This window comes from Lotus japonicus, chromosome 3 (genome assembly GCF_012489685.1).
Source record: "Lotus japonicus ecotype B-129 chromosome 3, LjGifu_v1.2".
NCBI classification, from domain to species: Eukaryota; Viridiplantae; Streptophyta; class Magnoliopsida; order Fabales; family Fabaceae; genus Lotus; species Lotus japonicus.
Genome location: NC_080043.1, coordinates 38,166,208 through 38,308,449, shown reverse-complemented (window position 1 = coordinate 38,308,449; position 142,242 = coordinate 38,166,208). Strand labels below are relative to the sequence as shown.

Here is a 142,242-nt window from a genome sequence, read left to right as displayed (position 1 = left end):
CATCAAACAGCTTAAGGGCATCATAAAAATCAGTTTGTACAAATGTAGAAATGTAACACCACAATTGCAGAAAAGAAACTAGACTCAGATTAAAGTCTTAAAATTCCATGGACACAATCAACCACTGAAATAAAAACAGTATGGAAAAATTGAACTGGTAAACAACTGAATTCAAGAAAAACGAACCAAATCAACAAGGACATAAGGAGAAGAGGAAAACGAAATCAGCATGCTGGTTGGAGAAGCGGGCTAGACTGCCGGAGATCCACCACCGCACCACGCTAGGTTGTTGTTGCCGCCGGCGAAAGGAAAGGAAGAACGAACCAGAGAAGAACGTGAACAGGGAATGGGGATATATTTAAAATAGAAGGATTACTAAGCTATTAAATAAATTGGTAGGGATTATTGTGCAATTAAATTAAATAATAAAATATATATTACGAAAATAAAATATTAGAAGTGATGTGGATAATAAGATGTCACGTGTCAGATTATAACTGGTACAACAAGGTAATGGGTGATATAACCCAAAATTGAGCATGGGTCATTTAGACAACCCCGAGTAAAATATATAAAAAAGAAGACCTGAATAACTTAAAATAGCACTTTTGTCCAGCAGAAAAATTCCCGATGACTTAACAAAGAGCTAAAATTTAACTCATCAGAGTAGATCAGTAACATTGGATGGCAGCTCCTCCACAGTTAGACTGTAGAACTTCTGAATATCAGACAACATCCTGGAATCATCCAATGTCACAAAGTTTATAGTAACGCCTTTTCTTCCAAAACACCCACTCCTACCAATACGGTGGAGATAGTTTTCAGGCTGAGTTGGGAGGTCATAGTTTATGACTAGAGAAACTTAAAAAATATTGGTATGCTTCACAATTGGAAAATACTATATGACCAAGATTTTTTCCTCTAAATTTATTTACATTGAGTTGTATAAATGGTCTCGACCACTTTAGTTCATACAAAAATCACCCTTGAATCATTGACGAATTCTAACTGAATTCTAACTATACTCACAGTCTCATTATTGAAGCGCTCATCTTTTTTTGTATGGTTAAATTCCAATTATATGATCGTTTAGCCTTATTCCAACACTGTCGTGTTACCATATGGTTAAGGAAATTGATTTCTTATGTGTGGTCTAAATCATTAGATGATATGACAAAGTTTTGTAAAAATTTCTTTTACACCGATACTGTATCAAAACTAAACTTCATTAGAAGAACAAATTTATTTGATGCATCGTACCTAATTGTTTTTATTTTCAGTCTCATTTTGTTTTTCCAACATTCAATAAAGAATATTGATTGATAAGAGAATGGAGTTCAATATAAAATATCCATGAGATATTCCATTAACAAATTATTAGTAAGTTGCAGTACTTCTTACTATTGCAGGGAGCTCTGTAGATTACTAAAATAGAACAGAGGTCTGATTAATAAACAGAAAATACCTCAGAAAATAAGTCACTCTGAATGATTTTACAACGATTTGGTTTTTATTTGTTGAGCTCTCATTTAGATAACAAGTGAAAATTTTAAGAAATAGTTCTATATGAAAATTACATAATTTATTCTTGAATTTTTCACTTCAATTTTCAGCCATTATCAAAGTGAATTAATGAAATTCGTTGCTGATTGGTAATTTCTCTTCACAGGATGTCCCCTTTTTGAAAAGGCTGGATCTGAGCAACTCCAAATATCTTATGGAGACTCCCAATTTTGATGGGAGCCAAAGACTTGAGCGGCTAGACTTTACAGGATGCACAAACCTATTGCAGGTTCATCCTTCAATTGGACTTCTCACAGAACTTGCTTTCTTGAGTTTGGAAGGTTGTAGCAGTCTAGTCAGCCTCTATCTTGGCACTGTATGTGAGTTAAATTCTCTACGCATTCTGCACCTCTCTGGCTGCACAAGACTTGAAAGCACACCAAATTTTATAGGGGTAAAAAATCTCGAGTACCTTGATATTGATCAATGTGTGAGTTTATCCACGGTTGATCCATCTGTTGGGTTTCTTGCAAAGCTAAAATTCTTAAGTTTGAGGGACTGCACAAATCTTGTCAATATACCTAACAGCCTTAACATTATGGAATCTCTTACAACTCTAGATTTTTGCGGTTGCTCAAAACTTATGTATCTGCCCCTGCAACTGCCACTTGCAGAGTATTCTTACAGTCTGCAATATTTGATGTTTTGGACTTAGGCTTCTGCAGCCTAAATAAAGTACCTGATGCTATTGGAAGGATAATGTATTTGGAAAGGCTAAATCTAGAGGGCAACAACTTTGTTTCACTACCATCTTCCCTGGGACTGCTTCCTAGACTGGCATATTTAAACTTAGCACATTGCAGCAAGCTTCAATTTTTACCTGAGTTCCGGTATGCTAGTTCATCAGTAGGGGGCGTTATTTTAGAACTGTATCTGGGGCTCATAATCATAGGTCAGGGTTATATATTTTCAACTGTCCCACCTTGGAGATTATACATAAACACACAGCAATTTGGTGGTTAGAGAGGCTAGTTAAGGTGCACACTCCCATACCATCCCCATCTCTCTCTCTCTCTCTCTCTCTCTCTATATATATATATATATATATATATAGTTCTGATATATCTGTTTTTTTCCCTGTGGTACCAGAATCCTAGTCACTTCCGGTGTGGCTTTGACATTGTTGTTCCCGGGAATAAAATTCCATATTGGTTTGATTCTCAATTTAAGGGAGGTTCAAGAATAAGGGAAGTTGACCATGTGTATGAGCAAGACCATTGGCTTGGCTTTGCCTTTTGTGCAGTATTTAAGGTAAACTATTCTGCAACAGTGTCTAGTTCTTCATATTCCCAGCTGCCATATCCTTTTTATCTTTCTTTTGAAAGTGAACAAACAGAAGAAACCTTTGACATGCCACTTCGGTCAGACCTGAATATGGTTGATGGCTCATATTCAAAACATATCTGGATAGTGTATATCTCTAGGCCACACTGCCATTTTGTTAAAACAGGAGCACACATCACATTTAAAGCTCACCCAAGTTTGCAGATAATAAAATGGGAGTTGTGCATGGTATTTGAGAAAAATATTTTCAGACCACCCACATATGTTAAAGTTAAAGCTTGTCGTCCCTTTGATGATCTACATGAAAGTACCAGCTGCAGCTCTAAGCCTAAAATTCAGCTTCCTTATAATGGGTTGCTTACTGAGGAAGTGCATGAAAGCAGCAGCAGCAGCTCTGAGCCTATGATGGGTTAGATGAATCAACCAGAGTAAACTTAGAGATAAAGAAAGAAACAGTCTGCAATTGTATTGATTGCAGAAGGAAATACAAGGTAACAGAGAATAAAGAAAGTGTTGATAATGGATATTATCAACCCCAAAAGCACTAACGGCTTCTCTCTCACTAGTGTGAGCCTATTTCTCTTCTCTCTCTATAACAGAAAAATAATGATCTATCATGATGATTCCTCATTCTACTCTCCCTCTTATATCCTAACAAACTTAATATTCCCCTCCTCAAATATCTGCCAGCTCATCCTCTTGTAGAACCTTCCCACGCTTCCTCTTGTAAACTCTCCAAACCTTGGGCTTCTGATTGTTCACATCTAGGCCCACATCCTTGCTATCATCTAGGGCCGTTTCATTACTGAGTTTTCTATCAATTCCACCCTCCTTAGTTACAGCCTTGTCCTCAAGGCTAAAGTCTGGAAATTGTCCTTGAATGAAAGCATCATCTTCCCAAGTAACATCATCAGCAGATTTGTTCTTCCACTGGATAAGACTTTGGGGCACTGAGACCCCTCCCTGAGTGATAATCCTTGAGCCAACAACCTGCTCTGGATAAATGTCATCCACAGGATTGAGCTCCAGCTCCTTAGGAAGTTCTCCTTGCACAGAGTAATCTCCAATAGCTTTCTTCAACAAGGATACATGAAATACAGGATGTATCCTGGACTGAACAGGTAACTGAAGCTTGTAAGCAACCTCTCCCACTTGTGCTATGATCTTAAAAGGTCCATAAAACCTTGCAGCCAACTTAGGATTAATTCTCCTTGCACGGAATGCTGCCTGTGAGGTCTTAGCTTGAGAAAGACCCATTCCCCAACCTCAAAGTGAACCTCCCTTCTCTTTTTGTCTGCATACTTTTTCATTTGCTGTTGTTCCCTCAACAAATGAGATTTCAGCTGATTCAGCGCCTCATCTCTATCACTCAACTCCATAGCCACAGCAGCAACTTTTGTCTCATTGCTCAGAAAACGAATGATACTTGGTGGTTGCCTACCATAGACCACCTCAAAAGGAGTCTTGCCAATGGACACATGAAAGGTGGTATTATACCAGAATTCAGCCCATGGTATCCAATGAGACCATGTCTTAGGTTGTTCAGAAGCAAAGCAACACAAGTAATTCTCTAAGCATCTGTTTGTGACTTCGGTTTGCCCATCAGTCTCTGGATGGTAGACTGAACTCATCTTCAACTGAGTACCCTGCAGTTTGAAAAGTTCCATCCAGAAATGGCTTACAAATAAAGGGTCCCTATCACTAATGATTGTCAAAGGAACACCATGTAACCTGACTATCTCCCTCACAAATAGCTCTGCCACCGATTTTGCAGTGTAAGGATGCTTCAACAGTAAGAAATGGCTATATTTGGATAGTCTGTCCACTACCACCAGCACAGCCTCAAATCCCTTGGACTTAGGTAATCCAGTGATAAAATCTAGTGAAAGGTCTTCCCAAATAGCATTTGGAATAGGCAAAGGTTGAAGAAGACCTCCGGGAGATGTTGCTGCATATTTCTGTCTTTGGAAAATGTCACAAGACCTGACAAAGTCTCTGACCCTTTTCTGCATTCTCGGCCAATATAGGTTAGCTGCCAACCTTTTGTAGGTTCTAAGAAACCCAGAGTGCCCTCCCGTAGGTGTTGCATGAAATTCTTGTAGTAGTAAGGGAATGGAAGGAGAATTAGGGGACAACACCAAGCGTCCTTGGTAGAATAGAATGTCTTGCTGGATGGTGAACCCTGGCTTAATTCCAGGATTCATTTTGACTACCTCCACTGTTTCCTGCGGCATAGGATCTTGTCTAACTTCCTGTAGCAACTTCTCTCCATCCAACCATGTAGGATAAGATAGCAAAGCAGTCAACTCCACATCTCCATGGCACCTTGACAAGGCATCAACTGCCTTATTCTCTAGACCTGGCTTATACTTCACCTCAAATTGATACCCCAGAAGCTTAGCCAACCAACACTGTTGATCAGGAGAAGTCACTCGTTGCTGCAAAAAATGTTTCAAGCTCTTATGATCAGTATAGACCACAAAAGGTTTGCCTAAGAGGTAATGTCTCCAATGTTGAATGGCAAGCACCAAAGCCATAAGCTCCTTCTCATACACAGATTTGGCCAGATTTCCCTCAGATAAAGCCTTGCTGAAGTAAGCTATTGGTTGCCTCTTCTGCATCAGGACAGCCCCAATCCCTCTCCCTGCAGCATCACATTCCACCTCAAAAACCACAGAAAAATTAGGTAACACGAGCACTGGAGGTGTAGTCATAATCTGCTTGAGTAAATTGAAGGCATCTAAGGCTTCTTTTCCCCAAACAAAGTTGTTCTTCTTAGTCAATTCAGTTAGAGGCTTGGCAATCTTGCCATAATCTTTAACAAATTTTCTGTAATACCATGTAAGCCCCAAGAAGCCACAAACTCCTTTAACATTTTTAGGTTCAGGCCACTCCAAGACACAACGAATTTTGTCTGGATCTACTGTCACACCATCTCCAGATATGACGTGGCCAAGGTAATCTATCTGACTGCAGCCAAACTTACATTTGGTCTTGTTGGCCACAAAGCAATGGTTCTCCAGGATTGACAAAGTTGTCTTCAAATGCCCCAAGTGCTCTGTTTCAGACCTGCTGTAAACTAGGATATCGTCGAAGAATACCAACACAAAACTTCTGAGAAAAGGTCTGAAAATATCATTCATTGTGGCCTGAAAAGTAGCTGGTGCATTCATCAATCCGAAAGGCATTACAAGATACTCATAGTGTCCATTATGAGTTCTAAAAGCGGTTTTCTGAATATCATCTTCGTGAACACGAATTTGATGGTATCCCGCCTTCAAATCTAGTTTAGAAAAGACAGTTGCTCCATGCAATTCATCCAACAATTCATCTACAATAGGAATGGGGTACTTATCTGGGATTGTAGCTTTGTTCAATGCCCTATAGTCCACACACATTCTCCAAGAGCCATCTTTCTTTTTGACTAAGATAACAGGACTAGAGAATGCACTCATGTTGGGCCTGATTATTCCTGCGGCTAACAACTCTGCCACTTGTTTTTCTATCTCTTCTTTTTGATGGTGAGGGTATCTGTATGGCCTTACATTTACAGGACCATGCTCAGGAAATAACTTGATCTGGTGCACTTGACTTCTTTCAGGAGGCAAGGTGATCTTCTCTTGAAACACCTTAGAGAATTGACTTAGTAGATTAGTCAATTCATGATGACCTGCTACTGTTTGAGCAGTCATCTCAGCTCTAGGTTGAGTCCACCACCAGTCTTCCTTTCCTCTTCTATGATTATCCTCTAAGAAAGAGTGCAATCCACTTTGTGTCTCTTGGTTTCTTCCCTGACCCTGCAGATTGATCATTTTTCCTTCATACAGATATTGCATTGAAAGTTCCTTCCAATCTAACACCACCTTCCCCAGAGTTTTCAACCAAGATACTCCCAACACAACATCTAATCCTCCCAGCTCCAACACCAGAGCATCCACAGCAAAGATTTGAGGTCCCAAATCGATTCTGACCCCTTCACAGATTCCCTAAGAAAGAACCTTGTGACCATCGCCTAATTTGATTTTCTTTGTTGTACGAGTCACCGACAATCCTAAAGCTGTCGTGACTTCTGGCGAAATGAAATTATGACTGGCGCCACTATCAATTAGAACCATCACGTCGACGCTAGCAATCATCCCAGAAATCTTCATCGTGTGACACTCACCCATGCTGCCCAACACCCCTATCAGCTTGCACTCAGCCTCAATCTCCTCATCTTCTTCCTCAGCTTCAGTGGCCTCGAGAGCTATTATCTCTCCCTCATCGTTCAACCCCTCATCGTCACCCAGAATTAAGACTCGCATCGAGCGTTCAGGGCACTTGTGGAGAGTGGGATGATACTTCCCTCCGCACTTAAAACATAACCCCTTTGCTCGACGATCCGCGATTACATCGCTCTGGATGCTACGAACCCCTTTCCACCGTTCAGACGACAGTGTGTGGCTGGTGTTTTCTACCTTTCTGCTCGTAGAACTCATCGACGGCGTCGAAATTGAGTTTGACCCAGTGGAACCCGAGAAACCCTTTTTTGGGTCGGGGTCGGGTTGCTCCAACTCGTGATAGGTCGGGTAAAAGGCTTGGGCTGCAACCCGGTTGATTCAATGCGGCCCATGCGATTTTTTCCATAGCATCGGGCTCCGTCGTCGTCCTCATCCTTCAGCTCATCCTCGACATCTTTGGCCATCTTCATCAATTGCATCCGATTCTGAGGATTCAAGGTTCTTACCCGTCGTCGGATTTTCTGCTTCAAACCACTCATGAAATAGCCCAGGTACTGCTCCTCTGGCAAACGTCCCACTTGTGATGAGAGCAGCTCAAACGCTTCAACAAATGCCTCCACGGATCCAGTTTGACGGAGTGTAGACAACTCCTCGAACGGATTCTCCAACCTCCTTCCTCCATATCTCGCAATCAGAGCTTTTTTCAATTTCTCCCACGAAAGATCATCCTCTGTTTCCAACAACAAGTTGAACCAGTGTATTGTCGAGCCTTCCATGCTTAATCGAGACAGCTTCACTCGCATCTCGTCCGGGGTATTTTGCACATCAAAGTAAATCTCAGCGCGCGTGATCCATGCCACAGGGTCCTCACCTTCAAACACCGGAAGTTTCACCTTCTTCCCGGCAAGACGAGACTCGTTTTGCGATGATGCTTCGACAGAGGTCTCACCTTCCTGGGTTACTCCCTTCTGGCTGATCTGCTTGCTGAGTTCATATAAAACCAAACTCTGTTGTTGCATCTGCTGAGCATGTTCTTGCATTTGGATTGCAAGTTCTTGCAACGTGGTGGTCACGTCCCCCATCTGTGTCTCCAATGCATCAATTCGATCTCCCATTCTAAGTCTCGTTAGCATCTACGTTCACTGGTTCCAGCGGTGTATTGATCCGGCAGGTCGGACCAATTGATGGGTTAGATGAATCAACCAGAGTAAACTTAGAGATAAAGAAAGAAACAGTCTGCAATTGTATTGATTGCAGAAGGAAATACAAGGTAACAGAGAATAAAGAAAGTGTTGATAATGGATATTATCAACCCCAAAAGCACTAACGGCTTCCCTCTCACTAGTGTGAGCCTATTTCTCTTCTCTCTCTATAACAGAAAAATAATGATCTATCATGATGATTCCTCATTCTACTCTCCTCTTATATCCTAACAAACTTAATATTCCCCTCCTCAAATATCTGCCAGCTCATCCTCTTGTAGAACCTTCCCACGCTTCCTCTTGTAAACTTTCCAAACCTTGGGCTTCTGATTGTTCACATCTAGGCCCACATCCTTGCTATCATCTAGGGCCGTTTCATTACTGAGTTTTCTATCAGCCTAAAATCCAGCTTCCTTATAATGGGTTGCTTACTGAGGATGTGTATGAAAGCAGCAGCAGAAGCTTGGGGCCTAAATTCTATGTTCCCTATAATTGGTATGTGACTGAGCAAGAGCAAAACGAGAGCAGGGAAGTAGATGCAAAACAAATGCTCAAGCACTAGTTATCTTCCCCGAGGTAATTATCCTTTTTTTACTTATGCATAATTATGGTGTAAATGAATAGGTCTCTTGAATAATTTTATTCTTGTTTATTTCAGCCACTTCTTACACACATGAAGTAAAATAGGAAATTATATTGCAGATTGGATAATCATGACAAGGATTGGGGATTCTTTATTCTTATTAATCATAGGCTTGCACTTTTGGTCCATTATGTATCATGGTTGTGCAATTTAACTCCCCAATGTTTAAAACGAGCGATTTTAATCCCACTTGTTTTAATTTGTGAAAATTAGGTCCCTCCGTCAGTTTACTGTTAAATTGCTAACAAAGTTAGACTATGTGTCACTAATTAAATGACGTGGATTTGAGAGATTTGCCGTAGGATGCCACATCACTAAGTAAATAAAACAGAAAATTAAATAAATAAAAACAATTACGGCCAAAATGCAGAACGTGAAATCAGTATCTCACATATCGATCTTTGCTCCCTCACCACCATCTCCGCCGCAACCTCCACCGCCTCCCCTCTCAACCTCAAGTCCCGCCTCCGCTCTGGCGAGACCCTCTGCGGCCTCTTCCTCCTCTCGTTCTCCCCCACTCTCGCCGAGATCGCGGGCCTCGCCGGCTACGGCGGAATCTCCGAAGCCCTCCCCTGCCTCCACGCCCTCGCTGCTTCAGGCACAGCGGCGACCCTCCTCGTCCCGGAGACCGCCGCCGCATGGGCCAAGAAAGCCCTCGACTCGACATGGGTCCGTAGTTGGATCTCAACTCCAGAGGAAGGTGCTAGCGGCGAGGGAGAAGCCAACATTCTACCATCGATCTCTCACCACCATCTCTGCATCGCTCTCTCTCTCTCTCTCTCTCTCTCTCCACCGCTTCTTTCTCCCTCTCCAACAGCCTCACCGCTCTCACCACCGTCGTGGCTTCGATGGGGATTTGTCCTCCATGCTGATTTTAATGTTGTGCTACTTGTTTTTCACTGGTACTGGAACCAGGATCTGCATTCTCCACCAAGCAAATGGGGTTTTGGGTCTGGACGATGGTGGGTCTCCGTTTCTGAAACTCGAATTGCCTTTCAATTTTTGTTTGCGCAGAATCTCTACACGCATCTCTTTCATTTCTTCTTTTCTGATTCTGTCTTCACTCTTTACTATTTCTGGGTTTTTGGCTTGGGTTGGATGGTGTGGGGAAGAAGAACAGTGGATGAGAACTGAGGGGGAAAATGGGGTTAGGGTTAACAACCATGGTAGTCTTATGGTGAGACCGGTTGAGGGTTTTTGGTTTAGGGAGGCAGTGGTAAAGAAGGAGGAGAGGAGGAGGATTTGGGGTTGGAATTGGGGCTTTCACAGGTTGAAGAAGATGAAGTGAAGATTAACGTGACATGGAAAAATTATAAGAAAAAGAAATGCTGAAGGGGTAAAAAATTTAGTAAAATATTAATAAATATTCCAAATCAGCAATTTCCGTTAGCAATTTGACAGTAAACTGACGGAGGGACCTAATTTTCACAAATTAAAACTAGTGGGATTAAAACCGCTCGTTTTAAACATTGGGGAGTTAAATTGCACAACCATGATACATAAGGGACCAAAAGTGCAATTAAGCCTTAATCATATTTAGTTACAGGGCCTGTGATGTTGCTAGCTGTACCATATCCCTTCTCTTTCCATTGATCTCAGCGAAGGCATCGCAGAGGAAATCAGAGATCGCAGCGGTGGCTGAGCAAACATCTGAAGCAAATGAAAACTTAATCTCTAAGAAGCAGAAACCCAATCTTGAAGTAGTGGATGAAGAGTGAGTAGCAGCGAAGGCATTGCGAAAGGAATCATGGCCCGCATCGAAGGCATTGCGAAAGGAATCATGGCCCGCATCGAAGGCGTAGAAAAACCTAACCTTTGAGATGCATAGACTCAATCTTGAAGCAGGGGTCGAAAGAAGAGACGTTGAACAGAGGAGCGGCTAAGGCATCGTCAACAACAGAGACCCAGCTACAGCACTTTGCATCCGCATGAAGTTGTTGGGAGAGAGAAAGATAGGAGCACTCAGACGTCCTCCACCGTGGAGTTCATCCAGAACCGCGTGGAGCCATGGATGAGGTGGCAGGGAGCAAAGCTGAAGAATGTGTCGTGGGCCCCACTGCAATGGCGGATGAGGTAGCCATTGACCACCCACCGCGAGGAGAAGAAGTGGATGAAGGAGCAGTACGAGCGGTGGAGGAAGCAGCTCCACGATCTCTCCCTCACTCTCAAGGTCGATTCGGTCTCCGATTTGCAAGATCTTCTCTGTTGCATGGTTCTCTCTGAGTGCGTTTACAAGGTCTTTTTCCTTCCAATGATTCTTTAACTTCCGCATACACTGCATCGGTAATGGTTTTCTTTTTGTTCAGGTTGAACTTCGTGAATAAATCCCTAATAGTTACAATGTTTACACATCCCTTTTAGTTTTAAATTAGGTTCTAGGATATAGAACTCGAAGCCTAGAACCTAATTTAAAACTAAAAGGGGTGTGTTCCTAGTTCTAAATCCTAGAACCTAAATTTTAAATTTTAGTTAGTTTTAAATTTAGGTTCCATGATGTAGAACCTAAAACCTTAGTTAGTTTAAAATTTATGTATACCTTGGAATATTTTAAGAAAGTTTGATACAATTTGAGCCAAAGTTGCTAGCTTCTCTAGCTCCTTTTTGGAGTGGTCCATGAATCCTTTGGATTGAGGTACCCCTGTATCTCTTTTTAATGAATTTGTTTGGCTGTCAACAAAATAGTGAGTTTTTTACAAAAAACAATTGTGAGTGAGAAAAGTAGAACCAACAGAAGAAACATGCATCCCACCTTGCTCAAGAAAAGCCAACAAAAAACCAGCACCGTAGTAGAAAATTGAACATAACACACACCACCCCAGATAAGTTCCATTAGAATGCAGAGCACAGAACAAAACAGCAGGGCAGAAAATATAAGGCAACAAGCAATATCTAAATTGATTTCATCTGTTTCCATTTATGCTTTAAACACTTGAGTTTAACAATGCAATAAACATGAAATAACTTAATTGTCTGGAGAAAATATAAATCTTAAAACAACTTTTCATATAATAGTTTCATGCGGAATCATCATTAGTAATAAGATTAAAAGTCATCTCATCCTTTTAGGAGGATACTATTGTCATATAATAAAATACATAAAATAACTAGATAGAAGGCTGGTTCCAAGATTTGATTCATTAATGAATTTAATTTGCAGGACTCTCTTCTTTTTGGAATAGACCAGGATATCCACCACTAACAAGAGTGACTAATTCTCTCTCTTCCGGTGTTTGTAATTGTACTTAGCAGTAAATGGTGACTCATGTAAATGGAATCTAGATAATGACAGTAACTATTAATAACTTTTAGTGGACTTTCATTTCCTTAATGTATGCAGCTAATGATGGTGTCAACAAGAACAATAATAATATATTCTGTTGGCATATGATACACTGGCATATACTTAAGGGCAATTCGAGCATGCTAACCTTCCTAGTTTTAAGGATATTTTCAAGGTTTGCTTTGAATGTGGAATTTTTTTTGGTTTTCTGGTCAAATTTGAATTTGAATGTGGAACTATAACACTAGAGTTTGAGTTTTCATCCATTTGTCGTCACTTAATTTGTCTTTCTGTTGTGGAGAGTAGACTTTGACTTACTGCATCCATGATGTTACACCAGCGGTAGAACTTGTCCAACATATTTTATGCTTATTTAGGAAGAAAATTGAGAAACACATATGCTTCATTCTGTTCAGTGTCTCAACCTGCAGCTAAGTCCTTGCAGCCATGGATACACCTCCTATATGCACATAGCAATGTTTCCATGGTTTGCTATGGGGCACCTAACCCCATTTCTCCACCTCTCCAACAAATTAGCAAAGAGGAGACACAAAATCTCCTTCTTCATCCCCACAAGAAGACAAGCAAAGTTAGAGCTATTCAACCTCTACCCACATCTCATTGCATTTTTCCCTGTCAATGTTCCCCACGTTGAAGGCCTACCCCATGGTGCTGAAACCACTTCAGATGTGCCTTTCTCTTTAGTTCTGCTCATCATGACACTGAGAGGGACATTGAGCTTCTACTGATGAAGCTCAACCCAAAAATTGTGCTCTTCGATTTCACCTATTGGCTACCAAACTTGACTCGTCGCTTGGGGATCAAATCTTTTCTATACATGATCATTAGCCCAACAACAACATCTTACACTACATCACCAGCAAGGATGAGACAAGGTGCTAACTTGACTGAAGCTGGACCTCTCCACCACTCGCTGTCGATAAACAACTATGTCATGATCTCAAACCCTAGCGGCAACAACATCAACAGCCATCACTAGGCTTCACAGAGACCACTACTTAGATGCTGCAAGCAGAGGTATCTTTGAACCCTTTCCTCTTTCTCTTCTTGTGCGATCTGTTTCTATTTCCATCGAGAGCGCGAGTTTCGCTTCCGATAACTGGTTGAAATATTCTCCTAAACTTCATAGGGAATGATTTTCTTGTTAAATTATTTTAATAATTAATGTGGTCCATGTAACTTGTAGGACTAACTTTATGAAAAGATTCTTAATGTGATGGTCATTAGAATATTAAAGTAATTAAAGTTACTTGGAGATTCAAAATTTAATTTTGAATTCCTTCTCCTCTTCCTTCAGAAAAATAAAAGGTTAGTGGATGGTTACATTAACTATCCTACAAAAGGGGTTAGCGAGCAGTTTTTGAACGTAACATATTCTGCCCCTCTTCTCATCCATCAGAGAAGAACTTAAAGTGGAAGGCAAAGAGGAGAGAAAAAAGTTCATAAAGCATAAGAAATTCTTCATGGAATCTAGAATGAATCCAGGTTAGTCATCTCCTCCCTATAAAAGTTAGTGAGAGTCATATTAATTTAAAGATCATGGTTTAGGTTTTCTGCATGTTGAAAACCCTAGGATACCAAAAATTTATGGATTCAATTATGGTATTTTTGTTTCCCACTGCCTTGTGCTAATTGCTTGTGACTGGCCGAAAATGTATTGCAATGTCCGAATGGTTTTTGGTTCTCGAAATTATATAATCCTGAATAGTGTGAACAGTAGTGATAGTTTTCTTGTACGAACATTATGAAAACATAAAAGAATAGTATTTGCCAGCCATTTTGCCTTCTAGTTGTTTTGACAGCCTTTAAGTTTATCAGATTGCCATGTATGTATGCCTTGGGATCCAGAAGAAAATTATTCAATGTTGTTTTGTCCTTTAATGGATAAGAATTTAAAGAATCTAGTTTTATATCATGAAATTGATATATCTGAAGGATTTGGTTTTCCCCTCCGCATCTGTTATTGTTGGCTAAGACAAATTGTAAAGTTGTTTATTCACATAAACTGAGAAAAGCTCATAGCTTACGCGTCAAGTATTAAAAATAATTACAGTTTTTGAAATTAAATATATGAAAGATTTGTATCATCAAAGTGACCAAATGTGTTTATTTAATTTCATGATGTATAGTTGCAATTTACAACCCATGGTTTTGATGCTATGAAAATATGTAATGAGGTTATGATGACTTACTATTATATGAAATATTTGTGTCACCCAAAGGTGGACCATTACTTATAATGTATGGCATTAAATAAGGAATTAACATACTTGAAAAATGTGTTTATATATCTAAAGATTTATAAGCATGTTGATTGTTTGAATGTTTGTCTATTAAAGTAGTTTTTTATTAGCATCATTATTGTTTGAAATTATGAATTTAAGTTAGATCCAAAAATGGACTTAAATGCATAAGTAAAGATGTTTGTTTGAATCCATTGAAGTTACTCAAAGCATTAATGTGTAAGCTTATCAATGTTTTGCCGCTATAACTTCTTTGTTTGCTGGGGGCACTGATGTGATTAAGTTCAATGGTCTAAACTATGCTGATTGATCGGAACAGATTTAGTTTCAACCGGGTTCTATGGATTTAGACCTAGGAATAGTTACAGACGAAAAGCCTGCATCCATTACTGAGACCAGTACGGAGGATGACAAGTCTTATTATGAGGCTTGGGTAATGTCTAATACGTTGTGCTTGAACTTAATGAGAATGACTAAAAATGTTAAGTCATCCATGCCCAAACAGACAATGCAAGAGAATTTATAGCAAAAGTTAAGGAGTTCTCACAATCAGACATTTGTGGGACTCTAATGAGTGAGTTGACGACCAAAAGGTTTTATTGGTCTTAACCCATTCATGATCATGTGACCAGCATGGAAAATCTAGCAGCAAAGCTGAAGTTCATGGGTATGGATGTAAGTGAGTATTTTCTCGTACAGTTTATCATCAACTCACTTCATTTTGAGTTTGGCCAGTTCCAGGTGAACTACAACATCATTAAGGAAAAATGGAACTTCCAGGAAATTAAGACAATGTTGATTCTGGAGGAAGGGAAATTAAAGAAAGAGAGAGACAGCTCCATTTATCTCACGACTCAATATTGAGCTAGTAGCAGCAAGGCTAAACCGAGTAGAAAGGAATAGAAGTAAGACAAAGCCTTAAAGGCTAAAGAGGGCCGAATTAATAAGGAACATGTATGCTACATCTGTAAGAAGGTTGGACACTTCAAGAAAGATTGTCCAAAAAGAAAGGCTTGAGTCGAAAAGAAAGGTACATTTTATGTTTCAATTAGTTTCGAATCAAACCTTATTGAAATACCTAATAATACCTGGTGGTTAGATTCTGGTGCAACTACTCATGTGTCACATATTATGTTGGAATTCCTTTCGATCCAGCCCATATGACGAACTGAAAAGTTTTTGTATGGATGAAAGCACGAATTGAAGCAATTGAGACTTGCAGATCGATCTTGAACACTAGTCATCAGTTAGATCTAGAAAAGTGTCTATATGTTCCAGGATGTGCTAGAAATCTTGTTTCAGTAGGAAAGTTGGATCGTTTAGGCTTTGATTTTAAGATTGGACATGGTGGTTTTTCTTTGTATAAACTTGCATACTATTATGGTTATGATACTTTGTTGTATGGTTTATACCGTTTCAATCTTGATGTTAATTTTGTTGAATCCATATTTCATGTTGAGCACAATAAAGTGTTAAATGTAGTGCACGTAATGAATGAAAAGATTAGGTCACATATCCAAAGAAAGGATGATGAAGTTAATGAAAAGTGAAATACAACCTCAATTGGATTTTGCTGATTTGGATATATATGTGGATTGCATTCAAGGCAAGGAAACGAAACATATATCAAAGAACTCGGCTACAAGAAGTAGCCAACTCCTTGAGTTGATACACACTGATATATGTGGACCCTTTGATGTTCTATCTTGGGGTGGATAAAAGTATTTCATTCTCTTTATTGATGACTTCTCACGTTATTGTTATATGTATCTACGACATGAAAAGTCTCAATCAGTGAATGTCTATGAGATATTCATTAATGAGGTGGAAAGACAGCTAGATAGAAAAGTAAAAATTGTGAGGTCTAATAGAGGAGGAGAAATTCACGTTTCATTAAATTTACCATAAAATTCTCCTCCGTCTATGCAATATTTCCCTTTTCATTAACCTCATCATCATTTCTTTGGATATGTGACTTTTATGCCACAAGAAAGCAGAGCATTCATTACGTGCACTACTTTAACACTATTATTGTGCTCAACATGAAATAGGGATTCAACAAAATTAACATCAAGGTAGAAACAATATAAACCATCCAACAAAGTACCAGAACCATAATAGTACGCAAGTTTATACAAAGAAAAACAATCATGTGCAATCTTAAAAGCAAATCCTAAACGATCCAACTTTCCTACTGAAACAAGATTTCTAGCACATTCAGGAACATCTAGACACTTTTCTAGATCTAACTGATGACCAGTGTCCAAGATCAATCTGTAAGTCTCAATTCCTTCAATTCGTACTTTCATCTCGTTTCCCATGTACAGAAACTTTTCAGTTCCTCTTATGGGCTGGGTCGAAAGGAATTTGTGCATAGTATGTGACACATGAGTAGTTGCACCAGAATCCAACCACCAGGTATTATTAGGTACTTCGATAGGTTTGATTCAAAACTAATTGAAACATAAAATGTACCTTTCTTTTCGAACCAAGCCTATCTTTTCGGACAATCTTTCTTGAAGTGTCCAACCTTCTTACAAATGTAGCATACATGTTCCTTATAAATTTGGCCCTCTTTAACCTTTAAGGCTTTGTCATTCTTTTGTTCCTTTCTACTCGGTTTAGCCTTGCTGCTACTAGCTTCATTGTGAGTCATGAGATAAATGGAGTTGTCTCTCTATTTTTTTAATCTCCTTTCCTCCTGAATCAACATGGCCTTAATTTCATTGAAGTTCCATTTTTCCTTAATGGTGTTGTAGTTCACCTGGAACTGGCCAAGCTCAAAATGAAGTGAGTTGATAATAAATTGTACGAGAAAATACTCACTTACATCCATACCCATGGACTTCAGCTTTGCTGCTAGATTTTCCATGCTGGTCACATGATCATGAATGGATTGAGACCAATCAAACCTTTTGGTCGCCAACTTACTCATTAGAGTCTCACAATGGACTTGTTAGTTATTTCTGATTGTGAGAACTCCTTAACTTTTGCCATAAATTCCCTTTCATTGTCTATTTGGGCATTGATGGCTTAACATTTTCAGCCATTCTCATTAAGTTCAAGCACAGCGTATTAGACCTTACCCAAGCTTCATAATAAGACTTGTCATCCTCCGTACTAGTAATGGCTGCAAGCTTTTCGTTTGTAACTATTCCTAGGTCTAAATCCATAGTATCCAGTTGAAACTAAATCTATTCTGACCAATCAGCATAGTTAAGACCGTTGAACTTAATCACATGAGTGCCCCCAGCAAACTCAAAGAATTTATAGCTGCAAAACATTGATAAGCTTACACATTAATGCTTTGAGTAACTTCAATGTATTCAAACAAACATCTTTTGTTTGTGATTTTAACGTGAAGAGAAGAAAATATTTCTAACGGAAGATAGTAATTTTATTAATCAGAACTTGCCCTTTTTAAATAAAAAGATTGAATAACAGACTAACTTAAAATCTGCAAGATTTGAAAAACTAACACGAAGATAACTCTAAACTGACCTAACAAGGATTCAAATATCTTATCTTAATAGGACTCATTCAACCTTAATTCCTTAAACTAACAACTTAAACTTAAAAATTCAAACAGCTACTGAGACATAATCTCAACACTCATCCTTAGATCAGTAGCTGCAAGGTTCTAACTTCTCAGTGTTTAAAACGTCAACCATACTGATATTGGAATATGCGCTTCGACGGGTTCGCTTCCATTCATTGGATGCATCACGTATGCATATGAATATGGCCGCGGAGGTGCATAACACGCCACACTATAGTTGTGGTTGTAAATGAAAGGAGAAAATGGATGTACATAGTAATGTGTTGGGTACATGTGATGACATGGAGGACTCTCATCGGGTAGTTTTGAATTTTGAAACGATCCTTGAGGCTCTTTACCTTTTGACTGGTTACCCAAAACACCATTGGCTGCAACAACACCACTATCATTTTCAACACTATCATCTTCAACAGTAACACCCTTGTTGATGTTGTTGATATTGACTTTCCATTTCCTTTTCTCTCCGTCGTCACTTTCACTAAGAAATGTGACATGCTCATTGGTCAAATCACCATGAAATGCAGTTTTCTCCTCCTCTTTTGAATCAAATGAAAAATTCTTGCTTCTCGTTTTTAACTTGAACATTTCAAGGCCTTCTGGATCTTTAACTATGCAGCTTTTATCTTCAAAGATAACTTTGAAGTCTTTCTCAAGCAACTGTCCAATACTAAGCAAGCTTTTAGTAATTTTAGGTACATACAAAACATCAGAGAGAATTTTTGTACCTATGTAGCTTGCTATAGCTACTGCCCCCTTGCCTTTTAATGGATTTTTTTCACCATTTCCAATTCTGACCTATTTGACTTCGATGCTGTCCAAACTCTTGAACAATTCTTTGTCATAGGTCATGTGATTAGTCCAACCACTATCAATCAACCAAGATTCACTTGAGTTGTTGCTAGAGAAGCAAGTAGCAACAAAGAGCACGTCTTCTTCCTCCTCTTGCGCATTTTTGGCTTCATCTGCATCTTCTTGAATTTTGGTTCTGTAAATCACAGCTTCATGACTCATCTCATTGTACTTGTTGCATTTTGCATTTGGCCTTCTCCAACATCTGAACGGTGGATGACCAATCTTCCCGTAGTGTTCACAAGGTGGGTAATTTGTTGGTTGATCATTTTTGCCATATTTCTTTCGATTAGTTTCAGCATAATGGTGCTTGGCTGGAAAAGCACCTTTGACTATGCCATCTTGTCTCATCAATCTTCTCTACTCTTGGGACTGCAAAGAACTTACAAGTTTCGTCAAGGAGATCTTAGATAGATCCCTAGTATTTTCCAGTGAAGCAATAGAAGCTTCAAATCTTTCAGAGGCAGTCACCAATTTTTTTTTGAACAATTATTGAGTCAGAAAATTCAGAACCTAGCAACCTCACCTTGTTAGCAATGCTAAGAAGTTTGTTTGCATACTCATTGATTGTTTCAGACTCCTACATTTTTTTGCATCTCCATTTCTCTAACCAGACTCATGGCTTGCATTCCCTTGATCCGTTCATCTTCTTCATATTCATCTTTGAGGAAATTCCAGACTTCAAATGCTGATTTGATTGTCATGATTCTGGTGAAAAATGTCTTGTGAGACAGCGACAAATAAGGTAGCTCTTTCCTTTGACTTTCTTGCTTTCCTCTCCTTGTGAATTTTAATGTGAGCCATAGTTGGATTGGCGGGTAATGGAAGAACTTCCTAGTCCTCCTCAACAGCTTCTGAAAGATCATTTGCCTCTATGTGTGCCTCCATTCTTGCTGCCTAGATATGATAATTATCACCATCAAACACAAGTGGTGCTAGTGATGTGTAGGGAGTTTCAAAATCCATATATTTGATGAATTGAAGCAAGGTGTCTTGGCTTTTATGGTCGGTTTTACTCAATTCACTCACAGGTCCCTCTAAGAAGAAGACTCTTGATACCAATGTCAAACAACTTTTGGATAAGTGGTTGTTTGACATTAAGCTTTTGAGATAAGTGGTTGTTTGACATGGTATCAGAGTCTTTATGGCCGAGAGGTCTATAGTTCGATCCTTGCTCCCCTTACTTTCAATTTAAAAAGTGGAATTTGATTAAGCATATGATGGGTGGGCCTGTGCATTTATCCACGTTTCAAGCCCAAAGGGCTCTTGCGTGAGGGGGCGTGTTAGAATCAATCAATATATATTAGAAAAGAAGAACTTCTATCAGACTCATTTAGTGACGTGGCGGCACCAGAGGCTCATTTAGTGACGTGGTGACACCAGATTAATTCTCATAAAAAAAATTTCACGTTTCATTTTCAGGTTAATTCTCATAAAAAAATTCCACATGTCATTCCATTAGATATCTTCTCTTCTTTTGTGTTATTTTATCTTGAATCGAATTTTAAAAGATTTGCCCTGATTATGTAAGATTTACCTAGATTACTCCGTACTAAATTTATTTCCAAAACAAATCTTGAAACCGTTTTCATTATCTCTTTAAATTCGGACAAGTCTCTCAAGCCTAATTTAAAAAAACTAGACTGTTAAAAAGTTTCACAGTTACAATTCCACGTGTCAATTTGTTAGATAACTTTTTATGTTTAAATCTGAGAAATTTATTCATAAAATATTAAAATTTTAAAATATTTGCCCTAACTATCTAAGATTTACCTAGATTAAATAAAAAAACAAAAAAAACCATAAAAATTAATTAATAAAAACTATCAAAATGTACCAAATCACAATAAAAACTCATAAAATTATGAATTAAATGGAAATTCGAAAATTCAATAGAAATATCATAAAATTTAATTAATACTCTAAAAATAAACTTTTTCTTCACCTAAAATTTATTTCCATAACAAATCTTGAAACCGATTTTTTAAAGGCAATTTCAAATATGAGAAATTTTTTCATAAAACTTTAAAATTTTAAAAGATTCAGAAGTGTTTTATGCTGATAGGCTCAGTCAAAATTTGGTGCCAAATGCAGTCTTATTTCTTATTATTCTTATACATGTGTTAAGTAAAAGCTTGAGCATTTTCTTATTTTTGCGTTACATGCTGGGTTCATATCAGTAATCTCTGGATTAGACTCTCTTCCGAGTTCCGAGAGACACTTCTTCGAACAGTGTGAGAAGGAATGCTTGAGAAAATGCTCTCATACAACCCATGCAGTTGCTGATGTGAGGAGTGGTGGAAACTACATAGATTAGACACAGTTCATGAATTGGAAATTGAGGTTTTTATCTAACGGTGATTTTTTCTTAATTTAATGGTTTTTGTGAATTGATTATTCGAATCTTTAGTGTTATGTTTTTCTATTTATGTATTAGTTAGTTTGCTTTGAGTTTTTTGTAATTGTAATTTATTGTGATAAGTGCGCCCAGACCTGAATTTTCTATTTGTTTTCTTTTGTGGTTTAAAGAGCTTGATACAAGGATTTGAGTATGTGAGTGGTGGCGCCGGTCATAAACCACCTAACTCAAGTACGTTTTTTTGGTATGTCTCTTTTACTTTTAAACAGGGGCCTCTTGACTTTACCTAAAAGACAAGATCTGGTTCCAAGATATGATTCATTATAGAATTTAATTGGTTGGGACTCATTATCTTGTATAACTCTGTCATTCTTAGTCACCAAAAGAAAATAAAAATATAGGAGTATAATTCTAAAATTCGAACCCACCAACCCTGCAATTGCCAACAAAATATTTGGACACGCACTTCACGCTGTCGAGTATAATATTGAAGAGATTCTCCTCAAATGCTAAAGCATACCACTAAGCCGGTTTTTAAGGTTTTCTTTTAATTTAGCTTGACTTTCTGTAACTTTATTTGTCTTTCTACTGTGGAGAGTAATTGACTTACTGCATCCATGACATAAACACACATATATATGTATCTATACCTCATTCTGCTCAGTGTCTCAACCTTCAGCCATGGATTCATCTTCATCTTTACACATTGCAATGTTTCCATGGTTTGCTATGGGGCATCTAACCCCATATCTCCACCTCTCCAACAAATTAGCCAAAAGAGGACACAAAATCTCCTTCTTCATTCCCAGAAGAACACAAGCCAAGTTAGAGCAATTCAACCTTTACCCACACCTCATCACCTTTCACCCCATCAATGTTCCTCATGTTGGTGGCCTTCCCCATGGTGCTGAAACCACTTCAGATGTCTCTTTCTCTTTAGGTCCACTCATCATGACAGCCATGGATCGTACTGAAAAGGACATCGAGCTTCTCCTAACTGAGCTAAAGCCACAAATTGTTTTCTTTGATTTCACCTATTGGCTACCAAACTTGACTCGCCGATTGGGGATCAAATCTTTCCAATACTGGATCATTAGCCCCGCAACAATATCATACACTACATCCCCAGCAAGGATGAGACAAAGGGGTAGCATAACTGAAGTTGATCTCATGCAACCCCCACCTGGGTACCCTGCTTCATCCATCAAGCTTCATGCTCATGAGGCTAAGTTCCTAGCTTCGAAAAGGAACTGGGAGTTTGGAAGTGGTGTTCTTTTCTATGACCGTCTGTATAATGGTTTAAGCCTCTCAGATGCAATAGGATTCAAGGGTTGCAGAGAAATTGAGGGTCCTTATGCAGACTACCTTGGAGAGCAATTTGGGAAGCCTGTTATGCTTTCAGGACCTGTTATACCTGAACCACCCAACACTGTTTTGGAAGAAAATTGGGCTGAATGGCTTGGAGGATTCAAACATGGTTCAGTAATTTATTGTGCACTTGGAAGTGAGTGGGTGTTACCTGTAGATCAATTCCAAGAATTGTTGTTGGGTCTCGAGCTAACAGATCTGCCATTTTTGGCTGTTCTCAAACCTCCTGTTGGGTGTGAAACAGTTGAAATTGCTCTGCCTGAAGGTTTTGAAGAAAGAGTTCAAGGGAGAGGGATTGTCCAAAGTGGATGGATACAGCAGCAGCTGATTTTGCAACACCCATCTGTTGGTTGCTTTCTGACACATTGTGGAGCTGGTTCATTGACAGAAGCACTGATCAATAAGTGTCAGATAGTGTTGTTGCCACATCTAGATAGTGACCACATTGTTAATGCAAGGATGATGGGTAGAAACTTGAAGGTTGGGGTTGAAGTGGTGAAGGGCGAAGAAGATGGGTTGTTCACAAAGGAAAGTGTTTGCAAAGCTGTGAAAATTGTGATGGATGATGAGAATGAGGTTGGAAATGAAGTGAGGGAAAATCATACCAAATTGAGAAGCCAATTGCTTAGCCATGATTTGGAGTCAGCTTGTCTTGATAATTTCTGTCAGAAGCTTCAAGATTTAGTCAGGTGATTTTTCCAGCATTAGGAAATAATCAGCTGCAATTTATTATTATAATCATCTATATTAAATAAAATATGTATGCTTGCCCTGTCTCAAGTGAGTTTTTGTTGCTGCCATAATTGACATTCTCATCCATTTACCACCTAATGGAATAATGTTTCATTTACACCTCTCTTTGAGATGGAGATCTCTTTGAGGTGGAGAGAGGTAGAATGATGAGAGAGATAGGAAGAAAAGAAAAAATAAGAGAGAGAAAGTATGAGATGTGATAGATGATAAGAAAAGAGAGATAGAAATAAAAAGAGGTGGAAATAAAATGTTTAAAAAATTAGGTGTGTATATATATTTTTGGTATAATTGCTTATAAAAAAATCTAACTGTATAATTTTTTAATAGTTAAAAATTACTTTGTTTACCCTTAGCATATGACATCCACAATTTATATTTTTTTTAGGAATAAAATAAAAGGGTTTCAAACCTTCAATTCACTAAGCTTCATTTTGGCCATAAGAATGGATGGGTGAAATGAAAACGTGAATTTTTCCTTCAATTTTAGATGCACTAAATTCAAAAGAGAGGAATGTAGAGGTGGCAAAAACAGATTTGACCTCTTGCCGCTAAGAGCAACTCCAATGCCAAATTTCTTATTTGGTTGCTTAACACCCTATTCAGCACTATTCTACACTATTTCTGTGGGCCCGTACTGCCACATCAGACTTAAGGAACTCCTAAGAAACTGATGAAGCAGATTTGGCTCCAATCCATGGTTTCTTAAATTACTATTTGAAGGGTCCCACTATACAACATAAATTTATAATATTTATTTTCACCCAATTTAAATTTAAAATTTAATATTAAATCAACACTTCAATTAAAAACTAATTCAATTAATATTTATACTCAAAACCGGTAAAACCGGTCAATTTTCACGCCCAAACGGGCAGAAAACCGGTTCCAGCCGGTCAAAACCGGTCTGGACCGGTCCATAACGAGCAGAAAACCGGCTCAGCCGGTTACCCCCTATAAATACTATTTTTCCTCACTCACTCTCCATTCCTCCTAAAACCCTAGCCGCTCCTCTTCTTCTTCCTCTCTTCTCTCACGCTCTCTCACCTTCTCCTGACTTCTGAGTTCAAATCAATCCCTCTTCTTCTTCTCCGGCAGCTCCTCCCTCTTCTGAGTTCAAATCCACCCTCTTCCTCCTCTCTGCCTCACTTCTCCTTTTCTGCTTCCTCACGATGCCTCTGCTTCTCCTTCCTCTCTCCCTCACTTCTTCTCCCTCGATCTCTCTGGTCCACGCCTCCAAAGCCCCAGCCGATCACCAAACAGAAACCGCCGCCACCAAACAACCACATGCAGTCACCATCGGCCACCAAACAACCACCACCGCCACCATACAACCTCAATCCGACCCCCACAACCCCTGTTTCATAGCTTCAAAGCCTTGAAACTTGCAAAAATCCTTCCTTTTCACACATGCAAGGGGAAATACTTTCAGATCAGAGCTTCCAGAACTTTACCAGAGAAGATTTTTTATTTATTTATGTAAATATCAATTTTTGTGTTTTAAGTTTCAATTTCTTCATGTAAAGTTTCAATTCATTCAATAAAATTGCAATTTTCGTCCTCTGATTATGTCTCTGTTGAACTTGAATTGTTCAATTTCATCCTTTCTGTTATGTTTGCCTCTGAAAGCTGTTGGGGGAGTGAGAGAAAATAGATTATTTTAGTTAAGAAACTGAAAAAGCAAAGTTGCTTGCAGAAGCAACCATGCACTGTAGTTAAGAAATTGAAACTGCCAACTAAGCAAGCTCCAATGGGTTGAAAAGCTAAGAAACGGTTCTTAGCATCTCCAGCTGGTTTAAGAAACCACCGTTGGAGATGCCTAATCCATCAGAGAGGAAAAAAACTTTGGTACATTCGTAGCACCGAACATTTAGTACTCCCCTAGTATGTGGGATTTTAGGATGAAAGAAATATTTTTTTTCATTTTTCATTTTTGAAGTATTTTACCATTTTATTCATTTTTTGATGTGTTAAATTACTCTTATAATTCTAACTCGGTGGGGTGTAGACTAAAAATATCTTTAAGAGTGAGGCTCATAAGAATCGAACTCTCAACCTCCGACCGTTATAAATCCCTTCATCATCGTTGATGCGAAGCCCCAATTGCAACCTCTGAATTTCGCTGCATTCATTGCATCAGACCGTGACCTCGCCCTAAAAAGAGTCTCACCTCATCGCAGTCAGAATCAACACTTCACTAACATCATCTCGTCACGAAGAATTGAGATAGGTTTTAAGAGTTGCTTAACCATTTCAATAGTTTAATCTCAATCAGTCATTAGTCATTACTATATCAATGGTTAATAATACGTATACTATCATTACATGACTTATTTTCATATGTATATTACACGGCACCAAAATATACAAGGCTAAAACTACTAGTATACATCCTATGAGAATACATTTTTTCATTAAACATGTATGCCGCATGTATTGATTTTAAATATTAACTATGCCATATACATCTAAAAATTATCCATATATTTCATTAACTAGAGCCCCATCAAAGGGCAACTATGTAATCCTACCTTGAGGTATGTCTTTGTTGGCCCCATTTTGGCTTCCTTCACTTTCACATATTTCATACAGAGTGAGACATGCAAATAGTTCCAGACAAGACATCCATGGATTCACCTCCTCTGCACATAGCCATGTTTCCATTGTTTGCCATGGGCCACCTTACCCCATTTCTCCATCTCTCCAACAAATTAGCAAACAGAGGCCACAGAATTTCCTTCTTCATCCCCAAAAGAACACAATCCAAGTTAGAGCAATTCAACCTCTACCCAAACCTCATCACCTTTCACCCCATCAATGTCCCTCATGTTAATGGCCTTCCCAATGGTGCTGAAACCACTTCAGATGTGTCCTTCTCTCTAGCTCCACTCATCATGACAGCAATGGATCACACTGAAAAAGACATTGAGCTTCTCCTCACTCAGCTAAATCCTCAAATCGTTTTCTTTGATTTCACCCATTGGCTTCCCAATTTGACTCGCAGATTGGGCATCAAATCTTTTCAATACTCCATTATTAACCCTGCTACAGTTTCTTATGTGAGATCCCCAGCAAGGTTGCGCCAATGCAGTGACATTGCAGAAGCAGAGCTTCACCTCATGCAACCCCCACCTGGGTACCCTGTTTCTTCCATCAAGCTCCATGCCCATGAAGCAAAGTTTCTAGCTTCAAAGATAACCTGGGAGTTCGGTAGTGGGGTTCTTTTCTATGATCGCCTTAACAATGGTTTAACGCTTGCAGATGCAATTGGATTCAAGGGTTGCAGAGAAATTGAAGGGCCTTTTGTTGATTACCTTGGAGAGCAATTTGGGAAGCCTGTTCTGCTTTCAGGACCTGTCATACCTGAGCCATCCAACACTGTTTTGGAGAAAAAATGGGCTGAATGGCTTGGAGGATTCAAGCATGGTTCAGTAGTTTTCTGTGCATTGGGAAGTGAATGGAGGTTACCACAAGATCAATTTCAAGAACTGTTGTTGGGTCTTGAGCTAACAGATCTGCCATTTTTGGCAGTTTTGAAACCTCCTGTTGGGTGTGAAACAGTTGAAATTGCTCTGCCAGAAGGGTTTAGAGAGAGGGTTCAAGGGAGAGGGGTTGTGGAGAGTGGGTGGATTCAGCAGCAGCTGATTTTGCAACACCCTTCTGTGGGTTGCTTTGTGACACATTGTGGGGCTGGTTCATTGACAGAGGCACTGATGAGTAAGTGTCAGATAGTGTTGTTGCCACAGCTTGATGCTGATCACATTGTTAATGCAAGGATGATGGGTGGAAACTTGAAGGTTGGGGTTGAAGTGGAGAAGGGTGAAGAAGATGGGTTGTTCAAAAAGGAAAGTGTTTGTGAAGCTGTGAAAATTGTGATGGATGATGAGAGTGAGGTTGGCAGAGAAGTAAGGGAAAATCATAGCAAAGTGAAGAACCTTTTACTCAGCTACAATTTGGAGTCAGACTCTATTGATTGTTTCTGCAAGAAGCTACAAGATTTACTAAAGTGACCAAATTTAGAAAATTATCTGCTGCAATTTATTGTTATGGTTAAATATGTTTAATGAAAATTGCGTTTATTTTGATCAATCTATTCGGCTGTGGTTGTTTGTCCTGTCTCAATTGAGTCATATAATGTAAAGTGGCCTACAATTCAAAACACCACCCATCCTTGCAGACTTACAAAGTGGAGTTATAGTCTTCATCCTTGCAGACCTATACAACTAGGACGAGTTACGTCACTGCTACCGCGACCTATACAACATATAGCTGAGTTACCGAGTACCGTACATCCTTAGACGAGCTATGCAACTAGGCCGAGTAATGATTGTTACTGAGTTACACATGTGTTGTGACTGCTACAGCCGAGGAAAACTCCAAATCTTTTCCCCCGATGTCTTTCCTACTTGAATTCACTAGGGTCAACGATCTATTGTCCAACGTCAAGCAGCGTAGACAACAAAGCGCATATCCACCGTTCATCGACCTGCAGGAAGGATGTTCAACATAGAAGATCCAAGGGCTCACTGAGAACCATGCCGCGCCTAGGAATTCAGATGACATTGACGAGAGTAAGACGCTCCGACCTTCACCTATATAAAGGGACATGAAACAAACTAAGGCATACAAATGATCCTAGCCCCAACTTACCACTAAAACTCTTAGTGACTTGGGCGTCGCAGGTGTCTTCTTAGGTACCACCGGCGGAGGACCCAACATCGGGAAGAAGGAGAACCACAATAGAGAAACCACTCAGCAAAGGAGCACTAGCAAAGCATTCAGTTCTCCATCACCAGAGCACCTGTTCGCCATTGTTCCCAAAGTTAACACCTTGTCTAAGGTGATTGGTTGGATTTGTCTCAATTACTTCTCATTCTTCTCTTCTTTTCTCAATCTGCGTATCTGATGGATGTCGGCATAGTGCAAGGATCTACGAATCATTTTTATGTGTTTAATTGATCTCATTTTCACAAAGTTAACACCTTGTCTAAGGTTTGGTTGGATTTGTTTCAATTAGTTGTCACTCTTCTCTTTTTTTCTCATCCTGAGTAGTGTTGGATGTTTGCACAATGTAAGTTTCTACAACTCATTTTTATGTTTTTAATTTGCCTCATTTTCAGACATTAAACAGTGTTTGCACTTTTTTTCTAGCCAATTTTCTCTTTATCTTCTTAGATGACACCATATTATATTGTGCGGTAGCTGTTAGATGCCCTGTCTAATATAAATGGCTGTTAGGCGGTCTCTTTCAATTCAAAACACTATTTTAATAATGCATACTGTGGTTCACGAGTCTTATGTTTTTATCAGGAGACCAAATAAAAACAAAGCAAGACTAGATCACTAGAAGAGTGTAAAAGAAATTTCACCACCTTCACTGTTCACCTTGAGTAGCACTCCGACAGCCCAGAACCATTGCGCCCAAAACAAGAACCATAACGCCCCAAAACAATCTATGAAAAAGTACATCGCCGCACCGGTTGCCCCATGCCTTCGGTCATAACTCCACCTTGCAACACCTCACGAACAGAGCTGGAAGAATCATCAGATCTGCAGTTAACACCAAAGTTGCAAAAAGGCGGAGGGGAAAAACAACATTTAGCACTCCGAAGCATCAATTTGAACAAAAACACAGCGCAAGAAGCATCAAACTAGCTTTATAAAGACCCTCTGTTGAAAAATGCGGAACACAGACCAGCCATAAAATTAGGAACCTGAATCCCACGTGTCAATTTGTTAGATAGCTATAAAAAAAATTTACAATCTATTTAATATTTCATTGGTTTTAAAAGGTGTATGATGAGCAAATAAATATTGATTTTTTTTAGTTAACAACATCATTATTATTTTTTTTATTTTCTAAATCAAATAAATATTTATTTTTAAAAAAATTTACAACATCAATGTTTTTTATTTTGATTTTCCCGAAAAAAAAATGTATTTTGTATAAATTTCAAGTAATTCACATTTTAATTCGAAAACAATTAAAATTTTAAAATTAATATTCTATATAAATTTTATAACTATATAAAAAGCACAAAATTATATAAATTTTGAAATATATACAAAATAAAAACGAAATAGGAAATAAAAACACAATAATTATTTTTTTAAGGAAAAAAACATTAATTATCTATCTAGCCAATTAAGGATAAATAGAATCAATAATATGTCCAGTTCAGAAAATAATAAATAATATGTCAAGATAATATCAAGCTTATTTTAGAAGATGATATCAAGCTTGAATAAAATGGACTACTGATTATATCTAATATGCAGACAGAAAATTGCTTTCAGCGTCAATATTGACTCAAACTTGGATGACTTGGAATAAACACAATAATGTCATAATTTATGATTTATTTTTCACAATCTTGATTTGTACTACTATCACATTCATTTTTTTTAAGATTAATATGTTGGTAATTCCTTATATTTGTGATTTGTGCTATTGTCTTCATATTCACGAAGAATTTGAAACGAGTTCCTGTTGATCTCAGCATTTCTAACTCTTCTATTTCATCTTTTGTTTAATTTTTAATAATCAAGGTATTAATTGACGTTTCAAATACAGTAAATATATTCCCTCCCGTGCAACGCGCGGGTAAAAAAACACTAGTATTAATTATTAAAATAATTAACAACTCTTACCTAAAAGCTTAAATTTTGGGGATATTTTGTTGGTTGTAAGATAGTAATAAAAGACAAGATCTGGTTCCAAGATTTGATTCATTATAGAATTTAGGGTTAAATGTGTTCTCCGTCCCTGAACTTTGAGCGAGATCTGATTTCCGTCCCTCGCCGGAAAATCTTCCTAACGCCATCCTCAAACTCAATTGTTTGTACGGAAATCGTCCTTGCCGCCGATATAGCTCAGACAGCCGTGGCCAGGTGTCCGTTTGGAGCTGATGTGGAATTTTAAAAAAATAAAATAAATTAATAACATAATTAATTTTTAATAAACCCCCAAATCTTTCCTAATTTAATTTCTGAACCCTAAATTAAAACTAACACTAACCTATCTTCTACTCCTAATTAAATCATATCAAAATCCTAATTTTCTATTGATATTGAGAAGTCTGAGAGAGAAAGAAAGTCTATAATCTCAATTCTCCAACTCTAATCCTTCATCTTCAACCATCTTCCAATTTATTCATCTTCAACCATCTTCTATCATTTTCTTCTTCTTGGTCCAACCCGCACCATCCCTTACTCCCATCCCTTACTCCTAACAGCACTACATCACCCAAGAATAGAATAACCCATACCCACCACAATATCAACGGCGCCACCGAATGGGTGAAATACGCTTGCATCCTCCTACACTCACCATGTTTATTCTAAATCAATCATCGCCAAATTCAGAGCCCTTCATCAATTGGGTTGAAAGCTTCATAATTTTGATTTGTTTCACCTTCTTCTCTCTTTTTTTTTTTTCTGGTTTTCTTGACAGATCTGTGGGGCTGGGTTTGGGTTTCTGGGTGGTGGGGGTTGTTCGATGGGGGTGAGGGTGGTGGGAGCAAGGGTGGTCGGTTTCTGCTCTGGTGGTGGGTGTGGTAGTGGTGGGTATGGGTTTCTGGGTTGGTGACCGTGGTGGTGGCTGGTGGTGGGCGAGGTTGGGGGCGGTGGCTGTCGGTGTTGAAAATGAGGTTGGGGGCTGTGGCAGTGGGTGTTGAAGATGAGGTTGGGGGCAGTGGCTGAGGTTGAAGGCTGTGGCTGTGGGTTTCTGGGTTTGGGGGGTGGTTGTGGTGTTGAGGTTGGAGGCGAGGTGGTGGGTGGGGGAAGATGAAGTTGGGGCACTGGTTTATGCTTTGACATATCGTGGAAATCCAACTGGTACTGGGTGTTTATGTCAATTTTAATCCAAGTTGGTAATCGTGGAAATCCAACAGATCGTGGTGATTGAACCAAGGAATTGTACTAGGAGTAATTAGTCTAGTGCTTTAGAAGGTATCATTGATCTGATTGTTGTATTTGCTAAAGAAACTTTGATTCTCGCTCAAAGTAAATGGCTAAATATTTTAGTGTGGTGTTGTTGAGGTTGGAGGCGGTGGTGGGTGTGGTGATGAGTGTGGTGGGTGGGGGAAGAAGATGATGAAGATTGAAGAAGGTGAAGAAGATTATGGAAAATGAGGTTGAAGATTGAAGAAAAGGGACCAAAAGTGTTATTAATTAAGTCTTATTAGTTTTGGGGTTAGAAATTAAATTAGTTAAGATTTGGGGGACTTAATTAAAATTAAATTATTTTTCTTTATTTTTAAAAAAATTACACGTCATTTCATTAAATGATGTGGCATGTCCACATAGGCCAAAAGTGACACTTGGCTACGGCGACCGGAGCTAAATCGGCGGCAAGGACGGTTTCCAAACAAAAATGTCAGTTTGAGGACGTCCATAGGAAGATTTTCCGGCGAGGGACGGAAATCAGATCTCGCTCAAAGTTCAGGGACGGAGAACACATTTAACCCTAGAATTTAATTGGTTGGGACTCATTTTCTTGTATCACTCTGTCATTCTTAGTCACCAAAAGAAAAATAAAATGTAGGAGTATAATTCTAAGATTCGAACCCACCAACCCTGAAATAGCAAACAAAATATTTGGACACGAACTTCACGCTGTCGAATATAATATTGAAGAGAATCTCCTCAAAGGCTAAAGCATACCACTAAGCAGGTTTTTAAGGTTTTCTTTTAATGTAGCTTGACTTTCTGTAACTTTATTTGTCTTTCTACTGCGGAGAATAATTTGACTTACTGCATCCATAACATAAACGCACATATATATATATATATATATATATATATACACTAGGATAGTAGCCCGTATCCGTGCGATGCACGGACGAGCAATCCTACGATTAATCATATTTATTTACTGAGTTTATTAAACTGAATAAATTAACTTGCAAACTTGGATAATCACGTAACAAATGTGTTTTACATTTTTTTTCCCAATATATAGGTGATAAAAAACCCATTATGACCTTTAATATGTATAATAAATGTGTTTTACATATTTTTCCAATATAACGTCAATACACTGACAATGTTATAGTTTTTTTTTTTTTAAAAAACTTATAGTTTTTGTTAGAAATGTACAAATGTTGAAATTATAAGTCTAATAAAACACAAATATAACTAAATTATTTTTAATAAGCAAGAAAAATAACTTGATAATTTTTTTATTATTTCTCGTACATATTGGCATTATGTACACCAATATCATACTTCAATAGAAACTAAGAATATAATATAAATTTCATATCTATTTATCAAAGGGTGAAACAATTATAGACAAAATAGTAAACAAAATAATCTCACTTAATTCCAATATCTACGAACAAACATAGAGATGTTATGTTGTTGAAAAGATTATTCAAACTTCTAGGCCATTAATTGACATGGAAGTAGTTTGAAAAATGAAAATTAACTATGGCATAAGTACTAAATTGATAACTATATCCACCCACTATATTCCAAACATGCCATCTGTAACACCCCGATTTCGGTGGCGTCACTTTAGTAACCAAAGAAATAACTTAAGCGGAAAAACGTGAATTATTTTTTTTCGATAATAAAATGAAAGACTGAAGGTAAATAATCTTCTCGACAAAAGGTAAAAGAGAACTAATATACATCTACGTAAATATATACATGCCCACACTAGTACCAGCCACATCGCGAGTAACCTCAAGCGACGGGTGACAGAAGAAAGTAACGCCCGAAGGCAAAAGTACAAACCAAAAGAAAAGTCAAGTGTCCGCAACACTATCCCTCAAAATGAGAATGAGTTAGCCCAGATGGCCTAAAACAAGACCTCTTAGTCCAACCAACTCTCTGTGATTTCCGTAAAGAGAACCCCAAGAAAAGCTAAAGGTCGGGGACCTACCCTGCCCAAAACGAAAGACTGAACATCAGAGCCAAGACGCTACTCCTACACTAATCCCAACTATGCATCCCCAAGATCGTCGTCTGAATCTAAATCCAAGACGACTATGTCGATGACTGCATCGGTCTCCACAGTTGGTCGAGCGGGTTCTGCACCCGATCCCAAGTCTTTAGCAGCCGCGACAGTGGGTGAACTAGTGCCTGAAGAAGTCCCTCCCACAGGCACCTCCTCCGAGGGGTAGACGTCGTCCGAAGGCGACGGTGGTGGTGGCACTCCCAGTCCAGGTCTGCAGTGTACACCCGGTGGCAAGTTGAAGCTGATAGTGTAGTGCCTCCAAACTCTGTGCGTCAGGCTTGGTATCCGGTCAATGCGATCCTCCATTATTCGCCCCGAATAGATAGCTCGGTGGCCAGCGGGGTCGACCACCCATGAGCCCGGGGTGTCTTGGTCCAACATCTCAAACCTGGTCCCCCCCGAAGGGACGACCGTCTCGTACCAGTCCGCCATACTCAACTGACAATGGCGTAGTCCGCCCAAACACACACAGAAGACGCGAGGGTCAACTCCAAAGAATTATATAAATAATAAAACCAGATATATAGGGTAATAATTATTTAGCCTCTCAGGCTCATACGTCTAGGGATAACATCCTAGGGTTGCATATATCACAATGAATATAAAGATCATAATAACAATTAGCATGCCTCAAGTAGGATGAACAGGTACCAACCACACTCAGCAACTAAGTCAGCATGTATGTTGCATGAAATGCAATGCTGGGTAACAAAATGCATTCCGGAAGAAGGATGGACACCATCGAGTCAGCCCTAACACCGGCCAAAGTGGGACCATTCCGCTCGGGCGTCTCTTACACCACACAAAAGTAGTCAGATCAGCAGTGAACCCGTAGGTCTGCCATTCCGTCTGCTACTGAGGACCACCGTAGTGTCCTAAATATGGAAATCCGGGTCTTATGACCATTTTGGAATCCACCGAGGTCCGGTAATCCGCCGTGTATTAACCTCAAAATGAGTGCATGAATGCAAGTGATTAGCCAAACAACGACTCCGACCTCACTCGACACGTCGTCACGTGTTCTAGCTAACTTATTGTCTCTAAAAAACCTACCCTAAGGCAAACGTCGATTCTGCGACAAAATGAATTAATCAAAAGAAGAAGAAGATACTTTGGAACTCATGGTTCCCGGCTAAACTTTAGATAGCCAATCAATAAACTGCTCATCGAGCGAAAAGGTACCGAAGTACTTGGAAACTTATAGTCTCCGGCTAAACTTTAGATAGCCAAACATTAAACTGCTCATCGAGCGAAAAAGTATAAGCATACTCGGAAACTTGTAAGTTTCCTCAAGACTTGGACTCGACGACACTTCTCATATTTCCCAAACTAATATTCAGGCTCTAAGCTCTTATCTAAGGGTATCATTATTGTTCAAAGGATTTAGAAATTGATTAATGTCTTATGAGTTTTCCGTGATAAAATAGTTTTCATTTTAATCTTATAATACTTCCTAAGAGTTTTTAGAGATCCCATAATCTCAAATAATTCCCTGAGAAGGTCTCGATCCATTAAAACATAACAAGGTCCGAACTCCGTTCGTCCTTTAAAACTCTCTCAAAATCTCATAAAAATTCGGCATGACTTGCCCGTAATCCTCACTTTCCAGAAACATAGGCACGAGTGGAATAGCATCAATGAAACAGCTCAACCAATAGGCATAAACAGCATATTCCAACACATCCTAAGTTAACCATGTAGCACATAGCATGTGAATCATTTAGCACACAATATCATGGCATCAAGTACTCAACAAGTTCGGCCGAAGCCTCAGAAATCATTTCAGACATTTAGCAATTAGGTGCATAACACATAAATCAAGTCGAATTTCATCGACACCTAAAGCATTATCTAGTAATTCAGAGAGTAGCCCTCACCTGTTGGTTTTCCAGCTCGCTCCTTGGTCTTTCCTTCACGATCTTCCTCCTCAAGTCCTCCGAATTCCTCAAACGAACCTTAAAGCAATTTCACAGAAATCAATCACAATGAGTCAGAAACTCAGCAAACAATAAGTCCTAGGGTCACACGGAACACTACAACTCCGTGGTACGACAATCTAACGCGTTAAGACAAGTTTTCGAAAAAGTCGGATTTCCTCCCCCCTTGGTAAAGCTCTCGGCCACTTTCCTTAATTGGGAGGGTCGATTTTTCTTCGATCAAACTTGGTTCCTAGGTTAACATAAGCCGTAACTAAGACGGTTCTAAGCTCGGAAAAATTTTCGGATCGAAAACTGATATAGGGGCAGTTTGGTCATTATTTTTAGCTCAGAATTTCAAAGTTGGATTTTTGAAAAACAAATTGGATGGGGACGTCCACAACGACGTTTATGACGACAAATCCTACTAGCACTAAGCCAAGTCGATAGATTAGAGCGTAAAGGTTGCGACTTTGCCGAAAAATGGGTATTTAGGGTAGAAATTGATCCCGGCGGCATTTCGTCGACATTTGACAAAATCTAATCCGCAGAACACGCTCAGGAGCATGCAGGGAAGAAGTTTAGACGCTGAAATCAACTGATTTGAACAGTTTTTCAAAAACCTCAAAATTTTGAACTCAGAAAGTCGCAGGAGAAATGGACAGAAACGACGATTCGAAGGAGAGTATAGATTACCTACCTCGAGGTCTTCGATTAGTGACGAACGGTGAAGCAAACGGGCAAGAAACGACGAAGATCCGGATCTCTCTCTCTCTCTAGGAACTCGCGGTTTTGGGGTGGGGGAAAATGGGTTTTTTTCTCAAAAAATCTAATTTTTCAACTATTTATAGGTTTTGGAAAAAACGGAAAAATGATTTTTTTGCGATTCCGATTTTTCCTGCGCGTTCCTCTGCGCATTCTAAGATAGGTTCTGGCGACAGAATTCCAGAACTCAAAACAGGATTCTTGGAATTAAACCAAAAGATCCAAAATCGGCATAAGTCGGTGTAAGTCGGTTTATCCCGAAAAACTACTTTTTGCAGTGATCGTCGGATGAGAAAACTTCCTTCTGAAGAAAGATTAGGAATGACGAGAGAAATAGGGGAACGCGGGTGGAATCTTCATTTGCAGCTCCCAATAGAAAAAGTCTTCATCGTCTGTCGATCTTAGGTTTCTCGAACTATCAGGGATTCTGTTTCGGCAAACTTCCGAGAATTGGAATTTGACGTTCGTACTTTCCAGAATTTCGCATCGAAATAATTGTTTAAGGACGGAAAAGAGAAGTTCTAACATTTCTCTGAGGATTTTTGGAATTAGTTTCCATCGTGTCCCTAAGCGTAAATTAACTATTCACTAATACCTTTGACCTAGGATTAAGCGTATGTTAGTCGTGCTATAACTCTTATCGGTTTTTCGATAAATTCTTGGACTTTTCCTGAACCTTTTTCCTTCCCAAATTTATCTTAATCAAATAAACTCTTTTATTTTATTTACTTATCCAAAGCGTTAAAACTTGGGCCTTACATTACTACCCTCCAAAAAGAAAGTTTCGACCTCGAAACTTAAGGGTCAGTAAAAAGTTCTGGGTACTGTTCCTTGATCTTTTCCTTCAGCTCCCACGTCGCATCGCCGGTGTCCTTGTTCCAAATAACCTTCACTAACTTGATCTCTTTACCCCTCAACTGCTTTATCCTTGTGTCACCAATGCTGATTGGCGGTGTCTCGAAAGACAAGTTATCCTTCAACTCAATGTCATCCAGCTCGATGACGTGCGTCGGATCAGCAATATACTTCCGCAGTTGTGACACATGGAATACATCGTGAACGTTTGATAGAAAAAGCGGTAGTGCGATCTGATAAGTTACCGGTCCTACACGACGAGTAATCTGATAAGGTCCAATGAACTTTGGCGTAAGCTTTCTTGATTTGATTGCTCGACCAACTCCTGTAGTCTGAGTAACTCGCAGAAACACATGATCTCCCTCTTCAAATTCCAGGGTTCTGCGCCTTTGATCTGCATAGCTCTTCTGTCTACCCTGAGAAGCCTTCATCTTCTCTCTGATCTGTTTAATCTTCTCAGTCATCTGTTGCAGAAGTTCCGGTCCTACTAACAAATTCTCTCCATCTTGATACCAACATAAAGGTGTTCTACACTTGCGGCCATACAAAGCCTCATACGGTGCCATACCTATGGTCGTATGAAAACTGTTGTTATATGTGAACTCAATCAGTGGCAATAGGGTATCCCAACTGCCCTTGTTGTCTAACACGCAAGCTCGTAGCAAATCCTCCAATGATTGGATAGTTCTCTCAGTTTTCCCATCAGTCTGTGGATGATAAGCAGAACTTAATCTCAGCCTCGTTCCCAAAGCATTATGAAGAGCTCCCCACAAATGTGAAGTAAACTTCGGGTCTCTATCGGAAACGATACTTGTTGGCACTCCATGAAGTCGCACAATCTCAGTTATATAAATCTCTGATAGCTTATCCACGTTGTACGTAGTTCTCACAGGTATGAAATGAGCTGACTTAGTCAATCGGTCCACGATTACCCAAATCGAATCATATCCCTTTTGAGTTCTTGGCAACGCCACGACAAAATCCATCGATATGCTATCCCATTTCCATTGAGGTACATCCAAACTTTGTAGCATACCCGAAGATTTCTGATGTTCCACCTTCGCCTTTTGACAGATTAAACATGCAGCTACATATTCTGCCACTTGTCTCTTCATCCCTGGCCACCAAAATTCACCTTCAAGTCCTGATACATCTTTTTCATTCCAGGGTGAATGCTCAACTTGCTTTTGTGACCTTCGTCCATAATCAACCTCCTTAAGTCAGGGTTGTTAGGTACGCACACTCTATCCTTGCATCGCAGGATATTGTCACTCCCTACCTTGAATTCCGGGTCCTTACCCTGAATTACTAAATTCTTATTTTCCGAGTAAAAATTCATCTTGTAACTGTTGGTCTCGGATTTCTTCCATCAATCCATTGGTGATCTTGATCATCCCAAACTTCAGTTCTCCCTCAGATGCTCTCACATCTAAGCTCAAATCTCAAAATTGTTCCAGCAGTTGCAGCTCCTTAACCATCATTGATGAGATATGCATCTCCCTGCTCAATGCATCAGCAACGACATTAGCCTTTCCAGGATGGTATTGTAAGGTAATATCGTAATCCTTGAGAAATTCCATCCAGCGTCGTTGTCTCATGTTCAACTCCTTCTGGTCAAACAAGTACTTTAAGCTCTATGTCGTCCTGCTCGACCACTCGTGTCGGTTCTATGTTGGAAATAACATTGGTTGACGCTACGTGCAATTGCACAACTTTAACCACTTGATCCTTTACTTTTGTTCGTCCAAAAATTCTGCTTAAACTCAGTACACCTCTGGCATTCCAGAGTGAATGTTCAACCTGTCCTCGTGATCTCCACTCATGATTCAAAACTTAACTCGGTCGCTCTATAACTCATAGACGAACTATTCCCTTGGAATCTACTAGTCCATTAACGTCGATTCCAACTTCGTAACTATCCTCATTCGCACCATGAAATCAATCTTCTACTTAGTCATCACTCAAAGTAAAACTCGACGTGAGTCTTAATACCTTGTGCATCGCTAGACCCAATCCCTTTTAACATCCATTCATCAGCGACTTATAAGCTAATCACCATCTTAATATCTTACAATCCATTATTGTCATCTCCCCTTTTTCGAGACTTCCCTTACTTGAACCATAAAACCAATCTTCACTTATTCACAACCCACTTTACAATTACCTAAAATCCTTAACACTTCCCCCAAATCCGAACTTATTCCCTAGAAGATCAACCCATAGCTGTACCTCAGGAAACTTAACTAGTCATTTTATCATCCGATCCCTCAACATTCGGAGGTTTAACTACAATCATTAATGCCAACACCACTAAATCTCTGATTCGAACATGATTTTCACCTCTCAAGGTCAATCTTAACCCTTAAATCCTCACTTAACTTAGTGAAATTCACTTGCTAACCCCAGCATGCAATATCGGAATCCATAACAAAGTTCCATTCACTCTTAGACTCTAAGAAATTTGTCCACCTATAACAACCTCAAATATTTATCTTAATACTAACTCTTTATTTCCGTAACTAGATCGTCCTCCCATCAATCCGATACTTAGTCTCTCGATCAAAACCCAACAAACCTTGAGTCCTACGCACTTAAGACAAGAATTCATAGACTTAAAACCTAAACTTTCACCACGTTTGGACCTCAAATGTCCTTTAATTCTTCAATACTTCTTAAATGAATATCCATTTCTTAAACTATAACTCCTCCCCAAAGGAGATCAACTACTTAACAAGAACTTTACTTCCCAACTCAACTAATCCTCGATCCAATCAAATTAATCTTACCAATCCATCTATCAAAGTCCATTGCCAGTTCTGATTCCGAATATCACCCCCTCAATATTAAGTTGATCAGGCCTAATACATCGAAGGTGAAGATTTAGAAAAACCCACTGGAACAGTCAATGAGTTCCTATCATCCAGTAGTCACAATTACCCTGATATTAAATCCTCAATGATGCCGCTACGGAACTACACACTCTCGACACCATACGTATACTATCCATACGGAATCTCTCGGAGATTCATTCTTCAACTTCTAGCTCCTTTGTTAAACGCATCGGTGCAAGACTACTTTCTAGGCTTAACGTGTTATTCTAAACCTCGTGTAACTTCTATAGTTTAAACACGAGCAACGGTCAAATAAAGTATTATTAGGCGTAATAACTATAAAGTCAAAGCTTGACAGTAAAGGCAAGTTAGGTGTGTTGCACGTTCTACGAGAGTAATAAAGCATGTTATCCTAGAATGAGAAGGAATAGTTAGAAGGTTACCATCGTTCGTGTGCTCTCCTCTGACTAGTCCGTCAGCTCCCTCGCCGCACGAGACATAGACTCCTCCCCGTGCAGCAGGATGTCTTCCTCTCACCGTAGGCACAGATGGCTCAACCCTAGTTACATTGCAATCCTTGGCTTGATGCCCCGGACGGTTGCAATTGAAACATAGAGGTCTCCCGTCTGGACACTTGTTAGAGTGGTGCCCCACCTTCTTGCACCTGTAACACGTTACTTGCTTCCTCGCCCCTTTAGATATGGCAGGAAGTTTACCCTTCATCTTGTTGTCAGACGGTCCCGCTTGGAACGTCCTACAGTTCACGGCCAAATGTCCACGTTGTTTGCACTTGAAGCATTGTGGTCCAGTCACTGAGCACTGAAAGGCGTAGTGTCCAAGCTTTCCACAACGGAAACATGACACAGCCTCCTGGCCAATAGTTGTGGTCGTCGACTTGCGTGATCCTGGAATAGGGTCTCTTCCCTCAGGATGCTGGTATGGCTTCCACCGTCGGTGCTCCTGAGAACCTGATCTCACTGGTCCTCCAGTTCCAGCTCGGTCCAATCCACTATGCTGGTACTTGGACGCCTGGATTAGCGGTTGAGGTTGCTCACGTGCCGCCTCCTCAGCGCGTCTGTAAGCGTCCTCAGCAGCCTGATTCATCATTGCCTCAATCATGGTAGCTATTGCCTTCGCCATACGGTCAGGGCTTACCATCCTATGTTTAGTCAAACAAACAATTAGTACTCATCATAAGATAGCATCTAACATACTATACAATATGATTAAGCAATAACTTCAATCAATTCTAAGCGACAAATCGCTTGCAGACAATCAATTTTTACTCTTTACAGAGTCACACAACCTAGCACAGAAGACCTATTCCCCAAAGACTCCCGAAAGACTCGACAAGCTCTGATACCACAATTGTAACACCCCGATTTCGGTGGCGTCACTTTAGTAACCAAAGAAATAACTTAAGCGGAAAAACGTGAATTATTTTTTTTCGATAATAAAATGAAAGACTGAAGGTAAATAATCTTCTCGACAAAAGGTAAAAGAGAACTAATATACATCTACGTAAATATATACATGCCCACACTAGTACCAGCCACATCGCGAGTAACCTCAAGCGACGGGTGACAGAAGAAAGTAACGCCCGAAGGCAAAAGTACAAACCAAAAGAAAAGTCAAGTGTCCGCAACACTATCCCTCAAAATGAGAATGAGTTAGCCCAGATGGCCTAAAACAAGACCTCTTAGTCCAACCAACTCTCTGTGATTTCCGTAAAGAGAACCCCAAGAAAAGCTAAAGGTCGGGGACCTACCCTGCCCAAAACGAAAGACTGAACATCAGAGCCAAGACGCTACTCCTACACTAATCCCAACTATGCATCCCCAAGATCGTCGTCTGAATCTAAATCCAAGACGACTATGTCGATGACTGCATCGGTCTCCACAGTTGGTCGAGCGGGTTCTGCACCCGATCCCAAGTCTTTAGCAGCCGCGACAGTGGGTGAACTAGTGCCTGAAGAAGTCCCTCCCACAGGCACCTCCTCCGAGGGGTAGACGTCGTCCGAAGGCGACGGTGGTGGTGGCACTCCCAGTCCAGGTCCGCAGTGTACACCCGGTGGCAAGTTGAAGCTGATAGTGTAGTGCCTCCAAACTCTGTGCGTCAGGCTTGGTATCCGGTCAATGCGATCCTCCATTATTCGCCCCGAATAGATAGCTCGGTGGCCAGCGGGGTCGACCACCCATGAGCCCGGGGTGTCTTGGTCCAACATCTCAAACCTGGTCCCCCCCGAAGGGACGACCGTCTCGTACCAGTCCGCCATACTCAACTGACAATGGCGTAGTCCGCCCAAACACACACAGAAGACGCGAGGGTCAACTCCAAAGAATTATATAAATAATAAAACCAGATATATAGGGTAATAATTATTTAGCCTCTCAGGCTCATACGTCTAGGGATAACATCCTAGGGTTGCATATATCACAATGAATATAAAGATCATAATAACAATTAGCATGCCTCAAGTAGGATGAACAGGTACCAACCACACTCAGCAACTAAGTCAGCATGTATGTTGCATGAAATGCAATGCTGGGTAACAAAATGCATTCCGGAAGAAGGATGGACACCATCGAGTCAGCCCTAACACCGGCCAAAGTGGGACCATTCCGCTCGGGCGTCTCTTACACCACACAAAAGTAGTCAGATCAGCAGTGAACCCGTAGGTCTGCCATTCCGTCTGCTACTGAGGACCACCGTAGTGTCCTAAATATGGAAATCCGGGTCTTATGACCATTTTGGAATCCACCGAGGTCCGGTAATCCGCCGTGTATTAACCTCAAAATGAGTGCATGAATGCAAGTGATTAGCCAAACAACGACTCCGACCTCACTCGACACGTCGTCACGTGTTCTAGCTAACTTATTGTCTCTAAAAAACCTACCCTAAGGCAAACGTCGATTCTGCGACAAAATGAATTAATCAAAAGAAGAAGAAGATACTTTGGAACTCATGGTTCCCGGCTAAACTTTAGATAGCCAATCAATAAACTGCTCATCGAGCGAAAAGGTACCGAAGTACTTGGAAACTTATAGTCTCCGGCTAAACTTTAGATAGCCAAACATTAAACTGCTCATCGAGCGAAAAAGTATAAGCATACTCGGAAACTTGTAAGTTTCCTCAAGACTTGGACTCGACGACACTTCTCATATTTCCCAAACTAATATTCAGGCTCTAAGCTCTTATCTAAGGGTATCATTATTGTTCAAAGGATTTAGAAATTGATTAATGTCTTATGAGTTTTCCGTGATAAAATAGTTTTCATTTTAATCTTATAATACTTCCTAAGAGTTTTTAGAGATCCCATAATCTCAAATAATTCCCTGAGAAGGTCTCGATCCATTAAAACATAACAAGGTCCGAACTCCGTTCGTCCTTTAAAACTCTCTCAAAATCTCATAAAAATTCGGCATGACTTGCCCGTAATCCTCACTTTCCAGAAACATAGGCACGAGTGGAATAGCATCAATGAAACAGCTCAACCAATAGGCATAAACAGCATATTCCAACACATCCTAAGTTAACCATGTAGCACATAGCATGTGAATCATTTAGCACACAATATCATGGCATCAAGTACTCAACAAGTTCGGCCGAAGCCTCAGAAATCATTTCAGACATTTAGCAATTAGGTGCATAACACATAAATCAAGTCGAATTTCATCGACACCTAAAGCATTATCTAGTAATTCAGAGAGTAGCCCTCACCTGTTGGTTTTCCAGCTCGCTCCTTGGTCTTTCCTTCACGATCTTCCTCCTCAAGTCCTCCGAATTCCTCAAACGAACCTTAAAGCAATTTCACAGAAATCAATCACAATGAGTCAGAAACTCAGCAAACAATAAGTCCTAGGGTCACACGGAACACTACAACTCCGTGGTACGACAATCTAACGCGTTAAGACAAGTTTTCGAAAAAGTCGGATTTCCTCCCCCCTTGGTAAAGCTCTCGGCCACTTTCCTTAATTGGGAGGGTCGATTTTTCTTCGATCAAACTTGGTTCCTAGGTTAACATAAGCCGTAACTAAGACGGTTCTAAGCTCGGAAAAATTTTCGGATCGAAAACTGATATAGGGGCAGTTTGGTCATTATTTTTAGCTCAGAATTTCAAAGTTGGATTTTTGAAAAACAAATTGGATGGGGACGTCCACAACGACGTTTATGACGACAAATCCTACTAGCACTAAGCCAAGTCGATAGATTAGAGCGTAAAGGTTGCGACTTTGCCGAAAAATGGGTATTTAGGGTAGAAATTGATCCCGGCGGCATTTCGTCGACATTTGACAAAATCTAATCCGCAGAACACGCTCAGGAGCATGCAGGGAAGAAGTTTAGACGCTGAAATCAACTGATTTGAACAGTTTTTCAAAAACCTCAAAATTTTGAACTCAGAAAGTCGCAGGAGAAATGGACAGAAACGACGATTCGAAGGAGAGTATAGATTACCTACCTCGAGGTCTTCGATTAGTGACGAACGGTGAAGCAAACGGGCAAGAAACGACGAAGATCCGGATCTCTCTCTCTCTCTAGGAACTCGCGGTTTTGGGGTGGGGGAAAATGGGTTTTTTTCTCAAAAAATCTAATTTTTCAACTATTTATAGGTTTTGGAAAAAACGGAAAAATGATTTTTTTGCGATTCCGATTTTTCCTGCGCGTTCCTCTGCGCATTCTAAGATAGGTTCTGGCGACAGAATTCCAGAACTCAAAACAGGATTCTTGGAATTAAACCAAAAGATCCAAAATCGGCATAAGTCGGTGTAAGTCGGTTTATCCCGAAAAACTACTTTTTGCAGTGATCGTCGGATGAGAAAACTTCCTTCTGAAGAAAGATTAGGAATGACGAGAGAAATAGGGGAACGCGGGTGGAATCTTCATTTGCAGCTCCCAATAGAAAAAGTCTTCATCGTCTGTCGATCTTAGGTTTCTCGAACTATCAGGGATTCTGTTTCGGCAAACTTCCGAGAATTGGAATTTGACGTTCGTACTTTCCAGAATTTCGCATCGAAATAATTGTTTAAGGACGGAAAAGAGAAGTTCTAACATTTCTCTGAGGATTTTTGGAATTAGTTTCCATCGTGTCCCTAAGCGTAAATTAACTATTCACTAATACCTTTGACCTAGGATTAAGCGTATGTTAGTCGTGCTATAACTCTTATCGGTTTTTCGATAAATTCTTGGACTTTTCCTGAACCTTTTTCCTTCCCAAATTTATCTTAATCAAATAAACTCTTTTATTTTATTTACTTATCCAAAGCGTTAAAACTTGGGCCTTACACCATCTTAGCATGTGTGTATAACAAAACAAGATGAGTGTAGGGCATAGAAACTTACGGAATGAATACAAGTAACTTAGGATCACCCTCATTGCTTTCCAAGTGATCCTGTTTTTTTTTAGTAAATCACAAATACATTTCACTAAATAACCAACGGTCAAACATATTGCTAGCATCCCTCAATATCATAGCTTACATAAGATATAAATTCAATTGGCATTCCAATTACAACACAATGTAATACACCACAGATAAGTATAAAACACATAAACCTTAACTCATAATCATCATCATCATACCAAAAAAAAAAATCCTTCATTGAAATGGAAGGAGTTAACTTACCTATGAGAAAATCTGATTCTTCAAGAGTAGCTTCAATGTCAGCAGAGTTTTTCAAGGATAACCCAATCGTTGGAATAACATCTGAAGATTCAGGCACAACCCGTGTCCTCAAATTGAAGAAAATCTTGAACTCATGATCTGATGCACGAAATGCGCCGGAGTTTTCAGAAACACCAAAATAAGTTACACCACACCACCCTCTGAGAATTCACTCTTGAACTTACTGAGATAGTTCTTCTTAATACAAGCCTCAATTTTGACACCCTATACAACAAAATAAAAGAACAAATTATAGGATCTGCTTAAATTCCACATAGAAATAGAACTACAAAAATACAAAATAAAATAAATAACCTGTGAATCGATCAAGACAAGATTAATAGCATATGCTTTGCCAGGTTCATCAACAGGAAACATTTCCCACAATCAAAGAACGCGAACCTTAACTTTCCATGTATCTTGCCCTTTGCATAAGCAACGAAGGGGATGGAAAGGGCCAGCAGTAAAAGCCATAATTAACAACAACCAACAATTGTCTAAACGAAAGAGGAGATAAGTAAAGAAAAATTGCTCTGACCAAAAACACAAAAATGAACAGAAGATGCCAATATTTATAGACAAGTGAAAGTGAGAAGCATTTCAAAAATACAATTAAATTCAATTACGTTTCAGAAGCAAGCCTGCTTGACAACTATGCATACCAAACCTCTGTTACTAACCTGACATGGCTTCTGATACAAATCTATTCTCCTCCTTTAGACAACACATTATGAACAAATCCAAAACCTTCCTCAACAGTTCAATTTTCCTCCTTCGATTCATCACCTACCTCACAATGGCAAAGTGAAGAACCTTTTACTCAGCTACAATTTGGAGTCAGACTCTATTGATTGTTTCTGCAAGAAGCTACAAGATTTACTAAAGTGACCAAATTTAGAAAATTATCTGCTGCAATTTATTGTTATGGTTAAATATGTTTAATGAAAATTGCGTTTATTTTGATCAATCTATTCGGATTCTGTGGTTGTTTGTCTTGTCTCAATTGAGTCATATAATGTAAAGTGGCCTACAATTCAAAACACCACCCATCCTTGCAGACTTACAAAGTGGAGTTATAGTCTTCATCCTTGCAGACCTATACAACTAGGACGAGTTACGTCACTGCTACCGCGACCTATACAACATATAGCTGAGTTACCGAGTACCGTACATCCTTAGACGAGCTATGCAACTAGGCCGAGTAATGATTGTTACTGAGTTACACATGTGTTGTGACTGCTACAGCCGAGGAAAACTCCAAATCTTTTCCCCCGATGTCTTTCCTGCTTGAATACACTAGGGTCAACGATCTATTGTCCAACGTCAAGCAGCGTAGACAACAAAGCGCATATCCACCGTTCATCGACCTGCAGGAAGGATGTTCAACATAGAAGATCCAAGGGCTCACTGAGAACCATGCCGCGCCTAGGAATTCAGATGACATTGACGAGAGTAAGACGCTCCGACCTTCACCTATATAAAGGGACATGAAACAAACTAAGGCATACAAATGATCCTAGCCCCAACTTACCACTAAAACTCTTAGTGACTTGGGCGTCGCAGGTGTCTTCTTAGGTACCACCGGCGGAGGACCCAACATCGGGAAGAAGGAGAACCACAATAGAGAAACCACTCAGCAAAGGAGCACTAGCAAAGCATTCAGTTCTCCATCACCAGAGCACCTGTTCGCCATTGTTCCCAAAGTTAACACCTTGTCTAAGGTGATTGGTTGGATTTGTCTCAATTACTTCTCATTCTTCTCTTCTTTTCTCAATCTGCGTATCTGATGGATGTCGGCATAGTGCAAGGATCTACGAATCATTTTTATGTGTTTAATTGATCTCATTTTCACAAAGTTAACACCTTGTCTAAGGTTTGGTTGGATTTGTTTCAATTAGTTGTCACTCTTCTCTTTTTTTCTCATACTGAGTAGTAGTGTTGGATGTTTGCACAATGTAAGTTTCTACAACTCATTTTTATGTTTTTAATTTGTCTCATTTTCAGACATTAAACAGTGTTTGCACTTTTTTTCTAGCCAATTTTCTCTTTATCTTCTTAGATGACACCATATTATATTGTGCGGTAGCTGTTAGATGCCCTGTCTAATATAAATGGCTGTTAGGCGGTCTCTTTCAATTCAAAACACTATTTTAATAATGCATACTGTGGTTCACGAGTCTTATATTTTTATCAGGAGACCGAATAAAAACAAAACAAGACTAGATCACTAGAAGAGTAAGAGTGTAAAAGATAGCATATTCAACCCTCAAAACTTTAGCCTTCACACAGGAAGAGAAACAGCAAATAGTTCAAGGCTTCAAGCGGCCATGGATTCAGCTCCTATGCACATAGCAATGTTTCCATGGTTTGCCATGGGTCACCTAACCCCATTTCTGCACCTCTCTAACAAATTAGCACGGAGAGGACACAGAATCTCCTTCTTAATCCCCAAAAGAACACAAGCCAAATTAGAACATCTCAACCTGCACCCACAACTCATTACCTTTGTCCCCATCACTGTTCCTCATGTTGATGGTCTTCCTCATGATGCTGAAACAACTTCAGATGTTCCCTTCTCCTTATTCTCAAATCTTGCCACAGCTTTGGATTTGACAGAGAAGGACATTGAACCTCTCCTGATGGACCTGAAGCCACAAATTGTTTTCTTTGATTTTCAATATTGGCTACCCAACATGGCTAGGAGCCTTGGCATCAAGAGTGTCCAATACTTTATAGTTAATCCAGCAACATCAGCTTACTTTGGAACCCCAAGACCGAGCCAAGGAAGTGAAATTACTGAAGTCGATTGCATGAAACCGCCACTGGGGTTTCCTGATGATCCACCATTAAAGTTTTATGCACATGAAATTCGATTCATAGCTTCCTTCGCGAAAGTGGTATTTGGAAGTGGAATTTTCTTTCCTGATCGCTTTGGCATGGGTACACGTTTCGCAGATTTAATGGCTTTCAAAGGTTGCAGAGAAATTGAGGGGCCTTATGTGGATTATCTTGAATCTGTATATAAGAAGCCTGTTCTGCTTTCAGGGCCTCTTTTACCAGAGCCATCAACCTCTACTTTAGAGGAAAAATGGGTTTCATGGCTTGGGAAATTCAAGGCTGGTTCTGTGGTTTTCTGTGCATATGGAAGTGAAGGTCCATTGCAGCAAAATCAGTTCCAAGAGTTGTTGCTTGGACTTGAGCTATCAGGTTTTCCATTTCTTGCAGCACTTAAGCCACCTACTGGATTTGAATCTATTGAAGAAGCTCTTCCTGAAGGCTTCTTAGAAAGGGTTCATGGAAGAGGGATTGCATATGGAGGTTGGATTCAGCAGCAACTGATTTTAGAGCACCCTTCTGTTGGTTGCTTCATAACACACTGTGGAGGAGCTTCTATAACTGAGGCACTTGTCAACACCTGTCAAATGGTGCTGCTGCCGCGACTTGGTTCTGATCATGTCACGAACGCACGGGTGATGAGTGCGAAGTTAAGGGTTGGGGTTGAAGTGGAGAAAGGTGAAGAAGACGGCTTGTTCACAAAAGAAAGTGTGTGCAAAGCTGTGAAAACTGTGATGGATGATGAGAGTGAGCTCGGAAAAGAAGTGAGAGCAAATCATACCAAATTGAGGAACTTGTTACTGAGCGAAAACTTAGAGTCCTCATGTGTTGATACTTTCTGTCAAAGGCTTCAAAAATTGTTGTAAATTCTACCAAGAGTACACATGTGAGTTAATGTGTTAAAGTTTTAGTTTTCCATTAGTGTGTTTGGATGCGTGTTTTCTTATTTGCGTTAATGTAAACTGCACAAGGGTTTGTGCGTTTGCAAACTCTTGTGCGTTCCGCTGCATCAAGTGGTATCAGAGCAACACCAGAGAAGAAGAGAAAACTCTTGAATTTTATTATCAATTAAAAACTCAATAGGCTATTGCCTTACAAGTGCTTAAATAGGAAAAGAAAATATCCTAATAGAAAAATAAATAATATCCTAAAAGATCCTAATTGAAAATAAAAGATCCTAATTGCAAATAAATAAGTTCCTAACCAAAAATAAATATGATCCTAAAAGATTCTAATTGAAACAAAATAGATTCGGAATAGATCCTAAATATATTTAAAAATACTAAAAATAATAAATTCCTAATTAATCTGCTCCTGTATCAGGCTCCTCTTCTTGTGAAGAACTCGACCCCGAGTTCTAACGTAACAAAAAAAAAACAAAGGAGGCCTCTGTCCGGAACTAATGAACAATATTAAGAATGCTAGGGTCAAATACCCAAATTTGTGTAGAACTATCTGATGCCCGCATGAATGCGTCATAACCAAGTGCCTCTGATGTCTTTACATTCTCCTCTTCTTCCAAAGAACTTGACCACAAGTTCTCTTCTAAATAAAAGGCTTCAATATGCAAACCAACCAAACGAACAACACCATTACTACAACTCCGAACTCTTTTCATCATCTCCTTCAACAAATATCTCATGAGCACCATCACTATCTTTAAGCAATTCTAACCTCTCTAGTTTCTCCAAAATAACCTTGGGGGCTTTTGAATTATAGGGGATAGTGCTTTGTACTCCTGTAGGAAGTGGAGTTGAAGATTTGAATGTAAGAAACTCTGAGGACTTCATGTGGCCAAAGTTTTCATCTTTTGTAACGTCAACTTCCCTTGGTTTCTGTGCAGATGGTACAAATCATCCACCAACATTTTTGCCTCATCTTCCATGTCAACAATAGAGGATGGCGCAAATGAAATTTGAGAATCTGATTCCGAAGAAGTTGCGTACATAGGTCTTGCAGATGGACATGAATTTGAAGTAGGTTTTGGTAGGGGTTGTGGCAAGGAAATTGGATTTGCAGTCGGTGATATGTTGGGTAAGGATTGATAAGGTTGGATGTAGCAGGTTGGGGGTGTGGAGTTTCGGTGGTTTTAGAGGTTGGGTACTGAACTTGGTAATAAGGATGAGATACCGATGGTGAAGGTAAGGATTGGGAAGGTAAGTATATAGCAGAGTGATTGTTGTCGTTGTCACACAGAAACCTATGTGGTTTCCCTCTCCTGTCTTGCCGGTTCCGATTCACTTTGTAGGTGTTGTTGATTTGCGCCGTTATAGTCGCCGTGAACGTCGCCACCTGTTGCGTCATAGCAGTGAGGACCGCGGTAACATCCTTCAAGTCTGCTTTGGTTGCTGTTTGATCTCCCATGATTGATCAAGCTACGAAAAGAGACAGGAGAAACCTGCTCTGATACCACTTGATACAGCGGAAGTCGAACTAGGATTGCAAGCGCAAATCCTAAAAAGAAGGTTTCTGGAATCCACCAGAAAGGGAGTTAGCCAGCGCTAAAACCCTAGAAAATACACTGGAATCCACCAGAGAAGAAGAGAAAACTCTTGAATTTTATTATCAATTAAAAACTGAATAGGCTATTGCCTTACAAGTGCTTAAATAGGAAAAGAAAATATCCTAATAGAAAAATAAATAATATCCTAAAAGATCCTAATTGAAAATAAAAGATCCTAATTGCAAATAAATAAGTTCCTAACCAAAAATAAATATGATCCTAAAAGATTCTAATTGAAACAGAATAGATTCGGAATAGATCCTAAATATATTTAAAAATACTAAAAATAATAAATTCCTAATTAATCTGCTCCCGCATCACTTAATCGTAAACATATGAACAATATGTTTACGATTCATACACATTTCCACATCTTTTTTACCTTAATGTTTTTTTTATTTCTTTTTTCTCTATCAATCAAATCGTCTATCACACCTTTACATTTTCTCTCATTTATTTCTATCTCTTTAATCCTCTGCCTCCTTTTCACACCGGTGTAGATAAAAGATTATTCCTAAATTTATCACCAGAGTACCCGGCAAATATGAACGTAGGTAAAAACACAAAATCTGCACAGTTCAGCTAATTATATATGACACCACCCCATATAAGTTCCTTGCGAAGCAGAGCTCCTGACAAAACAGAGCAGGGCAAGACTCCAAGGAGGCACAAAACCAGAGAAAAGAAGCAGCCCAAAAAACAGAAGTTAAAATTGCACTTAACTCCACCATCTCTACAACGTTTTAAGGCAACAAGCAATTATAAATTGATTTGATGCTAACATTTTGCTTCAGAGACTAGTTTAATAATGAAAGAATTGAATTGCTTGTAGAAAAAAAAAAGATAAATCTTAAAATTAAACTTCATGAAAAATAGGAATCTTTAGTGGCAGATTAGACATGGCAATCACTATGCTATAATTAATCACGGGACGACTCACCAATAACAATTCACCTCTCGGGTATTAAATTCGAGTCATAATTTCATAAATCTAATTAGCGGGCTTCATTATCTTATATCATTATCTCATACTTATTCACTAAATGAAAAAAGGAAATTGATGGACACTCCTTTTGGTTGGCAGTTGGCACTTAGCAACACATGGGATTTGTGGTTGTTTTTTCGCCACAAAATGCAGAGGTTGAGAAAAATATCAAACATGTTTCAAAGCGGCTTGAAACCATCACAAACAAACTGTGCATCTAGAAAGTGCACGTACAGTTTGTGGGGCTTTTGATACTTGATAGGCCCCAATCAAATTTAATATTTCTTTTAAACTCTGTACCTTGTAGTAGTCATAAACCCCACAACAAATAGCAGGTGTCACTAAATGTCCATAAAAAATGGTGAAATATTCAAGGGGCTTAAATACCTTTTTGGTCCCTAAAATTGTAAAGGGAATCAAACCTGATCCTTGTAAAATATTTGCATCAAATTGAGTCCCTAACTTATTTTTTTTAATCTAATTTCGTTCAAAGTGTGTCTAGGTCTGATGTGGCTTGTTTTTAATCCCACTCAGCTATTCCACTTGACTATTTCATTTTTTTTAATATAATTAATTTCAATTCTTTTTTTTAATTTCAACTCATAACATTAAAAAAAACTAATCTTGTAACGAAAAAAAAAACCGAATCTAATCTAAAAGACCTAACCTAATCTGAAAAAAACCTCACCACTTAAACATACTCATTCATCTTCAAATCCAGAAATTTAAAAACCCAGAAATTTATCTTCCTCTTCATCCTCATTCATCTTCAAAAATCACTAACAAACCAAAACATCAAACTAAATTAAAATTCCTAAATAACCCCAAACCCCTTAAATTAAAACCCCTCAATAACCTTCCTCTTTCCCCTGCCACAAAATCCTACCCACTGATTCTCTTCTCAAACCAGCAACGCCACCCTTGCCTCACCCACATACCGATATATGAAATCCAGACAATAGCATGGTGGTATGGTTTTTTGTTTGGATAAGCCATGACAATATATGATAAAACGGCACAAGTTATGCCAAATAAAGTTTACAAGCTGGAATCAAAATCAAAGACAATAGTAAAAGCACAGTGGCAAGAAAGAAAAAAAAAACCACACGAGGAAAGCAATGAGCAATTTAGCCCAGGCACACAATCATTTCTACCCCTTGTTGGACAGAGACAGATACAAGCAAGGCCTCAAGTAACATCACCGCCTCCCCTGCCATACCACCCACCGCTGCTACAAGCCACGCCCCATAATACCAGCAACCTCACAAATAGCAACCACACACAACGTTGAACCACCCACCACGAGAAGCTCCCCCTGTCAACCCATCGATTGCAGAAAGGGAAGATGAGAAGGAGGTTGTGTGGGATGAATAGAGATGAGAAATTAGGTTTTTAATTCGGGTTTAATTTTAATTTGTTAAAATCATTTACACGTCTGCATTAAAAATAAAAAATAAATCCAAGTGGAAATACTAATTGGGTAAAATTTGTGCCACATCATGCTGAAACACACTTTGAACCCAATTAGATTAAAAAAACAATTTTGGGGACCCAATTTGATGCGAAAATTTTACAAGGATCAGATTTGATTCCCTTTACAATCTCAGGGACCAATAAAGTATTTAAGCCTATTGAATGCGATTAAAAGAAGAACAAATACAAACACAAGAATCCGCCAAACCCTCCGGTAGAAAATTAAATATTTAGACCTCCACTTCACGCTGTTGAATAAACTATGTAGACAAAGAAAGTCAAAATGTAAATATAAGAATGGAATCATGGTTTTCATTTCTAGAAAGTAACCACTAATGATGGTGAGTTCAATTGAAATTGGAAAGCATAGGATATATTGTATACTTTGGTATATGCTTATTGCTTGAGCTGATTAATTCAGGTAAGCCAACCTTACTAGCTCCAAGGAGATTAAAAAGGTTTGCTTTTTATTTGTCTTACTGTTAGGGAGAGATAAAAATACATATACTTCATTTGATTCAATATCTCAACCTGCAGCATGGATTCACCTTCTTTGCACATAGCAATGTTCCCATGGTTTGCTATGGGGCACCTGACCCCTTATCTCCACCTCTCTAACAAATTAGCAAAAAGAGGACACAAAATCTCCTTCTTCATCCCCAAAAGAACACAAGCAAAGTTACAACATCTCAACCTTCACCCAAATCTTATTACCTTTATCCCCATCACTGTTCCTCATGCTGATGGCCTTCCTCATAATGCTGAAACCACTTCAGAAGTTCCCTTCTCCTTATTCTCAAATCTTGCCACAGCTTTGGATCACACAGAGAAGGACATTGAACCTCTGCTGAGGGTGCTAAACCCACAAATTGTTTTCTTTGATTTTCAACACTGGCTACCAAACATGGCAAGGAGCCTTGGCATCAAGAGTGTCCAGTACTTCATAGTTAATCCAGTAACATCAGCATCAAGAGTGTTCAATACTTCCCTTGGGAGACAGAGCCAAGGAACAGAGTTCCCTGGTTCATCCTTTAAGTTTTATAAACATGAACTTCGATTCCTAGCTGGCACGAGGGAACTGGTGTTTGGAAGTGGTATTTTGTTTCATGATCGCTTAGGCACGGGTACAAGCTTGTCAGATGCAATTGGGTTCAAAGGTTGCAGAGAACTTGATGGACCATATGCAGAGTATCTTGAAAATGTATATAAGAAGCCTGTTCTGCTTTCAGGCCCTCTTTTACCAGAGCCATCAAACTCTACTTTGGAGGAAAAATGGGTTTCATGGCTTGAGAAATTCAATTCTGGTTCTGTGGTTTTCTGTGCATATGGAAGTGAAGGTCCATTACAGCAGAATCAGTTTCAGGAATTGTTGCTTGGTCTTGAGTTAACAGGTTTTCCATTTCTTGCAGCACTTAAGCCCCCTACTGGATTTGAGTCTATTGAAGAAGCTCTTCCTGAAGGATTCAAAGAAAGGGTTCAGGGAAGAGGGATTGCATATGGAGGTTGGGTTCAGCAGCAATTGATTTTAGGACACCCTTCTGTTGGTTGCTTCATAACACACTGTGGTGCAGCTTCTATCACTGAGGCACTTGTCAGCACCTGTCAAATGGTGCTGCTACCGCGGTTAGGCTCTGATCATATCATGAATGCGCGGGTGATGAGTGCACAATTAAAGGTTGGGGTAGAAGTGGAGAAAGAAGAACAAGACGGGTTATTCACTAAAGAAAGTGTATGCAGAGCTGTGAAAACTGTGATGGATGATGAGAGTGAGCTTGGAAGAGAAGTGAGAGCAAATCATACCAGAGTGAGGAATTTATTACTGGGTGAAAATTTAGAGTCCTCATGTGTTGATACTTTCTGCCAAAGGCTTCAAGAGTTGTTGCAAATTCTACCTGAGTAGAAAAGTGAGAAAACATAGCGAGTATATGTTTGAATTTGCGTTGAACTTATTTTTGTCATATACATGAGTTGATGTGCCAAAAATTTGTTTTCTGTTAATGTGTTCGGATGTGTGTTTTCTTTTATGACGAACGAGAAACTATTTATATGAGTCGATGTACATATGAGTCGATGTGCCAAAAATTGTTTTCTGTTAATGTGTTTGGATGTGTTTTCTTTTATGGCGAACGGGAAACTGTTTATGCAAACGGGCACTAAATTTATAACTTGAGAAGCAGGTATGAAAACACAAAATCTGCTCTGTACAGCACATTAAATATGAAACCGCTCCAGATAAGTTCCTTGAGAAGCAGAGCTCCTGACAAAACAAAGCAAGGCAAGAACACTACAAGGAGGCACAAAACCCGAGAAAAGAAGCAGCACCCAAAACAGAAGTGAAAATTGTACTTAACTCCACCATCTCAACAACGTTTTAAGGCAACAAGCAATATCTAAATTGATTTCACCATTTGCTAAAGATACTCTAGTTTTTTGTGTGTGGTTCTGAAGTGAAAGACAAAGGAAAAAAAAAAAAAAAAAACTAAGGCAGTTTCTTCTATCTGATGAAAAATGAGGAGGGAGAGGCCATTGAAGGAAACCACTTTCAAGAAAAGAATTGCCAATAATAGTAGATTAGACATGACAATCACTATGTTATAATCCATCATAGGACGCCTCACCATTTGAGGCATCAATCTTAAATTACATGAAGTTACATCATTTACTTTTTTATCATGACGTTGTTACAATATAATTATTATGTTTTTTTTTTGCATAGAAACCCATTTGTCTAGGAACTCTCCTAGTGCTAACTCGTTATTTATCCATACAAATTGGATGGTTATTAGGTGTTACCCTGTGTTGGTGGTCTATCTATTCCCACTCATTCACAGCTCACTTTCTCTTTCATCTCATTTCTTCTTTCTATTTCTCTCTGCATTTTCTGTCACATCACATATCATATCACTTATTTTTCTTTACATTTAAATAAGGTGGAGATGAAAATGGTTTGTAAACTCAACATTATTCGTCTTTTAAACTGACATTTGTGGCAGCCACCGCCACAAATAGGGCATTACTAGATTTCAAAAAAAAAAGGTGTATATTGAAGGGAATCCAAAGAAAAACACATACAAACATAAGAAACCGCCCACCCTGCAATAGGAAATTAAATATTTGGACCCACGATTCAAGCTGAATAAACTAAAAGAAAATAAAATGTACATACATGAATGGAATCAAGGCACTGCCTTTTATTGGCAATTCTTTTCTTGAAAGTAACCACTAATGATGGTGTGTTCAGGGCCGGTCCAACACCAAATGAGGCTTAAAGCGAATTTTAATTTTGGGGACCTTGAAACATATTTGATCTAATATAAAATTTTGTTAATTTTAATTTTGAGGGCCTTTTTTACTTAATAAAAATAAAATTGGAGGTCTTTTTTACTTAAGAAAAAACAAAAAAAAATTGGAGGCCTAAAGCCCTTGTTTGGGTGGCTTTACCCTTGAGCCGGCTCTGGGTGTGTTCAATTAATATTGAAAGCATAAGATATATACTATACTTTGGCATATGCTTAAGGGAAATTCAGGTAAGCCAACCTTAATAGCTCCAAGGAGGTTTTGCTTTTATTTGTCTTTCTGCAGACTAGACTTGTTTCTTATTTGATGCACCAGCGGTTGAACTTGTCCCACTTATTATGTGTTAGGTGGGTGTTCACCTAAGAATTTCTCCTTATTTTATGAAAGAGACGGGCACATTTAAATATATACTTCATTCTCTTCACTTCAGTGTCTCAGCCTGCAGCCTGCAGCCACCATGGACACACCAGCTCTGCACATAGCAATGTTTCCATGGTTTGCCATGGGGCACTTAACCCCATTTCTCCACCTCTCAAACAAATTAGCAAAACGAGGATACAGAATCTCCTTCTTCATCCCCAAAAGAACACAAACCAAGTTAGAGAAATTCAATCTCTACCCACACCTTATTACCTTTTTTCCCATCAATGTTCCTCATGTTGATGGCCTTCCCCGCGGTGCTGAAACCACTTCAGATGTGTCTTTCTCTTTAGCTCCACTCATCATGACAGCTATGGATCGCACTGAAAACGACATCAAACTTCTCCTCACTCAGCTAAACCCACAAATTGTTTTCTTTGATTTCCAACACTGGCTACCCAATATCACAAGGAGCCTTGGCATCAAGAGTGTCCAATACTGGATCAGTAATCCAGTAACAACAGCTTACCTCGGAATCGCACCAAGACAGAGCCAAGGAATAGAGTTAACTGAAGTTGATTTTATGCAACCGCCTCAGGGGTTCCCTGATTCATCCATCAAGCTTCATGCACATGAGCTTCAATTCCTAGCTGCCTCAAGAAAAATGGAGTTTGGAAGTGGTGTTTTGTTGTATGATCGTGTCGACATAGGTGCACGCTTGGCAGATGCAAATGCTTTCAAAGGTTGCAGAGAAATTGAGGGACCTTATGTTGACTATCTTGAAACTGTGTATAAGAAGCCTGTTCTGCTTTCAGGGCCTCTTTTACCAGAGCCATCAAACTCTACTTTAGAAGAAAATTGGGTTTCATGGCTTGGGAAATTCAATTCTGGTTCTGTGGTTTTCTGTGCATATGGAAGTGAAGGTCCATTACAGCAAAATCAGTTCCAAGAGTTGTTGCTTGGACTTGAGCTATCAGGTTTTCCATTTCTTGCAGCTCTTAAGCCCCCAACTGGATTTGATTCTATTGAGGAAGCTCTTCCAGAAGGATTCAAAGAAAGGGTGAAAGGAAGAGGGATTGCATATGGAGGTTGGATTCAACAACAATTGATTTTAGGACACCCTTCAGTGGGGTGCTTCATAACACACTGTGGAGCAGCTTCTATAACTGAGGCACTTATCAGCACTAGTCAAATGGTTCTGCTGCCGCGACTCGGTTCTGATCATATCATGAATGCACGAATAATGAGTTTAAAGTTAAAGGTTGGGGTGGAAGTGGAGAAAGGTGAAGAAGATGGCTTGTTCACAAAAGAAAGTGTGTGCAAAGCTGTGAAAATTGTGATGGATGAAGGGAATGAACTAGGAAGGGAAGTGAGAGCAAATCATACCAAAGTGAGGAACTTATTACTAAGCAACAACTTAGAGTCCTCATGTGTGGATAGTATCTGTGAAAGGCTTAGAGAGTTGCTATAAATTAGTTTCAATGTCACATATCTAATTCAGTAGCTTACAAATAAATATAATGAACTCAATTGTTTACATAGGTCTTTTATCAAACAGTTTATGAGCAAAATTTGACTAGCATAATATGTGCAGTACAAAAACCAAAATCGAATCAGAACTCAAGAATAAGACATGCTACTAATGTACAGAATGGGGAGGGATTAACTTATACCCCTACACACTTCTAATCTTACAACATTAATAACTTTTGATAAAAATATTTTTTGTCAAACTAACCATACAAATACAACTATTTATCACCTACAGTATTTGTGCCGAAAGTTTTTAAAAACTAAAATTTGTAATCAAATAATTCTTTTTCACATATACTAAGATGTCTATATGACATTAATCTTAATATATCTTAATGGCATAAGATTCTAGATCAATGTAACTTGCAAAAAAAAAAATAGATCAATGTAAAATTTTGTACATATGATCTATGTTGCAATGACTTTCAATTAAATAGTGAATTTTAAGATCCAATTATTCAACAAAAGATATTGAATAGTTTAAAACTATTAGTGTCAGAACCGAGTGTGAACTTTTCCCAATTAAAATTGTACTTAACTCGGGCATAACAACAACGTTTTAATATCTAAATTGATGTGACCATTTACCGCACACTACAATTTGAACCCGCCAACCCAGCAATGGGAAATTAAATATTTCGACCCGCACCTCACGCAGTCGAATAAACTATTGAAGTAGACAAAGAAAAATAAAAATATGAATGGAATCAACATATTTTGAATCGAAATTAATATCTTTTATTATAAGAATTTCTTTATTATTTTTTTTTTCTGTAGGGGAGAGTAGTTTAACCTACTGCATCCAGCAGTAGAACTGTAGAACCAACATATTATGTGCTTCAATAAAGATAAGATGGAAAATAATCCATACATAATTCCAATACACCTCCTCCATCTAATGAGATATAGGAGAAGAAAAGAGAAAATATGAGATTTAATAGATGATTTGATAGGTAGGAAAAGATGAGTGAAAACAAAAGAGAGAATGAGTGAGAATGATATGTAAAAGAATGAGAGTGTGAACATATCAAATCTAAATAAAGATTGAGTTCTGATTCGTGTACTATGTTTTTGTGACAAACACCTGACATCTGTGGTTTGTGGCGTCGCAAATTGCAGGACACAAAAAATCATACATGGATGATTTTCAATAAAGATTTATGTACATCCATTCTAAGGTGTATGCATTGTTTGATAGTACAAATATTTGTGCTTATATAGGAAAGGGATACACACAAATACTTCATTCGATCTAGTGTCTCAACTTGCAGCCATGGATTCAACTTCTCTACACATAGCAATGTTTCCATGGTTTGCAATGGGGCACCTAACCCCATGTCTCCACCTCTCAACCAAATTAGCAAAGAGAGGACACAGAATCTCCTTCTTCATCCCCAAAAGAACACAAGCAAAGTTACAACATCTCAACCTTCACCCACATCTCATCACCTTTGTCCCCATTTCTGTTCCTCATGTTGATGGCCTTCCTCATGATGCTGAAACCACATCAGATGTGCCCTTCTCTTAATTCCCACTCATCGCCACGGCCATGGATCGCACAGAGAACCACGTTGAAACTCTCCTGAGGGAGTTAAATCCACAGATTGTTTTCTTTGTTTTCCAACACTGGCTACCCAACTTGACTCGGAGACTGGGAATCAAGTGCATACAATACTGGATAGTTAATCCATTATCAGTAGCTTACTTCTGGAATGGTCCAAGACAGAGCCAAGGAACAGATTTAACTGACCTTGATCTAATGCAACCGCCACCAGGGTTCCCTGATTCATTCATCAAACTTCATGCACATGAGCTTCGATTCCTAGCTGCCTCAAGAAAAATGGAGTTTGGAAATGGTGTTTTGTTGTATGATCGTCTCGACATAGGTGCACGCTTGGCAGATGCAAATGCTTTCAAAGGTTGCAGAGAAATTGAGGGACCTTATGTTGACTATCTTGAAACTGTGTATAAGAAGCCTGTTGATGAGCATAGACCTTCAATTAAGAAGGTGTATGAGAGAAGAAACAAGAGGAAAGTCACAACTTAGTGTGACTGTTATTGTTAGTTGATCTGTTAATAAACAGCTGGCATGGTTAGTTGTTTCTGTTAGAGTACAGCTGGCTAATTCTGTTAATAGTTGTGATTCTGTTAGAACTACTTAGTAGTATAAATAAGGGAAAGGGGGAAGTTACAGGTAGTTATTCAGTTGGTTAGGATTTGGGAGATTCTGGATCTCGAATTCCAGAGGCTAGGGTTCTTGTTAGTGTTCTTGATTCTTCTGTGTAATTCCTGAGAATTCAACCTCAGTACTTGAGGATTGAGTCTCTGTTTTCTTCAATAAACCAGTAGCATTTCTGTGAGTTCATCAATTGGTATCAGAGCTCCATCCAGGAGCTGTGGTATCGATTTGTCTATGGTAGCGAGCAGAATGGAAGCCAGAGTGGAAGCGATTGAGAGATTCATTGAGGTTCTGAATCGCGATCGCGAGGAAGAACGCAGGAATCGCGAAGAAGACAGGAGGATTCGCGACGAAGAACGGAGAGAGCGTGCGATCGAGCATGAACGCGTGGAGCAGAGGTTTCGCAATCTGGAAGCGATTGTCGAGACGATGACGCGCCGGCGAGCCGGCGAGCACGGCGACAGCGACGGCGAGCAAGAACGCCGACGAATGGAGGAGGAGCGCACCGTGAACGGAGGACAACCGGGAAGCGTAAGAGATGAAGCTGATGCGCGAGAGAATCTTCAGCGCACTGCAAATGCACAAACAGAGCGTTGGAGGAAGCTTGACATTCCAGTTTTCCAAGGTGAAGAAGATGCGTACAGTTGGATTCAGAAATTGGAACGCTACTTCCGACTGAAGGGAGCGACTGAGGAAGAGAAGGTACAAGCGATTATGGTGGCCTTGGATGGAAAGGCATTGAGCTGGTACCAATGGTGGGAAACCTGCAACCAGGTGACTACTTGGACCAAGTTCAAGGAAGCCATGCTGGAACGATTTCAACTCACCTCGAATTCTAGTCCATTTGCGGCTTTGCTGGCTTTGAAGCAAGAAGGTAGTGTTGAAGAGTTTGTAGGACAATTTGAAAGATTTGCAGGAATGCTCAAGGGAATTGATGAAGAGCATTACATGGATATTTTTGTTAATGGACTCAAGGAGGAAATTGCAGCAGAAATCAAGCTCTATGAGCCCAAATCTCTAACAATCATGGTCAAGAAAGCCTTGATGGTGGAACAGAAGAACTTGGCTGTGAGCAAGGCTGGAATTGGCAGTACTAGCAGGTATAATTCCTCTTTCAAACCACCTTTTAGATCCACAACTTTTCAGAAATCTGTGCAAATTGATACTGGACAGAAGAGTAGTAGTGGTAGTGTAACTCAGGGCACAGTGCAATCATCTAGTGGTAGTGTTAATGAGAGAGTAGGAGGTAGGCCAGCCAGGGGAGGAGTTTACAGAAAACTCACTGGGGAAGAGATGAAGGAAAAGTTGAGAAAAGGGGAGTGTTTCAGATGTGATGAAAAGTTTGGACCAAACCATATCTGTAAGAATAAGCAATTCAGGGTAATGTTGCTGAGGGATGATGGTGAGGAAGAAGAGATTGAGACACTAGAGCCTCTCACTGAAGAAATTGAGGAAGCTATGGAGTTAAAGCACTTGTCACTAAACAGTATACAGGGAATTTCTTCAAGGAAATCTCTCAGGTTGTGTTTGGATGGGGTGATTTTTGGGGGGAATGTAATTCTAGAGGGTATTTTAAATCCCTTAAATTGAAATACCTTGTTTGGATATTTATTTGTGGAATTCTGAAAATACTGGTAATTAAAAGAGGTAATTTAATGAAGGGATTATGGGGTAATCAAAATACCCTCAAAATTGGAAGTAATTGGAAAATCCCTCACTGGCTCGTGTCTCTCACTCTCTCGTTCTCGCTCCCAATCTCACTCTCGCTCCCGATCTCAACCTCTCTGCGATCTCGTTCTCTCGTTCTCGCTCTCCCGATCTCACTCTCCCGATCTCGCTCTTTCGTTCTCGCTCCCGATCTCAACCTCTCTGCGATCTCGTTCTCTCGTTCTCGCTCTCCCGATTCATGGAGTGGCTCTTTCTTCCCTCTTCATTCAGGTAAAATCTCTTGATTCTTTCACAAATTTTGCAGTATTGTTGTTGTGGTTGTTGTTGTTTTTTCGAATTTGATTTTGTTTTTGGAGTTGAAAATATCTGTTTTGTTCTTGTCTTGAGTTTCGTTCGTTGATGCTAGTACTGGGTTTGTGATGTTTTTTTTCTCCATTTTGTGCCTGGTTCAGAAGCAGATGAACATAGGTGAGGAAGACAATGGTTTCTATTTTTTTACCAAAACAATAATTAGAGTTACATAAGAATTGCTCAAACTGAATCTGAAAATTGACTAGGCCTCAATTCATGTGTAAATCAAAGGTACTTTAATCCTCTGTTGCTCTTGGCCTTGACCCACCTTGATTTCCAACCACCCTTTTGGAATTTCTTTGGTCCTTCCATGGTGATGGTATGCTTTTGTAGGTGTATTTCTAGATTAGGATGGTTTTGGGGAGAAACAAAGGGACAAAATCCCATTATGCAGAGAAGGAGTTTGATGAATAAAGAGTATTTTTATAGCAAGTAGCAATAGCATGATGTGTGTTATATATAATAAGGTGCATTGCATTCCTCAAGCATTATTCAAGTTGTCATGACAGTGATTTGATTTGTGTTTATTGTCACTGTTTTTTGCTAATCCTTGATGATCGGAAAAATATTTCAGGCTACTGCTATAAGTGGATACACTAGCAACTCTGCTTCTGCCAAGAAGTGCAGAAAGAAGAAGGTAAAGTTATTCATTTCATCTTATAGTCAAGCCTGTGATTTTAATATTTGTAGTGAGTTTTATTTCAAAACAACCATGGACATATTAGGATAGAAAGAACTTTTCACTAGCAAATTCTTCCAGTTTATTTAATTGGACATATTGTCATTTAGCTCTGAAACTAAAAGGGATAGTTGTGAATAAAATTATAGGGATAGTTGTGACTAAAACCTTTCTGATTTTGTGCTCTTACACTCTCTGTTCTTCAGGTAAAAAATATAGGATTTACTGGCGTTTTCAGGTTGATTTTTAAGCCGCTAGTTAATGAATTTCCTGGCTTTGCAGCAGTATGTTATTCATTGAGGCAGAAGGTAGGTTACCTCTTCTTAAAACATTAATTTCCCACTTGTTTCAGTGCCCCTACATTGGAGCAGTATGCTTGTTCTTTTCTTTCTTTTTGGGGTGACTTATCAAATGATATATTTGTAGAACTCGGATTGGGTGGTTAACTGTTTACTAAATTTTGTTGCTTCCTAATTTTATGATTAGTAAAGGCTTGTGATCATTTGAGGAAGCATGTTAACTTGAAGATGTTACAAATAGGTGTATGTAACATAAGCATTTAATTTAGGAGTTTGAGGATGATATACTGCCAAGTGCCAACTGAAGATGAGTGCTAGGTAGTTTTAGAATACTTGCTGGGATTTCGTTTCATTTTGTGTGCCCTGATAATTTCTATGACTTGTAGTAGGACTACTTCACCTTCTAGAGCTTAGAATAATTGGTAGTAACTAGTTAGTCCGATAATCTGAACCAGGTAAAATATCTTAATCCAAACCTGCTTTGCTTCTGAAAATCTGATATGGAATTTGTTATTTCTTGCTTGTCAAAAGTCATGCTCATAATTTATCAGCAAAAAGAATTTATGGAGTAAAGGAGATTTTATTACATTTTCATTGCTGTGGTTATTCCGGAATAGATTCAATTTAGTTGGAAAAGAGGTCCATCAACTCTGCTATTATGTCCAAGTTTAGTTTTATAATCTGCACAGAGATAAGACTTGCAGCTTATAGTCTGAATTGATTTTAGAACATTTCATCATAAAACCAAACACATATATATGTTTTAATCACATCTTATTATATGAGCTTTTTAATCACATCTTATCCATTTTTATGTTTAAACTAGCTGATTTTGAATCTGATTGAGTTAGCTTCTCTTACTTCCTATTTTCTTTATAGTGTCATGCAATATTGATGTTTTATTATATGTTTTTTTTAGTTAACAAATGGATCTTAGAGTAGTTGACACTTCAGTTCTTTTACGAAAACGTAAAAGAAATGAAGAAGAAGAAGAGGCAAAATTGCAGGAGCAAATAGCATTCATTGTTGCTAGTGTCATTGCTATGCTTTTAGCAGTGGCATATAACACTGCGGCTCAAATGTTGTCTTCACGCTTCAATTTGCAACTTATTGGAGAGAATGTTAAAAACCGCATCAAGCTGTGGAGATCATGGTATGGCATTGTTAGTGACATCCTTAGTCAAAGTGGTTTTGATTGGGATGGAACCAAATATATGATTTCTGTTACAAATGAAGATGCATGGAATGAGTATGTCAAGGTAATCATTTTTAATGTTATTACTATTTAATTAAATTAATGTTTGTGTTAGTATTAATATGCTGCCTATTTTCTTTGTAGTCACATAATGACGCTAAGAGGTTTCGATTTAAGGTGATTGCTAATTGGGATGACATTGTAGACTTGTGTGCTAAAGATAGAGCAACAGGAATTGGAGCGGAGACATCCTTGGATGCGGATGACATCATGAGCAAAGAAGCAAATGAGGATGGAGCTTATATTGCGGATATTGATGCTGATGAACAAAGCTCTACAACAAGGAAAAGCAAACAACCAATGGAATTCAAAAAGGGAAAAAGTGGAGAGAAGAATGGGATAATTACTTCAATGAATAAAGTGGCTGAGTCTTTGAGTGAATTTGTGCAAGCAACTAGAAAAGGGGTGAAAAATGTCCAAGAAGTGGTTCATGATGTGATGGATGAGCTAAAGAACATTCCGGACCTTAATGGCACTCAATGGCTAAAAGCAGTGGATTGGCTTTCAGAAAATCCAAATAAGTTGGAGATTTTGAAAGCTCTTCCCATGGAGAGAAAGAAAGATTACATCTTAGCTTTTATGCACTGATTTGTGATTTGCTATAGTTTATAGACTCATTTGTAGTGTTTCCAACTTTTCATTATGCCACTGTTGAGACTTTGTTTTATTTAATTTTCATTTGGATTGATGTTAGCACTTGTTACTGTTGAGACTTTTTTTTATTTAATTTTCATTTGGATTGATGTTAGCACTTGTTACTGTTGAGACTTTCTTTTATTTAATTTTCATTTGGATTGATGTTAGCACTTGTTAAAAACACAGTTTTAAATTTAAAGTAATAGGAAATGTGATATCTCCATGAATGTATTAGAAATTTGTGATCCAACTAATTTCAGATTTTTGAGTCAATTCAGGGGGTTTGGGCCGATTATAAAATTCTGGGTTAATTTTAAGTTAAGTTTTTTTATTATAATTATCCAAATAATATTAATTAGATTAAAAAAATAAGATAAAGGAAATTCAATTGATTCAATTGAATTCCCTAGCATTACCCAAACAAAGAATTTTAAAATTGATGGAATTTAATCACCTTATCCAAACAAGGGAATTTGAAAATCAAGGGAATTCAATTGAATCAATTAAATTCCCTAGAATTTAAAATCCCTTGGATTTCTACAATCCTCCATCCAAACACAATCTCAAGGTTTGGGGAAAATTGAAAGGAACTGCCATAGTGGTGCTGGTAGATTGTGGAGCAACACATAATTTCATTTCTCAGTCCTTGGCAAGAGAAATGGAGTTACAAATTACAGAAACTCCAGCTTACACAGTAGAAGTAGGGGATGGACATGTAGTGAAAAGCAAGGGGGTGTGTAAGAATCTCAGTGTGCAGATTCAAGGATTTGTGGTAACTCAAGATTTCTTTTTGTTTGGATTAAGAGGAGTGGATGTTGTGCTTGGTCTAGAATGGCTAGCAGGATTGGGGGACATCAAAGCCAATTTTGAAGAGCTGACCTTGAAGTTCAAACTGGGAAATAAAAAGGTAGTCCTCAAAGGGGAGCCTGAATTGCTGAAGAAGAGAGCTTCCATGAATGCATTGGTTAAAGCCATTCAACAGCAGGGAGAGGGATATGTGCTTCAATATCAAATGTTAGAAAAAGAGGTGGCTAAAGCAGAGGAAACTCCAGAGTTGTTGAAGGCAGTTTAGTCAGATTTTCCAGCACTGTTTGCAGCACCTACTGAATTGCCCCCTCAGAGAAGACATGACCATGCCATTCATCTGAAAGAAGGTGCATCCATTCCCAACATTCAGCCTTACAGGTATCCCCATTACCAAAAAAATGAAATAGAAAAGTTAGTGGCTGAAATGCTCAATGCTGGAATCATTAGACCTAGTATTAGTCCATATTCAAGTCCAGTGATTTTGGTTAGGAAGAAAGATGGTAGCTGGAGATTTTGTGTAGACTATAGGGCTTTGAACAAAATCACAGTCCCTAATAAATTTCCTATTCCAGTCATTGATGAACTCTTAGATGAGATTGGTCCAGCTAGAGTGTTTTCCAAAATTGATCTGAAATCAGGATATCATCAAATTATGATGAAGGCAGAGGATGTGGAAAAGACAGCATTCAGGACCCATGAGGGCCACTATGAGTTTTTGGTGATGCCCTTTGGCCTCACCAATGCTCCTTCCACTTTTCAGTCTCTGATGAATGAGGTGCTGAGACCAGTTTTGAGAAAGTGTGCTCTAGTTTTTTTTGATGATATTTTGATTTACAGTTTGACCATGGAGGAACATGTTGTTCACTTGACACAAGTTCTGCAATTGATGGACCAACATGATCTTAAAATCAATGGTAAGAAGAGTGTGTTTGGAAGGGGCCAGATTGAATATCTAGGACATGTGTTATCTGCTGGAACTGTGGCAGCTGATCCAAAGAAATTGGAAGCTATGTGGTTGTGGCCAGTCCCTAAAGACTTGAAGAGCTTAAGGGGATTTCTAGGTCTTACTGGATACTATAGAAGGTTTGTCAAGGATTATGGCAAGATAGCTAGGCCTTTGACACAGCTACTAAAAAAAGATAGTTTTCAGTGGGGACCTAGTCCCCAACAGGCTTTTGAAGCTCTTAAGCACACTTTGACAGAGATACCTACTTTGGCTGTTCCAGATTTTTCCAAGGTCTTTGTTCTGGAAACAGATGCTTCAGGTACTGGTCTAGGAGCAGTTTTGACTCAGGAAGGGAAGCCTCTGGCTTTCTGGAGTGCTACACTCTCAGATAGAAGTCAAGCTAAATCAGTTTATGAAAGAGAGTTAATGGCAGTGGTCAGAGCTGTCCAAAGGTGGCGGCATTATCTCTTAGGAAGGCATTTCATAATTAGAACAGATCAAAAGAGTTTGAAGTTCCTTACTGAGCAACAGGTTGTGGGAGAGGGGCAGTTCAAATGGATTTCTAAACTCTCAGGTTATGACTTTGAGATACAATATAAGCCTGGGAAGGACAATTCAGCTGCTGATGCCATGTCCAGGAGAAGCTCATATTGTGCATTGTCAGTTCTTAAGGTGAATGACTTTGAGGAGTGGCAAACTGAGATGTTGCAAGATCCCAAGCTACAGGCCATTGTACAAGATCTGATTGTGGATCCTGAGGCTCATAAAGGGTATACTTTGAAGGATCACAGGTTGTTTTATAAAGGCAAGTTGGTTCTGTCCAAGCAATCTTCTAGGATTCCAATTCTTTGCAAAGAGTTTCATGCTTCTTTGTTGGGAGGACATTCAGGGTTCTTTAGAACCTATAGAAGGTTGGCTACAGTGGTGTATTGGGAAGGGATGAAGAGTGACATAAGAGATTTTGTGGCAGAATGTGACACATGTCAAAGAAACAAATTTGACAATCTCTCCCCTGCAGGGCTGCTTCAGCCATTACCTGTGCCTACTCAGGTTTGGACAGATGTGTCCATGGACTTTATTGGTGGTTTGCCTAAATCTAATGGCAAGGATACAATCTTAGTGGTGGTGGATAGGCTGACAAAATATGCTCATTTTATTCCATTAAGGCACCCTTTTACAGCTCCTGAAGTGGCAGCTTTATTTCTTCATGAGGTAGTGAGACTTCATGGGTTCCCAACAACCATAGTCTCAGATCGAGACTCTTTATTTCTCAGTAGTTTTTGGAAGGAACTGTTCCGAGTGTCAGGCACACAACTGATGTTTAGCACAGCCTACCATCCTCAAACTGATGGCCAGACTGAGGTGGTCAATAGATGCCTTGAAGTTTATCTGAGATGCCTTACTGGATCCAGGCCAAGGAAATGGGTTACTTGTCTTCCTTGGGCAGAGTTTTGGTTCAACAGCAATTACAACCGATCTGCCAAAATGTCTCCTTTTCAAGCTCTTTATGGTAGGGAACCACCTGTGCTTCTTCAAGGGACTACAATTCCTTCCAAGATAGCTGCAGTAAATGATTTGCAGGTGGGGAGGGATGAATTGCTATCAGATCTGAGAGCTAATCTTTTAAAATCTCAGGACATGATGAGGACATATGCAAATAGGAAGAGGAGGGATGTGGATTATCAAATTGGTGATGAGGTTTTTCTCAAGTTACAACCTTATAGAAGGAGGTCTTTGGCCAAGAAAATGAATGAAAAATTGAGTCCTAGGTATTATGGACCCTATCCTATTGTAGCAAAGATTGGGGCTGTGGCTTATCGACTTGAGCTACCAGCTCACAGTAGAGTGCATCCTGTCTTTCATGTCTCTCTCCTCAAGAAGGCTGTGGGGACTAATTTTCAGCCTCAACCTCTCCCAGCAGCCTTGAATGAAGATCATGAGCTCTTGGTGGAACCTGAATCAGTGCTGGCTGTTAGGGAAACCACAATGGGCCAGATTGAGGTGCTAATTCAGTGGCACTCTTTACCTGCTTGTGAGAACAGTTGGGAATCTGCTGCCCAGCTCCATGAAGCTTTTCCTGCTTTTCCCCTTGAGGACAAGGTGAAACTTTTAGGGGGGGGTATTGATGAGCATAGACCTTCAATTAAGAAGGTGTATGAGAGAAGAAACAAGAGGAAAGTCACAACTTAGTGTGACTGTTATTGTTAGTTGATCTGTTAATAAACAGCTGGCATGGTTAGTTGTTTCTGTTAGAGTACAGCTGGCTAATTCTGTTAATAGTTGTGATTCTGTTAGAACTACTTAGTAGTATAAATAAGGGAAAGGGGGAAGTTACAGGTAGTTATTCAGTTGGTTAGGATTTGGGAGATTCTGGATCTCGAATTCCAGAGGCTAGGGTTCTTGTTAGTGTTCTTGATTCTTCTGTGTAATTCCTGAGAATTCAACCTCAGTACTTGAGGATTGAGTCTCTGTTTTCTTCAATAAACCAGTAGCATTTCTGTGAGTTCATCACCTGTTCTGCTTTCAGGGCCTCTTTTACCAGAGCCATCAAACTCTACTTTAGAAGAAAATTGGGTTTCATGGCTTGGGAAATTCAATTCTGGTTCTGTGGTTTTCTGTGCATATGGAAGTGAAGGTCCATTACAGCAAAATCAGTTCCAAGAGTTGTTGCTTGGACTTGAGCTATCAGGTTTTCCATTTCTTGCAGCTCTTAAGCCCCCAACTGGATTTGATTCTATTGAGGAAGCTCTTCCAGAAGGATTCAAAGAAAGGGTGAAAGGAAGAGGGATTGCATATGGAGGTTGGATTCAACAACAATTGATTTTAGGACACCCTTCAGTGGGGTGCTTCATAACACACTGTGGAGCAGCTTCTATAACTGAGGCACTTATCAGCACCAGTCAAATGGTTCTGCTGCCGCGACTCGGTTCTGATCATATCATGAACGCACGAATAATGAGTTTAAAGTTAAAGGTTGGGGTGGAAGTTGAGAAAGGTGAAGAAGACGGCTTGTTCACTAAGGAAAGTGTGTGCATAGTTGTGAAAACTGTGATGGATGAAGGGAATGAACTAGGAAGGGAAGTGAGAGCAAATCATACCAAAGTGAGGAACTTATTACTAAGAAACAATTTAGAGTCCTCATGTGTTGATAGTTTCTGTCAAAGGCTTAAAGAGTTGTTGTAATTTCTAAGTTTCAATGTCACAAATCTAATTCAGTAGCTTACAAATAAATATAATGAACTCAATTGTTTACATAGGTCTTTTATCGAACAGTTTATGAGCAAAATTTGACAAGCATGATATGTGCAGTACTAGAACCAAAATTAAATCAGAACTCAAGAACAAGACATGTTATCCATCAAATCAATTTCTTTTAGCATATTCCATTATATAATCTTCAAATAAAGCATCAAAGACGAGAAAAAGGAGTGAAGAAGAAAAGATGCCTGCGGAATTGGTTGTGATTATAGACTCCACCGTAACAACCAACAATGCCACGAACATGATTGTTTCGTTTTCCGTTGCAAGTTCTACCGTCCTCCCGGAGCTCTGCCATCGCCGTATCCTCATCTGTCGGAGCCACCGCATTAGGCTCGTGGAGCTCCTGAAAGCCTTTGTTTCACTGATCTCTCAACTTGGACTGACCTCCATGATCAAAAGCTTCCACAAAAGAAGACGAGACCTAGTGAAATTGAAGTTGAATTTCATAACACTGAAATCAGGTGTGGAAAGTAACTTCGGGCACGCAGTTGAATGCCATTACATACAAAAAAAACATATTTTTGTATTGAAGATCTAGTCACATATTGCAGTGACTCCCCTCTATTTTGCGAAATCCATGAGCTCTCCTCTTTCATATATCATTTACAACAACAGAGGGGCTTTGAGTGTCATGATATTAAATCATAGGGTAGGTCAGCGCAATCATGATAATATCAGGGGAGGTTAGTACAATGTTTCCGATAAAATAAGGGTAGTTGTGTCTTATTAAAAACAGAGGGGAGGTCAGTGCAACAATGATAAATCTTATGGGAGGTTGGTGCACTTTGCCCTATATTAAAAAAGTAATTCACATTTTGATTAAGGAAACATTCCCACTCATGCTCTATTTTTTTCAATTTCATTGTCACTCACTTTCTCTTTCTTCATCACTATTACTATTTTCCTATCACATCTCACTTTTTCTCTCTTTTACTTTATATTTCAATAGTGTTCGAGGATTAGCTCAAGTGGTAAGAGCCAGGGGACATAAGGGTGGGGAGGGGAAGGTCCAGGGTTCGAATCCTGGAAATGAACTTTGAAGAGAATTTCTAACTTACTAACAACTAACCACTAACATTTGTCAATAAAAAAACTTTATATTTCAATAGGTGGGTGTGTAATTTATTTAAGTGTGTAGATTATTTTCCTTAACATATAACACTTACTTGCATCATTATCTCATACTTATTCGCCATAAGGTCCAATCTCTTAATTAAAAAATCATGTACATATTTTATTCCGCTATGATACAATCAACTATTATATATTACAACAAATAAATAATAGTTGTTGGTAAATTATGGGAGGACATCCGTCACTAGAGGACCTGTAATGGAAAAGTTTTCCACTTTTCCTAATAAATATTGCAACATTGTGCAGCATTCTATGAGCTTCTTCATTCACTAGATCCTCTTAGGCCAGCACCATGGATGCACCTTCTTTGCACATAGCAATGTTTCCATGGTTTGCAATGGGGCACCTAACCCCATGTCTCCACCTCTCTAACAAATTAGCAAAAAGAGGCCACAAAATCTCCTTCTTCATCCCCAAAAGAACACAAACCAAGTTACAACATCTCAACCTTCACCCTCACCTCATCACCTTCATCCCCATCACTGTTCCTCACGTTGATGGCCTTCCCCATGATGCTGAAACCACTTCAGATGTGCCCTTTTCGTTATTCCCACTCATCGCGGCCGCCATGGATCGCACACAGAATCATATCGAAACTCTTCTGAGAGAGCTAGTCCCACAAATTGTTTTCTTTGATTTCCAGCATTGGCTACCCACCTTGACTCAGAAACTGGGAATCAAATCCATACAAAACTGGATAGCTAATCCATTATCAATTGCTTACTTCTGGAACGGGCCAAGACAGAGCCAAGGAAAAGAATTAACTGAACTTGATCTGAAGAAACCACCACCGGGGTTCCCTGATTTATCTATCAAGCTTCATTCACATGAGCTTCGATTCCTAGCCGCCACCCGGAAAATTGAATTTGGCAGTGGCGTTTTGTTGTACGATCGATTGAACATAGGTACAAGCTCGTCAGATGCACTTGGGTTCAAAGGTTGCAGTGAAATTGATGGTGTTTATGCAGAGTATCTTGAATCTGTATATAACAAGCCTGTTCTGCTCTTTGGGCCTCTTTTACCAGAGCAATCCACGTCCACTTTAGATGAAAAATGGGTTTCATGGCTTGGAGGATTTAATTCTGGTTCTCTGATTTTCTGTGCATATGGAAGTGAAGGTCCATTACAGAAAAATCAGTTTCAGGAGTTGTTGCTTGGTCTTGAGCTAACAGGTTTTCCATTTCTTGCAGCACTTAAGCCTCCTTCTGGATTTGATTCTATTGAAGAAGCTCTTCCTGAAGGATTCAAAGAAAGGGTTCAAGGAAGAGGGATTGCATATGGAGGTTGGATTCAGCAGCAATTGATTTTAGGACACCCTTCTGTTGGTTGCTTCATAACACACTGTGGAGCAGCTTCTATAACTGAGGCACTTGTGAATACTTGTCAGATGGTGTTGCTTCCGCGAGTAGGCGCTGATCATGTCATGAATGCGCGAATGTTGAGTGCGAAGTTGAAGGTTGGGGTTGAAGTGGAGAAAGGTGAAGAAGATGGGTTGTTCACTAAAGAAAGTGTTTGCAGAGCTGTGAAAATTGTGATGGATGATGAGAGTGAGCTTGGAAAAGAAGTGAGAGCAAATCATAGCAAAGTGAGAAACTTCTTAATAGGAGACAATTTGGAGTCCTCGTGTATTGACAGTTTCTGTAACAAGCTTCAAGATTTACTCTAAAGTCTGGGTTTCAGCTTTCAATTACACAAACTGAATTGATCAATATGTATTATGTGCATCTTCAGATACACTGCAAATTTTCATGTTGGAAGGAGAATTAATTCCGGAAAAAGCTACTTCTAGTAACTTTTTTGGGAGCTGAATTGATTTTAGAAGATTTTAAAGTATTTATTATATGTTTTAAATTTTTTTCTGGCTCTGTTTCTTCTTCCGTATAAAACTTGTGATTTGATTATCAGGGATTTGTGAAAGAAAATTAAAAAAGTAAATATGAAATCAACATTAAATATTCTTCCTTTCATACTCATCTCAATCATACAATGACAATTAGAATATTATATTCTTGTTTGGCGGATGACCATTACATGCTTTTCTTATATCTGCTTTTCTTCACCTAATTACTCAATTATTTTTGTTTGTTAACTTTTTACAATTGCTTTAGAGCATCTTCAATGGTAGGAACTTATTTTGGGACTTAACTCAATTTTTGTGGGTCCAAATTGTCACATAGGATTTAAGACACTCATAAGGTCTTCATGCATATTTCACTCTAGTGGTTGAGATCTTATTTTACTTTTGATTGGACCCACAGTACCCAATATATTTATATTATTTATTTCTCTCCCTGATTTTCACTTTGGTTATGGTATTGAAGGAGAGAGAAAAAAATAATATTTTATTTAAAATCCCACATTTGAGAGTACCTGAGCTAAGGCACGGATCTTAGCTTTTGCTAAGATCTCATGCCATGTAGGATAGCTCCAATGGTGAGATCTAATAAGATCCAGATCTTATTTTAAGGTCCCAAAATAAAGACTCCATTGGAGATGCTCTTAGTGACAGCAAGATGCTTGGCTCGTTTTGTTAAAGTAAACCACAATCTAGTATCATTGAGATAAAAATAATGATTCATTCACACTTTTACTCATTTTTCATCTTCATTTTTTATTTATTTCTCTTTATTGTTTTAATTAAATCACTTATGATATCTTTATTTTTATTTTTCTATCTCTCACCCCCTGCACCACTCTCTTTTCCTTCCACTCAATATGCAGAACTCTATCCAATGATTGGCATAGGTTGTGTAAATCTTCAATTGCCAATGTATTAAGTATTAATATCACTTAAACTGGCTTAATCCTTGCATACGTTAAAAGCAAGATGGCATTGTAAGCACTTTAACACCACAATTTATATGCAGCATCAAATTACAATTAAGATAAGTTTGATTGAAAAAAAATAGTTAAGATGGAGGTAATCAAGTTTCCCAAATCATTGCCATGGACAAATTCAACCACAATAGTGCGTTTGGTAAAAAAATTAAGTTACCTAAAGTTTATAGGACTAGTGACATTGCCATGTTGTATATGAACCTCAACCTAACCTCTACCAGCTCTCACAGCCATCACTATTATCATAGTCAGATTACAGGAACCTTGAATCCCACCAAGATTTTGTTGTTTAAACCAAAGCCTCTGGAGCATTATGATCAAGATAGCGTCATATCTCTTACGTGTAGATCATGGCCAAAGACGAGTACGTCATCCATTACCCCATAATGTTCGAGCATTATCACCGGAGTCGTGAAAGACCAAGACCCTAGATACTCGAAGAATAGTCGGGCACTTTTACACGACCTCTTGGAATGACCGAAATGCTCAAACCTAATCGAAGATGCTCGAATCTCAACAATGCTCTACTACTAAGTAAAATCACTCAAAACAAGGAAATATCAGACAAAAATAAGAAGTCTGAAGCGTCACACAAACACAACAAGAACAAGGGTGGCGACACCAAAGTATTCAAAAACTATTTGAATACGTTTTTTTAAAACGGAAAAACCTGTCTATCACAACCTGTTTTCAAAAAATACAATGATCCCAACAGCTTCAAATAAGATAGTTAATGAGTACACAAACTTCCAACTACAATCTACATCACATTTTGCTACATCCAGGACAACCAGGACTAGCTCGAAGCTTTCACTTGAAATTTCAATCTCCAATCCAATTGTTGAGTCGATTATTATACTGCACTGCGTCCTTGATAGAGGTAACAGTGTCTGTAATAATGCCATAATAGGTTTCAACCGATTGAGGAGGAATACATGACTCAGTAGCCTCATTATCAATGAGATTGAATGCAATTGTTAGAAGACTTGCATTGTCTTTTCCTTCATGATCTTGTCCTGCAGGAAGAATAGAAAACCCTGATGGAAGAACAATCACAATGTCAGGGTTGATTCCATTTGCAATACCTTGCAGAGCCCACTCGTCTAGCGGCGCGTAAATCACATACGAGCATGATGAGTCTGTGTAACTCTCTTGCACATAAAAGATGTCAGTCCTGCCCCTGGGAGTCTAAGAATGCCATAAACAAAGCAAGTTGTGTAAGTGAGTTGTAGCATGTTTGAATGGTAAGTTTTTTCTACAGAATTAATTACGGCACTCAGAAACCGCTGACAGAAAGTTCTCGTCATTGATTTTGATTTTAGAATTAATTCCATGAGAATTTTCAAACATACACTAATTAAATGAAGATAAAATTAGGAGCTTACAATTGCGCGCAGCAAGGAAGCTCGGTTCCCTGCATTTTCTCCCTTGATAATGTAGGCAAACTGTTCGGTAGTAAGATTTTGAGAAAGCATATCCCACTGTTATTCAACAAAAAGTAAACAATGTAAAATGTTAATTTAAAATGGTACGAGACCCAGATGTATTATCATTTTTCAGTGCCTTTAATGTAGTTAATGTGAAATTTAGTACCCAGTAATTTTTTTAATTTGTTACAATTTAAATGGATCTTTTCTTTATTTACTTTCTACTTAAAACTCTTAAACTCATATTTTCTACTAAATTTTATAAATTAATTTTTTTTATATCATTTGAACATTCATGCACTCAAAATTTACCAACCAAAACATCAAACTTCTCTAAAAATAAAATTAATCTTAGTTTCATCTTTTCAAAGCCTAAATTACATATAACAAATTGAAGTCCATCAGTTTTTTGAATTTCCATTAATATTTTGTTTCTATAACTGTTTTACATATATTTCAAAACCAACATAAACCTCCTAATTGCTTGTCCTATAAATTTTCTCAAGAGTCAAGATTCACTCAAAAAAAATTCACTCACTTTCTCTTTATGTTCATAAAATAAGTTGGATCCCTAACTATTTTTAAACAAAAATATAGATACAAAATTTTAGATGATAATCACATGAGAGAATTTCAATCCATACAAACACACAAAAATACTAATTAAATCGTTGAAATTATTTATTGAGCATACCTTCTTTCTAGAATCCTCATGACGAAGGAAGGTAAATAATCGGTTTGGGGAGACTTCAAGACGAAGAGAAGTAGTGAAAACCAGCGATGTTCTCCCAAACATAGGGATACCCTCCGGATTATTCTTGATCATCACTCTCACATCCTCACAACCAGGAAATGAAGTCATTTGCATCCATTGATTGCTTGCAGTAGCACTCACATTGCGACAAAAGGTTCTCATCATTCTATCCGTTAGTTTTAACAAAGTTGTCCTCCCAGACTGAGGTATGCGAACTGCTTGCATCAAAACAAACAACAATCATTAGTTGCATGTCACACTATTAAAATTAGACGACTCATATTTAAATATATGGTTATACACTCGAAATTATAATTTTAAATGTTAGTCGTTCGTCCAATTTTCATCAAACGGTTACAAAACATTAAATGCAACTGTAGTGAATTCAAGAAAACCGAGTGTAAGGAATCCAAATGCGTATAGGTGGGGGCTCAAATTCCTGCAGTAGGAGGATCTGCATTCATTGACAGAAGGAATCTATAACTGTTTGATCTTTAATCAGACAACTCTAGTTCAAATAGGTTACTTCTAAATGCATAGTAACTAATAAAATTGGAGCGGTCTCATTTTAATCTAACAGACTCAGATCTCTGGCTTTAGTGAGTGTAGGATACTATATTGCAATAAATCTGAATTCATGGCTGGATTCACCCATCATGTTTTGACGCAATTACTGCACTCACAAATATAGTCATTACATTTTAAAAACATGATCTGTCCAATCATAATCAAACATACTATATTTGTGACGGCAGCAATATGCAGTCAACTACAATAAATCCAAATCCAACTTTAATATACATAAAAGGAATTAACTAAGTTATTATTTAACTTCTCAAAAAAATGACTCTGTTTTTGGAAATTTTAAAGGAGAAAGTGCAGTAGATGTACCCCCTTTCTCTGCAAACAGTACTGGTGCATTAAGGGTTTCAGACCATTTACTGTGGCGAACTAGGGAAGCAAGCCACCGCGTTGCACCAAAAGCCAAACCAGAGGCGACTAGAGGCTTGAAAAGATCATGCAATTGGCTATGGTCTGCTTCCACATGCTCCACCCATATAACCTGAGGTAATTTTGAATGTTAGACAAATCAGAAACTCAACAAGATCATGCTAAAAATCTCTCCACATGTTTTTTTAGATAAGCAATCGCTCCACATGTGCATCATCTTTTTATATAAGGTAGAAACATGATATCAACACTAATTTTAACCCTCTCTTTCCTACTAATTTGTTGAAACTCATGTCCGTCATTAAAAATATGAGTCTCATTTTCAATTCTATATGACTCATATGAAAATGTTGAAAATGAGTGTTAAAGTGAGTGTTGCTAACACTCACCTAAATTATATAAGGAATTCTGACAACATTCCCTTTCAAATACTAATTACAACGGTCTTTCATTAATTAGTTAAAATTCATGTGAGTCTCATATTTTTAGTAGACCCTACTTAAATTTTAATTAATTAATGAGAGAGTGCTGGAAAAAAGAGTACTACTATCATTTTTCAAAAGGTAATAGTCTAAAATATTTAAAAAACTTGCTTTTAATATATAGGTTAAAATAAATTTGCAATGAAGTTTTTTTATTGATTAATGTACTGGATATTTTTCTTGGTCAATGATAGGCACAGTTATTATTCTTATAAAATTGAGTGTGTTTGAAACTTTTCTACAATTGATTTGGAAATCAGAATCAATCTATACTATATGAATTACAAAATCACCTTGGAGGTCCCATTAGGAATTCCTGCAATCAAACAGCCTGATGGTCTTTTGTGAAAATTGTTTGATGGAGAAGGAAAAAACTTCTCCAACGACATATCAACCACCACCCACCTCTCATCAGACACCTGCTTGGAGTACCTTGCAAAATAACACTCCCGTGTGCGTACCAGAGGGGTAGGCAAATGAAGTTCTGCACTCATCTACCAAAACAAAACAAAAAATCATATACAATGAAATTAAGAACACGTAAATTAACTTTTAAATTCCAATGACAAGCTGCATTTATTTTTGTACATTGATTATAAACATTAATGATACATAACCTTTTCATAGGGATTTTTCTAGTGGCTAAATTTAGTTAATTGTTAATTTCATCCATGAGGCCATCAATCTATAGAAATTTAAATTGATTGAATCTCAACATACACGTACTAACTAATACAACCAACTTAGGCACCTGAAAATTTATCCTTTAAGTGCTTCAAATAAAATGATCTTGCAAGAAGAAAACATAGTGAACTTACCACATGCAATGTTGCATCATAGCTTCCTTCAACTACATCTGTAAAGGTTTCTAGGATCGCTGCCTTTGAGACAATATTGTGAAATACTCCAGACCATTGATTCTAATCAATAATAACCAAGGAAAAAAAGGCCCATTGAGAGATAATTCATGGTTAATTACTTGAAATTTCACTATACAGAGAGAAGAAATTAATAACCTACCACATCCATAAGCAGATCAGTAATGTTTTTTGGAGTCATGTTAACACATGCCATATCTCTTGAAGATTCAACTTTCAAAGCTGGTCTTGGAGCTTCCTTTGATGTTGTATGTTGAGTATGGTATGCATCAAAGCTTGGCAAACTTTGAGGCTCTCCAACCTCAACCAACTTCATGATCTCTCTCAGTGTTGTGTCAGCTTGACCAAATTGTCTCAGGTATTCGATATCGTTTAGTGTCTCGTACCTACTATTCTCTTTTTTGGGCTGCCACAAAGGTTTCCCTGCGAGGCCTATCTTTATCAACTCATCCACAGCTGAACGCGCGGAATTAATGATCTCAGCCTTAGTTTGCTCAGAATACATTGAGATCCCAAAAAGAAGGTCAGTTGCTCGTTTCGAGTTGTTTGCTCCACAACTCACTGAGAGGTTTGTGGAACATGAATGGTCAGATGAGATAGCATTAGCGCTTGCAGATTGTTCAGAAGACAATGTTTGAGATCCAGTACTGCCATAGGTGGTTTGTGAGGTATCCACCTGAGAAATTAGTAAACAAAATATACACATTATAAAAATTAGTATAGTGGTTAAAACATTTTAGAATGGAACTCAATTGACAAATTTGTCAAAACAATTAGAAATGGATTTAGATTCTGTTGTAAGAAATATAATATAAAATCATTCATGTTCTTTTTACCAAACATTTTAAACTTTTGCGATAAATGATTGTTAACCGCTGCTATCAGTTCAAATGTAACTGGCCAGTATGATTAGAAATTTAGATATCAAAAGTTTTTTATGGATAAGCAAATTAAAAGATTAAAGAGAGATACTAGGGGTATCTCAACCCATAAATAAAGAGAGAAGGGGCATGAAGGACACAAAAACGTGCTTCCATACCCAGCTACAACCAGCGAAAACAGACAAACAAACAAACAGGAAAAAGCTGGACAAAAGCCACAGCCCAAAGCAGATCAGAGAGGGGGAACGGGAGCAAGCTTGCTACTGCAGAAGACAATCCAGAGACACACTCCACTAAAAGAAAATATCAAAGCAGGGCAATGAAGTGCAAAGGTTGGTGCTGCCACTCATAAAGGGAGCAAGCAAATTCCTTGAATCCACCTCTCATCCAATTCCAGGACTTAAAATGAATCAAATCCTCTGAAAATGCAAGCATTCCTAAGGCTCCAAATACACGAAATAGTAACCAACCAAACCAGCCACGCACCTTGTCTCTGGCTTTTCGACCAGCAGAGAAAAGCCAAATTCTAATTCGGTCACCAAGTTGGACAATAAGTACGTGCAAAGTACTATGAGAGATAGTTCAGATTTCAAAAGATGCTCTCATTAAAATTTCACTTAACTTCATCATATAGCAAGCAAAGTCATAGTAAAAAAATTGCAACTTTCCGATAGCACACAAATCTCAAATAGGATTAGCGGACATATAAACACATCTGCAACTTTAAATTTCACATAGCTGATAAATTTATCATTTGAAATTGTGACTCCATGAGTATTTATGATTACTATATAGATAAACTGTGATAAAATAATGTCATGTGATATGGAAGAATTAATTCCCAAATCACCATCAACAATAAACTAAACCCTGATTAAGAGAAAAAAAAAATTAAGATGAACACAAAATCTATGGGGTAAACTTCACTTGTGTACTGAGAATGAAATTAAATTTAGTGCATACATTAATACATATGAGGATCTAAAAATACGAGGATCATACAGTGACATGAATGACAATGTCACGATCCAGCCACCAAAAAGAATTTAATATAATTTGGAATGGTTAATCAGAATTTTGGAGAGAATATCCAATCTCAAATTCGATACAATTGTAACCAAAAATAAAATCGATATAATTAACGTGATTAGCTAACTCAAAGTTTAGTTTCTCCTAGCAATTAGGTCCAAATCACTTGAATTTAGGGATTTCGTAACAATAATTGCAGGGTACGCATATCACCAATCACAAAGCCATTGATTAATGCAGGCTATATGACTTATTTCAATCACAGAATTTAATTTACCTTGTTAATCTCATCAGAGTGATCTGCTTCACTATCCGGCATAGCTACATCTCCCATAGTGCTAGACGAACTTTTCCTTTCTCTTTGAATCTAAATTTTGAATGAATGAAAAGGTTGTGACAAACTAGACCACGATAAAATTTGTGAAGGGGTATGTGTGAAGAGTAATCAAGATGAAGGAAAAAAAAGGTCACATGTTACCTGCACCTGGTTGAGTCGGTGATTAAAACTGAAAGTTGCTGAAGGGTGATTACGTGACACTAGTGAGCGTTACATTCCAAAGCCATCATTATTCATTCCTAGTGAAGACTCTCATTATTGTGAATGAATTCCTTTGTATTGTTTTGGTAATTTCATTATACTTGTGTGTTTTAAATTCAATAAAATCTTGTTTTATATTTTTGGGATCCTCTATTTTTTTACCACGATGGCCCAGCCCATTTAACTTAAGATATTTTATATTTATGAGCATTTGTTATTTTTTGACGGGAATGAGCATTTATTAGCCTTTTACAGTATATTGAATACATTTAATGTGAATATTTTTTTTTAAAGTACTACCACCAATCATTTTTTATTGTTTTCTTAAAAAGAATTGGTTACATTTTCTTAAATTGTACATTATCTTTTTCATTAAATATTATCATCAAATTTTAACAAGTATCTATATCTATCTATATATATATATTAGAAAAGAACAACTTCTAGCATGACGTGTCGCTCTCACAGGCCAAGTTAGTGACGTGTCGCTCCGAGATTAATTCTCACTTAATTATTTACACGTCAGCTTTTCCACCTATTAATTCTCATTTAATAATTTACACATCAGCTTTTCCACCTTGGCCCTATTTGTCACATTAAATTTTAGATTTGATTAGGATTTAGGTTGTTTATTTCTTGATTTAATCTTAATTTATTTTTAATTTATTTTTAGAGCATTAATTAATTTTTATGGTATTTTTATTGAATTTTCAGATTTTTAATTAATTCAGAATTTTATGAGTTTTTATTGTGATTTGCTAGATTTTGATAGTTTTTATCTATATTTATTTAGTACCTTTTTAAATTTTAGATTTGATTAAGGTTTAGGTTGTTTGTTTTTATGTATCTTTGTTAGAAAAGAAGAACTTCTAGCATGACGTGTCGCTCTCACAGGCCAAGTTAGTGACGTGTCGCTCCGAGATTAATTCTCACTTAATTATTTACACGTCAGCTTTTCCACCTATTAATTCTCATTTAATAATTTACACATCAGCTTTTCCACCTTGGCCCTATTTGCCACATTAAATTTTAGATTTGATTAGGATTTAGGTTGTTTATTTCTTGATTTAATCTTAATTTATTTTTAATTTATTTTTAGAGCATTAATTAATTTTTATGGTATTTTTATTGAATTTTCGGATTTTTAATTAATTCAGAATTTTATCAGTTTTTATTGTGATTTGCTAGATTTTGATAGTTTTTATCTATATTTATTTAGTACCTTTTTAAATTTTAGATTTGATTAGGATTTAGGTTGTTTGTTTTTATGTATCTTTGTTAGATAGTTTTTGTTAAAAAAATCTTCCTAAAAAATATTGTTTTTTATATAGAGTATCAATATCAATCTATATTAGAAAATAAAAAGGGTTAGAAGAGCAAAAAAAACCTTCATACGTTCTCTATCTCCAAATACTCACACAATTTTCTCTATTTCTCCCTTCTTCATCTCAACCATGGCAAACCTCAAATCATATATGCTTCAAAAACAACATGGACCTTCACTTCAATTAAATTTTTCATTATAAATTCATCCCCATCACAATTGAGAATTTTTTTTTATGGTTACCGAGGGAAATCACAATTGAGATTTGAGAGTGCATGTTCTTCAAACTCAAAAACGAGTTTCTCACTTCTTGCTTTAGCCTCTTTGTTCCAGGTATGTAAAAAACAATGCTTTGTGGCTTTGTAGACTAAGAATTGTTATCACTCAAAAGTCAAAGGCATATCATTTTCCTCATATCTCTGGTAGTCCGTCTTCTTCAATTTTAATGATTCTTTCATGTAGTTCTAGAAGTGTCTTTTGTTCGCCAAATCATGTTTTAACCCATTCTATGTTTCATTATTATTGTTTTGTAATGTTCATGTATTAATGTGTTTGTTGATAAAAAAATTAACATTGATAGATGAACATCCCATTTATTTATTTTTCATTGTTATGTATGTTATTTCAACATTTATCTGTTCTCACTGGTCATGAAAGGTGAATTGTTTTCCATCTGTTCTCACTTTTTAAGGGGGGATTAAAAGTTTCTTTGATGTTGTAAGCTTATAAATTAGGCTAACCAGATCTTACTGCAGTGTGTTATCCAAATCTTAAGGTTAATGACCATAAGTACGTACTTTAATTTGAGGCATGTACTACTAACAAAGAGTAATGATATATACACACCTCCCTTTTTAAACACTTCATTTCCACCTATTTTTATTTCTATCTCTCTCCTCTTATCATCTATCACATCTCATACTTTCTCTCTCTTACTTTTTCTTTTCTTCCTATCTCTCTCTTCCTTCCACCTCTACACACCTCTAAGAGAGGTGTGTAGATAACATTATTCACTAACAAAGATTGAGATATAGGTGCATTTGAATGTATGTGAACATTTATACAAACATAGTCTTAGTGACTAACATAAGCAAGGTGAGATCAATAAAAAAAAATATTGTGCATATAAAATAAAAATCAGAAAAATTCACTAAAAATACCATAAAATTTAATTAATACTCTAGAAATAAATTAAAAACAAGTTAAGATAAAATCAAGAAATAAACAATCTAAATCCTAATCAAATCTAAAATTTAAAAAGGTATTTTTTATGAGAATATAATTAACTTGAGATCAATAAAAAAAATATTGTGCATATAAAACAATAGAAAATATATATTTTTTAATTAATACAGGTATGCGGAAAAGTAGTGTGATTCATTTCACCTTGCAATTTAGATTTTTTCATAGTTTTGGTGGGATTCTTCTACAACTGAATACCTATAGGTTAGTGTTAATTTGGAATTGCCAAATCCTATTGCTAGGTTGCATTTTTTTTTTCTGGAATGGTGAATTTTCTTTAGAATTTTATGGTCCCTTATTTGCTTAAGCTAAATCTTGAGAACATTTATTTGTTTGCATATGAACTTTTTATTGTATATTTTATTAATATTTCAAAAGATTTAAAGTGAATTTAAATTAAAAATATTTATCTATTTATGATTGGCATCCCGTTTATGTTTACAATTAAAATATTGATTACATGGTTAATATGTTACCATTCAATATTTCCCTCTCTGTTCTTATATAAGTTTTCTTTGTGCCAAACGTTACCTTCCCTCTCATAATGTACATGGTAAAAGGTTTTCAATTCCCATGAAAAACATACCGCCAGTCTACCAGCACCTTTCATAAGTTTTAAACCATATAGTTACATATTCCCTGAAGAGTGTTAATTAATTTTTATCGTATTTTTATTGAATTTTCGGATTTTTATTTAATTCAGGGTTTTATGAGTTTTTATTGTGATTTTGCTAGACTTTGGTAGTTTTTATCTATCTTTAATTAGTACCTTTTTAAATTTTAGATTTGATTAAGATTTAAGTTGTTTATTTCTTGATTTTAGCTTGGATCTTTTATTTTATATTGAGAGTATTAATTAATTTTTATGGTGTCTTTATTGCCTTCCACCAATAAAAAATAAGTTTTGGAAGTTTTTTGAGTAGATATAAATGAAAGTGACCTCGATAATAAAGAAAAATATTGGAAAGTAGGAAAATTCTTTAAATGCTACAAGGGTAAACATGGAGAGAAAAAATTAATGTTGCATAGATATTGTAAAGTGACTTATATTTTGGAAAAAAAAACTCACAAAAAGTGACTTATAATAGGGGACGGAGGGAGTATAAATGACGAGGAGAAATTTCTGTACCTAAAATTCATTTCCAAAACAAATCTATCTTGGCTAATTTGAAAATTTTAAATCTATATTGATTTATGAAATTTATAAGATTTTGTTTCTCTGATAAATGAGAATCCATTGAGTAAGATGATTTGCATCTAAGTCTGCTCTGAAACCTAAAAGCAGTTGTTGTTTGTATTTGCGTATAATTTTCAATTGTAAGTTTTAATTTTAAAGTACTATAATGCTATCTACGTGAGATTTTGTTTTATATAAAAAGTATCATTATACTTTTTTTATACAATCATTATATTCTAAACTAATTAATTGATATTATTTTAATAGAATAAATTTAATATAATTAACTTTAGTATTAATTTCAAAATTTAAAGAGTGTATATTTATATAAGTATATAACTATAATAATTTGATAGTAAGAAAAGTACGAGGAATACAAAATATTAATACATATGGACTATAAAATTATGACCTGAATTTATTAGTGCTAACAAATTAGAATTACGAGATCTCACGGGGAGAAACATTTTACATGAAAATGAAAATTTGTACGAGTTAAAAAAAAATAAAATTCATTTTCTATAACTTAAGTGTATTTTTAATAATTTAAAAAATAATTATATATTTATGTATTGTTATATATCTACAACACAAAAACATTACCCTTTATGCAACACGAGTATACATCTTCACAAACAAAATTCAGTTATACCTCACATGCAAAAATTAAAGCTTTTGGTTTATTAACTTCTGTGTTTTTCAAAATTTGTGCTCTTTAAATATCTACATCTTTATTATGATTATTCTTATATTCTTAGCATCTTAAATATTTATAATTTAAAATATGAATCGATATATCAAATACAATAGACATATTCCCCGTGCAACGCCCGGGTAAAAAAGCACTAGTAACAAAATAATTTTGTGTAAATATTTAATAAATTTACTAATTTCAAAAAAAAATTAATAAATTTACTTGAAAACAAAATAATTAGAAAAAATAGTTTTGATTTGAGTTAAAATATTGTTGTATGTCCCTGTATGATAGCTCAAGTGATAGGAGCTGAGGGACATATGGGTTGGGTAGGGGGAGGTCTAGAGATCGATTCCTGCCGGGTGCAATTTATCTTTCCGATGTACAAGAAAAAAATATCGTTGTATAATATGAATATAGTGAAATTTACTTGATAAAAAATTAATGAGAGCTTTAATCATGAATTAAGTAAAAAATTTATTTTAATTGTAAAATATTTATAGTTTTATAATATTAATCTCATAAATTTATGACATATTGATAATAATTAATAACTTGATAAAATTTTTAAAATAATATTATGAACAAAAAACCATTTGATAACATTGTTGACTAATTAGTACTTCTGCTTAATTATTTTAAATACACATGATAATATTTAATATATATATATATATATATATGGCATATCAAGTGAGATGAGTGTGCTATGATAAGAGATGAAAGCATTAAGTAATAGTCATTGATTTAAACCCCTAATTTCAACCTATCGTGCCTCTTATCACTCAATCGAGGTTTTTCATCTTCTCCCCTTATCTCACGCACCCTATCACCCGAAAATTGTCACCCACCTATGACTCTTCCACCCTTCGATTGCATCCTTCTGCCATCATATTGGTTGTTTATGTATTTATTATATGACTACTGGTCATATTAGTGCATGATTGAATAAATGACTTTTAGTGGCGGTCATTTCAAATAATTATTTGAATAAATATGCATCAAAATAAATAAATATAATCATAATTTTTTTAAAAAAATATTAGCTTTGTTATAATTTATGAATTTTATATTGATGCTAAAAGTTATATATCGTTGTATTCATCATATATAATATATTTTCAAAATACATAGTGTTTTTAGTACATCGGAAATATAAATTGCACCCTACAGAAATTGATCTCTTGGCCTATCCTCCAAACCATATGTCTTCTAACTCTTACCACTTGAGTTATTATTCGAAACATCAAAATTTTTAGTTAAAATCCTATACAATTGTTTCAACTCTTATTGTAAAAAAAAAAAGAATTGTTATATAGTACCATAAGAAACATAAGAACTGAAATTTTTTTTTGAACTATAAGAACTGAAAATTGAATGCTCTAATCTTTTTAAAAAGGAAATATATAAAAGCAATGTTATATGGCACAACGCCATACAACACACCTAACTGCTCGACTTGGCTTCCAAAGTACTCATGACCTTGGGAAATACCTGGGGTCCCTCTTCACCATAAAAGGGTCTCAAAGGATACTTTTCAGTTCATTGTAGATAAAGTCAATCAGAGGCTCTCAGCTTGGAAAGGAAAAAAGTTATCCTTTGCTGGAAGGCTCACTCTCATGAAATCAGTGCTTGCTGCACTTCCCTCTTATGCTATGCAAACAAATATGCTCCCAGTTTCTGCTTGTCATAGCATAGACAAAACGTGCAGAGAATTTGTCTGGGGAGACCCAGTGGACAAGAGGAAGATCCACTTAATGGTCTGGGATCGTGTTTGCACTCCAACTAATCATGGAGGGTTGGGTTTGAGACTGATAAAAAGAGCTAACGTTGCGTTCCTTATGAAGGTGGGTTGGGGATTGTGCTCAAAACCCTCTACTCTTTCAGTGAAGGTCCTCAAATTGAAATACAAGTGTGGTAATGATCTGTTACCAACTTTCTCTTAGAGGAGCAATTCATCTAACCTCTAAAGTGGTGTCTGTAGAAACTGGGAGAATGCCAAGCCCCTAATTTGGTGGAGACTAGGTGATGAAACTAGTGTCAATTTCTGGACAGATTGCTGGCTCCCAGCTTTCCAATCCCTGGAGCAGTTTGCCCTTAAGAACCTCTCGGCTGAAGACAAACTCTGCAAGTGTAGGGACTTTGTTGGAGCCTCAGGTTCTTGGGATAGAGGCAAACTTAGAGAATGGCTCCCTGGTTGTTTGGTGGACCATATCATCACCGTAGTTCCTCCGAAAGATTCAGGCTCAAAGGACTGGATAGCTTGGAAAGGAGATGCAGATGGAGTTTTTACCATAAAATCTGCCTATACAGCTAGTATAGTGGCTCCACAAGGAGGTCATGAAAATCTCTACCGCCATGTCTGGAAGTGGAAAGGGCCACAGAGAATTAGGATTCTACTGTGGAAAGTGGCTACTAACATCCTTTTAACAAATGAACAAAGAGTTCATGGGCATATTATAGGGGACTTCTCTTACCTGAGATGCCCTTTCATTTGTGAGTCTACCCTCCATGTGCTATGAGATTGTATCTTTTGGAAAGGAGATTTGGTTACAGATTCTTCCCTGAGATTTGATCCAATCCTTCTTCAATTTGGGAACAGAGAACTGGCTGGCTTCCAATCTTGATAATCACATATATTTCCATTATGAGGTCCCTTGAAACACCGTGTTTGGAGTTGCTTTGGAGGCCATCTTGAGAGCTAGAAACCAGCTGGTTTTTGAGAATTTAGGCAACTCCCCTTATGCCACCTATAGTAGAATCCGAGTAGCCTTCTTTGATTAAGTTTCGAGCCTCTCAGTCTCTCGGGTGAGTGAGTTAATAACCATGAGATGGACCGCCCCCTCCTTTCTCTTGGATTAAGATCAATTATGATGGATCTCTCGTCATGGATCAACATCGAGCTGCTTGTGGTGGCATCCTTAGAGACCACAATGGACAATTCTTGGTGGCTACTCAGTCAACCTTGGCAATTGTTCTATCGTTCAAGCAGAGCTTTGGGGAATCTTGCATGGTGTCGAAATTGCACTGGCAAGAGAGTTCTCCAAAATCCTAATTGAATCTGACTCTATGACAGCTATTAATCCGCTCGATAAGAGCTGTCCAAGCTCTCACGCCAGTGCTTCCCTTGTTGGACATATCAAGGTCCTCCTCTCTCGCTGCTCCCATTTCCATTGGAAGCATGTTTATCGCGAAGCTAATTCAGTAGCGGACACTTTTGCCAAGAATAAGCTATCTTTGCTCATGCCTATGAGGATCTATGATAGTTTACCTTCTTTTGGTTATGTCCCTTTTAGGTTTGATTCTTGTAATACCCTCTATGAGAGAGGTTAGTTGGCGCTTTAAGTCTCAAATTTAATCAAAAAGAAAAAAAAATATTAGCACGACCAACGCACAACATGTGCTTTTCTCTGTGAATTTTTTTTTTTGTGAGAAATCATTGAAGGAAAATGGTAAAAATGCATGAATATTAATTATAACCGGTAGTAAAAGAAAAAGGGTTGTGCAATCCAGAATTTCCCTACAGTTAAAATTGTAATGAGATGTAGCATTTCCCTAAAAGATAAAATTGTATTGAGATGCTTTTTGACAGGGAAAAAACAAAACCCTTGAAAAAATTATAATCAATTTGCGCATCCAGGGAATCGAACCCTGGTCAGTACCGTGGGAGGGTACTATGATACCACTACACCAGATGCGCTTTGTTATTGGACGAGCGACATAAAAGTTATATATAACATGCATGATGGGCTCGAGCTATTCACTATTCAAAAGAGAACAGCTTGGAAAAGGGAAAGAAAAAATACCTGCAACTAAAACCCCACCCCCACTTTGTATAGTATTTTAAGTATAGAACAATTCTTTTAAGAGAAAAAAATTAGATGAAGTGACCCTGTAAATTTTGTTTTACATTCCCAATCAATCAAATCTTAAGAGTATGAAAATAAAACTGTTTTTTATTAAGTAGGATGTTTTTTTTATATCAGAAAGATAAATTGCACCCGCCAGGAATCGACTAATAAGGCAATAAGGCAATAACTTAGTTAAGAAAAAAGACTATAATACTTTGGCCAAACTTATTCATTTCCATCCTTTTTTTGAAGGGCATTTCATTTGGCAATTATAATGATCCAATAAATTTTAATATTTGCGTCTTAACACTTAAAAGTGGAGAGAGAGAGAGAGAGAGAGAGAGAGAGAGAGAGAGAGAGAGAGAGAGAGAGAGCGAAGTTATAGTTAATTAATGTTGAACGTATGAACATCTCACGCAAAAGCTAACAGTTCAAGACAATCTTTCCTTCTTCGATCCATTACTTCCTATTGCATTTACATTCCGCTCTCAAATCGATCTCTTCTTCGTCTCTCTCTGTGAAATTCCCCTTTCTAGCTCGCGCAACCATGATTTCTTCAACCAAAATCAAATCCGTCGATTTTTACAGGTCAGTTTCTCCCTCTATTGACTTCCTCTTATCGTTCGAATCACTGCATTTCACGTTTCTCGATCACCTTGTTCCATCACCGACTTGCGTGTTCGCGAGCGAATCTTGAAGTTGTAATGCCGTTAATTTGATCATAAATGTGTTGTTGGTTTCAGATTGCTTCAGATAGCAATCACTGTCCCTGTTATTTGCTGTTTTTGATAGAATATGAAATATTCTTCCTGTAATTATGCCTAATTTATTGTAATTATATTTATTCCTAGGTTGACTTTACCTGTATATATACTCTTGCTATTGATCAATGAAAGACACAAAAGATTATTTCCATATTCTTGCAGTCTTACAGTTTTTCTTGGTAGCATTAGCATTTGTGTGTCTTTGCTGTGACTGTAATTTAATTTGCTTTGATTCTGTAATGCATTTAGCTTATTGTTAAGCCTTGTCTTGGTCCTTGGATGATTCCGCCTAATGCACGGCATCAGAGAACAACTTATTCTGTGCCTACATTTACATGCAAAGAGTGAAGGCAAATGTATTTGTAAATAAAGGATTCAATTCTGAATTTTGATATATACTGCTGACACTGTAAAATGATTGTTAACACTATCACTATCAGTGAACCATATGGTACCGGCTACTGGAAACACGTTTAAAAACTTTTCTCTGGAAGTGGGAGGCTTGATTTAATATTCTCGTTTGGTACTTCTTTGTTTGTTGAAAGTGTCAGAAATTTTATACTGAAAGTGAAAGCTATCAAATTTAAAATTGAAAAATGAAATGGAGATATAACATACAGTATTTGTTCACAAGCAATTTAACTTTTAATAATTAGTGAGTGCCCCGTGTCTTGAACTTTGTCTATTTTTAAATTCAGCAGGAATCTAGGAAAATGTAGATTAAAAGAGAGAAGATGTTTGAAACTAAAGAGGAGAACATGCTTAGATAAATTTATTGAAGCTTTGAAATTGGAAAAGGAAAAAAGTAACCATATATCATTCAGAATCAGATGTATTTAATACAGAAGGGTGGATTTGAAAATGCATGTATGACATTATCTTTTTGCTCATAGATAAGCGTTTAACTGTTGTCTTCTATCCACAGAAAAATCCCAAGGGATTTAACTGAGGCATCGTTATCAGGAGCAGGGTTATCCATAATAGCAGCTCTGTCCATTATGTTTTTATTTGGAATGGTCAGTAGCTTTTACCACTTCTGTTTTATGTTTATTACACGTTAACCCTTTGACATTTTAGTATATTAGTATGCATGTGTTCTGGATTGGTATATACTCTATATGCCTCATTTTGGTTTTGTCCTTAGTTATCAAATTTAGTTTTGGTGAATGCAAACTTGTTGCAGGAACTTAATGATTATTTATCTGTCAGCGCCTCTACATCTGTGATTGTTGACAACAGCTCTGATGGGGAGTTTTTACGTATAGATTTCAATATCAGGTAAAAGTCTAAATAGGTATTTGCTATCTTTATTCAAATATGATGTTTCCCTAAGGGTTTGCTTGGGAGAGAAGGTTTTGGGGAGAAAGGAAAAGCAGGATAAATATTTAATTTCAAGTACATATTCTAGAGATTATATTATCATGAAACCTAATCTCTTAATCCCTTTTTCATTTTTATAAACCTATAGAACCATCTTATTATGTTTCGTTCACTCAAAAACTCTGCATCTAAATACACTCTATTGTATCTTCATACAATTGTGTAGATCAATCATTGGGGGCTTCATGATTTTCTTCGTTGATCTTGGCACACTGCAAACAACTTGGGCACATAACATTTGTAAACTGTGGCTCTTATTATAAAAAATGCATAGCTCTCTAGAAAGGAAACTTTGTGCTATAAAGCTCCAACCATAGTGTGGTCCATTGAAGGCTTGGACCCATTATGGATCTTCTTTAGGCAGCCGTATCTTGCATTTGCAAGAGAATGATTCCACGACTCAAAATTCTGACATTCTAATCACCTGCCAGCAACTCGAACCATTGTTCCAAAGCTCTCGTTCAGTAATGCTTAACTTTATTTAGAGAGTTTATGAAGGTTACTTCTTTAGGGTTTTAAGTTTTGATTAGTTGTTCATCAAAATCATAGTTAATTCATTCAAGAAAATGGTTAGTAATTTGACTTTATATTTGACAAAAAGTATTTTCTACGATGCAGAGGCTAGAGCTTAACTGATCAGTTTACATGATGTTAATATTATTGTTACCTACTTTATTCCTCTCTTAGCATGTTTCCAAACTGGGAGTGGTGGGATGTTGAAATAACAGAAACCTGATTTTTATTTGATGTGTTGTGATGGATGTGAAATTGGCATAGAATCAAGGATTGTGAAGGTGGGAATTCTTTTTCTCATATCTAATGATTTTTCTGAGTTTCAGTTCCTTGTTCAATTCATGTAGCAACTATATCTTGTATTATTCTGAGTATGTTCAATCAATATCATAATGGCCATGTATAAGATCTCCTTTAGTCTATCAACTGCTTCTTGCTGATGGCTTCAATTTATTTAACTTGTAGTTTTCCTGCTCTCTCATGTGAGTTTGGATCAGTTGATGTGAGCGATGCACTGGGAACAGTAAGTTTCTATTATTCCATTTGTTCCATCTGATCATCTCTAGTAGACAAGCATTTGTGATTCTGGTTTCTTAATTTTTGTGCATTTTGGTTTATAAATAATTATATATATCATATCCTCCCTGCACTAACTGTAACAGGTAAAGTGTCTTTAAGACATGAATAAGAAAATTAATATCTCCATTTATTTATTATTTCCTTCAGGGAATGTAATAAGGTAATAAAATCTTTGTATGTTGGATAAATAATACCTATCAATAAAGATATTTGTTAAAACTGAGTAGCTGTTAGGATTCTTGAAGAAACTAATAAAGAAAAACAGAGAAAGTATAAGATTATGGAAGAAAGTAGAAAGAGAAAGAAGAATTAGAATAAGAACACTGTTTTTATTCGCAAGAAGCCTCTGACTTCTTCAAACCAACGATTATTTATAACAGATTTTACAATGAATGGATACGCCTGTCCCCTTCTTCCAATAGAATGATTATTTATATGCATCTATCCCCACTTATTCACTATCATTTAATATTTTATTTATTCTCCTAGCACAAACCAACCACTCTTTTAATTTTGGTTCCTAACAGTGGCAAAGTAAAGGCTTAACATTAGGATACTTTTTACAATTTTTGTGAATTCAGACCTCAAGCAACCTGTAATTTATCACTACAAAATGTTGTTCATTGGCTCTTCTATGAATTCATGTGTTGTTTTATAAATCTACCTTTAGCCTTAAGAATACTTTTTCATTAATAGACCTAAAAAATTGTATGTGCCTCATCCTTGCCATAATTTGCCCGTGAGTTAGTTAATCATTTATGATCTATTCTTTTATTCAAAGTGGAAAAATATTTACTTTTCTTATGCATTTTATGATTTTCGATGCTATGAAATCTATGATATAATACCCTTCTTATCTCTGGTTCCTTGATCTTTGTAATATTTCATCCCATTGCCTTAATTTGAGACCAATTGTTTGCAGAACAGGCTGAACATAACAAAAACAGTTCGCAAATTTTCTATTGATTCAAATTTAAAACCCACTGGGGCTGAATTCCATTCAGAATATCTTGCTAATGTCATTAAGCATGATGATAAACTAGATGATGAATCCCCTGAAGGTGCTTTCGTATTCACAGCAAACAATTTTGACAAATATGCACATCAGTAAGTGGGTCAATATGTTAGTCATTCATTGGATTTTTATGGGTTTCAGCTATGCGAGAGTAGAATAGTTTTTTTCCCTCCTCTCTCAGGTTTCTAGTAGCTATGCTTCATTTACACCATTTTGATTAATCTTCTGGCAGATTTCTGATTACAGTTGTAAATTTCTATGCTCCTTGGTGTTACTGGAGTCAACGCTTGGTAATTATTTTATCTTCATTCTTGCTTCCTACAAACTTCAACAAAGAAGATGGTTTTTTATGTCTTTTTTGTTGTTTAAATACATTTACTTTTCTGTAACTATAATCAACATTTTCTTAGTCCTTAAAAGACAAACTTCCTCTTAGGTACAGACCAATTTAGTAGGGGTTAAAGGCTTTTTTTATGAAAGATAGTCAGGGTTAAAGGCTGATTGGAGTGCTTAATGCAATGCAATCTTGCCAACAAATATGCTTTAGCAGTGACCAATGCTATGTCGTGATGCAGAGGCTTAAATGATATGGCATTGAAAGGGTGTAAATGCCACATAGTACATATCATCTGCCCATATAAGATGATTGGTTATTTACTTAGTCATGATGAAAGAAATTTGTGGAAGTTTGATAGGATTAGGGGAAAGCCTATTGTAACAAAGGTATATCAGAGAAGGCAGAATAAGTAAGTCTAGGGACTAAAGTGGAATAATAAAGTCTCTAAGGACTAGTTATATTTTCAGGAAGTCTTAGCTATAAATAGCTAAGCTGTTATGTTAGGAGTTAGTTTTTGGTTAGTTGGGAATCTGTAACTGAATACTGGTATTCAGCTAGACTGTGAGAGGAACTGGTTTCTCTCTCCCTCTGTATCGTTCTCTTTCTTCCATTCTATGCAATTCATCTCAGTTTTCATGGAGATTCTCTCCATTGTTCTGTGATTTTCTTCCTAATTCAGTAGTTTAAGATTACCAGTTCTAACACTGGTATCAGATCACCGATCTTGGTGCCCTGATTTGCTTCCGCTGAAGAATTTGGGAAACTCAGAAGCTTATAGCGATGGTGGTGACGCGCGCGAATTCACACGGAGGAGACGACAATGTTCTAGAGAAAGAAGAGCTTCGAGTGCGCATGGAGCTCAACGAAGCCAGAACGAAGCGTGTAGAAGATGCGATCGTGGAAAACGAAACCAGAGCGAAGAGAATCGAGGATTCCTTGTACGCTGTGCTTTCGAAATTGGGAATCACAACCATTGACGACACCGTAACACGCGAAATCAGATCGGAAAGCGGTGTAGAATTGAATCCTGAACGCGACAAAGGAGGTAGCAGGTGGAGGAAGCTGGAGATTCTGATTTTCGGGGGAGAAGATGCGTATGGCTGGATTCTCAAATTGGAACGCTATTTTGAACTCAGAGGTGTCGCTGATGATGAACGCATGCAGGCTACGCTTTTGGCTTTGGAAGGGAAAGCATTGAGTTGGTTCCAGTGGTGGGAACGATGCAATCCAACTCCTACTTGGGAAGGTTTCAAACTCGCTGTGATTCGAAGGTTTCAACCAGTGATGGTGCAGAATCCTTTTGAGCTGTTGCTTTCTTTGAAACAGAGCAATACAGTGGAGGCTTACGTGGAGGAGTTCGAAAGATACGTGGGAGCTCTGAAGGAGATTGATCAGGATTTTGCAAAAGGAATTTTCTTGAACGGTTTGAAAGAAGAAATCAGAGTGGAGGTAAAGCTTTATGATTTACCTACTTTAACTACTGTAATCCAAAAATCCTTGATGATAGAACAAAAGAATCTGGTTTTGCAAAAATCTAATCCTGGAAGTAATGCTAGAGGAAATAGCTTTTACAGGAATAATTCATTCAATAAAGTAGTCACATTTGATGCCAACGTTGTAGGGGATAAGAAAGTGGAATCTACACCAAGCAGTAGCATAAGCTCTACTTTGAGTACTGGACCCTCACTAAGAAGTGGGGATTATAGGCAGTTGACAAATGCAGAGATGAAGGAAAAAAGAGAGAAGAGGTTATGTTTTCGATGTGATGAACCTTTTAGTAGGGATCATAAGTGCAAAAATAAACAACTAAGAATGATTATCATGGAGGAAGAGGATGAAGAGGAGATTATGGAGATGGAAGCAGAAGAAGGGAAGTGTTTGAGTTCCTTGCAACTGTCTTTGCATTCCATGGCTGGATTTACTTCAGCAAAATCTTGGAAGGTGAAGGAGGTTTTAAATGGACAGGAAGTAATCATCCTAATTGACTGTGGTGCTTCACACAATTTTGTTTCTCAGGAGATAGTGGCACAGCTGAAATTGCCTATTACTCCAACAGCCACTTACACTGTGGAAGTTGGGGATGGATTCAAGATCTCTTGACAAGGGAGATGTGATGGGCAGTTGATTGATATCCAAGGTGTGTTAGTCCAACAAAAGTACTACTTATTTGGACTGAAAGGTATAGATTTTGTGTTGGGATTAGATTGGTTAGCTGGACTAAGGGAGGTAAAGGCTGACTTTGGTAAGCTTCAGCTCACAATTAAGCAGGGAGCAGATTGGAAGATGATTACTGGGGTCCCTGCACTGACCAGAAGCCAAGTCAGTATGAGAACCTTCATGAATCTCCTCAGGAAAGAAGGAGAAGGCTGGTTATTACACCTGACCAGTGAGGGCATAGCTGCAGCCACTGACCCCTCTATTCCCACTGAGCTAGCTGAAGTCCAGGGTGAGTTTGATGCAGTTTTCCAGGATATTCAGGGGCTGCCACCAACCAGGAAGCATGACCATGCTATTCACTTGAAAACTGGAGCTGATATTCCCAATCTCAGGCCTTATAAGATTCCTCATCTTCAGAAGACTGAGGTGGAGAAAATGGTACAGGAAATGTTGAATTCAGGTATCATTAGGCCCAGTATTAGTCCTTTTGCTAGTCCAATTATCTTGGTAAATAAAAAAGATGGGGGATGGAGGTTTTGTGTGGACTATAGAGCTTTAAATAAAGTCACTACTCCAAACAAATTCCCTATTCCAGTTATTGAGGAATTGTTAGATGAAATTGGAGGGGCAACTGTTTTTTCCAAGTTGGACTTGAAGTCTGGCTGCCATCAAATAAAAATGAGAGATGAAGATGTTGCAAAGACTGCTTTTAGGACTCATGAAGGCCATTATGAGTTTTTAGTAATGCCTTTTGGCCTTATTAATGCTCCTTCGACATTTCAGGCTTTGATGAATGATGTTTTGAAGCCATTTCTGAGAAAATTTGTCCTGGTCTTCTTCGATGATATCCTGGTATACAGCAAGAGTATGGAGGCACACACTACTCATTTGCAGCAGGTCCTAGCAGTACTTCATGAGAACTCACTCAAGGCCAACAAGAAGAAATGCTCTTTTGGCCAAAGAAGCTTGGAATATTTGGGGCATATAATTTATGGGCAAGGGGTTGCAGCTGATGAAAAGAAAGTGGAAGCAATGCAAAATTGGCCAGTTCCAACAGAGATCAAGGGACTAAGGGGATTTTTGGGTCTGACTGGTTATTACAGAAGGTTTGTAAGAGATTATGGAAAGTTAGCTAAGCCATTCACTGACTTAACCAAAAAAGATGCATTTATTTGGACTGCAGAAGCTACTGTTTCTTTCCAGGCTTTGAAAAATGCTATGATCAACCTACCATTACTTGCAGTCCCAGATTTTGCCAAGGTTTTTGTCATTGAAACTGATGCTTCCAGCAAGGGTTTGGGGGCAGTGCTTATGCAATAGGGGAGACCTTTGGCTTATTGGAGTAAGGGCCTTTCTTTGAGATCTCAACAAATATCTGTCTATGAGAGAGAGTTAATGACTGTGGTACAGGCTGTGCAAAGGTGGAAGCATTACTTCATAGGGAGACATTTCATCATAAAAACTGATCAAAGAAGCTTGAAATTCTTGACGGACCAGAGGTTATTCAGTGATGAGCAATTTAAGTGGGCAGTGAAGCTAATTGGCCCGAACTTTGAGATACAATTTAAGCCAGGGGTTGAGAATAGGGTTGCTGATGCTCTATCTAGGAGGGATATGTATTCTGCCATCTCCCTAGTGCATTCTGAAGAAGCAGAGGACTTGGCACAAGAGGCTGATCAGGATCCTACTTTGCAGAAAATCAAACAAGACTTGTTATTGAACCCTTCTTCTCATTCAGGGTATGAGCTGAAGCAAGGGGTTCTGAGGTATAAGGGTAGGTTAGTGTTATCCCCTCAATCCAATAGGATACCTGTGATTTTGGCAGAGTGTCATTCAACTGTAGCAAGGGGACATTCTGGAATTTTCAGGACTTATAAGAGGGTGGCCAGTTTCCTCCATTGGCCAGGCATGAGGAGTGATATCCAGAAGTATGTTTCTGAATGTGAAGTTTGTCAAAGAAGTAAATACCAAGCTCTTTCTCCAGCTGGGTTACTTCAACCACTTCCTATTCCTGATCAAGTGTGGCAAGATATTTCCATGGACTTTGTTGGGGGATTGCCACGGGTGAGAGGAAAAGATACAGTCTTTGTGATAGTGGATAGATTAACAAAATATGCACACTTCCTTCCCCTAGGCCATCCATATTCTGCTAAGGATGTGGCATTGTTGTTCACTAGAGAGGTAGTAAGGCTGCATGGATTCCCTGCCACCATCATCTCTGATCGGGATCCAATTTTCCTCAGTAATTTCTGGAAGGAACTATTTAGGCTGGCAGGTACCTTGCTCAAAATGAGCACTTCTTACCATCCTCAGACTGATGGCCAGACTGAGGTATTCAATAGGTGCTTAGAGACCTAGTTGAGGTGCTTTGTTGGGCCAAATCCTAGGAAATGGTTAGATGAACTGTCTTGGGCTGAATATTGGTACATTACCAATTTCCACATTTCTGCAGGGATGACACCATTCCGAGCTTTATATGGAAGGGATCCTCCTAATTTGGTGAGAGGGCGTGTGGAATCAACTAAGCTTGAGGACTTGTCTCAGCTACTTCAGCAGAGGGATGAATTGCTTCTTCAGCTCCAACAGAATTTGCTCAAGGCTCAATCATCTATGAAGCATCAAGCTGATAAGCATCGAAGGGATGTAGAGTATGATGTGGGGGATTGGGTTTATCTCAAACTTCATCCATATAAGATGAAGTCTTTGGCTGTTAGACCTTGTGCCAAGCTTTCAGCTAGGTTTTATGGTCCCTATCAGATTTTAGCTAAGGTGGGGGAAGTGGCCTATAAATTGGATTTGCCTTCTACTGCACAGATTTACCCTGTTTTCCATGTTTCCTTGTTGAAGAAGGCAGTGTCACAGGGTCATACATCTCAACCTTTACCTCCCATGTTAAAGGAAGATTATCAGTTGGAGGTGGAACCTGCTGATTTGCTCAACTGGAGACAGAACTCTTTAGGCCAGCTGGAGGTGTTAATTGCTTGGAAGGATTTACCTGACTGTGAGAACTCCTGAGAGTTGGCAGCCACTGTTTTGTCCAAATTTCCTGATTTTCCCCTTGAGGACAAGGTCATACTTTTAGGGGGGGGGTATTGATAGGATTAGGGGAAGGCCTATTGTAACAAAGGTATATCAGAGAAGGCAGAATAAGTAAGTCTAGGGACTAAAGTGGAATAATAAAGTCTCTAAGGACTAGTTATATTTTCAGGAAGTCTTAGCTATAAATAGCTAAGTTGTTATGTTAGGAGTTAGTTTTGGTTAGTTGGGAATCTGTAACTGAATACTGGTATTCAGTTAGATTGTGAGAGGAACTGGTTTCTCTCTCCCTCTGTATCGTTCTCTTTCTTCCATTCTTTCTTCTGTTTAACGGTTGAAGGTTTTTAGATGACTTTTTTTTTTGTCTCTTTCCTATCCAGAAACCATCATGGGAAAAGGCAGCTAAAATAATAAAAGAGAGGTACTTAATTTTTATACTTTGTTTTTTATCCCTTCATAGAAATTATACTTCAGAAAGTCTACTCTCTTATCTCTTTCATGAGTTTTGTAATCATCTTAGTAGTTAGTATCACTTTCCTAATTCAGTGCCCTATATGTACAATTGCATTTTTATTTAGATATGATCCAGAAATGGATGGTCGAATTCTTTTGGGGAAGGTGGACTGCACTCAAGAAGGAGTCTTGTGCAGGAGGTACTTTTTATTTTTATTTTTTAAATGATTCGGTTTCTTACTTGCAGTTGATTTAATTACTTCCTTTCCTTAGTCTTTCCATCTTCTTACTTCAGTCATATATACCATATTTTTTATTGGATAAACGTACTTGAAATAAGATAATTATTAAGGCAATGGTTGAAAGTTAAAATTTGTTTTGGTGGAAAATGAAAAGAAAGAAAAGCAGGGCTAGCTTCCTTGTCACCCAGTGTAGTTTTCCTCGGAGTTGCACTCTTGTGGATGAAGTGCCACAAATATCATACACTTATAAGACCTGCAATATTGTGTGTGACTGAATGCTAGTTGGTAAAGAATCAACAAAAGAATGAGTTCGATATTGAAAATATGAGAATGTTACCATAAATGAGTAGACACATAAGAGAAGATTAGAAACAAATGTATCAGAGAGAAAGTTGAGGTAGCACTTATTGTGGAAAAGATGAAAAAATCTCACCTTGGTGTTTGGGCATGTCTGGAGAAGGCCTAATACGGGTAGTCCAATAGTTAAAGGTAGAGGCAAACTAAGAAAATTATGGACCAAACATTAAGAAGGATTTAGATTTGAATGATTGATCGTTTGAATTGATTCACAATTGGACATCTTGATATCATTTGATCCATATAGAGTAAACCCCATTAATTGTAAAACTTTTATTGAAATTTAGTTTTTATTCTCATTTTATTTTTTCACTCCTATATTTCTCTGTTTCCCTAGCAAGGTAATGTGACTTTCATCTTAATGTTTGTTGTCCCTTCAAAATGATTCCCTTCACCTTCGCCCCCTTCAAAAGAAGTCTTGGTCTTTGTAAATCTTCTCCTACATACCAAGTATTTCACAAGAAATGCATCAATTGATACAGCTTAAACTACATCTTTGAATTTTAACAGAAATTGAACATATTAGATATGTATGATGTTGTCTCCTTGATATGTATTTGTTTGAGCGTACTATGTGATCCATTGAGTCATTTTATACAGGAATCACATCCAAGACGTTTTAATTATTTCAAGATTATGCATTGTCACAAACAGATTTTATGATATAGGTTTATAGATATATCCTTAGCTTACTGTGAAGATGGAGATGAGCTTTAAACATAAGTTGAACATGATCGGAAGTACATGTTCATCATTGTAATTTGATATTTCCTTTTATCATTTTTTTTCTCAAAATTTTGCTACTTTTCTCACCATTTTTCATCCGTGCTTCTCCTTTCTCTATTAATCTGTATCTTGTTGTCAATATCCAGGCATCACATACAAGGGTATCCATCAATCCGCATCTTTCGTAAAGGTACTGATGTCAGGTAATAATAGAGGATCTTTTTTTTTTCTACATGGGAAATAATCACTACGGAGGGTATTGTACATGCTCATCTAAGTATCCTTTTTGGGGTATAATGTGCTTGCTTATTTTTACTTAATTATATTACATTTTCCCATGAGAATGATGTATGATATTTCCTGTTAAAAAAATTGTGGAAAATGTCCTCAAAATTGTATGTAGAATGAGAGTAGTGATAAATTGAGAAGTGGGAGAATGTAAGGATGCAAGTATTAATTAGGGTAGGTAATCAGCTTGGTATTGATAAAAAGATTGTATGGGATGTGAGTCCTAGCCTCTGTGGTAGTTATGAAAGGTAGTTTTGGGCTATTACCCGTACTTTTCCTCCATGAACTTCCCAATGAATCAGTTTTTGTATAGGCAAAGTCAATTCTATTTCAATATGCGGTTCCCCTTGTATTATCTATCTCAATTCATTTTCAGTAAAATCTACATGTTTACTATCTGTTTTTTTTCTTATGTTTCCTGAATTTTTTGCCTCATTTGTCTAGTATTGGACTTCTCGAGTTTTAGATTTTTTATTATTGTGTCTTTTGAATCTTTCAGAAGTGACCATGGACATCATGAGCATGAGTCCTATTATGGAGATCGTGATGTAGATAGCCTAGTCAAGGTACACATTATGTAGTTTAAAGTAGCATAGTTTTAATCAAGTTTAACTTAAAAGTGTCTACTTAATGCTTTTAAATGTAATTAAACATCACCACCCATTAGAGTGCATCATACCTGATATGAAGTATTCCACTGCAGACAATGGAGACTTTAGTGGCATCTCTCCCTGCTGAATCCCAGAAACTAGCTTTGGAGGACAAATCAAATGTTTCAGACGGCGCAAAAAGACCAGCACCATCAGCAGGGGGGTGTAGAATTGAAGGATATGTGCGTGTCAAGAAGGTGAACTCCCATAGGGACAAAATTGACTTCTACAGTAATGTAGAAAAACTCCTTCGGTGCTTCCTAGTTTTCAGAAGTGAGGGTGAACTAAGGCCTAGTTTGGATTAGCTTTTGGAACCTTTTTGATTGATACAAATATTTGATTCCTAATTGGGAAAAGAAAAAACCGGTTAGGTGTTAATTGAGAAGTTAGATGAAGAAGCTTCTAAAAACATTAAGTAAAGTTGATTTTATCTTTGCGACAAGCTATTATCTAAAAGACTTAGTTATTACAATTTCATGTGCTTGTTGAGAGTTTTATCCAAAATGATCTATAAGGTTATACGCATTGCTTTGGAAATAATTGAGAACTTTTACTCTTAGCTTGTTTATAAATTGTCTTTTCCTTTTAAAAGATGTTTCAGTTGTTAATATTAAAGTAACAGAAATAAATGACATGAGGGATATGGTGTGCTATTTCTTTTCTAAATTTTAAACATTATGCATGAGCTGTTTTGCGATGTGCAGGTTCCAGGAAACTTGATCATCTCAGCTAGATCCGATGCCCATTCCTTTGACGCTTCTCAAATGAACATGTCACATGTCATAAACCATTTATCTTTTGGAAGGAAGGTGTCACCTAGGGTCATGAGTGATGTGAAGCGCTTGATACCTTATGTTGGTAACAGCCATGACAGGCTGAATGGTCAGTCATTCATCAATACACATGATTTAGGAGCAAATGTTACTGTAAGTTAATACTGTACATAAAACTTAGAATTTAGTAACTTCAGTTGGCATTTTAATTGTTATGGTCAGCAGAAGCATTTTTTATTGTTAACGCTCAGGTTGTACTGATCTGCATCTGTAAGAGTAAAATGCAAATATAGCTTCAATGTATAGGGCCTAATTCTATTTATTTTTGAGGCTATAATACCTTATAGTCCTCTAAATCCTACTTGGTGTAAAATTTATGCCATATACCGTTCCATTCCATCACCTACAGAGGGTAAGGTTGGGCCTTGTCGCCTCCTCCTCCACTCTTAATTCTTCTGGAAAATAATTTTGATATGTTACAAAGTTCTCATGTGTGGTTGGAGGAAAGAGTGGAGGGGAGAGATTTTAATCAAGTTCTCTCATTTGATTAAAAAATTCAAGATAAGTGAAGGGATTTTAATCATTTTCCCTTGATGATCCGTTCAAAAATTAAGGGGAGGGGGGGGGGGGATTTAATCTTCTACACTCATTTGGTTTAAAATTTTGGAAGGGGAGGGGAAGAAAGTAGAGAGCCAATCTCTCCTCCCCTACTTTTGTCTCCCCTTCACTCTAATAAAATCCTTCCCCTCCTTTAAACTAAACACTGCATGCATGACTTATATATTATTAACCATGACAGCAATCAAAAGCTTTGCTCCTTCTGCATGTTGAAGTTACATCACTGAACAACTTGTTCAGACCTCAATATCCTCAACTGTTAATTTCACTTTTTAAAATATGTGAATTTGTTGGACCTAAATATGTTTCGGTTGTTATGTTTTATGCACCCCTAATTAGGCGTTAATTAGTCCCCTCTGAGATAACAGAACTTCAACTTCTCACTAATACAATCTCTTTTATCATTGGATGAGTTTGATCATGGTTATTGTCAACAGACTGTGAAATAGAGCATTTAATGCTCTTAATTAGCAGTTATATTTTTGTTTGTATATAATTATGTTGTTTCCTGTTTGTACTTAGTTTATTTTAGGTAGTTTCTTATTTTCATTCATTCTCCCTAATTCTCTCTTTAGTCAAGGATTTCCTTCTTTGACTTTGATCAATCACATTATGTAATTCCCTCTATAAGAAGAGGAATCCCTGTACAGTTTTTCATATCAATAATATTACCAAATATTTCAACTTGGCATCAGAGCAAAGATCTCTGCGCATCTGATTTGCATCCATGGCTGACAGTTCCTCAGCCAGCGATGATCAGAATACAGAGGAGATTGTGGTTCCCAAAGTCTCGCAGCCTCCAAGGCAGGAGCAGCGAGTCCTGTTCGGCGAATCTCATTCTGTGCCTCCAAGGCAGGAGCAGCGAGTCCTGTTCGGTGAATCTCATTCTGTCCAAATCACCACTTTTTGACTCAATGGGTCGAACTATTTCCGGTGGTCCCAATCTGTCCAGTTGTATATTCATGGCAGAGGAAAACTTGGGTATCTCACTGGTGAGAAACCCATGCCAGATATTGCTGATCCACAATATGCTGTTTGGGACGCTGAAAACTCCATGGTGATGACATGGCTGGTAAACTCCATGGAGGAGGACATTAGCAGCAATTACATGTGTTATTCCACAGCCAAAGAGCTATGGGATAGTGTCACGGAAATGTATTCAGATCTTGAGAACAAATCTCAGATCTATGAACTCACCTTGAAAGTCAGAGAAATTCGGCAGGGAGGTAATAACGTGACAAAATACTTCCACTCTTTGAAGCGAGTTTGGCAGGATCTAGATCTCTTCAACACTTACAAGTGGAACTCTGCAGAGGATGCCAAACACCATCGACAAACCGTGGAAGAAGGTAGAATATTTCAGTTTCTTGCTGGTCTGAATGAAGAGCTAGATGAAGTTCGTGGCAGAATCATTGGGAGAGCAACCTTACCTTCATTGGGTGAGGTCTTTGCTGAAGTTAGAAGAGAGGAAACTCGCAGAAGTGTGATGATGGGAAAGACCAAAACGGATGCACCTCCTTCTGAGACCAATGCTCTTGCTGTAGAAACTGCTGCCCTTAAGACTTCTACTAACCAGAAGAACTTCTCAAACCGCTGGTGTGATCACTGCAACAGACCCGGTCATACTCGGGAAAGTTGCTGGAAAATTATTGGGTGGCCAGCACATCTAAAGGGTGGCAAGTCAGGTCCTAAAAATCAAAAATCTTTCCCTACAGCTCATGAGGCAGAAAAGACTTCCTTGAAAAAGGAACAAGTTGAGGAACTCATAAGGTTGTTAAATTCTAATTTTTTATCTGGTACTCCTAGTGGTTCTGTGGCACAAACAGGTAATTTTTCTACCCCTAGCTCCCTTAATTGCACCTCAAATATTCATGCACCATGGATCATTGATTCAGGTGCTTCAGATCATATGACTAGCCTTTCTCCTTTATTTAAAACCTATTCTCCTTGTTCTGGAAATGGAAAAATTAGAATTGCAGATGGTTCTTTTTCCGCAATTGCAGGGAAGGGGAAGATTACCTTATCCAATAACATTGACTTAGGAAAAGTTTTACATGTGCCCAAACTATCTTGCAACCTTCTTTCTATTAGCAAAATCTGCAAAGATTCCAATTGCAGTGTGACATTCTTTGACACTCATTGTGTTTTTCAGGACCGGATTTCGGGGAAGATGATTGGCAGTGCTAAGATGAAGGATGGACTTTACTACTTTGAGGATACTTTCAGAAATAAAGCAGCTCAGGGTCTTTGTGGTATGAGTTGCACCTCTGTTAGGGACCAAATAATGCTCTGGCATAACAGACTAGGGCACCCGAATTTTCAATATCTTAGGCATTTGTTTCCAGATTTATTCAAAAATGTTAATTGTTCTTCTCTTGAATGTGAAAGTTGTGTTCTTGCAAAAAATCAAAGAGCTCCTTATTATTCTCAACCTTATCATGCATCTAGACCTTTTTACTTAATCCATAGTGATGTTTGGGGGCCTTCAAAAATTACAACTCAATTTGGAAAAAGGTGGTTTGTAACCTTCATAGATGATCACACCCGGTTGTGTTGGGTCTACCTTATGCATGAAAAATCTGAAGTTCCTAATATATTTAAAAGTTTTTCACAAATGGTAGAAACTCAATTTGATACAAAGATCTCCATTTTGAGGAGTGATAATGGAACTGAGTACTTCAATCAAAATCTCAATGAGTTTCTGAAAAATAAAGGCATTCAGCATCAATCGACATGTCCAAATACTCCTCAACAAAATGGCACCGCTGAAAGAAAAAATAAACATCTCCTTGAAGTAGCTCGTGCCATTATGTTTGAGAGTAATGTTCCAAAGTATTTGTGGGGAGATGCTGTCCTAACAGCAGCCTATCTTATAAATAGAATGCCCACTCGTGTGTTGAATTATCGCACACCTTTGGAAAATTTCAAAACCATTTTTCCAGCATGTCGATTACATACTGATATGCCTTTAAAGGTGTTTGGTTGTACAGTTTTTATGCATAAACCTTCCACATCTCGGTCCAAACTAGACCCAAGGGCAGAAAAATGCATTTTTGTTGGTTATTCTCCAAACCAAAAAGGATATAGAGTCTTTAATCCTATCACAAAGAAGCTTTGTGTTAGCATGGATGTTACCTTTCTTGAACATCAACCTTTTTTTCAAAAAAATTCCCTTCAGGGGGAGAATAATAATGTGAGTGAAGACAATTTTTTGCATGAACCGCTGCCCATTCCTATTGTAGACACAGAGAATACAAATTTTATTGATGAATGCAACAAGGAAGAACATGTGGAAACAAGTTCTGAAATTTCTAAAGAAAATCTTATGCCAGACTTAGGTGGAGCCCAAACAGAGAAAGAAATACCACAGTCAAAAAAGGAGTTCCATGTTTATACTCGGAAGTATCCTAAAAGGACCAAAGACCAATCCATCATCTCTGCACCAAGCCAACCAGAAATCCCGGAAGAAGGCCAAGTAAGAATACCACAAGAAATTCGAGGTAACACTGACATTTTCACTTCTACTATTGAATTACCCATAGCTATTAGAAAAGGAACCAGAACCTGCACCCAAAAATCAGAAAAATCTAGCACAAACCATCCCATTTCCCAATATGTTTCCTACCAAAATCTTTCACCGAATCACAAAGCTTTTACCTCTAAAATAACAGATCTGTTTGTGCCTAGAAACATTGAGGAAGCACTAGATGATCCCAATTGGAATTTAGCAGTCTTAGAAGAGTTGAGTGCACTGAAAAAGAATGAAACTTGGGAAATAACAGACCTGCCACGTGACAAAAAACAGGTGGGTTGTAAGTGGGTATTTACCATTAAGTGCAAGGCCGATGGAAGTGTAGAGAGGTACAAGGCGAGATTGGTGGCAAAAGGGTTCACTCAAACTTATGGAGTAGACTATCAAGAGACGTTTGCTCCAGTTGCTAAACTTAACTCTGTTCGGATTCTTATATCCCTTGCTGCAAGTTACAACTGGCCTTTACATCAATTGGATGTAAAGAATGCTTTCCTGAATGGGGAGTTAGAGGAAGAAGTGTTTATGAGTCTTCCCCCCGGATTTGAAGAAGAACTTGGAAGAAATAAGGTGTGTAGACTAAAGAAGTCATTATATGGGCTGAAGCAATCTCCAAGAGCATGGTTTGAGAGGTTTGGAACAGTGGTAAAAGGGCTTGGATATATCCAAAGCCAAGCTGATCACACATTGTTCTATAAACATTCAGCAGATAATAAGGTTGCTATCTTGATTGTATATGTTGATGATATTATTCTGACAGGTGATGATAGCTTGGAACTCAAAAATCTGAGGGAGAAACTTGCTAAAGTTTTTGAAATCAAGGAACTTGGCCCATTGAAATACTTCCTTGGAATTGAGTTTGCAAGATCAAAGGAAGGTATCTTTATGAACCAGCGAAAGTATATTCTGGATCTTTTAAAAGAAACAGGATTACTTGGATGCAAAGCTGTAGAAACACCCATGGAGCCCAACTTAAAGCTGCAACCAGCTGAAACAGAAAATATGGTGGACAAAGGAAGGTATCAGCGACTAGTGGGAAGGCTAATATACTTATCTCACACCCGTCCAGACATTGCCTTTGCTGTAAGCATGGTAAGCCAGTTTATGCATGCACCAGGTCATGAACACTTGGAGGCAGTTTTTAGAATCTTAAGATACTTGAAGGGATCACCTGGGAAGGGGCTTCTTTATAAAAACCGTGGGCACCTTCAGGTAGAAGCCTACACTGATGCAGACTGGGCAGGGAGTGTGACAGACCGAAGATCAACATCAGGCTATTGCACCTTTGTTGGAGGAAACTTGGTTAGTTGGAGAAGTAAAAAACAAACCGTTGTAGCAAGGAGTAGTGCAGAAGCTGAATTTAGAGCAGTTGCTCATGGAATTTGTGAGGCATTATGGGTGGAAAAGCTTCTACAGGAATTAAAGGTTTTCAATTCTCCTCCAATAAAGCTTTATTGTGACAACAAGTCTGCAATATCTATTGCACACAACCCGGTCCTACATGATAGGACCAAGCATGTCGAAGTTGATAAACACTTCATCAGAGAGAAGATAGAAAGTGGGCAGATTTGTATTACATATGTTCCCACTGCAGAGCAATCGGCAGACATCCTAACCAAAGGATTACCCAAGAAATCCTTTGACAACATAACTAGCAAGCTGTCTATGGAGGATATCTTTAGGCCAGCTTGAGGGGGAGTGTCAACAGACTGTGAAATAGAGCATTTAATGCTCTTAATTAGCAGTTATATTTTTGTTTGTATATAATTATGTTGTTTCCTGTTTGTACTTAGTTTATTTTAGGTAGTTTCTTATTTTCATTCATTCTCCCTAATTCTCTCTTTAGTCAAGGATTTCCTTCTTTGACTTTGATCAATCACATTATGTAATTCCCTCTATAAGAAGAGGAATCCCTGTACAGTTTTTCATATCAATAATATTACCAAATATTTCAACTGTTATTTATATCTGTGTGGATGCTGATAAGTGATAAATACAGTAAGATGACAATCTTGAGTATTATTGTAGTCAAAATGTAAGACATTAATCTGATATGTGTGACTGTGTCTGCAGATCGAGCATTACCTTCAGGTAGTCAAAACAGAAGTGGTAACTAGAAAGGATTATAAATTAGTTGAGGAGTATGAGTACACTGCGCACAGCAGTGTGGCTCAGAGTTTACACATTCCAGTTGCTAAGTTCCAACTTGAGCTCTCCCCGATGCAGGTCTGCATTTGGACAGAGTGTAGATTTGAAAGAGTTTCTGCTTTCTTTTTTTAATTTCTTGATGATTTACTGTGATTCTGTGAGCAGGTCTTAATAACAGAAAACCAGAAGTCTTTTTCGCATTTTATTACAAATATTTGCGCTATCATTGGGGGTATCTTCACGGTTCGTATATCAGATATCACTGATTCTATACTTGTGTTTTCCACCATTTGTCTTGTTGACTAGTCTCCTCTGTGGTTTCAGGTGGCTGGAATTATGGACTCTATTTTGCACAATACTTTAAGAATGATGAAAAAGGTTGAGCTTGGCAAAAACTTTTGATAGATAGTTGGAAACTTTATCTAGCGTAGAGATCTTGATTTCACTAGATCATCTTTAGTGAGGTCTTTCGGCAGAATTTTTTCTTCCTTTTTGTCCTTGGCAGATTGATATCTATAGATTTAGACATGTAGTTTAGGACTCTACCCCTTTCTTTCACCCAGAAGAATGTTACTGATCTGTAGAAACTCTATAAAGCACAAAAATGTTATTCTTTTAGCAGTTTTACTCGGTAAAATTGATGATTACATGGATTTGCTTGCCCCATAAATGCATCCTGTGTCTGCCTCCGTTTAATTTTCGTACTATCTCCGGTGGTGCCATCAAAGACAAACAAAATATAAAGAAATATTTCTGCAACTATTTATATTAATGTGAATAAAGAAAAAAATATTAACCGCCTCTTAAACACTGTTTAGTGTTTACTCAGCAATAGATTATTTTAGAACCAGTTTGTCCATTACTCAATAACTTATATCATCTTCCATTGTACTGATTTGATTGTAAGTTTTCTCTTGCATTTGATGCCATTAGTTTACCACATGAAGTTCTAGGATTTGATGCCATTAGTTTAACACATGAAGTATACAGATTATTTTTCTCTTGCATTTGATGCAGTTAGTTTTAGACATATTAAAGGTAGAGCACGCCAAATGGAGAGGAAATAAGTGGTGATCAAACTTATAACATCAACATTCCAAGTAAGATTTTTATAACCTTATGAACATGTTAACGTCTGTTCAGCAAAGAACAAAAATGAAGTACCGTAATCGGAAGTGTCTGGCATATTTGTTGACTCTATGACTCATAAAAATAATTTATTTTATTTCAATATCATCTTATATCTGAGTTCTCACAACCAGTTCAATAATACTGAACTTTTAGGAATCCATTATAGGAAAAAACAAAAGAATTTATAGAAAATTATACTCACACACAGATATATACTCCACTTAGAAAGATAAAACCAGAACTGAAGCCATGAATGCTCCCATAGAACCAGCAAAGCTGACCAAGATTGAAGAAGCAGCATTAGGAGGAGGAGGTTCACTAACAGGAGCTGGAGTTGGGTAATTTGTCACCACAGTCGCTGGTGCTGGTGGTGGAGATGTAGCGGCCCCTTGCTGAGAAGGAGGTGGAGTCTCTATAGTCCCAGCTGGTGGTGGAGATGGAAGAACCCCTGGCTGAACAGGTGCTGGTACTGGAGGTGATGATTCTCTTGAGACTGAGGGTGAAGGAGAAGGAGAAGAAGCAGTGCTTGTTTGGTTGGTGTTTGAGTTTTTGTTAGTCCTGTCAGCCAGCACAATCACCACAATCTTCTCATTTTTGAGACAATTATCTTTGTTTCCACTTATGAAGTAGTGAGGCCCTGATTGGCTTAGTTTGATGACTGTATGACCGTCAGAGAATTTATCAGAATTTGTACCAGAGTTGCAGCTAGCAAAGTCTTGGCTATTTACTTGAATCACTGAGTCCTGGCCGGAAGGGTAATTGAACACTGCAATTGGCATATATGGCAATTGAAATACTTAGTGCACGTTTTCCTTTATAAACTACTAAAGATTTTCTGACTTGTTGTTCCACTATCCACTGAGGTTTAACCTTTGTTATTTCGATTCATTAATTTTACGAACAAAAAGTGAAAAAAATTTCTAATTGAAAATGTCATTTAATTTGAACATATTTAAAATAGTCCCTTGATCATCTTTTCCCCTGCTTTTGATAAAATCAGATAGAAGAACAAACTCACCAAGGGAATCTCCTATTTGAAATCGGCTCTTTTCTGCCCATTGATTGTAAGGGTTGGTACTTGGGTCACTAGGAACACTCCAACCCTTTTGTCCTCCAACTACAAACTCATAGGCATTGCACTTGTGCACCAACACCAGGAGACAGAAGAAACCCAAGGCATGACCTACTTCATTAGACCTTAAAATGAAGGTAGCCATTGGATTACAGTGGATCAATATGAGGATCAGAAAAGGGGCAACTGGGTATTGCAATCAGAATGCTGAAAATGTTGAAACTAGAGAGTGATTCAATATGCAATAAGCTGGACCATCATCAGGGTATTTGAAGGTGTCAGATGCATTGAAAGTTAAAAACTTTACAAACTGTCGCACGGAAGCTTATGACACTTTTTCTTATTCTCTCCTCTCTTTGGGTAATTACTTTGATTCTGGTGCAAAGCATAAGTTCTATTTCATGATAAAGAGGTTAGCTGAGTCTCTTTGAATCTTTTGGTAATTCATACAGAAACTTGGTGCATAGGTTTATACTTTGCTTATAGACTTTTATTGGTATGTGTGTGAATAAAAATTTAAGGAGAGTATCTAACTATTTCAATGTCAAAATATGCCTCAAGGTTCAAGCTTGGATCTAGATGACATTGTCATAAAAGATCATACCAAGACTCTGCAGTGTTAGAGAAGCTTAATTCAACCTGTCATAAGAATATAAGTATAACATGATGCTTTTTTGTTGTCAGAGACAATGATAATAAATTATGATAGAGGTCTTCTATTCGGCTATTCCCATTTGGTATTCTCTTTCATCTCTTAAAATTAAATTATGTCATGTAAGCGGACATGAATATAACAGTTTTAACCTTACATAAATGGTTTTTAAATGATACGGTGCAATTTAATTGATGGAGTGTGGAAGAAAACACCAAATGGAGACGGAGAATTTGGTTTGTTCTGGATTTGAGGAGATTTGGCTACGATGACATTTCTGGGCAGACGTTATGATGTTTATTCTAGGTTTCTAATAAATTTATGGATTTCCTCATGAACATTGAATAATTTTCATGAAGAAAGGGATGAGTGAAGATCATTTGGAATGAAGATGATAGCTAGGGTATAATTTTATTTTTTTTATTTTGGTCCCTCTGATGAGCATTTAAAAAATTGAAAAATTACACATCACTAAAAAATTACATGTCACCATGACACTTCATCAGTCAAATAGGTCGAATGACGAAAACCTCATGTTCCAATATATTGAGGGATGTATGTCGTTTGAAAATTTAATTCACAGAATAATAATAATTCACTATAGATCAAGAAGAAAAACATATTTGACTCAAGCTTAAACTATATGGGGAATTTTGGACATACCCATGATCGTGTGGATCCCCAATGTTAAACTCAAATTTTTAACTTTGTTAAAGAGCGAGTCTAGAAGAAGTTGAAAGGTTGGAAGGAGAAAGCTCTTTCTAGAGCTGGTTGAGAGGTGTTGATTAAGGCAATGGTACACGCTATCCGTTCATATGTTATGTCTTGTTTTGTTCTACCGGATGGCCTGTGTAGAGAGATAGAGGGCTGGTCAAACATTTTTATCAGGGGTGACGGAGAACTATGCACTGGATGAAATGGGATAGGTTATGCTCTTCCAAAGGGGAGGGGGCAAGTGGAGGGGCTTGGTTTTAGACAATTTTAATCTTTTAACTTGTCCTTGGTTGGCAAGAACTGGTGTCGCATTATGTCCCAGCCTGAGTCCCTCTTGGGACCTGTGTTTAAAGTTGTTTATTTTTCTAATTCTTCAATTTTTCAGGACAAAACGAGGATATCGGCCGAGTTACACATGGTCAAATATCCCCCATTCCAGTTGGATTTGGAAAAAGGTGTCATGTGGAATGTTGGGAATGGAAACAATTGAATGTTTGATAGATAATTGGCTCCCATCAGATGTCTCTATTATCTTTGGAGATGATGTGGCATCTGAGTTGGGAATTTAGTTTGTATCTGACTTGTTTTTACCAAACTAGTTTGTTTGGAATAGGGCATTGGTGGAATTTATTTTTAGGCCTCTGACGAACGCACTGTCGCGGGTGCGTGCCAAAGTATTCTACTTTGAATGCAGTACAAGGTGTTGAACACCATGATCGTTCTCAAAAGGACTTGATAGATTATTAATTGATATTAGAGTAAAATAAAAGCAAATAAAAAGGGGATTTTCTGATTGATTCGATAGAAGGTAACAAACACAAATTAAAAGAGATTTAATTCAGATAAAAGAAAGTGTTAGTCCTCGGATTATAACATTCAAGTGCAACAAACCTTCATTGGTTACAAAAGATTAATTCTTCCTTATCAATTCCCTAATTCGTGAGAAATAATTAACTAAGCGGAAATTAATTCACAGTTTCATAAACTAAGCGATTAAGAAACAGTTACAAACTAACATGAACTAAGCGAACATGCATCAACTCTTATTTCTAAAACTAAGGAATTAAGCAAACCCTAGATCAGAAATAGAGATGAAAAGAATTAATAAAGAAAGAAATTTGCATTAAGAACAGAACCTCAAGTTTGCAAACACAAGAATATTAAAAATCCTAAGACTAACTATGGAGTTTAGCAACTCATAATAGAAAAGAGAGAGAGAAAGGAGGAGGAGGTTATGGTGAGATGGGGTGAGGTGGTGGTGAGATGGTAAGGTCTAACAAAAGCCTAAACTCACTTATTTATACTAATAAATAAACTTGTTCATCAAGTAACAATCTTTGTTATCTAAATCTTTTCTAAATCTTCACAAAATCGGGCCCACATAAAGGAGTAAGTTGCTGAACAATCAGACATTCGTGGGTCCCACAAGAAGTCTGAATCTCTAACTGAGGTAAACATAAGAGTTGTAGGTCTTTAAGTCAGCTCCGCGGGCCTTCAATCGGATCCTAATTCGGAGTTCTGTAACCCAAGATATGATCATTTTAGTGCAGACTGTTCCAAACTCGCAGGATTAGCGACAGCAACTTTGCAAGGCAATGCTGACCATGTTAGAAGCTTGTTCTTCAATTGTGCTGAACATGAAAGTTGTAGGGCTTCAAGTTAGCTTTCCAACGACATATTATGGGCCTTATTTCGATATTTCTAGCTCCAGATTCAATCTGTTCTAGCAAAACAGTCATAGAAACTTAAAGTGTAGAATTAAGCACTTTTCCATGAATAATCCAAATAAGCACTAATGGTCAAAATATGGCTAAGTCATAACAATTAAGCACAAAAATGTATATAATGAAGCTTAGAAAGACACACGTAAAGTGCATCAATTATACGCTTATCAAATACCCCCACACTTAACCTTTTGCACTCCTGGGTAAAACTTAACTTCAAAGAAGATTCAGAAAATCAATTATGATAACAAGTACTTCCTAAAACATAAAAACTCAGCTCACACTTATCTTTGAGAGGTAGAAATTCAGATTTATGAGCAAGAAAACAACCACTTCATTTTCCACAAAGATTAGACAAATTAGATTCCATCACCTACATTCCAAGCCAACAAGAAATTTCAAATTGAACATCAAAGTTGGATGCAAGTGTTATACTCTCTACTCTCAAGTGTTTGGGCTTGTGTTTAATCATGCTTAAGCAACTCTCATCATCTCATGAAAACATGCATCTATCATAGGCTTGACAAGATTCTAACACACCAATTAATTGAACAAATGCATACAAAGATCAAAGGACTTTTCAAGGTTGTAATGAGGCTAAGGTCAAGGAAGGATTTATGAAAGATATTCAGAGTTAAAACCTTAGGAAAAATAAGAGCAATGGGGAAAAATTCAAATTAAACTTACTCACAACCCCAAGAATTAACACATTCTTCCTTTTACAACTTCATTTTTTCAACTTCCACTTCCTTTTCTTTCTTTAGTACCTTCCTTCCCTTTGTAACTTCTCTTTTTTTCTTTCTTTTTCTTTTTTTGACATTTGCATATTTTTCTTTTTTTTTTTCAACTTCTTTTCAGGTTGCTTACAATTTATCCTCAAGGAAGGCACCTCTTTTGAGCAACTTAGACCATGCATTCAAATAAATCACCCCCGCACTTGTTGAATACTCATTCCCAAGTCAATTCCAAAGCTCTTACATTTCCTAAGGTAAGGTATCATCATTGTTTTTCACTTAGGCTTGTAATGAGCTACAAAAGAATAGAGATATTAGGCTCAAAGGGGTTAAAACAAAGGTTAAAACATGCAAGGTAAGCTTTTTAGGCCAATAGCTTATTGAAAAAGAATGCCTTATCACTTCAATGTATACACATGAACAACAATTTCAGTCAGAATCAAGTCAAGTTCTGCAGTGCATATAAACATGAGGAAATCACATAAGAAAAAAGAGCATCATGGCATAGATATTACCATTCAAGTGTTTGGTCCAAAATCTCACAAGGTAGTCCTCACATGGCAAGCATATAACACAATGAATCCAACAAATCAGTTCTCAATACAAATCATGATGAACTCAAAATGCAAGCAACTTCATCCAAAAGAGACATGAAACTTAACAGAAAAGTGGTTACATTGCTCACAAACTCAGCATCTCTAAAACTCATTGAAAAAGTGTGAACTCTTTTATTGAAAACAATAAAAACAAAGCAAATAAATTGAAATTGCAAACTATCCTAACTGAGGTTCTACTACTCCTAAATAAGATTCCCACCCCCACACTTAAATCACACATTGTCCTCAATGTGAGGCACAAATCATCAAATAAATTAGACAAGTGTAATAAAAGAGAAAGGTTAGGAAAAACCAGGGATCAAGGGAGCTAGCGAGACATGAAACCTGGTAATGCTCTGAATCTGCTATCACCTGGGTCCGGTGGAGGCCTTGCATTAAGAGGAAGCTCATAGTCTTGAGGCACAACAACGACAATTCACAAGTCAGGTGGCTTTGGAGGGATCTCATCTGCAACAATCTTAACAAACTCAAACTGTTCTCGAGCACCTTCAGCATGACTCATGAAAATGTTCAGTTTGAGTGAAAACTTTTTCCAAGCATGTGTACCACCTGAAATAAGAGTAAATGAAAAATTAGTACATTTAACAATCAACTCTTTGTCTGGAGGCTTTGGTAGAGGTTTCAAAAAGTATTCCTCCATTGAGGTTGGCTCCTTGCAATCAATGGACTCTCCAATAAGCACGACTTTTTCAAAAATGTCTAGATTAATTAAAAGCGGCTTATGTGGAAAAATTGCTAATTTAGATCCACGTTCTACATCCATCTTCTTAACTGCATTCACTGCAAAACACTTCTTGAAATCATCCAACAACTTATTTTCTTCTTCACCATGATACATCTTCTCACTCTCATAAGTTCTATGTGGAAGAGGGAGATGTATTTCTTGTTGGTTGGCTTCATCATTAGAATCAGCATCAGAAGCAACATCGACTTCAAACTCGTTAATATCACCAGAACCATCAGTGCTAGCATCAAGATGAGTATCAACACAAGGATTAACTTTATCATCAATCTTCGCATCAACTTCATGTTGCAATGTGGAAGCGTGTGCAACTAGCTCGTTAACTGGAGCTTGTGAATTCGCAGTATCTTGCAGGTGTTGATTAGCATTTGCATTGAGATTTGCAGACATTTGGTTCAACATGTCTTGAATTTCTTGCAATATGGAAGGTTCCTCGTGTCGAGGTTGTTGAAACTGGGCTAGGTTTGCCAGAAATTGGAGTGGATCATTCCAAGGTTGATGAAATTCCTCTTGTGAATGATGTGGATCATGAAATGGATATTGAAATTCCTCTTGCCGATAGTAGCATGGTGGTGAATAAATAGGCTGCTGGCATTGCCCTTGTGGATGATAGCAAGGTGGGTCACACCAAATATTTTCAAAATTTTCTTATGGATAACATTGAGGTGACTCAAACTGTTGTTGATTGCTCTTGAGCAACATTTCTATAACAGAAAATTGTAGCTCGTCGAGTCTTGCTTCTAGCTTATCAAGTTTAGCGTCCATCACTGCAAAAACTCCACAAACTAACACTTGTGTTCCGTTTTTTTTTCACCACAACAAAACAAAAAAAAATAAAACAAAACAAAAACACAAACGTTAGTGGAAAAGAAAAAAAAATCAAGTTAGTAAAAAAAAACGAGTTCAACGTTAGTAAAAAAAAAAAAAGAAAGAAATAAAGAAAACAAAAAATTGAACGAGACCTGCAACAATAAAACAAAGAAAAAAAAGTTAGTAAAAAAAAATCTAGTACTAATAATAATAAGAATAATAAAAGAAGGGAAAGAAGATAGAAAAGATAGCAAAATAAAATAAAAGAGAGAAAAGATAGAGAAATAAGAAAGAGATAGTTGTAAGATCAAGTTTTGATCTAGTAGTACAACTCTATGTTTTGATGATTACAAGTTAACCTTTTGATATGAACAATTGTGGTACTCTAACGTGTTTTTCTGAGTGTGCTATTTACAGGCTCTGACCTCAACTCAATCTCACACAAATCAGAAGCACTGTGTTAAAGAGCGACCCAAGCAACGCTTTCGCATTCACCATGTTCAGTATGAACAGTGGAAAAGCTTCAGAAGTTCTGAAGTTATACAAACTCTGATGTGGACTCAGTCACTAGAAGTTCTGAAGATCCAGAAAGTCTGATAACCAAGAAACACTGAAGGCTCAGATATTCTGATGGTGTAGAAGACTCTGAAGATCCAGAAGCTGATTAGTGAAATTCTGATGTCCAGAAGCAAGATACTCTGAAGACCATGTACTTCCCTCTGAGTTCAGAATCAGAAGAAACAATGGTCAGAGGATCTGGGCTTTCCCTCTGACTCTGATCAACCGGCTTCACAAGTTCCAATATGAAGCATTCCCCTGATCAGAAGTCTCCTAGGTTTAAAGGTCAAGTCGCTATCCAAGTACAAAAGCAACTGTACCTTCCTGACGACCTACCTAACAGTCTCAGACATAGCAGAAGCTGAATTTTCCAGAACTGCCCTCCAACGGTAGCATTTTCCATGCAACGCTCAACCCTAATCCTTGGAGTATATAAAGAGGCTGAAGACTGAAAGAAGCGGCTAGAAGCATTCACATACGCGCAAGACAAATTCAAATTCTTCTAAGCTTTCTTTCATCTGAAATTCATTGAGTTTACTATTAGCTTTTTAGAAGCAAATCTCTTGTAAACAATTCTTTGATAAACAGTTTGTTTAATTCCTTTAGGAGATCAAGGTTGATCGGATCCTAGAGAAGACTAAGAGAGTGAATCTTAGTGTGAGCTAAGTCAGTGTAATTGTTAGTCACTTGTAGGTTTCAAGTGCAGTTGTAACTCTTACCTGATTAGTGGATTGCCTTCATTCTAAGAAGGAAGAAATCACCTTAACGGGTGGACTGGAGTATCTTGAGTGATTTATCAAGTGAACCAGGATAAAATCCTTGTGTGCTTTTCTATCTCTTATCTTTAGCACTTAAGTTCTCGAAAGATTTGTCAAAATCTTTAAGGTGGAAGCTTTATACTGAAAACGTTATTCAAACCCCCCCTTTCTACCGTTTTTCATACCTTCAGTACTGACTCTGAAGCTGAGACAGCAACACGTGTGTCAGTATTTCTGATGCATAGTTCCTTGTGCCCGTGTGACAGTCTGTCATGATTGCGTGTAGATGTGCTTCTCTCCTGTGTGTGATATGTGTATTTACTGTTACTATCTATCTTTAATTTTCAACCGTTGATTTTAAGTTGCTTTTTGAATCAACAACGGTTATTTGTCAAAACCCACTATACACACACGATCTCCTTCACTTTCGGTTTTTACTCTTTCTCTTTCTTGCTATTTCAAAACCGCTTATCCTCGATTTCTCTCTCGATCTCTCTTCATCTTTCAACCTTCATCTTCTACCTAAACCTTCAACCGCTCCAAAAATGGTGAGTCAAACCAGAAGAGCTACTGCAGATGCAACCCAGTTCCCTCATATGGTAGTTGGTCTAGCAACAGGTCAAAGGGGTCCTGAGAATCCGACTCAAGATCAAGGTCAAGCTCAAGAGCAGATTATTCCGATTGCAGAACGGGGCTGTGCCGTTCACTGCGTATATGCTCCTGAGGAACTTCAAGTACTGGCAGAATGGAGATTCGACCTCGACAACCTTGCTACAAATGGGTATGATCTTCGTCCTGAAGTCCAAGTTCAAGGTTGGGGAAATTACTTCAACAGGCTTCGAGGACCGGTGTATGATAAACTGATCAAGGAATTCTGGAAGCACGCCGACTGCGATGATACTCAGGTGGTATCTCACATTCTTGGAAGAAAGATCATCATTACAGAGAAGTCTTTCGTGAACCTGCTGGGTGCAGAAACTGCTTTTGGGTATCGTTTCCAATTCACTGAATCGAAGCTGAAACCCAAGACGAAGGATGAGACCAACAAGGCCTTGTACACCAATTACAAACCGGGCAAGACTAATTACAAAGTGATGGACCTCCATCCCAAGCTCAGGATCTGGCACAAGATTTTGCTCCACTGCATAAACCAGAGACCAAAGGGCAGTTCCCCAGACTACATCAACTTCAACCAGAAGGCGATGTTGTTCTTCATCCAAGACAAGAAGAAGATCTGCCTTCCCTACTTCCTGTTCTCCTACTTGAAGGAGTGTATCCGGAAGTCTCGTACCACTGCCTCCATCAAGTCAGCGATCAAGTATATTCCCTTCGGGAGACTGTTGTCTGATCTCTTCATTGAGAGTGGCCTCATTCAAGATCTGGTAAATGCTGGATGCACAGAGGATCTGACCACTATTGTCAGTGATGTCTTCACTGCGAATTCTCTAAAGAAAATGGGCCTAGTCAAGAAGAAGATTGCTCCTGCCCATGAAGACACATCTTCTGAAATCAGAAGTAGAAGGGTGCCTCTGAATGACTACCCTCTGTGGACACAGGCAGACAATCCTGAAGCCATTAGGTGCTATGTTGAAGACCTAAGGGCTCAAGGCTTTGAAATTGATCTCGATGAATTTTTCAGCAGACTGCCGCCAGCTCCAGAGTTTCCTTCTCCTATCAAGAAGAAAGTTCCGAGGAAGATGATCCTAGAAGAATCTTCTGAGGAATCAGATGTTCCTCTGATCAAAAAGAAGAAGGCTGGTCAATCCAAGAGAAAACATGATGAAACCAGCAAGCCCGATGATGGTGATAATGAGGATGGTCCTCCTTCTCCTAAGAAGAAGAAGAAGTAGGTCAGAATTGTGGTGAAGCCTACTCGGGTGGAACCAGCTGCTGAAGTGATCAGAAGGATTGAAACTCCTGCCAGAGTGACAAGATCATCAGCACATTCAAGTAAGTCTGCAGTTGCTTCTGATGATGATTTGAATTTATTTGATGCACTCCCCATATCAGCCATGCTCAAACAATCTTCAAATCCCCTCACTCCTATTCCTGAGTCCCAACCAGCTGCACAAACCACCTCTCCACCACATTCCCCAAGGTCTTCATTTTTTCAACCTTCCCCTACTGAAGCACCTCTCTGGAATTTGCTCCAGAACCAACCCTCTAGGCCAGTTGAACCAACCTCTCCCATTACCATTCCGTACAACCCATTAACTTCTGAACCCATCATTCATGAGCAACCAGAGCCTACCCAAACAGAACCTGGACCCAGAACCTCTGATCACTCTGTCCCAAGAGCATTAGAACGTCTGGCTCCCAGAACCACGGATACAGACTCTTCCACAGCCCTTACACCCGTATCCTTCCCAACAAATGTTGCTGATTCTTCTCCTTCCAACAACTCTGAATCCCTTCGAAAATTCATGGAAGTTAGAAAAGAAAAGGTGTCTACCTTAGAAGAATATTATCTCACTTGTCCAAGCCCTAGGAGATATCCTGGCCCTAGACCCGAACGTCTAGTTGACCCAGATGAACCTATCTTGGCCAATCCTTTACATGAGGCAGACCCTTTGGCTCAACAAGCTCACCCTGCCCCTGACCAACAAGAGCCTATTCAACCAGAACCTGAACCAGAACAATCTGTGTCTAACCAATCCTCAGTTAGATCACCCCATCCTCTGGTTGAAACTTCAGAACCTCACCTTGGAACCTCTGAACCAAATGCTCAAATGTTTAACATTGGCTCTCCACAAGGTGCCTCTGAAGCTCACAGCAGCAATCACCCAGCCTCTCCTGAAACCAACCTCTCCATAATTCCTTACACTCACCTCTGACCCACATCTCTCTCTGAGTGCATCAATATTTTCTATCATGAAGCCTCTTTGATGCTACGCAATGTGCAAGGTCAGACTGACCTAAGCGAGAATGCTGCACATGTGGCTGAAGAGTGGAATAATCTGAGCACTTGGCTAGTGGCTCAAGTTCCAGTTATGATGCAGCTCCTGCATGCAGAGGGAAGTCAGAGGATCGAGGCTGCAAAGCAAAGGTTTGCTAGAAGGGTGGCTCTTCATGAACAAGAACAGAGACATAAGCTACTTGAAGCTATTGAAGAAGCCAAAAGAAAGAAAGAACAAGCCGAAGAAGCTGCACGTCAAGCAGCAGCTCAAGCTGAACAAGCCAGATTAGAGACAGAACGACTTGAAGCTGAGGCTGAAGCTCTTAGATGCCAAGCACTTGCACCCGTAGTTTTTACTCCTGCTGCTTCTGCTTCCATTCCAGATCCTCACGCTGCTCAGAATGTTCCTTCTAGTTCTGCTCAGCCAAACTCGTCCAGACTCGACATTGTGGAACAACGTCTTGACACTCATGAGTCTCTGCTGATTGAAATGAAGCAAATGATGATGGAACTTCTGCGTCGATCTGATAAACCCTAGCTTTAGGATCTCTTCGCTTTGATTTCTTTTTCTTTATCTATGTTTTATTTCGTTAACCTCTAGCTCTTTCTTATTAATCTTTATTCTGTTCGTTTGTGATTATCTATGCATATATATATATATATATATATTTCTAACATTATGTTTGCAAATTAATTTTTTTATTAGTATTCATCATAAACGCTTTTACATCATACATTCTCTTTCTTTTTCCTAAAATCCTAGAATGGAGGATCCCTCCTCATTCTTCTGCACTCCTGGCGCTGCTCTGACCTCTCCTTCTCCAGACGCTCCAGTGCATACTGGATGTTGTTGAGCCTGTCTTTTAGCTCATCCCTCTCCAGAATCTCTTCTGCAGTCTTGAGCTTCTCTTCAAAAATCTCTTTTTCTTCCAGCAGCTTGAGTTCAAGCTGGCTGAGTTCTTGCACCTCCTCCACGAAGGCAAGAAATTCCCTCAAGTCTCTCTTCAACTCTGGACGCAGGTCTTCCTCCAGCAGTGTCCGTGTTAGCTCTGAGATGGTCTTTGCACCCTCTGGATGCCTAATGTTCAGGAACAAGTCCTCCTCAAAGGCCTTCCTTCTCAGCTCTTCTAGTGCTACGATGTATGATGCCATTCTTTTTTACTGAAAATTGTTCGAGTTGTGAAGCTTACATCTCTCTCCAACGCTTTATATAGGCTTCACTTTCTCTCTGAAAGTTAATGCTCCTACAGTTTCTCGAGGTTAAGTTCTTGGTAACTGACCCTCCTCTTTACTCCCTTGGCCGGTGGTAAACGTTCTTATCTTGCATTAACTCTTCTATTTATTTCGCCTAACTCTGATTCTTGCATCGTTTTCATTTTCTTTAAACTTAGACCTTCTCTAAGGGGGAGTACCTTGTACTTCAAGCTAAGTTTTTCACACCCCAGGCTTTTTGCTTATGACAAAAAGGGGGAGTAAACCCAGTTTTTGATGTGTAAGATGTGTTAGTGTGATTTATTTTTCTTTTGGAGAATTTAAGAGTTCCACCTTTATGACCATAGATGTGTCACTGGGAAAATACAAGGAATACATTTCACTTCTTCTGAAGTGATTCTAATGTGACTCTGATACCCAAGACTCTGATACCTTGTCCGTGACTCTGATTACTTATGCGCTCTGATTACTCTATTTTCATCTATGTCATAAGTTTTTCACTCTGAACTCTTATATCATTTTAGCTCAGAATCTAGACTTTACTAATGTTTTCATCAAGTATTAGATTCAGGGGGAGCTAAGCTCAGAATCAAGCAGTGACTTGAATTCAGAATGAGCAAGATAAACTATTCACATCAGGATAAGTCTTATTCTATATCTCTAAACTCTGAGTGAATTTAGTTTAATGTTTAAGAATTGTTCATAAAAAATCTTAGTTTTGTCATCATCAAAAAGGGGGAGATTGTAAGATCAAGTTTTGATCTAGTAGTACAACTCTATGTTTTGATGATTACAAGTTAACCTTTTGATATGAACAATTGTGGTACTCTAACGTGTTTTTCTGAGTGTGCTATTTACAGGCTCTGACCTCAACTCAATCTCACACAAATCAGAAGCACTGTGTTAAAGAGCGACCCAAGCAACGCTTTCGCATTCACCATGTTCAGTATGAACAGTGGAAAAGCTTCAGAAGTTCTGAAGTTATACAAACTCTGATGTGGACTCAGTCACTAGAAGTTCTGAAGATCCAGAAAGTCTGATAACCAAGAAACACTGAAGGCTCAGATATTCTGATGGTGTAGAAGACTCTGAAGATCCAGAAGCTGATTAGTGAAATTCTGATGTCCAGAAGCAAGATACTCTGAAGACCATGTACTTCCCTCTGAGTTCAGAATCAGAAGAAACAATGGTCAGAGGATCTGGGCTTTCCCTCTGACTCTGATCAACCGGCTTCACAAGTTCCAATATGAAGCATTCCCCTGATCAGAAGTCTCCTAGGTTTAAAGGTCAAGTCGCTATCCAAGTACAAAAGCAACTGTACCTTCCTGACGACCTACCTAACAGTCTCAGACATAGCAGAAGCTAGATTTTCCAGAACTGCCCTCCAACGGTAGCATTTTCCATGCAACGCTCAACCCTAATCCTTGGAGTATATAAAGAGGCTGAAGACTGAAAGAAGCGGCTAGAAGCATTCACATACGCGCAAGACAAATTCAAATTCTTCTAAGCTTTCTTTCATCTGAAATTCATTGAGTTTACTATTAGCTTTTTAGAAGCAAATCTCTTGTAAACAATTCTTTGATAAACAGTTTGTTTAGTTCCTTTAGGAGATCAAGGTTGATCGGATCCTAGAGAAGACTAAGAGAGTGAATTTTAGTATGAGCTAAGTCAGTGTAATTGTTAGTCACTTGTAGGTTTCAAGTGCAGTTGTAACTCTTACCTGATTAGTGGATTGCCTTCATTCTAAGAAGGAAGAAATCACCTTAACGAGTGGACTGGAGTAGCTTGAGTGATTTATCAAGTGAACCAGGATAAAATCCTTGTGTGCTTTTCTATCTCTTATCTTTAGCACTTAAGTTCTCGAAAGATTTGTCAAAATCTTTAAGGTGGAAGCTTTATACTGAAAACGTTATTCAAACCCCCCCTTTCTACCGTTTTTCATACCTTCAATAGTGATATAAAAATAAAAGATAGGAAAGAGAATTAGAAGATATGAGATAGAGATAAAAGATATGAGATAGATATATAAGATATAGATATAAAATAAAAACAACCAACAATCTATTAAATAAAAAAAATCTAATATATAAAAAAATAATCCTAACCGCTAGCCCCTTTTTTTTTATTTATAAAAATGAAAATAAAATAAATAAAACAAAAAAAATAAATAAAAATACTCTAAAAACAATTAATAATCACCGAAGTCCCCGGCAACGGCGCCAATTTTGACGAACGCACTGTCGCGGGTGCGTGCCAAAGTATTCTGCTTTGAATGCAGTCAAGGTGTTGAACACCAGGATCGTTCTCAAAAGGACTTGATAGATTATTAATTGATATTAGAGTAAAATAAAAGCAAATAAAAAGGGGATTTTCTGATTGATTCGATAGAAGGTAACAAACACAAATTAAAAGAGATTTAATTCAGATAAAAGAAAGTGTTAGTCCTCGGATTATAACATTCAAGTGCAACAAACCTTCATTGGTTACAAAAGATTAATTCTTCCTTATCAATTCCCTAATTCGTGAGAAATAATTAACTAAGCGGAAATTAATTCACAGTTTCCTAAACTAAGCGATTAAGAAACAGTTACGAACTAACATGAACTAAGCGAACATGCATCAACTCTTATTTCTAAAACTAAGGAATTAAGCAAACCCTAGATCAGAAATAGAGATGAAAAGAATTAATAAAGAAAGAAATTTGCATTAAGAACAGAACCTCAAGTTTGCAAACACAAGAATATTAAAAATCCTAAGACTAACTATGGAGTTTAGCAACTCATAATAGAAAAGAGAGAGAGAAAGGAGGAGGAGGTTATGGTGAGATGGGGTGAGGTGGTGGTGAGATGGTAAGGTCTAACAAAAGCCTAAACTCACTTATTTATACTAATAAATAAACTTGTTCATCAAGTAACAATCTTTGTTATCTAAATCTTTTCTAAATCTTCACAAAATCGGGCCCACATAAAGGAGTAAGTTGCTGAACAATCAGACATTCGTGGGTCCCACAAGAAGTCTGAATCTCTAACTGAGGTAAACATAAGAGTTGTAGGTCTTTAAGTCAGCTCCGCGGGCCTTCAATCGGATCCTAATTCGGAGTTCTGTAACCCAAGATATGATCATTTTAGTGCAGACTGTTCCAAACTCGCAGGATTAGCGATAGCAACTTTGCAAGGCAATGCTGACCATGTTAGAAGCTTGTTCTTCAATTGTGCTGAACATGAAAGTTGTAGGGCTTCGAGTTAGCTTTCCAACGACATATTATGGGCCTTATTTCGATATTTCTAGCTCCAGATTCAATCTGTTCTAGCAAAACAGTCATAGAAACTAAAAGTGTAGAATTAAGCACTTTTCCATGAATAATCCAAATAAGCACTAATGGTCAAAATATGGCTAAGTCATAACAATTAAGCACAAAAATGTATATAATGAAGCTTAGAAAGACACACGTAAAGTGTATCAATTATACGCTTATCAGCCTCCTCCAACAAGGGTTATTCTCTCCATTTCTCTACCTTTGCAACATCGGGAGGATGGTTTTTTTCTAGCAGCATACCACAGATGGCGTTTACACAACAAAATCTAGATATAATTTTGTTAGAAACTGTATGGCCCAGCCCTTGGTATCTTCTTCTACTACTCCAGTTCTTCCCTCGAAGTGTTGGAATGCTGTTTGAAAAGTAGTGACCCTTCCTCGCTGCAAAGAGACATCTTGGAGGGCGATTCTTAGCTATTTACCCGTCTAAGAGACATTGTTTGCCCATGGTATTGCGACGGTCCATCATGGCCTTGGTGTGATTTGGTGCTGGAATCATTTCTCCATGCTCTCTTTATTTGTTCGACGGCCCAACAGGTTTGGTTTGGATCTCCCTTGGCTTGCGGTGGAGACAAGATAGAGTTTTTAGTGGCTTTCATGGAGGTTGCTGACATAGCAACGGTGGGGATGTTTCTCACGGTTGTGTATTGGATATGAGAGTCCAAGAATGGTTGTCTTTTTCACGACGTCTCAGTATTGCCGAATTGGATTCCCTCTCGGGTTCAAATGGTGCTATTGTCGGCCCCTGTGGATGACCAGCGATAAGCTCCAAGGGCGCGAGGCAACCATGTACTTGGCGCGCCCACCTGTGGATGTTGTGAAGGTGAATTTTGATGCCTCTTTCTCTCTTGTTTCGTGGCTGGTTGTAGGGGTGTTCATAACCGAACCAATCCAAACAAAACCGACAAACCGATCCAAAAAAACCGATATCCAATCAAACCGAAAACCGAACGGACTGGAAATTGAAAAAATCGAAATTATTTATTGGATCGGATCAAATTTCGGATTTGATTTCCAAAACCGAACCAATCCAATCCAAACCGAACATTCACAAATATGTTTACTTTTAGTTATACATATATCATTCCATTTACACTTACATAGTACATATTTATTGTTTATATATTGATTATATCACACATGCTTATTTATAATATTACGTTTTAATAAAAAAAGTTCAAGTAATTATTTGAACTATATACATGTATCAAAGTAAACAATTATAATCATAATTTAAAAATATGTTACTATGTTAAAATTTATGAATGTTTTATTAATGTTATAAATTATGTATCGTTGTATTTATCATATATTATATATTTTTAAAATTTATACAACACAATTTTAAAGTATAAAAAAGTGAAACAAAAACCGAATAATCCAATCCAATCCAAACCGCTATAGATTGGATCGGATTGGTTCGGATTTGAATTTAGTCAAAAATCCATTGGATGACAAAATCATAAAACCGATGAGATCGGATCGGATGATTTTTCTCCTCAAAACCGACCCAATCCAATCCGCGAACACCCCTAGCTGGTTGGGTCCCGAGATGCCATGGTTTGGTGTTGCCTTTTCAGTAATCTCCTACCCCGTCGAGGCTTTTTCTCCTGTAGTGGCGGAGGCGATGGCTTTCCTATGGGCTCTATCTCTTGCTGGAGAACTTGGCTTCTATTCTTGCTAGTTTGAAACACATTGCTTGGTGTTTTTTTGAGGCTTGGAAACAGCACTCTAAAGGTTGCTCGTATCTTGACTTTATTGTTAGTGATTGTCGTTTATTAGCTTCTGATTTTGATTTGTATGTTTTTTTCCTTTGTTCGTCGGAACGGTAACTCTGTGGTGGATAGCTTGGTGAAACACACCGTTTTGTTTAAGTGAAAAAAAAAACAGCATTAAATACAAAATGGGAATCGACCTACCCCACCCCACTTTCCCTTTCTCCTTCCCCTTTCCCATTTTCTTTCTCCTTCGACAACAACACATTTCCCCTTTTCTCTCCATCATTTTTATTTCTCAATCTTTACTCAAATCAACCCCAAAACCCTTTACACAAAATATCCCCAAAACTTCCCCTGTATAATGCTCTAATTGAAGAAAACAAAACTGCATCTTTCAAGTGGGTATGCCCTTGGTTAGTGTTTTTGGGGTGCATGGGATTATGCTCTAAGAGAGGAGAAGATTACCCACCCCATAAAGAGTATTCACTTAACCTCAATGAGGTATATTCACAACCCAAAATTCTAAAAAATTGTATTCTAGTCTATGTTAGTTTTGGGTAATGTAAGACCTGGATTTTCAGAACAAGTTAAGTTTCCGACTCACACGTAGAATCAGTGTAAGCGTGACAGGAGTTTGACATTTGAGAAAGATTAATGAAGAAGAAAGTTCAGGAATTGCTTGAGGAATGTTGCGTAGTTGTTTTCGGAGTTAGTGCGAGTCGTCTGCACACCTGCCTTATGGCGAGCGTGTCCAGAATAGGCTATTTCGCTCTTAAAGCAACGTTTTGAGTGAGATTTCGAACTCTCGGAAAATTTAAAGATTCTCTTTATTTTTCCATCGACCAGCGTTTCATTTCGGAACTCTGGACTGTACGCACGATAGGTTTCACTTTTCGGATGTCCGCCGACGCTAATTTCTTTGCTTCGAAACCCTATTTTCGAGCAATGGATGAAGACTTTTTCTATTCGCGACTTCTAACGAAGATTCCGTCCGCGTTGCCAGACTTGTTTCGACATTTCCAATCTTTCTTCTGTTGGAAGTTTTGTCGTTTGAGCATCACAGCAAAAAGTAGTTTTTCGGGACAGACTAACTTACACCGCTTTTGGCGTTTTGGATATCGTTTTTCCCAAATCCTAGATATTTGTTTTGAGTTCTGGAATTTTGACGCCAGAATCTCTCTTAGAATTTCTCGGTGATCGTGCTGCAAAAATCGGAATCGCGAAATTTTCATTTTCCCGCGATTTCACCCGCCTATAAATAGGCGAAAAAGCAAAATATCTTTCATTTTCCTCCATTAGTGGCCCAAATTCGTGGAGAGCAAGGGGGGAGGAGATTTTCGCGAAAACTTGACCAATCTTCGTGCAGTTCGTCCCTACTTCTAGGTATCGAGGTAACTAACACGATTCCTACCTCTGATTGTTGTTTCTGTTGCGTTTCTGAAGTCGTTTCTGTGCTCACAGTTTTGAGCTTTTTCTAAAATTGTCCGTTTTCTTCGATTTCTTGCTTGGGTTATGTTCTCTAGGTTCCCATGAGCCTAAAACCTCTGTCAGTAAACTCTGATTGTGATCCAGTTGACAGGGATCTGAAAAACTGTTTCAAAACCTTTTTGTCTCACATTTCGAAACTTTATTGTCGAAAAGTCATAATTTGACTTCGTGCCTTTAGGATTTGTTGTCACGGATGTCATGAGGATCGTTGCTGTCAAATTTGTTTTCAGAACTGATAACTTTGAAGTTTTGAGCCTTTATTTTGGACCAAAATGCCCCTGGATAGTCGTATTTCGGCCCGATTGTCCGAAAATTGTTCTGACAGTTTCTTTGCCTTAGTTTTACCCTAAAACTACCTTGTAAACTGATTTGATCGAAGAAAAAGAGCCGAAGCTCTTTTCTCCTTATGGCCGTGGGCTATTTCCTAAGGGGGGGGGGGGGGGGAGTTTTTCGTTTTCGAAAACTTGTCTTTTCGTACCTGATTGTCCTATTCTGAAGCTTTAATGCTTTGTCTATCGTTTATGTATTGTTTTGCGATCGAACTAATCGATTTTGTTTGGATTCTGCTTTGTTTTCTCCGAGGTTCAGTTGAGGGAACTTTGGAAGACTCAGAGCAATTGTTTGAGGAGAACTTTGTTTGCGAAGCTGGAACAGCTCGAGGTTAGGGCAACTTACTATATATTAGCTATGAATGCATGATAGGCGTCGATCAATTCGACTTATGCTTTACTTTGATGTTGATTATGTTGATGAACTGATGTTGTGATGTTGTGCTTTGTTGGATTGTGCGTTTTGACGCGACTTCGGAGTGGAGATTCATTGCTCTGGTGATCTTTGATGTTTCGGGTTGGATGAGCAACCCTAGGCAAGTTCAAACGAGGGGTTTGGAACTTAGCCATTTGTTGGGATTCGTTGGTTTACTTAGACTTTCCCCGGGAAACTTCTTTTGGGTGGTTGTTTTTCGGAAAACCTAGAATGAATAGAATTTTGTAAACTAAAGACTTGGGAAACCTAGATTTTGAGAAATAAACTCATAACCTGACTAATCTGAATTGAAATCATTTTTATTAATGTTTAAGTATAGGAAAACTGAAGGGGAAAATATTTACGAAAGACGGGGAAAAGTCGACCTTTGTTGTGAGTTATTGGAATTGGGGAAAGCCACTAAGGTGAGCTATGGTGATGATTGAAAGTCACCGAGTACTTTACGTACTCTTGTTGATGGGGTTGTGTTGTATTGACCGACATTAATCCCTTGGGTTCTCTTGTTGTTGGAGCGGTGTTGTATTGACCGACACTTAGCGCTCTTGTTGTTTGGGCTGTGTTGTATTGACCGACACTAGACCCTTGTGTATTCTTGTTGGTGGAGCTGTGTTGTATTGACCGACACTTACTCCGAGTTGTGTTGTATTGACCGACACTAACTCATGGGTTTGTTGAGATTGGGTTGTGAGCTAAACACTTTCGTGGTAAGGGCGATTCGTTGTTTGGCTAACCACGTTGCATTCAATCGGGTGAATAACGGGAATGGTTCACCTGTGCATATCATGGTGAATAACGGGAATGGTTCACCTTGCATAAATGATGAATAACGGGAATGGTTCATCATACGGTGAATAACGGGAATGGTTCACCAAGGATGAATAACGGGAATGGTTCATCCAGGATGGATTTCATCCAGGATGGATAACGGGAATGGTCCATCCATAGTGAAGAACGGGAATGCTTCACTTGTGGCGAACGGGAACGCGTCACAAATCCGGATTCATATTGTGCATTTCACGCATACATTCATGTTGACTGAGACTGTGTGCTGTTTGTTTATTGAAGCAATGTTAGAGCCATAACATGCTAGGATTACTTATATGCTTATATAACAACTTATATATATACCCCGTCACATGTTGAGTGTATATGTACTTATTGCTGTGAGTTGACCCTAGCGCCTTGGCTTTGTTTGTATGTTTGTGTTTGGGCGGTCGGCCTGCTGCCAGATGTCGATGGTCGACTGGTTCTCGACGGTCTCTCCCTCGGGGGGGATCAGATATGAGCTGCTGGATCGGGATGCCCCCACCGCTTGGGTGATCGATGTAGCTGGTCACCGGGTGACGTATCGGGGAAGGGTCATGGAGGACCGGACTGACGAGCGTGGACGTCTGACGAAAGGAGTTCTATGGCGCATAGAGTTGAGCTTCAACTTGCCGACTTCAGATCGTTGTGGGTTTGGCACTGGGAGGTTAGGTTTGGGCAGGCGTCATCTTTTGTGTAGAGCTCTGATTCGTTTTGCTTTTGGGATCGGGTAGGTTTCCGACGCATGACTTTTCGTGTGGTTCTCTTACTGAGGGATCACAGTGAGTCAGTTGGACCATAGGGGTCTTTGCTTAGGCCATATTGAGGCCGACTTTCTCCTAGTGGTTTGTAATTTTAATTTTCTCACTTACACTTCTGGGTCTGTAGATATTTGCCTACGGGCACACTGCTTTGGAGTCACTGCGAGTGCGCGTGACGTAGGAGTGCAGCTGAGGCTGTACATGTTTATATTTGATGTATGTTGGTTAGTTTAGTAGTTGGGTTTTGTCTTTACTTCCTTATCGTTTTGATTTAAAGGAAAGAAAACGGAAAAAAAAAAAATTACCTGTTTTCCGCGTAAAGATTATTTTTGGTTACTAAAGTGACACCTGGAAATCGGGGTGTTACATTGTGGTATCAGAGCTTAGTCGAGTCTTTTGGTAGTCTTTGGGGAATAGGTCTTCTGTGCTAGGTTGTGTGACTCTGCAAAGAGTGAAAATTGATTGTCTGCAGAGCGATTTTCGCTCTAATTGTTTGCGTTACTACTTAATCGGATTGAGTGGTTTGTCTAGTACTACCGTATGGCTAGTACTAATCGGACGTTTGATGAGATATAGGATGGTGGACCTTAACCGGATGGCGGGGGCAATAGCTACACTAATCGAGGCAATGATGAACCAGGCTGCGGAAGACGCTTATATGCGCGCTGAAGAGGCTGCACGTGAGCATCACCAACGATTGATGGCGACGGCGATGTATCAACAAAGAGGAATGAACCGAACAGGAGCTGGGGGACCAATAAGGTCAGGATCTCAAGGCTACAACAGAAGGGAGAGCTACCATCAGTGGGGACCGTATCAGCGTTTCAAGGGAAGAGATCTTATCTCAAGAGTCTACAAACCAACGACTGCTGATACTGGAGGGGAGCCAGTTGGTGACAAAGGTGTGACATGTACTCGTTGTGGAAAGTTTGGGCATTTTGCTAACAAGTGCTCAGTGACTGGACGGAGATGCTTCAAGTGTAAACGAGAGGGGCATCTAGCTGTGAACTGCAAGACACCCCAGGAGGAAACGTCTGATAGTAAGATGAAAGGGAATGATGCTACCGAAGGGACAGGAAACAAGACTTCGGGAAGAGCAGTGACGTGTTACAGGTGCAGGGAAGTAGGGCATTATGCTAGTAAGTGCAAGATCAAGGGAAAACTATGCTTTAATTGCAACCAACCGGGACATTTCTCCAGAGATTGTAAGGCACTCAAGGGCGAATCATCAGGGAATGTTGGGAAAGGAAAACAATTTGCTACAGAGGAAAGGATTCATACCAAGGAGGGGGCAAGAGCTGAGGAGTTGAACGAGGAAGAACGTGGGAACGATGGTAATATTTTAACTGTTCTCGTATTCTAGAATAACTTACTCTTTTATATTCAAGCGAGTGTGACGCGCCTAACTTGTAATTATTACTTAGACTATGATCTTATGATTATTATCCTTAGTAGGACCTTATTCGAGGTTGCTCGTGATTTAACTATAGAAGTTACACGGGGTCTAGGATAGCACGTTGAGCTAGGGAGTTGTTTTACCGAGGCGTTGATAAGGAAGCTAGGATCTCAGGGAAATTCCTTATGGGTACGAATCGTAGGATTTTAGGGCGTTTAGTTTTGAAGCGGAGTCGTTAGAGGATCTTTCGGCAAAAGGGATTCATTCGACCGAGTGTTTCACCATGGGGAGCGCCAGTGCTTTTAGTCAAGAAGAAGGACGGAAGGTCGAGATCGTGGGTGGATTATCGACAATTGAACAAGGCGACGATCAAGAACAGATACCCGTTGCCGAGGATAGATGATTTGATGGACCAACTACGAGGGGCTACCGTATTTTCCAAGATAGATTTGAGGTCAGGCTATCGTCGGATCAGAGTGAAGATTGAGGATATACCGAAGACTGCTTTCAGGACACGTTAAGGACACTACGAGTACCTAGTGATGCCGTTTGGAGTGACGAATGTACCTGCTGTTTTCATGGATTACATGAATCGCATCTTTCAGGAGTTCTTAGATCGGCGTGTGGTGGTGTTTATTGAGGACATATTGATCTATTCGAAGGACGCGAATGAACATGAAGGACATTTGCGCCAAGTTTTACAATTGTTGAGGGAGAAGGAGCTGTATGCGGACCCTTCAAAGTGTGAATTCTGGCTGGAGGAAGTCAATTTCTTAGGCCATGCTATCTCGAAGGAGGGCATAGCTGTGGATCCGGCGAAAGTGGAGACTGTTTTGGCTTGGGAGCAACCGAAGATGGTGACAGAGATCAGAAGTTTTGTGGATTTAGCTGGATATTATAGACGCTTCATTGAGGGATTTGCCAAGATTGTTGGACCTTTGACTCAATTGACGAGGAAGGATTAATCTTTTACATGGATTGAGGGTGTGTGGTTCCGTAGCGGAATCGTTAGGAACTTGATATCAGGATAATTGTGGTTACTGGATGTTAGGATCTCATTGTCTGTTCCAGTGGGTTTTTCTAAATTTCCACTTTCGATGTATTAGGCCTGATCAACCTAATATTGAGGGGGTGATATTCGGAATCACAGCTGGTTATGGACTTTGATAGAAGGATGTGTAAGATGAATTTGAATTGATTGAGGATTAGTCGGATTTGGGAGGAAAGTTCGTGTTAAGCATTTGATTGTGAAAGATTAAGATTTAAATCTTTGGAAGTCGATGAGTGTCGTATAGACGTTAACTGGTTAGTTCGTGTGATCACTCCAAGTAGAGGTAGACCAAGTCAAGAGATTTAGTGCTGGAAAAGTATTAAGTAGTTTCTCGGAAGTTATGAAGTTATAGGTTATGTGATTGCTGAGTGGAATTGTTAGAGACTAAATAAGTTGGATTTAATCAGGTTTTAGATGATAGCTTGATGGTAGCAAGAGTGAGAAGAATTAACTCTGAACTAGATTGTTATAGTCGAGTTCGAGCAATAAGTTTCGCTAAGCGTTTGATTAATATGTGGAGACATTATAGTCTTAAGAGATGAATTTTCATTTGAAAAGTGTTGAATTAATGATTAAGTTGGAGAAAGAAAGTTTTAGCATAAGTTGAATACTTGAGGTTGGTGATATGGATTCCAAGGAAATTTGCTGAGATTACTAAGTGAGATTTACTAAGTTGGATTGAAATCTTAGGGTTAAGATTGAATCTTGAGAGCCGAGAATCACGTACGAGTAGGAGATCTTATGATTGTAGGTGTGACAATAGGAGTTGAATCTTAGAAGATTGAAGACCTGAAGGTGAGTTTCGGGTTAAGACCATTGAGGTGTAGTATAAGAGAGATCTTGAAGTAAGGGAATTCTGGGTTGTGTGGAGTGTTAAGGTTGGTGATCGATTGATGTTGATTATGAGGTTGCGGACATCATGACCATGTGATAAGATTTGAATGATGTTAGCATAATAAGTTATGATTATGGATAGCAGGATCAAGTGGTGAGTGTGGAAGCATGACGACACTTATCAGGTCGTTTGGGTAAGTGAAGGAGTTATAGTTTTAAGGAACGGATATTCATTTAAGAAGTATTGAAGGATTAAAGGTCGTTAGAGGACCAAACTTGGTGTAGGTTTAGGTTTTAAATCTATGAATGTCTATCTAAGGTGTGTAAGACTCGAAGGTTGTCAGAATTTGATTGAGAGATTAAGAAGTTGAGTGACGAGATGGTGATGGAGTGACAAAAAGGAAAGTGTTAGTATTAAGATGAATACTTGAAGTTGTTATGTTTGGACAAGTTCCTCAGAGTCTAAGAGGGAATGAAACTTTGTTATGGATTTTGATGGTGCACATTACGGGTAACAAGTGAATTTTGCTAAAGTTGAATAAGAATCCTAGGGCTAAGGTTATCCTAGAGAGCTGAGATTCCTGTACACATAAGAGATTTGGTGGTGTTAGCGGTTACGGTAAGAGTTAAATCTCAGAATGTTGAAGGATCGGATGATAAGATGGCTAGTTAAGTCCCTTGAGGTATAGTTATGATTTAATCTTCTAGAGGATAAGTCTCGATTGGTGCGAAGTGTTAGGGATTTCAGTAAGTGTAAATAGGTTTGAGTGAGGGAAGTTCTAAGGAAGAAGACGATAATAATGGATTGTTAGATATTAAGAAGAGGATTATCTTATAAGTTGTTGATAACTTGATGTTGAAGGGGATAAGATTAGTGAAGGACAAGAAATAAGGACATAAGTCGATTTTTAATTCGAATGGTGACTAAGTAGGAGATTGATTTCATTGTGCGAGTGATGATAGTTACGAAGTTGGATGTGACGTTAATGGACTATTAGATTCCAACGTAAGGAGTTATCGAACAGACAAGTGGAGTTTTGGACTGTAGATGAAGATCACGAGGACGAGTTGAGTATTTACCTTAAGATGACAGAGAGGCACCGAGTTTAAGAAGAATTTCGGACGACCGAAAGTAAAGAAGTAAGTGGCTAAGATGGTGCGACTGCACGGAATGCCAACCGGTATCATTTCAAGCAGAGGTCCGACGCAAGTAATCGAGTCAGACGACATGAGGTTGAATGATGTTTTGTCTTTTGAGACGCCGATAGTTAGCAGTGGGGATAGAAGAGTGAAACAGTTAAGGGGAAGGCAGATTGCTTAAGTAAAGATTTTGAGGAACAATGACACATGCACTACTACATGAGAATTGGAAGATAAGATCGAGGAACTGTATTCCGGACTTTCTCAGAACTCTGAGTTTCGAGGACGAAACTTTCTTTTTGGAGGGAAGTATTGTAAGACCTGGATTTTCAGAACAAGTTAAGTTTCCGACTCACACGTAGAATCAGTGTAAGCGTGACAGGAGTTTGACATTTGAGAAAGATTAATGAAGAAGAAAATTCAGGAATTGCTTGAGGAATGTTGCGTAGTTGTTTTCGGAGTTAGTGCGAGTCGTCTGCACACCTGCCTTATGGCGAGCGTGTCCAGAATAGGATATTTCGCTCTTAAAGCAACGTTTTGAGTGAGATTTCGAACTCTCGGAAAATTTAAAGATTCTCTTTATTTTTCCATCGACCAGCGTTTCATTTCGGAACTCTGGACTGTACGCACGATAGGTTTCACTTTTCGGATGTCCGCCGACGCTAATTTCTTTGCTTCGAAACCCTATTTTCGAGCAATGGATGAAGACTTTTTCTATTCGCGACTTCTAACGAAGATTCCGTCCGCGTTGCCAGACTTTTTTCGACATTTCCAATCTTTCTTCTGTTGGAAGTTTTGTCGTTTGAGCATCACAGCAAAAAGTAGTTTTTCGGGACAGACTAACTTACACCGCTTTTGGCGTTTTGGATATCGTTTTTCCCAAATCCTAGATATTTGTTTTGAGTTCTGGAATTTTGACGCCAGAATATCTCTTAGAATTTCTCGGTGATCGTGCTGCAAAAATCGGAATCGCGAAATTTTCATTTTCCCGCGATTTCACCCGCCTATAAATAGGCGAAAAAGCAAAATATCTTTCATTTTCCTCCATTAGTGGCCCAAATTCGTGGAGAGCAAGGGGGGAGGAGATTTTCGCGAAAACTTGACCAATCTTCGTGCAGTTCGTCCCTACTTCTAGGTATCGAGGTAACTAACACGATTCCTACCTCTGATTGTTGTTTCTGTTGCGTTTCTGAAGTCGTTTCTGTGCTCACAGTTTTGAGCTTTTTCTAAAATTGTCCGTTTTCTTCGATTTCTTGCTTGGGTTATGTTCTCTAGGTTCCCATGAGCCTAAAACCTCTGTCAGTAAACTCTGATTGTGATCCAGTTGACAGGGATCTGAAAAACTGTTTCAAAACCTTTTTGTCTCACATTTCGAAACTTTATTGTCGAAAAGTCATAATTTGACTTCGTGCCTTTAGGATTTGTTGTCACGGATGTCATGAGGATCGTTGCTGTCAAATTTGTTTTCAGAACTGATAACTTTGAAGTTTTGAGCCTTTATTTTGGACCAAAATGCCCCTGGATAGTCGTATTTCGGCCCGATTGTCCGAAAATTGTTCTGACAGTTTCTTTGCCTTAGTTTTACCCTAAAACTACCTTGTAAACTGATTTGATCGAAGAAAAAGAGCCGAAGCTCTTTTCTCCTTATGGCCGTGGGCTATTTCCTAAGGGGGGGGGGGAGTTTTTCGTTTTCGAAAACTTGTCTTTTCGTACCTGATTGTCCTATTCTGAAGCTTTAATGCTTTGTCTATCGTTTATGTATTGTTTTGCGATCGAACTAATCGATTTTGTTTGGATTCTGCTTTGTTTTCTCCGAGGTTCAGTTGAGGGAACTTTGGAAGACTCAGAGCAATTGTTTGAGGAGAACTTTGTTTGCGAAGCTGGAACAGCTCGAGGTTAGGGCAACTTACTATATATTAGCTATGAATGCATGATAGGCGTCGATCAATTCGACTTATGCTTTACTTTGATGTTGATTATGTTGATGAACTGATGTTGTGATGTTGTGCTTTGTTGGATTGTGCGTTTTGACGCGACTTCGGAGTGGAGATTCATTGCTCTGGTGATCTTTGATGTTTCGGGTTGGATGAGCAACCCTAGGCAAGTTCAAACGAGGGGTTTGGAACTTAGCCATTTGTTGGGATTCGTTGGTTTACTTAGACTTTCCCCGGGAAACTTCTTTTGGGTGGTTGTTTTTCGGAAAACCTAGAATGAATAGAATTTTGTAAACTAAAGACTTGGGAAACCTAGATTTTGAGAAATAAACTCATAACCTGACTAATCTGAATTGAAATCATTTTTATTAATGTTTAAGTATAGGAAAACTGAAGGGGAAAATATTTACGAAAGACGGGGAAAAGTCGACCTTTGTTGTGAGTTATTGGAATTGGGGAAAGCCACTAAGGTGAGCTATGGTGATGATTGAAAGTCACCGAGTACTTTACGTACTCTTGTTGATGGGGTTGTGTTGTATTGACCGACATTAATCCCTTGGGTTCTCTTGTTGTTGGAGCGGTGTTGTATTGACCGACACTTAGCGCTCTTGTTGTTTGGGCTGTGTTGTATTGACCGACACTAGACCCTTGTGTATTCTTGTTGGTGGAGCTGTGTTGTATTGACCGACACTTACTCCGAGTTGTGTTGTATTGACCGACACTAACTCATGGGTTTGTTGAGATTGGGTTGTGAGCTAAACACTTTCGTGGTAAGGGCGATTCGTTGTTTGGCTAACCACGTTGCATTCAATCGGGTGAATAACGGGAATGGTTCACCTGTGCATATCATGGTGAATAACGGGAATGGTTCACCTTGCATAAATGATGAATAACGGGAATGGTTCATCATACGGTGAATAACGGGAATGGTTCACCAAGGATGAATAACGGGAATGGTTCATCCAGGATGGATTTCATCCAGGATGGATAACGGGAATGGTCCATCCATAGTGAAGAACGGGAATGCTTCACTTGTGGCGAACGGGAACGCGTCACAAATCCGGATTCATATTGTGCATTTCACGCATACATTCATGCTGACTGAGACTGTGTGCTGTTTGTTTATTGAAGCAATGTTAGAGCCATAACATGCTAGGATTACTTATATGCTTATATAACAACTTATATATATACCCCGTCACATGTTGAGTGTATATGTACTTATTGCTGTGAGTTGACCCTAGCGCCTTGGCTTTGTTTGTATGTTTGTGTTTGGGCGGTCGGCCTGCTGCCAGATGTCGATGGTCGACTGGTTCTCGACGGTCTCTCCCTCGGGGGGGATCAGATATGAGCTGCTGGATCGGGATGCCCCCACCGCTTGGGTGATCGATGTAGCTGGTCACCGGGTGACGTATCGGGGAAGGGTCATGGAGGACCGGACTGACGAGCGTGGACGTCTGACGAAAGGAGTTCTATGGCGCATAGAGTTGAGCTTCAACTTGCCGACTTCAGATCGTTGTGGGTTTGGCACTGGGAGGTTAGGTTTGGGCAGGCGTCATGTTTTGTGTAGAGCTCTGATTCGTTTTGCTTTTGGGATCGGGTAGGTTTCCGACGCATGACTTTTCGTGTGGTTCTCTTACTGAGGGATCACAGTGAGTCAGTTGGACCATAGGGGTCTTTGCTTAGGCCATATTGAGGCCGACTTTCTCCTAGTGGTTTGTAATTTTAATTTTCTCACTTACACTTCTGGGTCTGTAGATATTTGCCTACGGGCACACTGCTTTGGAGTCACTGCGAGTGCGCGTGACGTAGGAGTGCAGCTGAGGTTGTACATGTTTATATTTGATGTATGTTGGTTAGTTTAGTAGTTGGGTTTTGTCTTTACTTCCTTATCGTTTTGATTTAAAGGAAAGAAAACGGAAAAAAAAAAATTACCTGTTTTCCGCGTAAAGATTATTTTTGGTTACTAAAGTGACACCTGGAAATCGGGGTGTTACAGGTAAATTAATTTTAGGGATTTCATGGTTGCTTTTGGATAATAGATAGCTAAATTAAGTTCCTAAAGAGTTGAAATCTGTTGTTGGTGTACATATTTTCCAACCACAGACTCATTCAGGCCTCTTGAAGTTGTTGAGAGCACTTCTCTTGATCCTTCAAAGTTGTAAGTGGTTTCTGACCATTGTGACATATTTTTAATTACTCTATGTTTATGATTTTGGACTATTTTATTATAACAAGAAGTGTCTATTTATTTAAAATTGGGGGAACATCATTTCATTCACATGACTATCTTTTATTGAGTTATTTAAGGTTATGCAACCGAATAAATGAATTTGATAATGATTTTAGTTTGTTTTAAGCTATGAAGTTACAAACTTTGTGTATTGAATCATGTTGGATTGAGAATGACATCCTGATGAGCTTTGATAATTATTGAGAACTATCATATTTGAAACGTTGACATGAGATTGCTTATGGTATTGAAAAGTTGGTTGTGGGAATCCATGTTAAAACCCCGTAGCCGTTAACGGAACTTACGACCTAGGTGCACCTAGTTATTTGATTCCAGGTGGAGAGGGCTATGAGTTAAATGGAGCCGCCAGTGCACGGATAGGGCTATCAACGAGATGTAGCTGCCCCCGATGAGATTGATGAGATATGACATATTTCCGGGTGGAGAGGGCTACCTGTTAGATGGAGCCGCATCTTGGGTAAGATAATCCTTAAGAGGAAAGGGCTATCAACGAGATGTAGCTTGCCCCGATGACACGATGTGACTTAAGAAAGGAAAGAGTTATCCGTTAGATGGAGCCGCCCCTAGGGGAAAAGCCACCCCGTAGGAGGAAAGGGCTGTCAACTAGATGGAGTCGCCTCATGAATTTTGGTTCTCTTATGTGTGACCCTAATGTATTGAATTATCGGCTTTTGAGTGATTTTATAGATTGGAAATGACTTAACCGCATTCTTTAATTTTTTAAGTTTTATCTATGTTAAAGTGACATTTATTTGAGTAAGTAAAGCATGAAGCTTTTACCATACCATATATTTTTTATGAAAGTGATTTGAATTACTTGATTTGATCATTTGTCATATTTATCCTGAGTTGTAAAGAGAAACAAATCGTGCTTATGATGTTCCCCTTCTAGTTCATGGTGGTTGATAGGCCCTCACTAAGTCTTTATGACTTACCCCTCCCTTATTTCCATTTCAGATTCGTAGGCAGCCGAGTAGGAGGTTGCTTCAGTTGCATATTGTACAGTTACTTCTTTTTGGTAAGCCTCCTTCGATTGGTGGCCATATTGATGTTTTTTATTGATCTTTTTGGTATTCTGCAGCTATATGGAATATGTAATAGTCATATTTTGTAAAGTGTAAAAGCTCTATGATGAATTTGATGATGTTACTTCTTGGATAGTGGATATGTGTATATTTGGATCTCTTGTTGAATGTTGCACCTCATTAGCAGGTCTTGTTATTTTGGGAAAATGTAGAAATACAAAGGAAACTCTGTCAAATTATTGTTTAAGCTTCGGAAGCATGTTTCTTTTTTATAGGCGATATTGTGGAAATGAGTTGTGTGGAAGCAGGCTTGCTAGGCTATGGTAATAGCATATTTTGGGAATATATTAGGTTTTGGGTCATGACAAAGTTGGTATCAGAGCTTTGCTGGTAGGTCCTAATAGCTGCAGACATGAGGTAGTAATAGAATCTTGCTAGTTAATTGTGAACCGCAGAACAACTTACTCCCAATATGCTATTAACACCTCATGATAGTCCTAAAGTCTTTTTCAATGTTGTTATTGAGTCTATTCTTAATTCCTTCAAAATGGAGTCTTGTTTTGTATTTTATCAATGTTTTGTTCTTAGGTGAGGATGCCACCCATGATGAGAACTTTTGCTAGAAGGGGAAATTCTGATGAGTCCGCTACCCAACCCCAAGACCCTCCTCCAAAGGGTCGTGGTCGAGTTGGAGGGAGAGCTCGAGGGAGTGCTGCGACTGCTGGGTGTGGGTTGGCTGCTGAGGTAGCCAATGATCAAGTCCTAGGGCTAGGAGAAGCAACCTAGGGGTTGCAGAGCTAGCAACTACTATGCAAGTGTTTCAGCAATCTGTGCAACAACTTGTAGGAGTTTTGGGTGGGCAACAACAACAGGGAAACCAAACTCTTATAACTAATGACCCGCAACAAGGAGAAAGACAAAGATAACAACAACAAGCAGCTACCCTTGGTGAGATCACGATCTCATTGG

The 142,242-nt window shown here is 38.3% G+C and overlaps 13 protein-coding genes, 2 long non-coding RNA genes and 1 other non-coding gene across 20 annotated transcripts in view; 11 read left to right on the top strand and 5 right to left on the bottom strand.

Annotated features, from left to right (window-relative positions):
• Positions 1–440, bottom strand: part of LOC130742428 (uncharacterized) — a 2,437-nt gene extending 1,997 nt beyond the window's left edge. Inside the window, exon 1 of the long non-coding RNA XR_009021150.1 lies at positions 187–440. This is a non-coding gene — a long non-coding RNA (uncharacterized LOC130742428). The remainder of the gene's footprint in view (positions 1–186) is intronic.
• A 9,865-nt stretch (positions 441–10,305) lies between these two features.
• Positions 10,306–13,230, top strand: LOC130742425 (cyanidin 3-O-galactoside 2''-O-xylosyltransferase FGGT1-like). 2 transcript variants are annotated; one of them, XR_009021149.1, is made up of 2 exons: positions 10,306–11,148; positions 12,070–12,617. XR_009021149.1 is itself a non-coding variant. In XM_057594530.1 (2 exons), the coding sequence occupies exons 1-2, from the start codon at positions 11,023–11,025 to the stop codon at positions 12,939–12,941; spliced, it is 444 nt and encodes a 147-aa protein (XP_057450513.1). In that variant the 5' UTR covers positions 10,344–11,022; the 3' UTR covers positions 12,942–13,230. The 2 variants fall into 2 exon arrangements, 1 of the variants encoding a protein (XP_057450513.1); XM_057594530.1 differs by lacking the exon at positions 12,070–12,617 and adding an exon at positions 12,624–13,230 and having other exon boundaries at positions 10,344–11,148.
• Positions 13,231–21,747: 8,517 nt separating this feature from the next.
• On the top strand, positions 21,748–23,371 carry LOC130742424 (cyanidin 3-O-galactoside 2''-O-xylosyltransferase FGGT1-like). Its single transcript, XM_057594529.1, has one exon. The coding sequence runs from the start codon at positions 21,905–21,907 to the stop codon at positions 23,282–23,284; it is 1,380 nt and encodes a 459-aa protein (XP_057450512.1). The 5' UTR covers positions 21,748–21,904; the 3' UTR covers positions 23,285–23,371.
• Positions 23,372–23,688: 317 nt separating this feature from the next.
• LOC130742423 (cyanidin 3-O-galactoside 2''-O-xylosyltransferase FGGT1-like) lies at positions 23,689–27,527 on the top strand. Its single transcript, XM_057594527.1, has one exon. The coding sequence runs from the start codon at positions 25,942–25,944 to the stop codon at positions 27,349–27,351; it is 1,410 nt and encodes a 469-aa protein (XP_057450510.1). The 5' UTR covers positions 23,689–25,941; the 3' UTR covers positions 27,352–27,527.
• Positions 27,528–45,009: 17,482 nt separating this feature from the next.
• LOC130742419 (uncharacterized) lies at positions 45,010–46,405 on the bottom strand. Its single transcript, XM_057594523.1, has 3 exons — positions 45,651–46,405; positions 45,521–45,560; positions 45,010–45,434 (listed from the first exon to the last, which is right to left on the bottom strand). The coding sequence occupies exons 1-3, from the start codon at positions 45,711–45,713 to the stop codon at positions 45,124–45,126; spliced, it is 414 nt and encodes a 137-aa protein (XP_057450506.1). The 5' UTR covers positions 45,714–46,405; the 3' UTR covers positions 45,010–45,123.
• A 1,131-nt stretch (positions 46,406–47,536) lies between these two features.
• Positions 47,537–49,088, top strand: LOC130742418 (cyanidin 3-O-galactoside 2''-O-xylosyltransferase FGGT1-like). Its single transcript, XM_057594522.1, has one exon. The coding sequence runs from the start codon at positions 47,663–47,665 to the stop codon at positions 49,034–49,036; it is 1,374 nt and encodes a 457-aa protein (XP_057450505.1). The 5' UTR covers positions 47,537–47,662; the 3' UTR covers positions 49,037–49,088.
• Positions 49,089–53,477: 4,389 nt separating this feature from the next.
• Positions 53,478–55,238, top strand: LOC130742416 (cyanidin 3-O-galactoside 2''-O-xylosyltransferase FGGT1-like). The gene has a single exon (XM_057594520.1). It carries the CDS (start codon positions 53,670–53,672, stop codon positions 55,029–55,031), a length of 1,362 nt encoding a protein of 453 aa, XP_057450503.1. The 5' UTR covers positions 53,478–53,669; the 3' UTR covers positions 55,032–55,238.
• Positions 55,239–56,636: 1,398 nt separating this feature from the next.
• Positions 56,637–58,346, top strand: LOC130742415 (cyanidin 3-O-galactoside 2''-O-xylosyltransferase FGGT1-like). The gene has a single exon (XM_057594519.1). The coding sequence runs from the start codon at positions 56,886–56,888 to the stop codon at positions 58,257–58,259; it is 1,374 nt and encodes a 457-aa protein (XP_057450502.1). The 5' UTR covers positions 56,637–56,885; the 3' UTR covers positions 58,260–58,346.
• Positions 58,347–59,870: 1,524 nt separating this feature from the next.
• On the top strand, positions 59,871–60,368 carry LOC130744099 (UDP-glycosyltransferase 79B30-like). Its single transcript, XM_057596292.1, has one exon. It carries the CDS (start codon positions 59,871–59,873, stop codon positions 60,366–60,368), a length of 498 nt encoding a protein of 165 aa, XP_057452275.1.
• Positions 60,369–61,879: 1,511 nt separating this feature from the next.
• LOC130742414 (uncharacterized) lies at positions 61,880–64,499 on the top strand. Its single transcript, XR_009021145.1, has 3 exons — positions 61,880–62,438; positions 63,094–63,156; positions 63,405–64,499. It is a non-coding gene; the product is annotated as an uncharacterized LOC130742414 (long non-coding RNA).
• A 64-nt stretch (positions 64,500–64,563) lies between these two features.
• Positions 64,564–65,439, top strand: LOC130742413 (uncharacterized). Its single transcript, XM_057594517.1, has 2 exons — positions 64,564–64,756; positions 64,837–65,439. The coding sequence occupies exons 1-2, from the start codon at positions 64,577–64,579 to the stop codon at positions 65,338–65,340; spliced, it is 684 nt and encodes a 227-aa protein (XP_057450500.1). The 5' UTR covers positions 64,564–64,576; the 3' UTR covers positions 65,341–65,439.
• Positions 65,440–71,699: 6,260 nt separating this feature from the next.
• On the top strand, positions 71,700–73,357 carry LOC130742412 (cyanidin 3-O-galactoside 2''-O-xylosyltransferase FGGT1-like). Its single transcript, XM_057594516.1, has one exon. It carries the CDS (start codon positions 71,829–71,831, stop codon positions 73,200–73,202), a length of 1,374 nt encoding a protein of 457 aa, XP_057450499.1. The 5' UTR covers positions 71,700–71,828; the 3' UTR covers positions 73,203–73,357.
• Positions 73,358–75,013: 1,656 nt separating this feature from the next.
• Positions 75,014–78,524, bottom strand: LOC130748694 (homeobox-leucine zipper protein ROC2-like). The gene is made up of 5 exons (XM_057601937.1): positions 78,282–78,524; positions 77,447–77,618; positions 76,496–76,770; positions 75,760–75,855; positions 75,014–75,562 (listed from the first exon to the last, which is right to left on the bottom strand). The coding sequence occupies exons 1-5, from the start codon at positions 78,480–78,482 to the stop codon at positions 75,197–75,199; spliced, it is 1,110 nt and encodes a 369-aa protein (XP_057457920.1). The 5' UTR covers positions 78,483–78,524; the 3' UTR covers positions 75,014–75,196.
• A 10,856-nt stretch (positions 78,525–89,380) lies between these two features.
• On the bottom strand, positions 89,381–89,451 carry TRNAG-CCC (transfer RNA glycine (anticodon CCC)). The gene has a single exon. It is a non-coding gene; the product is annotated as a tRNA-Gly (tRNA).
• Positions 89,452–89,941: 490 nt separating this feature from the next.
• Positions 89,942–109,844, top strand: LOC130742407 (protein disulfide-isomerase 5-4-like). Of its 4 annotated transcripts, XM_057594510.1 has the most exons (15): positions 89,942–90,190; positions 91,292–91,382; positions 91,550–91,644; positions 92,725–92,782; positions 93,761–93,945; positions 94,086–94,143; positions 99,764–99,804; positions 99,962–100,036; positions 101,308–101,364; positions 101,949–102,015; positions 102,153–102,296; positions 102,804–103,025; positions 109,093–109,245; positions 109,333–109,410; positions 109,492–109,844. In XM_057594510.1, exons 1-15 carry the CDS (start codon positions 90,150–90,152, stop codon positions 109,567–109,569), a joined length of 1,443 nt encoding a protein of 480 aa, XP_057450493.1. In that variant the 5' UTR covers positions 89,942–90,149; the 3' UTR covers positions 109,570–109,844. The 4 variants fall into 4 exon arrangements, with proteins under 4 accessions (XP_057450493.1, XP_057450495.1, XP_057450496.1 ...); XM_057594513.1 differs by lacking the exons at positions 89,942–90,190; positions 91,292–91,382 and adding an exon at positions 92,434–92,540 and having other exon boundaries at positions 91,560–91,644; positions 93,766–93,945; XM_057594512.1 differs by lacking the exons at positions 89,942–90,190; positions 91,292–91,382 and having other exon boundaries at positions 93,766–93,945.
• A 527-nt stretch (positions 109,845–110,371) lies between these two features.
• LOC130742408 (early nodulin-like protein 9) lies at positions 110,372–111,636 on the bottom strand. Its single transcript, XM_057594514.1, has 2 exons — positions 111,317–111,636; positions 110,372–111,064 (listed from the first exon to the last, which is right to left on the bottom strand). The coding sequence occupies exons 1-2, from the start codon at positions 111,513–111,515 to the stop codon at positions 110,520–110,522; spliced, it is 744 nt and encodes a 247-aa protein (XP_057450497.1). The 5' UTR covers positions 111,516–111,636; the 3' UTR covers positions 110,372–110,519.
• Positions 111,637–142,242: the final 30,606 nt, after the last annotated feature.

What these genes read in the sequence shown, in the direction of transcription:
- LOC130742419 (XM_057594523.1), bottom strand. Translation starts at nt 45,713, where the DNA reads ATGTTTCCTGTTGATGAACCTGGCAAAGCATATGCTATTAATCTTGTC. An exon ending in TTGTCTTGATCGATTCACAG is followed by an intron (nt 45,561 to 45,650) that starts GTTATTTATTTT and finishes TTTGTTGTATAG; the next exon opens with GGTGTCAAAATTGAGGCTTG. An exon ending in TATTAAGAAGAACTATCTCA is followed by an intron (nt 45,435 to 45,520) that starts GTAAGTTCAAGA and finishes TTCGTGCATCAG; the next exon opens with ATCATGAGTTCAAGATTTTC.
- LOC130742415 (XM_057594519.1), top strand. Translation starts at nt 56,886, where the DNA reads ATGGACACACCAGCTCTGCACATAGCAATGTTTCCATGGTTTGCCATG.
- LOC130742423 (XM_057594527.1), top strand. Translation starts at nt 25,942, where the DNA reads ATGCAAATAGTTCCAGACAAGACATCCATGGATTCACCTCCTCTGCAC.
- LOC130742412 (XM_057594516.1), top strand. Translation starts at nt 71,829, where the DNA reads ATGGATGCACCTTCTTTGCACATAGCAATGTTTCCATGGTTTGCAATG.
- LOC130742424 (XM_057594529.1), top strand. Translation starts at nt 21,905, where the DNA reads ATGGATTCATCTTCATCTTTACACATTGCAATGTTTCCATGGTTTGCT.
- LOC130742416 (XM_057594520.1), top strand. Translation starts at nt 53,670, where the DNA reads ATGGATTCACCTTCTTTGCACATAGCAATGTTCCCATGGTTTGCTATG.
- LOC130748694 (XM_057601937.1), bottom strand. Translation starts at nt 78,482, where the DNA reads ATGAGTGCAGAACTTCATTTGCCTACCCCTCTGGTACGCACACGGGAG. An exon ending in TTCCTAATGGGACCTCCAAG is followed by an intron (nt 77,619 to 78,281) that starts GTGATTTTGTAA and finishes AAATTACCTCAG; the next exon opens with GTTATATGGGTGGAGCATGT. An exon ending in CTTCCTTGCTGCGCGCAATT is followed by an intron (nt 75,563 to 75,759) that starts GTAAGCTCCTAA and finishes TGGCATTCTTAG; the next exon opens with ACTCCCAGGGGCAGGACTGA.
- LOC130742413 (XM_057594517.1), top strand. Translation starts at nt 64,577, where the DNA reads ATGTTGTCTTCACGCTTCAATTTGCAACTTATTGGAGAGAATGTTAAA. An exon ending in CATGGAATGAGTATGTCAAG is followed by an intron (nt 64,757 to 64,836) that starts GTAATCATTTTT and finishes TTTTCTTTGTAG; the next exon opens with TCACATAATGACGCTAAGAG.
- LOC130742407 (XM_057594509.1), top strand. Translation starts at nt 94,971, where the DNA reads ATGGTGGTGACGCGCGCGAATTCACACGGAGGAGACGACAATGTTCTA. An exon ending in ATTTAGGAGCAAATGTTACT is followed by an intron (nt 103,026 to 109,092) that starts GTAAGTTAATAC and finishes CTGTGTCTGCAG; the next exon opens with ATCGAGCATTACCTTCAGGT. An exon ending in TTGAGCTCTCCCCGATGCAG is followed by an intron (nt 109,246 to 109,332) that starts GTCTGCATTTGG and finishes TTCTGTGAGCAG; the next exon opens with GTCTTAATAACAGAAAACCA.
- LOC130742418 (XM_057594522.1), top strand. Translation starts at nt 47,663, where the DNA reads ATGGATTCAGCTCCTATGCACATAGCAATGTTTCCATGGTTTGCCATG.
- LOC130742408 (XM_057594514.1), bottom strand. Translation starts at nt 111,515, where the DNA reads ATGGCTACCTTCATTTTAAGGTCTAATGAAGTAGGTCATGCCTTGGGT. An exon ending in TCAAATAGGAGATTCCCTTG is followed by an intron (nt 111,065 to 111,316) that starts GTGAGTTTGTTC and finishes TGCCAATTGCAG; the next exon opens with TGTTCAATTACCCTTCCGGC.
- LOC130742425 (XM_057594530.1), top strand. Translation starts at nt 11,023, where the DNA reads ATGAAGGAGCAGTACGAGCGGTGGAGGAAGCAGCTCCACGATCTCTCC. An exon ending in TCTCTGAGTGCGTTTACAAG is followed by an intron (nt 11,149 to 12,623) that starts GTCTTTTTCCTT and finishes CTCAACCTGCAG; the next exon opens with CTAAGTCCTTGCAGCCATGG.
- LOC130744099 (XM_057596292.1), top strand. Translation starts at nt 59,871, where the DNA reads ATGGATCGCACAGAGAACCACGTTGAAACTCTCCTGAGGGAGTTAAAT.